The 121,896-nt window shown below is 39.5% G+C and overlaps 2 protein-coding genes and 2 long non-coding RNA genes across 11 annotated transcripts in view; 2 read left to right on the forward strand and 2 right to left on the reverse strand.

Moving 5' to 3' along the window:
- LOC128081686 (uncharacterized) overlaps positions 1–4,102 on the forward strand; it is a 12,301-nt gene extending 8,199 nt beyond the window's left edge. For 5 of the 7 annotated variants that reach the window (XR_008207370.1, XR_008207374.1, XR_008207376.1 and 2 more), the window contains 3 exons: positions 1–1,620; positions 1,806–3,724; positions 3,910–4,102. The exon at positions 1–1,620 is cut by the window's left edge and continues 301 nt beyond it. This is a non-coding gene — a long non-coding RNA (uncharacterized LOC128081686). The remainder of the gene's footprint in view (positions 1,621–1,805; positions 3,725–3,909) is intronic. The other 2 variants (XR_008207380.1, XR_008207373.1) reach the window with 2 other exon arrangements.
- Positions 4,103–12,701: 8,599 nt separating this feature from the next.
- LOC128077725 (uncharacterized) lies at positions 12,702–15,337 on the reverse strand. The gene is made up of 2 exons (XR_008205146.1): positions 13,861–15,337; positions 12,702–12,931 (listed from the first exon to the last, which is right to left on the reverse strand). It is a non-coding gene; the product is annotated as an uncharacterized LOC128077725 (long non-coding RNA).
- A 5,366-nt stretch (positions 15,338–20,703) lies between these two features.
- On the forward strand, positions 20,704–31,600 carry CUNH6orf58 (chromosome unknown C6orf58 homolog). The gene is given in 7 exon segments (XM_052681317.1): positions 20,704–20,729; positions 20,731–21,056; positions 24,268–24,345; positions 27,069–27,253; positions 28,358–28,488; positions 28,913–29,151; positions 31,209–31,600. Coding segments are annotated over 7 exon segments (1,095 nt in total). The 3' UTR covers positions 31,319–31,600.
- Positions 31,601–46,043: 14,443 nt separating this feature from the next.
- THEMIS (thymocyte selection associated) lies at positions 46,044–121,529 on the reverse strand. Of its 2 annotated transcripts, XM_052681304.1 has the most exons (7): positions 121,307–121,529; positions 106,688–106,846; positions 97,529–97,675; positions 97,217–97,414; positions 93,310–94,355; positions 56,143–56,287; positions 46,044–47,085 (listed from the first exon to the last, which is right to left on the reverse strand). In XM_052681304.1, the coding sequence occupies exons 1-7, from the start codon at positions 121,395–121,397 to the stop codon at positions 46,667–46,669; spliced, it is 2,205 nt and encodes a 734-aa protein (XP_052537264.1). In that variant the 5' UTR covers positions 121,398–121,529; the 3' UTR covers positions 46,044–46,666. The 2 variants fall into 2 exon arrangements, with proteins under 2 accessions (XP_052537264.1, XP_052537254.1); XM_052681294.1 differs by having other exon boundaries at positions 97,217–97,675.
- Between the last annotated feature and the right edge of the window lie 367 nt (positions 121,530–121,896).

The raw sequence follows: 121,896 nt of genomic DNA on the forward strand, positions 1-121,896 counted from the left end.
AGGGCGAGAGCCACCTCTCCGCACCCGAGTGGGAAATGGAGCTCGCTGGACCCCAGGGCCGCCCTGTAAGCAGGGTAGTGCCTTTCCCTGCCCCTCCTCCTCCGGCCCATCAGTGCTGTTGCCTGCTGGTGGCCTGTTGATGCGCCAGCCCTGTACTCGGGGTGCGTGTCGTGGCGTTTGGCCTTTGTCCTTTCTCAAGTAGCCCCTTGTCACGTTGAGGTCTGTGGCCTCCGTGCTGCCCGGGGATGGGTCCCAGGCTCTTGCCTGTTGCTCATAGGTGTGGGTTTATTCCCAGGGCTTGGCTGCGCTGCGTTGTCCTTCCCTTCTGGAAAGTTGCATCTGTGTGTGTGTTCCCCTTCCTTTCCTTGTTTGTGTTTGTGGAGTGACTGAGCACGTGTGCTTTCCCTTTAGGCCTCCTCAAAGATTGCTGCAGCTTAGCTGTGACTTCCCAGGGGGGAATGGAGGACTTTGGTGCATGCCGCATGAGGGGTGTTCCCTCTCACCTTAGTCCTGCGAGCGCAGCGGATGTCCTGTGTGTCCTGTCTCCTTTATGCTTAGTAGAGATCTGAGCCACGTGGTAGTTGTGTGGCCAAGGCCACCCTGTATCCAGGGCTTGGGCCTGTCCTTGCATGGCCGCCTGTTCTGCTGGCGGCGTGACAGCCCTGTACTCGGGGTGCATGTCACAAGCCCTCTGTTCCCCTGAGCAGCCCGTCCCCTGTACCCCTATGCTCCCTGTAATCAGGGCTGGGGAGGCTGCAGCGCTGCAGCCGGCTGCTTTAGCCATCCAGCTGGTGGGAGTGACCCCTCCCTGTCCCGTCAGAGGGTGCAGGTTGAGGTGCTGATTGTGTGTGGGGTGACCTCCCCGCTCGGTGGGTTGAGGTTGCTCTCTGGGCTCCCAAAGATGTGCTGATGTTGTGCTGCCGGGCGGGCCAGCCTGTAACTCAGGCATTGGCGGGAGCCACGTGCTCCGTGGGGCTTCTTGGAGATAGATGGTGAGGCGTGGGGCGCCGTCCTGTCGGCAGGGCCGTGCGTGCCCCCTGTGCTTGGTGAGCTGTGTTCTGAGAGAGAGAGAGACCCCCTGTAGTCAGGCGGGAATGTGGCCCCGGCCTTTCAGAGGCACGGGGCCGCGAGATGTGGGGCTGGGCTTGCGCCCTCCCTGGACTTGGGGCTGGCATCCCGACCGCGGCCTTTGGCCGTGTTGCCCCACTGCCTGGCGGCTCAGAGTTGCTCCTGCTGCTGGGGGGGAAACCGAGCTCTGTGGCTCCAGGGGTGTTGTCTGCCCGCCTGTAGTCAGGGTCTGGGCGTGCGAGCCTCTATGCTCTGCTGGCAGCCCGTGTGGGGTGACCGCCCTGTTAGCGGGCGGCGGGTCAAAGCGCCCCCGACTGGGAGAGAAGGAGCCTCCCGCGGCCTTAGGGATGGGGCTGCCCTGTAACTCAGGGAGCGGCTGTGCCCCGCAGTCCCAGGCCCTTTGCCATGGAGACAGCGGCTGAGGGTCCCCTGTAAGCAGGGAAGCAGACTCCTTTGCCGCTGCTTTTAGTGTGCCCAGCTGCATTTGCCCAGTCTGCCCGCCTCTGCGATCCCCTGCAGCGCCGGCTGGAGCCTCCACCGTGCACCCCTGAGGTGAGAAAAGCTGCTCGGAGTAGATTTTGCTGCAACGGGCCGGGGAGGAGGGGGGGCATGCAGGATCTTCCTGGTTGGCTGCGTGGCTGTGTGCCGCGTTCCTTTGGGGCGCTGGGCTTCCCGCTTCCTTCAGGTGGAGGCTTTGCTGCTGCTGCGGTCTAATGGTGTCGTGCCTCGTGTTTCAGGATCTGCTGCCGAAGATGGAAGGAGCGGTGTGGAGAACCGGGAGGCAGGAGCGAAGATGAAGAGGAAGCAGAAGCCTGCAGATGCGGGGGGGAAGGAGAGAGGCACCCTGGGCAAAGCATCTCCCTGCTAGCAGGGGCATAGTCAAATTGGAGTTGAGCGTTGCCGGCACCTTGGGTGACCAGGCCGGCTTTGTGCTGGGCGACCTCCCTGTAAGCAGGGCTCCGGTCTTTGCTGTAGTTGTAGTTGGCCTTTTGCCTTCTTGCTCCTTTGGCTGCCTGGGGAGCGTGGCCCCCTGTACGGAGGGCGAGAGCCACCTCTCCGCACCCGAGTGGGAAATGGAGCTCGCTGGACCCCAGGGCCGCCCTGTAAGCAGGGTAGTGCCTTTCCCTGCCCCTCCTCCTCCGGCCCATCAGTGCTGTTGCCTGCTGGTGGCCTGTTGATGCGCCAGCCCTGTACTCGGGGTGCGTGTCGTGGCGTTTGGCCTTTGTCCTTTCTCAAGTAGCCCCTTGTCACGTTGAGGTCTGTGGCCTCCGTGCTGCCCGGGGATGGGTCCCAGGCTCTTGCCTGTTGCTCGTAGGTGTGGGTTTATTCCCAGGGCTTGGCTGCGCTGCGTTGTCCTTCCCTTCTGGAAAGTTGCATCTGTGTGTGTGTTCCCCTTCCTTTCCTTGTTTGTGTTTGTGGAGTGACTGAGCACGTGTGCTTTCCCTTTAGGCCTCCTCAAAGATTGCTGCAGCTTAGCTGTGACTTCCCAGGGGGGAATGGAGGACTTTGGTGCATGCCGCATGAGGGGTGTTCCCTCTCACCTTAGTCCTGCGAGCGCAGCGGATGTCCTGTGTGTCCTGTCTCCTTTATGCTTAGTAGAGATCTGAGCCACGTGGTAGTTGTGTGGCCAAGGCCACCCTGTATCCAGGGCTTGGGCCTGTCCTTGCATGGCCGCCTGTTCTGCTGGCGGCGTGACAGCCCTGTACTCGGGGTGCATGTCACAAGCCCTCTGTTCCCCTGAGCAGCCCGTCCCCTGTACCCCTATGCTCCCTGTAATCAGGGCTGGGGAGGCTGCAGCGCTGCAGCCGGCTGCTTTAGCCATCCAGCTGGTGGGAGTGACCCCTCCCTGTCCCGTCAGAGGGTGCAGGTTGAGGTGCTGATTGTGTGTGGGGTGACCTCCCCGCTCGGTGGGTTGAGGTTGCTCTCTGGGCTCCCAAAGATGTGCTGATGTTGTGCTGCCGGGCGGGCCAGCCTGTAACTCAGGCATTGGCGGGAGCCACGTGCTCCGTGGGGCTTCTTGGAGATAGATGGTGAGGCGTGGGGCGCCGTCCTGTCGGCAGGGCCGTGCGTGCCCCCTGTGCTTGGTGAGCTGTGTTCTGAGAGAGAGAGACCCCCTGTAGTCAGGCGGGAATGTGGCCCCGGCCTTTCAGAGGCACGGGGCCGCGAGATGTGGGGCTGGGCTTGCGCCCTCCCTGGACTTGGGGCTGGCATCCCGACCGCGGCCTTTGGCCGTGTTGCCCCACTGCCTGGCGGCTCAGAGTTGCTCCTGCTGCTGGGGGGGAAACCGAGCTCTGTGGCTCCAGGGGTGTTGTCTGCCCGCCTGTAGTCAGGGTCTGGGCGTGCGAGCCTCTATGCTCTGCTGGCAGCCCGTGTGGGGTGACCGCCCTGTTAGCGGGCGGCGGGTCAAAGCGCCCCCGACTGGGAGAGAAGGAGCCTCCCGCGGCCTTAGGGATGGGGCTGCCCTGTAACTCAGGGAGCGGCTGTGCCCCGCAGTCCCAGGCCCTTTGCCATGGAGACAGCGGCTGAGGGTCCCCTGTAAGCAGGGAAGCAGACTCCTTTGCCGCTGCTTTTAGTGTGCCCAGCTGCATTTGCCCAGTCTGCCCGCCTCTGCGATCCCCTGCAGCGCCGGCTGGAGCCTCCACCGTGCACCCCTGAGGTGAGAAAAGCTGCTCGGAGTAGATTTTGCTGCAACGGGCCGGGGAGGAGGGGGGGCATGCAGGATCTTCCTGGTTGGCTGCGTGGCTGTGTGCCGCGTTCCTTTGGGGCGCTGGGCTTCCCGCTTCCTTCAGGTGGAGGCTTTGCTGCTGCTGCGGTCTAATGGTGTCGTGCCTCGTGTTTCAGGATCTGCTGCCGAAGATGGAAGGAGCGGTGTGGAGAACCGGGAGGCAGGATTGAGCAAGAAGTGGAAGCTTTTTACTGTCTTATTTCATGTGATTCTTTGGTGTTTTGTACCTGCTGTATGTAGTTGTATGTGGTACTTGATTTCTTCTTATTGCTTGCATTTTGTCCTAAGAATAAAATTTTTGTGCTTGTTCATGTGGTTTCTTGTTCTCATCTTTGAATCTTTTAAGCTTTCACTGGAGCTGTCAGGTTCTTTATTTGAGGTACGGACTCTATCCAACAAGATATTGTAGTGGCGGATTTAGCTCACCTCTCCCAGCCTTGGTTAAAGGGTGAGCTGAGTTTTGTAGCCTTCTTCAGTTCAATCTCTGCCTCGTTATTATGTTGGGGTAGGGGGGTTCTTTTGGTGCTGTCTGATTCTGCCCCATCCTGTAAGCGCTGCTGTGCTCTTGACAGTAGTAGGGTTGATCTTTTGCTCCCCTCTTCTAGGCACTTACATGCACGCGTTCATTTTTTAGGCTTTGACCTGGCAAATCCCCTGCAGGCCTATAATTGAATTGTAGTGTTCTGTTAAGTAGCATGAAGCCTTTAGTTTCTTACTGGTTTAATTGTGTTACTGTTGGTTTCTTTCCTCCACCCCTATGGAAAATCCTTCAAACTTTATTTGATGTGTAGCAGATGTAGCAGAGCTGATGTAGCAGAGCTCTTCCCTTATTCTTGCCTATGTCCAGTGTCATGCCAGCTCAGGGCTGTTTTTTAGCCAAAGAAGTTTGGCTCATTTCCTAGAATACTTGTGCTGGACTTGCCTCCAGTTGTTTTTTCAGAGGTGTCATCCAATTGCTCTATCTTTTTTGAGGTTTAAGGGATGAATGGCGTGTGCTCAGGAGTGCTTAGTTCCCCACTAACTTTTAGTGTGGTTCTCTCGGCTGGTGCTTTATCCCTCCTGTTCTTTAGGACCTGAACTATTGCACATTCTGCAGTGATGTGGCTGTAATCAATGGGGTTGGTCACTTTGTTTCTCTGTTGTGTTGTGGTTTAGTTTTGGAGGTAGCTGAGCTCTGTGCAGTTGTTGGCTCACTCCCCCACTTCTCAAAGGTAAGGAAGAGAGACCGGGAGGGGGAGGATGGAGGGATCAAGCAGAGCTAGTGGACTGGAGTTAAAAACAATTTACTGAAGTTGAGAAAAGAAAGGGGGAAAGAGGGCAACAGCTATGATGCACACTTCTGAACATAGATCCACGTGTAACAACTGATGCCCAATCAATTGCTCAGCCCCCAGTGATGCCCTGTTAGTCCCCAAGCATCAGTTGCTCTCCTGATAAACACTGTTTTCTTTGCAAGCTTTCCTTACACATTGTGGCATTGAGTATGGAATATTGCCTTGTTCAGGTTTAGGTCCTGATTCTGTCCCCTTCCTTGAGTTGCTCGTAGCCCTCTTCTTAGACTGTAGGATAAGCTGAGAAAGCTAAAACTTCTTGACTCAGCTTCAGAACTACTCATCACAACTGAAAACAGCGTTGTGTTATCAATGTTGTTCTTTCCCAAAACAAAGCATCACACCAGCCACTTTGAAGAAAAAAAATGACTTATAGTTAAGCCCAGTCATTTGTCTGACGATATTAAATAGGTGCAGCTGGTGAGTCTATTTTGCTGTACTGCCTGGAAGAAGATGAATGACGATAGTCATTTGTATTCCTTGTGAGAATGCTGATCCTTCTGCAGCTTTCAGATGATGATCAGTTTTTAGTTAGTTTTTCTTACTGCTCTGTTTTTTCTTTCCACTTAATAATTTTCTGTTAACTTTTCCAGCCTTGCAAACATATTTTTAAGGCAGCAAAAGGGATGTTGGTTCAGAGAACAGGCTTCCTTGAATTTGAGTATGAACACATTAGTATTCTGACACAGATTATTTCTAAGGTTGCTTTCTATAAATTAACTTTGGTCTGTACTAGGTGGGAAGGAGGTCTGAAACTGGTGGTTTTCCAGGCACCGGAAAGAGGAAAATCAGTTGATGTCTGTATAACTCACTCTGGTCTGTGTAAGTGGTGGTCCAGCATCCTTGCTTTTACTCTTATATATTTATAGATCTGAGTGCAGTACTTTCGGGAATAGAAGCACATGGAAAGATGAGGAAATCAGAGCTATCTATTGATTGAGTTTGGTACGAGAAGAGTAGGGGTAGTTTTACCTCTTGAAAAAACCCATGAGCATCTCAAAGTGTGTGTGTGTAAGAGCAGCGTGACGTAGCGTTCCTCTGACAAACGTATGAATGTGTGGTTTACCTGAGCCACAGTGATATGAATCTAATTTTCAGTTTGCAAGAGTTGACGTGCTTGGGCTGATGTTTGCTTCTGAGGAGGTCAGATCTCAGGCCAGAAAAAAAGAACGGTGATTTTAGCAGCTATTAAAAAAATCTGGATGGCGATAAATAAAGTACAAGCAACAGTGGTTTTTGTTGTTGTTTTCCAGAAACTTGAGAATATTTCTCTGGTTTTTATTTGGTTTGTTTTTGAGAACTCTGCCTGTTTGCTGATAAAATTTTAGTGTTACAGACAAATCAAATAGGAAAATTTTAACCAGATCCATAGGAGTTTTAAGATCTCCTCTTTAGTAGCTATTTGCTTGTATGAGGCCAGCAGGACTCGACTTCCAGTGTCATTTACTTATTGGGTTCTGTGTTCCATGAAGCGATGAGCTGTGTATGACACATGCAAGGATAATAGTAGGTTCACATTAATTAGCTGCAGAAAAACATACACATTTCCTTTGTAAAATCAGTCCAGCTCTTTTTTTCTTCACAAAGCATCAGGAAATCAGCACACATTTTCAATGTGTGTTACAGAAGCTTATGTTTCCCATTAATTATTTTGTAACCGAGTTTCTTTCAGCATCACATGTAAAAGCAAAGAGCTTTTTGTTTTGGCATTAATTGCTGTCTTCGTGATAAAGCACTGTTTGCTCCTGTGACAAAATAATCAGCACTAGGATATGTTTGCAGCTATTCCCTTAGGGTTCCCTTCAAAGAGAAATATATATCCCATAAATGAGGGAGGTTTTCAGACACGTGAAGAACTGGCTCAGTTCTCTGTAACAGGTTGTTTGATAAACACTTCTGAGACATACCTTATAGCATGCCACCTATAAACCAAACAGCGTGTCCTTTTCAATTAGAATTATTTTTTAAAATCAGAAACAAAATGTCATTGTCGCATCACAATGGAAAATCATTACAACCTCAGTTTTAGAGCACCAGCAGGTTTTTACACTGTGATGACTTTTGGCATGTACGGATGTGACATAAAATCACTTTTTGTTTTCTTTTCCCAGACTTGTAGGCTGTAGATCACAATTCTATATCCTTGCTTCATTGTGCTTTGATATCAGAAAAGAGCCCAACCTGGCATCACTACCAAAGCTCCCCATGGCATGTGAAGTCAGGAACGCTTGTCTGGCAGAAATTGCTTTGAAAATGAGTATTCCTGGTTATATTTAAATTCTCAGTATTAATGATTAGCATGTAATCTTTTCAATAGAGAGGATTAATTCTAAACTTCTTACGTATTTGGTGGGTTAACTGGTCAGTGAAAAAGAGGAATGCCACGTCCTTCAGGCATATTTTTAATCAATCAGAATACCGCTGCACTTTGTACAAAATTCAAAGAGGGATTAGGCTTTGGGCTTTGCTGAGAGGGAAGCACGAAACAATTGCTAAGTTCCTTTCCTGTGTTGTAACACCAGACCCTTTGAGTCTTCTCAAGAGGAATTTTGGAATCTTAAGGAACCTGAGTTTTGAAAGCTGACAGTTTAAAATGTTTAGAAATCTTCCACTTGCTGACAGCAATTCCTAGAAGGCTCATTTTTTTTTAGGTGCCTACAGTAAACTACAATAAAACATTTGTTTTGGCTTGCACATTGGGTACAGCTTGTGTAATGCAACAGACTTATACCAAAACAATGTCACGTTTCTGCAAAGTGAAATTGAGGAGCTCTGAAGCAGTTTCATCTTATGACTTCACAGAGTAAGGAAAGTTCTTGCTAGTATCGTTCTTAGCATACTAGAAAAATCTGACAGTTTTCCCACACGCACAAAAGAGGACACTGACCTCTCCATAAAGCATTTAAATACATAGAGAGGAAACTCTAAGGTAGGTGTTTGATGTGTATTGTTGTTTCAGTAATACTCATGGAAGAGAAAATGGTATCCTCAAGTGCAGATAAACTTTATTTCCTATCATGGGAATCAGAAGTTTTGTGCAAGGATTAAATGCAAAATTTCATTTGCATATTAAAATATTTGTGATATGATTGTGAGTTTAATACATCACAGATAAAAATGTCTTGTTGAGAGTGAGAGCATGATAAATCAGAACTCCAGCTCATGAAAGAGGTAGCAGATTCTGTTCTCCATTTACACTCTTATCATCAGACTTGTGATCAGGCTCAATTGAAAAACTTGACAGCAGCAATGCCTACATGAGGTTCTTTCTGGTATACGATCAAGCTGTCTGAAATCAATATTAAATCCACTTCCAAAGAAGTTAGCAGCTCATACAATTGCTCCCTTCACTCTGGGTGTTCTGAAAGAACAAGCACACTCTTTGTACTAGGATAATAAAAGAGATGCTGTGGGTTCTTCTAATGAAAGGGTTCTTCGAATGAAAGCACAGCAGCAACTGGTCACTGTGGGCTGATGTTTACATGACATAACAGAGTGCCAGAGTCTTTTTAAAAAATAGTGTTGAAAATGTTGAATACTTGAATTTCCTCACAGCAGATCTGACAAACAGTGGGATTGAAAACACTGTGATTACTAAGTTTTGAATCACTGAAATGCCATAAGATTTTCATCATATGCAAAATACTTCTTGTACAGGCACAACCATTTTCCCATATGTAAAGAAACAGAAGAATGCACATAAATATTTCTGCCTTAATAACTTGACAGTGGAAACACTTTGTCATTCCTGTAAAATATCATGTTGTTAATGAAGCCTTTTATTAACATTATTTTAATTAGATGTAGTTTTTATTTCTTTTCATAGCAACATAGTACTCAAGATATCTACCAGATGACATTGCTTTTTAGGAATGCAGGGCTCTTGAATGTAGTTTAGCACCATACAGCCTTGCTCTGCCAATCAAGACATAAAGATGGTCACTCAGCTCCCAAATGTGGACAAACTTTACACAACAAGGATGACTCTATTGTAGTGGTGGTGAACCAAAGTCTGCCAGAACTCTGAAGAAGAAACACAGGACTTGCGGGAGCGGGCAAAGGCCAGTACAGCTCTTTCCTGCTGCAGGTGTATTTTCTTCAACTCTTTGGGTGGGATCTAGAATTGGAATTCTTTCTCAACCTCCTGCTCCTGACTGGAGCAGAAACAGCAAGGGAAACAAGAGGTATTACTGAGAGGGTTGAGAGCACTGGACTGAAGTAAAGGAGTCTGGGCAGGAGCAGACTCCCTCATCTTTCTATTGAAGAAGGGTCTGCAAGGAGCAAGAAGGGAGACAGAGAAGGTCATTCTGAAAATTGCATGTGACAAGCATGGAATAGGGATGTTGCTAACTTACACACGTTTTTGTGCCATGTGAGAGCATGTAATGATGAATTATGCCAAACAAAACAACTGCAATCCAAGTGCCTTAGTACTTTACAACCTCAAGCAAATTTGCAGATTGCCTAAATACATTTATGCATAAGGGTAATTTTACCCTCAAAGACCTCTAATATTCAATCTGCTTTATAAATCCTGTCTCAGTCATATTCCTGAAAACAAGCTGTTTGGGAGTGTTTTGCAGATCTTAGTGAAGAGCCTTTTAAAGCTAAGCTTTGTAATCACTACCAAAGCTTTGGAAAATAATGACATTATTTTCTCAGGCAAATCTAAATCCTAACTTCAGTCCATATGCTGTCATCAATTATCCTTCCAATTAGTCCAATTCTGAGCATTAAAATGACAGAGACCTTCACCAGTGATGTGAAATGACCACATCTATGAAGGCAGAGTGATTTCTGTGTCTGTCTGATAAGTGTAATAGTGTGCGGACAATTATGTCCCCTGATCAGGGAGTTCTGGATATCACAAAGATCAATACCTGCCAGACACAGAAACAACTGCTACTCTGCTTTCCAGACAGTCAAACTGGGGACTGTCCTCTCAATATTTCTTTAAACTCTGAAAAGTTTGTGAATATGCGTACAAGGTCTTGTCTGTGTCTCTGTCTCTATTCGTCAGATTCACTACTTGATTAGTGCTTGAACAGTGATACAATAATGTGGAACGCATAAAAAACACCACACGTACCTTATCTCCTGCAAGTTTATCTGTCTTGCTCTTTGATGGCCAAAATCCTATCTTAATCCATAACATAATATGTATTTACGTATGTTTACTGCTCTGTTCATTCTGAAGTATAAATCATGCAGTAGATCAGCTGTTGCTTACAGCCTTTTTGATTCACTTTATGGCAAGAGTACTGCAAAGTTCCTGCGTGGATTTGGCCATTAGTCCCTATCTGTCTGTGGTTGTGTATTTATTAATTCCAATCCTGTGCACCACCACATTACTTGGTAGTACAAGTTTCATCTGGATCACAGAATCACAGAATGGCACGGGTTGGAAGGGACCTCAAGGATCATGAATCTCCAACCCCCCTGCCACAAACAGGGCCACCAACCTCCATATTTAATACTACACCAGGCCTCCCAGGGCCCCATCCAATCTGCCCTTGAACACCTCCAGGGATGGGGCATCCGCAACCTCTCTGGGCAGCCTGTTCCAGCACCTCACCACTCTCTCTGTAAAGAACTTCCCCATGACATCCAAACTAAATTTTCCCTCCCTCAACTTAAAACCATTTCCCCATTGTCCTGCTGTTATCTACCCTTTCAAAGAGTTGATTGCCCTCCTGTTTGTAGGCTCCCTTTAGGTACTGAAAGGCTGCAATGAGGTCACCCCTCAGCCTTCTTTTCTCCATATATGGTGAAAATGCTGAACAAGCCCAGCTCCCTCAGCCTGTCTTCGTAGGGGAGTTGCTCCAGCCCCTGATCATCTTTGTGGCTCTCCTCTGGACCCTCTCCAATAGCTCCCTGTCCTTCTTGTACTGGGGACTTAAGACCTGGACGCAGTACTCCAGATGGGGCCTCACAAGGGTGGAGTAGAGAGGGACAATCACCTGCCTGTACTTGCTGGCCACCCGTCTTCTGATGGAGCCCAGGATACCATTTGTTTTCTGTGCTGCAAGAGCACACTGCTGGCTCATGTTAAGATTTTCATCTATCAGGACTCCCAGGCCCTTCTCTATTGGGCTTCTCTCAAGGACCACTCCTTCCAGTCTGTATAAATGCTTGGGATTCCTCTGGTCCAAGTGCAGAATTCTGCACTTTGTTGTATTGAACCTCATTACGTTAACCTTGGGCCACCTTTCAAGCCTGTTGAGGTCCCACTGAATGGCATCCCTTCCTTCCACCATGTCAACCGCACCACTCAGCTTGGTGTCATCAGCAAACTTGCTGAAGTTGCACTAGGTTCCATCATGGATGTCATTGATAAAGATGTTAAAGAGCACTGGTCCTAATATCCGGCTCATTCCACCTGGACATAGAACCAATAATTACCACACTCTGTCTGCTGCCTTTCAACCAGTTTCTTATGCGTCGAGTGGTCCACCCATCATATCTACATCCCTCCAATTTGGAGATAAGGATGTGGTCGGGGACCATGTCAAATGCCTTCCTCATGTCCAGGTAAATGACACTGGTCGCCTTTGCCTTGTCTACCAACACCATCACTCCATCATAAAAGGCCACAAGATTGGTTAAGCATGACCTTCCCCTGGTGAAGCCTTGCTGGCTGTCTCAGAACATACGCTCATTCCTCATGTGATCAAGTGTGGGAATACAAAAAAAACAGTTCAGAGCAGCAGCTGCAGAGCAAGATAAACAGCATGAGAACCAAGGACACCTCTAGAAGAAGAAAGAATGTCTCATGGCTCTGATTGGATAAGTGCCTGCATGAATGGTTGAAGAGTGCTTTGTAAAATGCTCTGTTGACACGTAAAGGTGGATGGGGAAGTTGTAGAGTGGATGGGAAATCCAGAAAAAGAAAATTCAAAAAAAGTGATGTGAGAACTTGCAATAAACGATTTGTGGTCATTCACATCTGAGTCTGTGCATCAGGCGCTGCAATAAAGCATGTCATCCAGAATGATCTGTTCCATGATCTTCCCAGGCACAGAGGTGAAACTCACTGGCCTGTAGCTCCCCACGTCATCCTTGCTCCCTTTCTTGTAAAAGGGAGTGATGTGACCCTTCCTCCAGTCATCCAGGACCTCACCTGACAGCCATGACTTTTCAAATATGATGGAGACTTGGCTCAGCAAATACCTCAGCCAGCTCCTTCAGAGCCCTGGGATGCATGCCATCCAGCCCCATAGACTTGTATGCATTCAGTCTCATAAAATCAAAAGCAAGCTGACTCAGTAAAAGCATGGTAATGGATGTTTAAGCCAGCTTAAGGTTTTATCCTAGCTGCAGAAAGACTTGATAACCAATCTAGTATAAAAGACTGCTGAATAAATTACTTTAAAAAACATCTTTGGAAGTTCTTTTGCTGGCAAAGGTTTGTTCAGACTTATTCAGTATCACGTTGCTAAAATTGTTCTGATCCAACACAAAGGAGATCTAAAATCAGGTGCACTCTTTTATTGCACCCATCTGTTTACAAATGCTAACTGGATTATTTTTTTTTTTAACTTAAATGCAAAGCTTATGTACATATTTATCTGTGTATAAAAAATAAATTTTAATCTAGTCTTCCCATTTTTATTTTTATTTTTTTTTCAGTTACTTGTGAAAGTAATGGAGAGATTGAAAAGCTATATAGCATCATCTAGCGGCCACATACAAATCTACAGGAGCTTTCAATTCCACCATTCCCTTTCACTCAAATTACATGACACCTACCTTCATTCCAAAAGAAACTGGGAGCTAAATTCATTAATTTCAGCTGTCAGCCTGTAGACTGTAAGAAAAAAAAAAAAAAGAGGATTAGGTTAGAAGTTGTATTATGTCTGCGCTGTTACATTTACAATTGTAGAACAGGTATCAAATACCTTAAGGTGTTTTTTGGTTTTGTTATTTTGCAGATGAGCTTAAGCTAAAGCATTTTGGTTTGGGGTACTAGTGTAAAGGTGATAAAAGCCAAGGTTCAGGGCTTGTTTCTCATTCTGATATACTTACTTGGCTTGACAAAATAAGCTAAAAGATTTTGGAAAGATTTACTTAATGACCCAGTATGAAGATAGGAATCCAAGTTTTCTGGCTCCATCACTGAACTTTTGTAATTGGATTAGATGAAAATGTCACATAAATCCAGGGGAGAGTCTTCAGAAACCAGCCCAAAGCTTGGCTATGTTTACTGCTCTGGATCTGGCTTCCACATCCTTCAAAGATAAAAGATTTCCAGATTGTGATTAACTGTGCTACATTAATGAGTGCATATCAGCTTGTAGCGAGGTCTGTATTTTCAGGCAAAAATACTGTCACCATGGTACAGGCTGGGAGAGGGCAAACTCAGTTGGTGTTGGAAAACATAGCAACTACATGACAGAGAGCTGCATGGAAAAATGAGAGACCTCTGTATTTATTCTATTTTTTTGTAATACAGACTGTGATAGTTAAACATGACTCAAGCTGAGCTAGTTCGTGTGTCACATTCACCAGAAGAGATGGCTCTAACATTAGGCCAGGAATATCCAGGAAGCCTGGCATTTTTTCCCTCATGAAATTAGTAAATCCTCAAAGGTTCTAATTTAGTAGGAATTCCTGGAGAATAAAATGAATTCACTTCTGTACAGTTGAAAGAATAGCAGTTAGGATGATACATAACAGGTGTTGTAGTTGGAAAGATTACCGTGGTGAAAAAGCAACAATCAAGAAAGAAAAGCTTACATGTATCCAAGGACATAGGCTCGTGGTAGAAAACTCCAAAGAGGAATTATCTCCAGAAAGAGATCCTTCCCCAGTGGCAGTCAGCTCTTAAATGGGTTCTTCTGGTCACACAGCTGAATTGTCTTCACCTGTGCTCCCAAGGCTGATTCAGTCCTTTCCTCAGGTGATTAATCAGTGGTTCAGGCCATGACTCAACAGTTTCCACACAACTTCAAACCCATTTAAAACAAAATATCTGTGTCTCTATCACCTATCTGAAAGTGCAGGACATAATTTTTTGTTGATATGTGCCAGTGTATTAGAGAGCCCTTCTTTGTTCAGAAGGATTTTTGTTACAATTCAAACTTGAGGGCTTCTATAGCACTTACAGATCTGTTGCCTTTGTAAAATAAGCTGACAGCTGTCAGATACAGGAATTACCATGACACTAGTTCTCACATGCTGTTATTTGTGGTGAAGTATAGAATCATAAAATCATAGGGTTTCCTGAGTTGGAAGGAGCAAATAAAGACCATCAAGCTCGGATTCTGGCTCCACACAGAACCATGCAGAAATCGGATCATAATCAGGTACATAATCAGACCATAACTGGGTACAATATATAGACATTAGTGTAACACCTGTATTTCGCAAGAGTCTTTATGCACAGCACATGTGCATTTTGGAGTTGGTACTGATATAGAGGAAAACATGACGTGAAAATCTCAAAAATGGAGTCCTTGGAAACATCCAGTTATTGGAGTATTAGAAGTGATTTAAGAAGTGAAGGTGACATAAGTGAAACAAAAGCATGAAGAAAATAGACATTATAATTATTTCAATTATAATGTTTTTCAGAAGAAGTATTTGTTTTAAAATTGTGTTCTGTCATCTTTCAACTTGTGACATCCCTCCATATACTACTATCAGCTCTCATTTCAAGATAATGCTAGCCTTGTTTTTCAGTTGTCTTTCAACATCTATTTGTTCCGCCCCCCTCCCCCCCAGATGTCTGTCCAAATATATGCCTGTTCTTTATATGCCTTTCCTAGGTATATAATCCAATGATAATATTTAAGAAATGACTAATAATTTGTAGGAAGTATTTATTAAATATACATATTAATTAAACTAAATAGATATAGTTTTATATTTTAGTGGGTTATTTGCAGTCTTCTAGGAAAGTCTGAAATCTATTTTTCTTGAAAATAGCCCTTACTTCATCTGTCATTGCAAATGAAAAAGCAGAGCCAAATTATGTTGTTCTGTACCAACACAGAATATCAATTAGAAACAACAAGAGTATTACTCTTTCCAATAACAGAATTAGAATTAGGCAATAAATGTAAGAATGATTTATACCTCCTGTGTTCTATTTCGCTACATTTATTTAAAGCTGATTTATATCAAAATTTATTATCTCTGCTTATGGTGTAAAAAAATTTCTCTCTTTAAAAATTATTTTTGCTAGCTCTACCTTCTTATCTTTCTATAAACCTTCTCCACCCTTTCCCCCCCCCCCCCCCCCCCTCCCTTCCACCTTATTTCTTCTCGAAGGAAAATGGCTGCAGCTGGAAGAAGATGGATCACAATCCTCTGAATATTTTCTCTGAGGTTTCTGAATTTCAAAAGATGAAAATTTATGAATAAATTGTTTACTTCTCCAACTGGCAAAAAAAAAAAATTAAGAAACGGCTTTGGCCCAAGTTTCTAATTGATTCTGTCATTTTGCATATTTCACATCGTATAATCTGGGCTCTAACATCTACCTACAGATTCAGTGCTTTGGATGTTTGTGACTTTCTTTTAATGAATCTTTGCCACTATGCTGATTTTTTCTAATTAGTTATTCCCACTTATTCTCATTTTCATCTAATTAAAATGCCATGCTAAAAAAATGAGTGAAGATTCAGTTATTTGTCCTATAAATGGATATATAATTAATGAAAGATTGAAATAAAGCCAACTCAATATGATTCTAATACTTTTTCTGCAGTTTGCATTTTCCCTAGTGATACACAAACAGCCAAATAATTTCCTTGAATTTACAAGCAGATTTAGTTCTGTATTTGAACAACTCCCTCTGAGAAAAACACGATATATTATATTGCAACTATCATCTTCCCTGCTTTTGATCACAACCCTGCTGCTCTCAAGAATATATCTGTTTTCTTTTCTCCATATTACCAAATTTATAGGTACTAATTATTACAGATATCTAACTCCATGGTCAGTTCAGACTTCACAAGGTGAGCTGAAGATACCTGAATTACATGAAGGCTATGGTACCATTTGAAGTAATCTATCAAAAAAATGCAGTTGCATAACATCATTATTAAGATAAGATGCCATTTAAGCTCACCCAGGAATGAATAGTATAAAACACAGATAAATTAAAATTCTTCTGTTTCAGGTCTGTTTTTCATTCATTTTTTGATTGAATATTTATTTTAAATGTATATATACCTTAACACTGATCCTGCAAGAAAGAGTTGCATGTAGGCTTGATCTAAAATCATTATTTTTAGCTTGCTAGAACTTCATATTCTTCTTATACTGGCAATCAAAACTCTAGAATTATCTGATTTACACCTGTTTTTGTAAGCATTTATCCAGTCAACCATTCACCCATTAAGTCTCATGGAAAAATGACTCCTTCTTCAGAGAAAAATAAGCATATGGTACACATCCCACCACAGCTGTGAACTGGATCTCTTCTAGAACTGAAGTGTTTGTCTGTGATTGCAAGCATTTTCCTTATTGGTTTATTTTTCATTTGATTTGTGCATGTGTATTACTGTGTTGAATTCAGTATCTGTCTCCTGTTATAAATAAATAAATAAAGAGATGAACAAACAAACAAACAAACAAATAAATAAATCTTATGGCAGTCCTTCATCCACACAGATAATTTCCACAACTGAAAGCCCAAATTGTCAGGATCTGCAGCTCAGATTATTCTTTCCAGTGAGGCAGGATCAGTGTATACTGTGAAAAGACTTTTGCAGAGGGTAGAAGAGTATTAACGTATAACAGAAGAATGGTGTTTTCCAAAGAAGTAAAAAGCAAGTCCAAGGATTTTTGGAGCCACCTAATGATAGCTCCTTCTCCAGCATCCCATCACTCCAAAGAATCTTTCTGTTTTTATAGTATTAAGACCAAACATGGGCCACTGTTTCTTCTTACAGTGCACTTCACTGGAGCATGTCTTCACCCTGTAAAACTGCTGGACAAAGTCCTGGTGATGGCTCTCTTCCTTTACACTCATTGAAGATACTTTGATATTTTATAGCCTTCATATGCAAGTTTTTTTCCTGCCTTATAGACCTCAGGTATTGTTACATTCCAAATAGTATACTCTTGAGTATAGAGTAAGAGCCAATTGAACTGTTTGAAAAATGAAGTATAGCTGTTTAAACATCATCTGCAGTAAAAGGACAAAGATTGGCATGTCTAGAAAAAGATTCCTGGTAGCACCTCAGGCAACTTAAACAAAAAAGGGTGCATCACATACTGGAAATGCTTATTTTTTTGTACTGACCATCCATTGCACCTATGCAAGTAAGACAAGAAGCTTAGCTGTTTCACGATTAACACTAAGACAAGGTTCAACATAAATGATGGTATCTTGTTGTATAAGCTTCTTTTCAACAGTGTGTGTTTATTGACACAGGAACAGTACTGTTAATACATAATCTCAGCAAATCTAATTTAGTATTATGCTTCTCAGCAGTTCTGCAGTCATCTTGAAGCGTAGTCTGCGACCCAGTTGAAAACTGCAGCATTTTCTCTAGGAATTTGGTAAGAACTACAGGTTCAGTGCAGCACAACACTACCCACTAGATTTTCTGGGACTTCCTTCTGTTACAGAGTCTGCAAGGACACAGCCACGTTTAGTAACTTGTGGGGGACATATTAAAACAGTGGTGAAGAAAACAGTGATACTGACATTGCTAATAAACGTAACATTCTGGTCATTTACAATGCTGACATTCCTGAAGTGCTGGTTATGACTCAAGACCTGCCACCTGCACTACTTGTGTCCTGCTGACATCACGTGAATCCTCACCTCTGCTCAAGGTGACAAACAAACATGACTGCACTCCAAGCTTGAAATACCTGTGTAATGACTTCTCAAAGGCAAGTCGTTGTCCTTAAAGTCTTTAACAAACTGTACCAACTTATTTGCCTACAAAGGTAAGCAGGAAGATAGTGTAAGACCTATAAAATGAATTGTAATATTTTGCAGGAATATTTTAATTATATTAATTTTTAAGAATTGGATGCTTCAGTGATGAATAGAACTGTTGAAGTTTTGTTTGTTAGCACAAGATAAAAGACTCAAACTTTAAAAGATGAAGGAATTTGGCAAAGCCAAAGGTGTATTAATTTCTAGGCATACATATATATATGCTACATTTATCATTTAGATTATAGTACAAATGTTTACCAACCAGCTCAAAAATTGGCACATGGCAGGCATTAAGTCATTGATAGGCATTGTCTGACTAAATGTCTTCTGACATGGAAATGTCTATGAATCAAAGGGACATCGCTGAATTCCTCTGTGCAGAAAAAATGACACCCGTTGACATTCACTGACACTTGCTGAATGTTGATGGAGACCAAACAATGGACGTGGGCGCAACGAGGTGATATGTGGTGGGTTTCAGCAGTACTGACAGTGACAGTGAGTCACCTTCACTGTGTAGATTTTTACTAGCATTACATACCGGCTAATGGTGGTGACTATGTTGAAAAATAGTGTTTTGCAGCTGAGAATATGCTCTATCAAACAGTGTTGCTGTACTCTTCGTTGTAGTTTCTAGTTAATAGGAGGCATTACTTTCAAACAAACTTATGTATACGGTATCTCTGTGAAAACTGAAGGTATTTATTCACATATCTTGACCTTAAGCCATGAAAATGAAATCATTTATGTATTCATGTACAATTATGAGTACCTCTCACCAGGAGAAGCCATAATCTCTTCTACAATTAAATGAAGGCATAGTAGAGAGCTCAAAATCCCAAATTAGTCACTTTTTTTAGTGATGGTGAAAATAATCCCCATCATTAATTAATTCCTTATGTCCCCAAACCAAAATTTATTTCCTAGCATGATTATGACCTTTGTACCTTTTATTTCGTAAATCACATTTCCTCTATATAACTTTCACTTTAGCAAATAACTTTCAGCACATTTGCTTTTCAGATGAGGCTCACTGTTCATTATTTCACATAGAGCTATTTATGTATAAATATAAACAGCACAGTTCTTGGTGTTAACCTTCAAGATTGTTTTATATTTACGCTTCAAGTAAATAAATAAATTTTAGAACATTTCTGAAATTATTATGTAAAAATAAGCAACGAGAGTATTAATTTTATTTAATCTAAGAATGCTTATTTATGTCTACATCTAAGCCTGTAATTTCAACTCCCTCTGAGGTCAGCCGAGAGCAATACATCTCTCAGTGATGTATTTTAAATGATTTACATTCTCAACATGCCTGATTCTCTGCATAGCTAGATTAATCTTCAAAGGTTCACACTTTGATGAGATAAATTCCATTCATTCAAATTTAAAAAGAGGAAAATTCAATTATTTTTAACTTCTATAAGGCACTGTAAATAGGAATATTGTTCTCAAGTCCATTCTTAAGTCTACAAGTCTATATTAATCTCTACTTTGATGATCTCTGATTGCTTTTCAATAGTTGTTTTTTTTTCTCCTTAGTGGAGACACAAATTAAAACTGATCATTGAAAAAAAAATGATGTTATTTACTAGGGAATCTCCCTAGTACACAGAAAAGATGGAAAATAATTTCAACTGAACTGTTACATTTCTTTAGGTCTATGGTTGCAGCCAGTTTTGAGTTGCTCTCATCCAACGTGTTGGTTTAAGCTATTTTAAGCATACAAAGCCTGAACAAAATTCACAAAGCTACTTCAAAGAAAATAAGCATTTGCAGTTTTTCTCATGTGAAAGCATGACTACAGAGATAAGTAGGTTTGCTGACTACAGTTTTGCAACTGTTGCTTATCTGAGAACAAGCAGCTGAAGATTATACAATCCTGCAAGTAGGTGAGGTGAAGGTAGCTTGACAATTTCATTTATGTTGAAGTGTAACTAACTCAAACACCAATTTTATCAGTGTTTTCATTGTGTTTGTATTGCATGTGGAATCTACAAGATCATGGAGATCGAGTAGGAGACTTTAGAACTTCATAATTAACAATTGCAAACAAAACAGATGGTAAAAATGCAGCTAGCCTGGTACTGTACTGCCTAGAACAAGGCTTATTTTCTTCCTTCCAACACATGAACAGTTTGATGGTTATAGGAAGTTGTCCTAAAACCAAAATAGAAAGATACCTAAAGCTTATGCTACTGTTGCTCCTTGGGGGCACCCAGGTCCTTCTCAAATCACTTTGTTTGGAACCACTCAGTGCTAATCTCACCTGCCTGCATTTAGAGATGAGATCTATGACACTGCTGTCTGCTCTTTACAAGGAAGAAATAGGTAGGGAAAGGAAAACATGACAACTAACAAGAAACGCAGGGACAGAAAGGTTCATATTGCTACTGTACAGGCAGTACTGCAGCATGGTGGGCTTTTGGAAAATGTGGATATATTTTGTGGGCAGCACAGGTTTAAATGTTTTTCTGTCATATTGATCCCCCTTGAATATCTGCTATTGCTCTTGAAAGATAGAGGCAGGAACATTAGTCACAGCTTGTTCATCTGGCAGTGCCAAGTCAGGATCACTGAAAAGAAGGAAGTGAGACAGAGACCTCTGCAGTCTGAGTCACCCTTTTTGCCCAGCCCTCACCTTTCATGATAAAAGCCCTGCAACAATGAAGATCTTGGTCACAAACCTCCATGATGTGGCCCTACTTTTCCATAAAGGCTCTTCTTCTCATAGTAGTTGTTGCCTTGAATCCAGCAGCTGCCACAGCACAGAGTGACACAGATGCCAATGGAGAAGATGTCTATCCCCCACTGTGGGACTTTGCCCCTGAAAACCTTCTGGATTTCCCAATTAAGGACAACAACATTGTCATCAATCCTTGGAACTATCGAGAACGACTGGGAGTGTATAAGAGCATGCTAAAGGCTTCAGCCAAATATTTTATGGCCTTTGGATCCCAAAATTCTGGCAACATTCTCTGGGGATTACCAGTGCAGCATGGGTGGCAATTTCGTACAGGTATGAATTATGTCCTTCAGCTACTAGAACAGATATGTGTTTACCAAACCAGCTTTGAGTCACTTTTTTACAAGGCTCCTGCCTTGCGAGACTACTACAGACTCAGATTGTAAATGTTGACATACTTTGCTAAGCTGCCAATTTGAAAGAGAAATTCTTGATGAAGGAAATATCTTACTTTTTTGAGAAATAACTATTTGATTTTCTAATAGAAAAATATATTATTAGACATAGAACTGATCAGAATCCAGAAGGACTGTGGGTTGAGGAAGGTAACACTTCAGTTACCTGAAAATCTTTTTGAATGCATTCCCAGTCTTCCCAGTTTATTGCAGGTAGATGTGAGGGTCTGCACACTGCAGTACTGTTCTTATTTTGTTAACTTATAGGCTTCTTTTGGCTGATAATGTTATATAGAGTTTCATTTTCGTAATTACGTTTACCACTCCCACTGAGACTTTTTCTCCTCTTTGCCTTATCTGATAATTTTAGAAGCACCCTTTTAAATATGTTTTTTTTTTTTTTTACAAAAATTGTTAATTCTTTTTTATTTTCTCTTTCTTTTTCCCATTCTTTTTCTCTCTTTTTTCCCCCTTTTTCTCTCTGTTAGTTTAAAGCAAGTGGTTTTCTGAGCAATCATTCTTATTAGCTGGTTAGCCCATACTAGGGAAGCGGAGGCAGAAATGTATGCCAAAGGTCCTAAGGCTGCAATATTGTATCCAGAGCTTTGTTGGGGAATGTGTTCTCCTACATGCTGCCTCAGGTGCAGCATGACATGTATGAACTTGTACCTGGCAGTAAATCCTTCTTTCCTGATGTAAGCAAATACACCTGTCTGACTTCTTTCATTGTTTTTGCTTTTGTTCATTGGTTGCAATCTGCAGCTTTTTGAGGTCATAGGATTTTTTGAAGATGCATATTTGCCTGGAAGAAAATGTAGACACTGCAGCTGTTGGTGGAGGAAGGCTGCCAACATATAATCACAACTAACAGAAAATTAAATACTAAGTTAAAATAAAGAAAAGGAGGTAGAACAAGTAGCAAAATCCATGGAGGTCACTAGCTGGCAAATAGCAGCAAGAAGAATTTGGTTGGAGTTTAAGCAGGCTTTTTCCTCTTCTCATTCTTTATATGTAAGAAAACAAAGAGAAAATAAAGGGGATGGATGGTGTAGGAGGGCTGATTCAGTGAATGGCTGAAACAAAGACGCCTTCGTGCAGAAGCTATGCTTGAGTGGAATGATCTTGGACAGTTTAAACGAGGAAATGGTACTGGACAGCAGATTCCTGAACCACTGAAATATGTCACATTAACCATCCTGTCTGGTTGTGAAGGCTATATTACTGAGAAAATATTTTTATGAGTATAGTTCTATACAAACTACAAAGAATGAGTGGAACTGCTAGTTTAGTAAGTATTTGTAATGAGCAACTCATGGACATAAAAATAAATCATTAATTTGCCCACATTTACAGTAGAGCAAGTGTTGGCAGGACAGCATATCTTGATGGGTAAGACAGGATGGCTGATTAGAATGTGATTGTGGAAAAATTACTTTAGAGATGGAGCTAAACTGGAAGAGTTCGACTACATAGACTGGGGGAACTGAATAGTCTCTACCTCCATATTTGCATATAAAAGTACAAATCCAGGATCAAGGATTTTAAGAAAGTTTCAGTTGGCATAACATGCGTGAAGAGTAGGAAAAGTAGTATCTATACTTACAAAGAAAGAAAAGAGGGAATAATGGCACAAAAATATTCTTACTCGTATCTCAGTCGTAGGTGAGACATTAGAGTAAGTGTAAAGAAAAGAAAACGTAAAGTCAAACAGCAAAGTAGAAAATTCTGTTAGAGTTGAAGCTGTTGGAGACGGTCCAGAGGAGGGCCATGAAGATAATCAGGGGCTGGAGCAACTCCGCTAAGAAGACAGGCTGAGGGAGCTGAGCTTGTTTAGCATGGAGAAAAGAAGGCTGAGGGGTGACCTCATTGCAGCCTTTCAGTACCTAAAGGGAGCCTACAAACAGGAGGGGAATCAACTCTTTAAAAGGTAGATAACAGCAGGACAAGGGGAAATGGTTTTAAGGTGAGGGAGGGAAAATTTAGGTTGGATGTCATGGGGAAGTTCTTTACAGAGAGAGTGGTGAGGTGCTGGAACAGGCTGCCCAGAGAGGTTGTGGATGCCCCATCCCTGGAGGTGTTCAAGGGCAGTTTGGATGGGGCCCTGGGCAGCCTGGTGTAGTATTAAATGTGGAGGTTGGTGGCCCTGCCTGTGGCAGGGAAGTTGGAGATTCATGATCCTTGAGGTCCCTTCCAACCCTGGCCATCCTGTGATTCTGTGATTCTGACAGAATTTGCAACATCTGTATTCAGCTGACTCATTAGAGAGCAGGTGCTCTTCAGGGCGGGGATTGAGAGCTTCTGGAACATCTTATGTCATTGAACCTGACTATGGTACTTCCATGTCATGTTCTTAAAACAGATTTCCTGACTCCTTACATGACTATTTACCATGCGATGTGCATAACAGAATGCTTTAAGGAGTTATGCTACTCCTTCATGTCATGTGCTTAAAGTGAAATATGTCTTACATGCTGTCACAAATAATTGTGAAATATCTTGCACGTTTGTTACAGAACAGATACTTGAAAACTCTGCTAATCAGCTACAGCAACATTTGCATGCTTAGCTTAACAAGAAGGCAATGTTCGTATGCATCATTAAACTGAAAGGGATTCTGTATCACAAAGCCCAATTAGGTGATGCAATTACTAGCACACTTAATTTGTACTATTCTGGTCGTTGAACAGCTTTCCTACAAAAGCAGACTTGCATCTACAGAGAATGATGCATCAGCTATGCACGTGTTTATGGCTGTATGTTCATGTATATTTATGTATCTATAAAAATATCATTGTGATATCCCACTTTTAGGCAGTTCCTTAAGCTCCTAGAATACATTTACAGAGAGCAATAAATTTAACTGTAAAACAAAGTCATATTACTATGTGCTGCATGAAGTATTGACTGAGAAATTCAACTACTATAGCAACAGTAGTTTATGAAGCAGGACAACAGCAATTGTTCTACTACTTTTAGCAAAATTCTCAATGATTTACTGATGTATATAGATATGTATTCATCTCAATTGGATTTCTTGTGTAAAAAAAAAAAATTGAGAAATAATTGGTGCATTCTTTCATTTTATTTAGGCAGATTAGCAGATCCTACCAATGGGACTTCCTGTGGCCACAGAAACCTGTGTATATCTGTAAGAAGTTGGTGGTCCTGTAAGTATACTCTATCACAGTGTTCTTCAAAATATGATTTGTGTCCTACAGGGCAAGAGTTTGGAACCACCTTTGCATTATGCAGTGCCAATAAAAAATAAAGTGACAAATTTTAGTGGAGGGCCAACTGTGACATAGTTCAGCCATGCGTGTTGTTGATATCTGTCTTGGTCGGTGTGGTGGAGCACCTCATCTTTCTGTGGTACATGAGGTCCACTGCAAGATTTTCTGCAACATTTTTCTGAATCATGGGAGAAATTACAGAATATGAGACAGCAAGTAGTAGGTTTTTAAATAGTAGGGAATATTTTGTCCTTAAGCTCAGAACTTTGCAAAGAGTAAAGCATGTGATCTAGTATGCTGCACGTAAGTCAAAGGTATCTATTGCTCTGCAGAACAACCCACCAAATAACACTTCCAGTATAAATGAAAAAAACACCAGCACTGCAATGCTCTTTGTCTCAAATGCTAGCACATGCATGTAGCTTCTTTTCCTCTGGTAATTTTTACAGCCAGTGTTTATGTGGAAATGGGCTTCTTAAAGGACAATGTATGGATAGATTTTTCACAGAGTTGATCTTAAAAGACAATTTTTTTTTTCTGAGTCCAAAAGTAAAATAAAAATCACAGTTAAATTTTCTCATTTGATAAATAAAAAATACTTTAATAATTTTCCTACATCAAGGAAAACTGAGTAACATAAACATGACCAGTCTAAATAGAAGGATCTTTTGTTTCCATTATCCAAAAAGCTGAATGAACACATTATTTAAAAGCCAACAAACAAAACCACTGAAGTTTTCCTTGTATCCAATTTGAGTCAAAGTCAGTATTTTTAGGCTCTTTTTTTTTTTTTTTAATGAAAATGGAAGTCTGTCTTTTCTGGAAAGATTAGCTTCCATTTTTTTCAAAAAATGGAACTGAAAGATAGGAGGGGAGAAAAAAAAAAAGACAAGCTTGACTTACAGTCAGTATTTACATCTAACATCAATAAAAATATGAAAATCTCTCTCTCTCTCTCTTTTTTTTTTTTTTAAATGCACTTCCCCTCCACTGAAAAGGGAAAACCTTTCCCTCTCCAGCACATTTTCACTCCATCACTTTTGTCCCTCACTCCCTCTGCTTCCTTGCTGTTCTGCTGTGAGTGCACATTTCCACAAGACCTGCTGCTTGGCTGCAGTGAATTGCTCTCTCTATCCCCATCACACCCGTGCTTTGTTGTGGAGGCTTCTGACAGTGAAATTGATTTCATATCTGTGATTCTGATTGATTCATATCAATCAGAAACTGATTTCATATCTCCTCATGTGACCAAAACTGTGAGCACAGAGTAAATTAAAATATAAATGTAGTGCTACACCAAATTTCACTTTGATACTCAATCCAAGTTCAATTTGTGTCTGTGAGTATAAATACAACTAGGTGCTCAGGAGAAGGTGTCCCATGCATTGACAAGTAAGAGGGGTCACTGCATAGACCTGGGCTGAACAGAAATCAGAAACAGAAATCTTGGAACAGAAATCAGATTTATCTTCAGTATTTGCATTCCTGCTCTTCACTTACTTTTGAACACTGTAAGTCTTCATGATAGCAAGTTTTCCTCCAGGAAATGTATGATCTCAGCCTTGATTTACCCTATTGTACCAGGAATACACAAAAAGTATTTCAGACTGCAGATAAATGCCTTATTGTTCTGAGGATGTAAGCGGCTTGGTCTGGTCTCCAGGGCAACCCTCCCTGGCATGCATAGTCATACTAAGCTGGGAATAAGCTGAAGCCAGAAACTCACATTTAACATGTCCCAAAGTAAAAGAAACTCTGCTTGAAAGACTGTTGCTGAAGAAGTCCTGTCCTCCTTTTGACCTAGAATAATATTCAGTGTATTCCTCTGTTGCACTGTTTTGTTGTCTGAGTTCCCCAAGCAGGTATAAATAAGTAATACGTGCAAACATATTTGAAAGAATTTAAGCGTATTCTGGTGTGAAATCCAAGTTTCAGCTTCTCTGGTGAAAACAATGAATGAAAAGAAAGACTCAGCTTAGTAATGACTCCCAGTGAGACACTGTCTTCTCATTACTTGGGGCCTCTGTTTGGCTCTTGTCACTGGCTATACATCTCCTCTAGAATCCCTAGCCAGGCCCATGCACATACAGGAGCTGGAATAATTATTAGGATAGGGATACATGATAGGGTATAGTGCTTTGGTGATTTTGGTCCTCACTGCTGGAACCATGTGCAAATAGCTGGGCAATCCATGGCACTGAGATTAAGCATGAGCAAATGACCTCTTAACTCTATGGCTCAGAGCTACCTACCCAACAAATCTGAGCTTTAGACTGTTCTTTGCTGGAAGTCATTAAAATTTATTTCTACAAAGAAGGACACAATCAAGAGGAGAATCTAAAATTGTTCTTCCAACATGAAGAACATCAAAAGTCATACAAACATTTTCATAGAAGATTTGGTCCAGCACAGGCAGGAGCTGAACTTGGCTTTCCTACATGCTTACAGCCAACATATAAATTAATATTGAAAGTTGTATATGAATCAATACAGTTATTACTTCTAGGGGATTTCAGTACATACGTCCCACTGCTGGACATAATTGTATCGGTGGCATTTTGAAATGACTGCATTTGTTGTTGTAGAGGTTTCATTTCTCCATGTGGAAATTGTTTGCTTCTTATCAGTTAAAGCCTTCTCCTTTCCAATTCTTACTGCAGGTATGAATTACTATCTGGCTATCATACCCTTTTTGGGTGCAGTGGAAGCTGGCCTCTTTGGAGAAGTGAAGTATGAGGTAGAAATTCTGCCGCCAGAGGACCGAAGAGATGATTTCTGTTACAGTGTTGCTGACTGCCGTTCCCGCATTCCTGAGCTCATGGATGAGTGGAAGGCTTACTTTGAAGTAAACAATTTTACATTTTTAAAATATTTTGTAGGAGATTATACTCAAATATTTCTTTTTAAAACTCTTATTATTATTTGTTGCACTTTGATGGCTTGATTTACTTTCAATAACAACTTGATAAAAAAAGTTAAGCAGTGGAAAAAAGCAAAACATGACATAAAATGAATGAGAGATGAGAAAGACAGGATTTTTACAGGTTATTTATTCTTTTCCTTCGTTTCAAGCTAATTTTGTATTTTAGCATCTGTCCCTAGAGGCTGTTAACGGTTACACTTGTTTCCTAATGTTAGCAATTCCAAGTTATGCAGGCAAGATAGATATTACTCTAGAGAAATGGTCTTGAGATGATTTTATAGGACCTTTTTATTCCTTTGAACATCAAAAAAACTGAAATTCAGGAGGATATTTTTAATACATCTATGTACTCTGTTTCCACATCATTCAGTTGCTCTCCAGTCACAAATATAACTGTACTTCTTACTTCATAGGTTCAATAATGCTTTTTATAGATAACCTTTATTCAATATTTTTGTTCACAGTCAGGTAATAGATAATGATCAGCAAATTAAAACCACAAGAAACCTGGTGATTTTAAGTAGAGGAATAGGTTTTAAGAACAAGGCTGGATTTGTTTTCTGCAAATTCTTTATACTAAACAGTATATTTAGGAAGTTATTATAAATGATCACATAATTACAACCATTAAGGTTCATTTTCTTATTTTTTGAAATTTCTTAGCATTTGCAGCTGTAACTGTTTTTTGAGAAATTCAGTATTTTCACATGGAAACTTCCACTGCACTCAGATACAAGAGTCCAAATTACTGTGACAGAATACCTAAATTATATGGGAAAAACATTCACTCTGTTTAAGTTAAAGAATTGCAAATCTTATTAATTTCAGTCAGAATAGAAATTCATTCTAGAAATCTATATTAATAATTTCTCCCTATGTCAGATAGTACAGTTATTTACAAAGTACATGTAACACATTCTAACTACTCATAAGCAATTTTCTTTAGCTTGAAAGCTTATTCTACTGTGAAGTATGTAAGTGTGAAAAATGTATCGTTTCTCTGCTTTTTTCTCCCTATTGCTGCAGTATCTGCAGTCTACAGAGCAAAAAACCATGAACTCGGCGAAGTCCTCCTTTGTGCTGGATGATGCTCTCCACTACATGTGGAAGGCGCATGTTGCCTCCATTGCTTATGCGCTGCCCAAATTCCAGGACAGGTATGGGAATGAGAGAGGTGGCCATGGGGACCTTCTTACCTCCATGCCTGTTTGCTAGGATAATGCCTGAACAATGCTTGTATGAGGCTCTGGGCTTTCCCTCTCGAGGAGTGGGAGATATCCGGCAAGAGATGAAGCATCAGCACAACAGGCTGTGATAAGCAGGCAGGCTATGGGTTTACACAATATGCTGATTCCTATCTGAAAGCCAGGGCCTCAGCCAGGAGCTGTATCTAACATGTACAGAGATGGTTATGCCAGGAGAAATTATACATAAAGTGCTGCAGGAGGTTTTAAGTCACTACTAAATTGAGATTGTTCAGGATTTCACACTGATCAAAACTCGTTTGGTATAAATGATAGATTACTGTGTTCTACTGTGGGTTTCAATTATCTGATAATTTTTTATTTTTATTTCTTACAGTTTAAAATACCTTGCTGTTCCAGAAGCAAATTTTGGTGAAGACTGGGCTAATGGTGTAGATTTCATTGCAGCCACACATTTCTCTACAGATTTGCAGACCACAAACCACTTCCAGGCTTTCCTGCCCCAGAGGATGCTTGTTGAAGGGGATGTCCTCCCATCCATCAGTGGCTTCAGTTCACAGCAAAACAAAGTTCTTGTATCACTGAGAGCTCTTAACAGAGCAAATCAATTAACAGGTATGAGCCGCACCTAAAGAAGCTGGTAGTCCATAGATATCTTACATCTTCTGTTTCTGTACTTTTCTCCGCATGAATGAAGTGATTTTCAGTACATGGTAGTAAAATCACTTCATAGAGATGAACAGTAAAAAAGTATGACTAAAAGTATAACCACAAGTGAACAGTGCACCAGAAAGAAAGTATAGCAGTGAGATAACGTTGACAGTATGTGATGGGGACTTCACATTAGACAAAGGTTATATTTGTAGGACCATATGATCTTGCTCTTTTTTTTCTCCAGTTTACCCAGGAACTTTAAAAATGATCACCAGCTTGCATTTCACAAGTTAAATCTGAAACCATCAAAGCTGTAAATCAATTTACTGGATCAGTTGAGGTCATAATTAAAAAAAAAAAAAGAAAGAAAAAAAAAAAAAAAACAGAGCAAAAGATCAAAAACAATGGTTTGTATGTCCACAAGTATTCTGCTTGGTTGTTGTTTTTGTTTTTGTGGGATATGCTTTTGTTTTCCATCTCAATCTTTGGTTTTATGGAAAACATTACGCAAACCCACAGAATTCTCTCCCAGTGCTAGAACACTATCCTTTAGACAGCTTTAACTAAAATAAGTTCTGCATCACCATCCAGTGGTGAGACATATAATTACAGTATTTGGATGGGTTGATACTATTTATTTATTCATCCTTTATGAAAGGAAGCTATTTAAATGAAAACACAGTATGAAGTTACAACATAAAGCTAGTATCCAGAGCCATAGTTTGTTTGTTGTTGTTGTTTTGTTTTGTTTTTGTGATCTTCTGTCCAAATACTTCAATGAAAATTCAGTAGCTGTATTTAGTGTTGGAAGACTGATTAATGAAGATATTATGTGTTACAAAAGAGCATCCTCACACCACAAATTGTTTTCCTCACACATAATGGCGAATATTGCTTCATAATTTGAATAAGGATCATAACAGCTTTGTCATATGACTGGTAACCTATGTCACAATTCAGGGTTTCTCTTAAGAGCTCTGTCCCCTGCATGGTAGCCTATGCAATGGATCATAGAAACAGGTTTCTTTGCCAATCTAGAATTCATCTCTCCACTGTGGGGACAGCAAGGGAAAGCAGGACTTGCAGGGTAGAAATCAAGGAGCAGAGTACCAGGGCAGCAGAGCAGATGAATGCAGGACCGAAGGGAGAAAGAAGAGGCAAGGATGCTGAAGATGTTCTATATGAATGTAGTCATTAACAGTGTGATATCTATCTGAAATCCCTGGCTTTGCAGGCTGGAGATTTCCCTGACTGTGCTTTGAAGTGTTGAGCTTTGCTTTCAGTTGAGGGTTGTATGCAAGCTAGCTCAACCTGCTGATAGCTTTGCAGATCAGAAATGGAACTTTAAACTACATTCAACTATATTTGGCTCTGGACTGACAGCCTAAAAATGGATCTAAAAAGCTAGACCTTGTTGTTACAGCACCCGTGACAAAATGAGATGTACTGTTTTGTTGAGCTGGATTCTTCAAACTTTTAAACAGAGCAGAGGGGAGCAGGCAATGAGAATTGTACAAATTGGTGCTAAAGCAGGACTGGTCAGGAATGCTTCATGGAGAATGACTGCTAATTGCCTTGATGAAAGTATAGGGGTCATTCACTTCTTTAGCTTGAGGCCTCAGAGGGGTAGAAGAGTAAATTCTTTGCTTATTTAGAGTAAAAACAGAAAAGTGCATGACTGTAACCATCAGGCCATTGCTTCATAAGATATGAAGCTATGTGCAATTCCAGAACAAGACCCTGACATGTGTCTTCAATCATGTTGATTTGCAACACTGGTGACAAGGGAACAAGCCAAGTTGTCCATCAATACAAAGGAACCCAAGCTGAATGAATAGCCTGTGTCTTCCTACATAGCTGTAGGCAATTACTACACCATCAGCATGCTCCAGCCTTGTCACTATCCTCAGGAGAGTGGTTAGGTGTTTGCAGCCAGACTTGTGCTTCATCCCTTGTGTGCCTCGAGCTGCATGTACTCCATGTTAATCTGACAGTGTCACATTGTGTTTCTTTCCAAGGAGGACTGTCACTGAAGCTCTGGCAAAAGTCAATGTCTACTGAAGCAGCAAGGAAAATTGGCCGAAAACTGATTGAGGACTTGGTTGCCAGTCCGAATTTCGACTGGTAAACTGGTCTTGGTAATTTCTTTACAGCAGGATTTCCTGAATAGCCATGTGGGCATCTCTCTTATATTGAATCGATACTTGAATCCTTAATTTTTTTTTTAATTAGCTGATTTGTTCAATTAATTTCCTTAATAAAATGCCTTACAAAAAATATCTAAGTTTATTACTTTCTTGACTTCATAAATGATGTATCATTATTGAAGAGAAAATTTAAGGCAACTTACATTCAGTTTCGGACTGTTTCCTTCCCCCTGTATACAGTGATCACAGCAAATATGTACTCAGGTCCTTGTTGGTCTAACAGATGATGTCCCAAAAGTTTTCTTTGAGTTATGATCCAAAGCCAGTGCTTTGACAATTTCCTACTGAAGTTACTGTTCTACAGAGCAGCTGCAATTAAAGATTTTAGGCTTTTTTTTTTTTACATACTTCAGTACAGATGAACTCCTTCTCTAAGATGCTATGCAACAGGTAAGTGCTGTACCTGATGCTCAGGAGACAGCCCCAAGAGATCCTGAGCCCAATGTGCTTACTCTGCAGAGCTCTTAAGTGACTAACAGAATTTCTGTTGTTTGGTTTGTTACACAGATGTCAATAAAGCATTGGTTTATCCATCAACTTCTGTGATTAGGTAGTCCATATAGTTGTAGAATTAGTTTTCCTTTTGTACATTAGATATGATTATTAAGAAAGAATTGAGTTTGCATTGTGCATCATCACAGTGTCTAGCAGAGTCAGATCCAGATGCCAATCACACTCTTCCAGATGAAACACAATATGGAGAATTCATTAAAAAAGACATGGCATCAGAAGTTGAGGAAAACTGGGACAGGGGGCCTGAAGGCAGAAGTTTCTCAGGAAGTCTGCTGACTTGGGTCCTCCGTCCTTACAAAAACTTTACCTGGAGAATGGGAATGGCTGGAGCTGCCTTCCCAGGATGGAGAGCAGAGGATGGCAACACAACCCCTGCCTGCTGCATCTTGTGGGTTACAGCTTACAATATAGTTCAAAATAACACAAGCTTTAGACTCATGTCAAAATAAAGGTAAGCAGCTTAGTTTAGCCACCATGTAAGGGCTACCCTGCCTCTTTCAGTCATTCCTAGCATCTTGGTTGGTAACTGTGTCTCATAGGCATCTCAGTACACTCTCATTTGGGGTGAGAGATACATATCGCTCTTTCTCTTTGTTTCCTAACAAGCACAAAGCACAAGGATCCAAAATTTTCAATATATCTCAGTGAAAAGCTCATCCTCTGGCTGTGTACAACCTTTGCACTGGGGAGAGAGGAGGATGCTGCAGGTGGAGCCATAGCACACAGCATCTCAGAGCTTGCAAACAGCTCTGAGACAGGGAATCAGGTCAGGCAGCCAGCAACAAGGCTAAAATCACAGCATTTCCACACTCAAAGGCCCGCTGCTACACAACAGGCAGGTCCAGGTGTCTCTTTGCTCTTGAATTCGAGCTCCAGACAGCCTGAGCATTAACAGGTAGTGATGCTTCTCAGGGGTCTGCATATCTCAGTGGAAGTCCTGAGTTATTTTATGGATACTAAATAAATGAAAAGGAAAATATTTGTCCTTCCTGGCCACTTTCTCAGTTCAATTGGTTTGTTCTCCCCAAACTGGCATGATATTTGCACTGTAAATGAAGAAATAGCCATCGAGACATTGAGCAGTTAAACACTATTTTGACCTCTGATGTCCCAGGACAAAGGTTTCAATTATTCATTGTCATTTTATGGATAAACTCTTAATGTACCATCATTAGCTAATGATTTTCAAAGGAAATAAGTTAATGAGGTCTAAGAAAATGCTGGAGTTTTTACCTTAATTACCTGGTTCATAGATCAGAGTAATTAGATTTCAACAGACTTTAGGTATAATCTAAAAGTAATTACTGCAGCTGCCAGCTGTTAAAGGATTAGATTAATTGTGCTCAGGAAAGTTTGAGAACAATTTTCAGTCTTTTCTGTGGTTAACTCAGGTTTTAATCTCAGGTGGGCTTTAAGAAAACAAACAAACAAAAAAAACCCTACAAACAATAAGAAACAACAATATTCAACCATTAATGCAAACAGAAAAAACACATTTCTTACAAGCTTGCAAATTGCTGCACTTAAGGAGATATTTCTAAGAGAGATTTTTTAAAAGACTAATATTTTCTGAACTGAGTTCATGACTACATTAAGAATTACTTTATTATTTTGAAAAAATACTATCTTTCTTAATAAACCTTCAGGCATTAATGCATTTCAAACACATTTCAAACAAGTCAAACACGCCGATCTGTCAGGTATAGGCTCTAGGAACTGGACAGCAATTGAGCCGTGCAGTCTGAGGCACGTATAAAAGTTTAGACAAAACATAGTTTGCTTTCCCAAAAGTAGAGCAGATGCAGATAATCTAGAAACAAAACAGATGCATCCTAGTAGGAATACATCTAGGTGTCAGAATGTAGGGAAAAGGGATAGTAGGAGAAAGCAGTGAAAAGGAAGAAGGATGGGAGAGCACTGGAGTCAGTGCTTGATAAAGCTGGCAAAGGCTGAAAAAAAACAAAGTCAGAGGTGAGGCTGTTGCCCTTGCCTAGGTGGTTGTAATTGGGAATACAGCTGTTGCACTTAACCTTGCCAAAATCTAGATGTGTCCCAAACTGTCACATAATGGACATATATTAGGGGTGAGGCTATCTCCCTTCTTGCTGGATAAAAGGAAAGCTACTTCTACCTTTTTTTTTTCTTCTTTTTTTTTCTTTTCTTTTTCTATTTTTAAGAAGGAGGCATAGAGCTTGCAGGGCTCGCATGCAAAGTTGTTTGAAAAAATGTAGAAAAGTATTTTTCTTTCAAGCTGGATTCTTGAATTTCCCTTTCCCTGTGATTCCAAATCTGCTTGGGCTCCTTTACTTACCAGCCCATGCTCTCTAACGCATAATTAAGTATTAATTATATTAAATTAATATTATATAATATTAAATACTATATACTATATAAAATATTAATATTATATAATATTTATATTATTATATATAATATTATTATATTACATAATAAATATTATATAAATAATATCAATTAAAATTTCCATAGTGAGAAAAAATACTTTCCTATTAGGTATGGAAGGAGAGCAAAGATATTTTTGCCCAGAGCAGCCTTTAACCCAGCAGTTAGTGGGCTCTGCTGGGTGGTAGAAGAGGTTGATTTGCAGCCTGCAGGACAGAAAACCTAGCATACTCTTTTGACAGCTGGTGCACAACACGAAGATCCACCTTTCCCCAGAACAAACTGTTCACTTACTTACATTTTCAGACCAGTTTATGTTATCTCCTGCTCTTCCGAAGTGTTCTTGGACATCCAGTTCTTGATGCTGAAGGGGGAGACATTCAAGATGAAAACTCATTGTTACAATATTTCCCTCACCCCAACTCCACTGGCTCCAGAAAGAACATGTTTCTTATGTTAAGTCTAATGTTGAGCTTTTCTATAGGGAATGCAAGGAGCAGGCACCTGAAAAAGGTCTGAAATCTACTTCAGATGAATTTCAAAATGAAATTTCTGCCTCTTCCACTGCCATTTTATTTCAGCAGCAGTGCTGAGCAGCAGAGCCCTATCAGGCATTGTCTTGTTGAGGTCTGCAATGTTTACAGCACACACCCACAAAGGTGTGTTGGTTGCTAATGCCCAAGAGAATGTTTTCAATGTGATTGAAGAATGTGAATGTGCTTCTGGGTTGAGCCTGAATTCACGAAATTCCTGTACTGCAGAACAGGTGAGATGGGCTGCGAGGTGTTTTGAGAATGGCTTTCAGCAGGGCAAGGAGCCTGGCAGAGCTCAGGGCCTGCAGAGCTGCCCACTTACCCCCTAAGAAAGGGGATGTGCCTCACATGGGAGTACAAGGTGATTTTTCCAGATGGTGTTCAGAGGGCAAGGAGTGGAGGCAGAATGACATCAGGACTTGCTAGGAAAAAAAAAAAAAAAAGAAAGAAAAAAAAGAGAAAAAAACCAAACCATATCTTATGGTGTTTTTTGGTTTTTTTTGTTTTGTTTTGTTTTGTTTTGTTTTGTTTTGTTTTTTTTACTGATTCAATCTTAGCAAAAATATCCAGGATGAAATGGTAGTGAAAGTAAATCTTTGCTGTCTCTTACTTCCTTTTACAAACTATTTGTGTGATGTTTGCAGGAAGAGACTGCAGCAGGTAGAGCTGAAGAGATCAAGGTCATATAAACCATCCTTTGGAACAGATTCATTTTAGAAAGAAAGATCTTTTTCACCTCTCCTTTTGTGCAGTGTTAGGCCTAGAAATGCTAGCAGACCTAAGACTTGTCCGATGTAGTGATGGTGGATCAGGGAAGGAGCAGAAGTAGAAAAGAAGATCCTAAATAATTCCCCACTGGCATCAGCCCCTCCAGCTTCCTCAGAGTTATACAGGGTGTCCTAGGACACACAGAAACCCAAGGGAAGAGAGAGGAAGCTTGTCAATGAGATGTATTACTGCCAAGCACAAGAACACTCCTAGCATGCAAGTGCTTTTGAAAAAGGAGGGAGGGGGGAAAAAAGGCAACCTGCCACTAATATGTGAAGTAAAAGCTGGAAAACACTTTTCATCTACCAGCTTTAACATAGCACCAAGGAGTTGTAAGTTAACAAGGTACAGGGGCATCAAAGTGAAAAATGTTAGGAAAACACTTGAGTAGACTTGGGAGAGGTATAAAAGTATCAGATGCATTAAGTAAAGAGATAGCAAGAATAAACAGTGGCTTCTTGTTGGGAAGAGTGTAATAGATAAGCATTTGTTTGACACACTGTAGTTAAACAAAAGGGCTTTTGGCATTTAAAGAAGAATGCTAAGGGAAGATTCTTCTTATCTTAGCAGACACAAAGGCTGGTTATATAAAAATGTGCATGTTGATCATCCAAACATAAAATGCCATCTCACTAAGGGCTTAGGCACACATGGAGTGCTGCGAAAGCAGCTGCTCCTGAGCAGGCCTGTAGTGAGAGCACAGTGGAAATATTCCTTAGCATTAAAAGAGATAAGCCCTTAAGCTAACAGGTCTGTGCAAAAGCTTACGCCAATCTTTTGAAAAGCAAATATCTTATTATTTAAATACACTGGTATTTTCTTCAGGCATAGCGAATGCATTCTATGTTCACCTGAAAATGGCTTTCTCCTCTTCAGTGCAGTCTTCCTGAGCATCAGTATCTGGGAATAATGAACAGGTCCCTTGAGGGTCGCAGTGACGTTTCAGTGTTGTCAGATATATATTAGCAAGCATGTGGTCATCTGTACATTGTAAGGGAACTGCAGCACCGAACACAAACCTTTTACTATATGATCTTTCTTCATGCCTACCACCTCCTCTCCATTTTCCCTAGCAAGATTGTGTGTCATCTCTCCCACTCCAGTAACTTCATGCAAATGGCACTGTGCTTCTGAACTATGGCAACTGAAAGGGCAGGCCAGTTCTCCTTCCTGTAATGGGATATGGTGTTAACTGATGTGTCAGAGGAAAGGAGACTGGAGACATCTCTGCCACTGTTGTAAATACAAAGTTCATAAAATCTGCCACCTTTACTCACATGAATAAAACTCACTGAGCTCAATGAGGTTGAATATATTGGATAGGATTCTTGCACATGACAGAAGTGGTAAGATGAGATTCCTTATGTAACAGAATCCATGCGAAGAAGAGAAATCTCTCCAGAATAGCTTTAAAAGGAAGAAGCTGAAAAAAGGGCTGATATGATTTGATTGGCTTTTTTTTTTTTTTTTTTTTTACTTTTTTTTTTGTTACCTTTGCTTCTCTCTTTCTTTCCCTGCAGACTAGGTCCCAAAAGCTTTTACAGAATGTTTCAAAGGTGCTAAGACTTGTCATTAAAATAGCTGCATCTCACAGTGTTCATAACTATCCTATCACCTCGGGCAACTAATCAGAGCTTCTTTTATTCTAGGTTCTCTCAGCTACTTGTGGCATGTCAGGTACTCCAGCCTGACCTGCTAATCACCCACACGACTCTTTGCTGGACTATCTCCAGTGTGCCCATATCTCCCTTGCACTGGGAAACTCAGAACAGGACCCAGCACTCCAAGTGTCCTGTCAGAGCTGAGCAGAGGGGAAGGATCACCTCCCTCAACCTGCTGCTGACACAGTGCAGCCCAGAAGGCTGTTGGCTTTCATCTTTTCCCTCACCGCTACATTATTCAGGCTTCGTACTATTCAAGGAATCAGAATCATGATAGAAACATCTCATATCTTTCAGACATTTAACAGAGGAAAATATCACATTAAGCAGAGAAATAAAATAGTCAGTAAAATATGCAACGAATACCTTTTATTCCCACACCAGTCTGCTTTTGCTGGCATAACAAATGGCTGTTTTGAACTGCTACAAAGAGAAATACAAATTTTTGAGCAAAACACTTGAAACATATTTCAAACACCCACAAGTGCTTTGCCAGCCAGTTACAAGATTCGCATGCACCTGCAATCTCCCATGTTAACAAGTGGTATGCTAAATGCTGTATGTTACATATGCACGGAATCGAAGCACTCTGAGCTATACAATTAATACTTAAATTGTAACTGACTTTAATGAGGATGAACATTTATCTTGAATAAGTTAATGTAAGACAATATTGAGTAATTCTAGATCAATTTGCATTTGTGAAAATTAATTATGCAGTGGAATTTTAATAGGAAAATCTGAAGATGCTATGCTGTCTGCTTGAAAAGTCTTCTTTAAAGTGTATCAAGGCATTTTTTTGTGGGTGTTTTAAATCATCAGTAGAACTAAAAATATGGTATGTGTAGGCTTTCTGAACATGTTCCCTGTCTCCACCATAAAACTGTCTGGGAAGTTTGAGTGTTGTGCACAGCTGTCAGGCATTTCTGGATATGCCAGTCTGATCAAGCTGCTGTGAGTCTGGAAACTCTTGGCACATCAGATGCATGTTTACACATCAGTTCTTAGTAATTTTCCATGAGATCTAAAGCACTGCCAGAGGTGTACGCACTTTCCTGTGATCTACCAAATCTGGATAAACTACACTCACTATACACACACTGCCCAGAAATAGTGGGTATCAGACTCAGGCTGCAGACATCCACAATTCTGTTCTCTGCCAGAATATGAGGATTAGGTTCAGTGCCAACCAAGGATGTTAAAAACATTGTAGCCATGCAGTTCATATATGCCTGTGCACTGAGATCCCAGACAGGATACAGCTGCTCCAAAACTAGGCCTGGTTACATGCTCTCTGCCAAGTGCACTAGGATGCTCATCCATGTTATCAGAAGCCCTCACTGCTGCTGCTTGGCACTCACAGGGTGTAAGGAATGGTATCTCCTTCTAGGCCAAGGTTTTTTAATCACAGATACTATGTAAGTATTTGGCTCTTAATTTTTGTCTTCAGAAATGTAAATTAAGGGAAGTCTTTCAAAGTGAACAGTTGTGAAGTTTTACTGTTTATTTATTTTTTTTTTTTAAAAAAAGAACAAATCCAAATAAAATGTTCTGCTGCTCTTCCTGTGCCCTCTTTCCATTGGAGCAGTACTGACCATCAATACTTGAAGCAAAGAGGTACCTTGCTCTTTCAGCACCAACTTCTGTCCTTTCTTACTAGCTGTGTTTTCAGCAAACTGCTGAAAATATTGTCAAAAACTACAGCTCTAGTGTGATTCTAGGTAAATCTGGAGGTGTTGTAAGAAATGTTGAGAGGCACATGTAAGAAACTGTGCTGAGGCACATGGTTTGGTGGGAAATATTGGTGATATGTAGATGGTTGGACTGGACGATCTTGAAGGTCTTTTGGTGATTCTATGATTCTATGAGACTAACTAAAGCTGTGCAATGGGCGGTGTAAATGGCATTATTACCTAATTTAGGCACCCTCAGTCCTACTGAGAAACACTTTCCCCTGGGAGGAATGACATTGATTTCCATGGTGAATTAGTTGTGGTACAACAGCATCACTTGTGCAACAAAGCACTGCTCATCGTCAGAAACAGTGGCTGAGTCCTGCTGGTTGTAGCTCTGGGCATTAACCTGTAGCATATGTGCCTGAGTGAAGAAATGGGAGTTCATCTTACATTACCCTTCGTTCCCCTCTCTACTACTCATTTCTCAAAGAAAATCTAACCAAACCAAACTTAAATAAATAAATAAATAAATAATAAAAGGGATTTTCCTTCTGCATATGTCCTACAGTGATTGAGAAAATAAACTGGCATTTCAGGCGCAATAGGAATGAAAGATTGGACTTGACATCATTATATGACTATGTGAATTCATGAATAAACACATACAGGAAGAATATTGTCCCTTCAGTGGATCATGAGACATTAACTGGTTTGACTTCTTACTTAGGATGAGTAAGCAGTTTAGTTTCTCAGGGGATTCTTAAAGTTAAATTGTAGCCTCAAATGCTCTTTGTGAGACAAGTACAGCACTTTCATATGCAGATTTTCTTACTGTTGCAGCTGATTTTAATATGTGAATGATGTAGCTTATATTTTTTCCAGTTAATTTCATAATTATTTTGCTTCAGATGTCTGTGAAAAACAACAAAATATCAAACTGAAACAGGAAATCATTTTTCTGACTTTAAAAATTATACGAGGATTGCAGGTGAATGTGCTCTTGAGTCAAATTAATGACTGTGAATTAGGGCTTGTTGTGCCATAAAATGGTTTGTCAGCACAATTACACCAGTAATCCCAAGACTACACAAAATTAAAGCTAATGCACAACTCTGTGTCCTGGTTTTATCAGTATTCTGTATCGTAACATCATGCAACAGACTGTTGGGTGAGGAGAGACAGTGCACTGTGGTGCTGTGTTTACCATTTATCTCTAGCAGTCTCATGTGAATTCTGATTCTCCAAGGCAAAGATGCACTGGGACTGCATTTTCCAGGAGCCTCCAGATGATTTCTGATTCCGGGTGATGGGGGAAGAACTCTCTGGTCTTTTTGAGGAGGTGAGCCATAAAAGGCCTGCTGATACAGACTCAGATTGACCCTCTCTCTCAAACGGTTTTATTTTTGGCTCATTTTTATTTTTTACTCTTTATTATTCTGTATCATCTCACATTCCTGTTAATAAATTAGTTTCTCCTATCTCAATCTTTTTTTTTCCCTTCTTCCTTTCCCACCCTTTTCTCCTGAGGGGAGGGAGGAGTGTTGCACGATTAACTCTTTAAACCACGGCACTCTGATACATCTATTCCAGCAACTTTGTCTAAGTATGTGAAACTCAAATCAGTAAACTTTTCTTTTACTAGCACAGCTTATGCCATTTAGGGAAATACTTGACCTGTACAGGCAAAAGAGCTCATTTTGTCTGTATAAGGTGCAACTCCACCAAAGAGTCTTACTGTGTCTCCATCATTACTGCACCCATGAAGTCTATATGATGTAGCTAGTCTGAGAAATTGAGGAGAAGACACATCATCCTCATAGTGATATTCCCAGAAGCTGTGCTCTAGTATGGGATCAGAGAGTTGAAAGCCTAAACGGAAGTTATTTAGTACTTAATTAATCATAGAATCACAGAATCAAAGAGTGATCAGAATTGGAAGGAATTCTTAAGTCCCCTACCACAGGTAGGGACATCTTCCACAAGACCAAGTTGACCATAGCCACATCCAACCTGTTCTTGAACACCTCCATGGATGGGGTATCCACAGCTTATCTGGGCAACCTGTTCCAGTTTCTCACCACCCTACTGTTAACATTTAATAACAATACCAATGGGCCCAGAAAGTGGAAAACAATGCCTATGTGCCTTGGATGAATAGGTCTCAGAGCAACACCCTGTTTGCGATCTGTCAACCCTTCCTCCAGTAATCACAATTCATTATTGCCTGGAAAAAAAGTTTTAATTTGCACATTAAGGAAAAGTGAAAGCACTAGACAGAAAAATTACCAAAAAATGAAAATTGACAGAGTTGGATACTCTTCCAAATCAGTATCGAAAACAGTTTAAAAGTAGGAAGACTTTCAGAAGTGTCAAGAACATACAACTACAGTTACAGATTTGTCTTCCTGTCTTCAATGTCCCCAAGTCTGGAAAGTTTGCCTCAACCCAGCGATACTAGAAAAGGAAAGGTAGCTCGGAGGGACAGTGGTGTGGAAGGCCCAGAGAAATGTCTTAGGATAACAGCATTTATTTGTATAATATGTATTTAATAAGTACAGGATTAATGGTGTGGTGGGGTCAGGAATGTTGGTTTTCATTTGTTGCACTGTCTTCAACTTGTCTTCATGCAGGAACCTACCTCCGAAGTATAGCCAAAGTAAAAAGTTCAACCTCAGTCTGTCTCGTAGTCATGGTTTTGTGATTTTTGGTTATCGGTATTCCACATCATAACATCACATAGTGCACTGGGAGTTTAACTGTTAATGCTCAAGTTCTGGGCATTTTTAATTATTTTGGGGTCCCCTGTTCCCTTTTCCAGAGGCACGGATTTTGCAAAATCCCTAGTCACGGAACTGGGCCAAACCAGCCCTTAAACCATTGACATTCTTGATGGACAATGCGGGCAGAAGCTGCTTTTTAGCTTTAAAACGAATCTCTCTGCTCTTGGGGAGCTTTGTTGGGAAAGTTTATCACTTTCACAGGTGCTCACTGAAAACTTGAGCTTGAAAGTCCAGGCGGACTGCCAATATTCTGGGATATTTGTAAACTTTGAGCACTGCTATCTTGCTTCTGTAAAGAGAGGAAAAAAAAAAGATTCCGCTTTCTCTTTTAAACCTGTTTGCAGATGGAGCCCCACACGACAAGTTGCAGAGGCCACTGAAGGGAAAGGAGAATCAAGCCAATTTGCAGAGGTTAAGGCTGTCCAACTGGCCTTAGATGTTGCTGAATGGGAGAGGTGGCCAGTGCTTTATCTTTACACTGACTCATGGATGGTGGAAAATGCCTTATGGGGGTGGTTACAGCACTGGGAATAGAACAACTGGCAAAGAAGGGGTAAATCTATTTGGACTGCTGAACTGTGGAAAGATATTGTTGCCAGAATAAAGAATATAGTTGTAAAGGTGCGCCATGTAGAATCATAGAATCATAGAATCATAAAATGTAGATGCTCATGTGCCCAAGAGTCAGGCTACTGAAGAACAGCAAAATAACCATCAGGTAGATTGAGCTGCCAAAATTAAGGTGGCTCAAATAGATCTGGACTGGCAGAACAAGGTTGAATTATATCTAGCTCAGTGGGCCCATGAGATCCTGGGCCATCAAGGAAAAGATGCAACATACAGATGGGCTAGAGACCGAGAGGTGGACTTAACTATGGATGCTATTGCACAGGTTATTCATGACTGTGACATGTGCACCACAGTTAAACAAGCCAAGAGGCTGAAACCTCTCTGGGGGGAAGGGAGATGGCAAAAGTATAATTATAGGGAGGTGTGGCAGGTTGATTATATCACCTTGCCACGATCTCACAATGGTAAGTGTCATGTGCTTACTGTGGTACAAGCAACCACTGGGTGGCTTGAGATACATACAGTACCCCATGCTACTGCCCAAAACACCATATTGAGCTTCAAGAAACAAGTCCTGTGGTGACATGGCACTCCAGAAAGAATTGAGTTGGATAATGGGACTCATTTCAAAAATTCTCTTGTAAATACTTGGGCCAAAGATCACGGAGTCGAGTGCATTTATCATATCCCCTATCATACACCAGTTTCTGGTAAAACTGAATGCTACAATGAGCTGCTAAAAACCATGTTAAAAACAATGGGTGATGGAACATTTAGGCACTGGGAGAAGCTTTTGGCAGAAGCCACCTGGTTGGTCAATACTAGAGGATTGATCAATTGCGATGGTCCTGCTAGCTCCCTACATACTGTCAAGGGAGATAAGATCCCTGTAGCACATGTAAAGGTCATGCTGGAAAAAGTGACTTGGGTCTTTCCAACTTCTGGGAAGTACAAAACTCTTCGTGGAACTGTTTTTGCCCGGGGACCTGGGTCCATTTGGTGGGTGATGCAGAGAAATGGGGATATTCAGTGTGTACACAAGGGAATTTGATGTTGGGGGAGTGCAGTCAGTCAGTAATTCCATGTATATATATAGTTTTGTGTGTGCATGTGTTTAATGTTTGGTAATTATTGTTTGTTTGTATATATTAAGCATGATGTAGTGATATAGAATAAGGGGTGGAATGTCACGGTTTTATGATTTTTGTTATCAGTATTCCACATCATAACATCATGTAGTGCACTGGGAGTTTAACTGTTAATGCTCAAGTTCCAGGTGCCTGTCTGGAGGAGAACTACATTCCCCAGGGGACTTTGCAGTCACAGAGAGGAGATAAAGCTCCTGGCAAGGTCACCTGATGCTCTTTTTCGTCTGCTCTTCTTCGTCAGCTCTCCTCCTGTCTCCCTGCTGCTCAACTGGATTGCACATCTCACCTCTGCGTTATGGTGAGGCCTATCCACCTTTTGGACATTCTCTCATTATATTTGATATCTGATAGCTTCAATTCTAATTATATTTTATTACGGTGTGTTATCTTGCATTCTGATACCATATTTAGTAAATGATTTTGTTTCTCTTCAGATCGTTGCCACTGTTTTTAATCATTTTGGGGTCCCCTGTTCCCTTTTTTTCCAGAGGTGTGGATTTTGTGAAATTCCTCTGCCCCACCAGTCACGGAACTCAGCCAAACCAGCCTGTAAACCGTTGACACTCTACAATTTCTTTTTAAAAAAGCACAAATTTAAAACAACAATAATAATTATAGTAATGATAATAATAATAAATTTGTTCAAACAAAGCCACCTAAAATATTTAGTTTATGGCAGGAAGAAAACAAAGATCTTTAGATTGTTTATCCTCTGCAGCATTTTCTTTCTCTTTTCTATTTTTTGTCCCAAATTGAATAAATGCCCAAACTTAGCCAATTGCAGTTATTCCTTTAGCAGGACTCATTTGAAGTTCAAATCCAGAAAGAAACATCCTGAAACAGTTAATGGCTGTTGCTATAGCAAGCTAAGACATGTGTAGTCAAGTCCCTTGCTTGATTGCTTACTGCTCTGGAGTGATGAGGTCATGTTAACATCAATGACCCCCTGGACACATTTATTCTATCAAAATTATCATAGCAATGACCCGAGGCAAATCTCCTTCTTCTTACTTCCTTTTGCTTTGAGTGAGGGCTAGCTATTACTATAGCCATTCTAGCACACTTTGGCCTGTAGAAAGATTTTTTTCTGGCACTGATGAAAAAATACAAATAATGAATACTGGTTTTCTCATAGCATGCCTGACTACTGAGGATTGCTTTTGTATTTCTTTAAAACTCTTTTTCATAATAACTATTTTCTGCAACAATTTGAATCAATGGATTTCGTTTTGATAGCTCATATATAACAAAAATATTAAAGGAGTATACTAATGAACAGCATAAATGCCCTGTAAAAGGGTGGGATCAGGGTTGGAAATGGTTGAATGCAGAGTTCCTTAAGCAGAACTGACAATCTCAGATGTTAGGCATTTGACAGAGATGCAAGATATGCATTATTTTCCTACAAGTAAACTTAAAAATTGTTTGGTTATTTTTAATACCTCCTTTAAGCAGCAATGTAGCATACATGCTCAAAAACTGACTTTTAAGCACAATCACTCTACCTGGCAAGTTTTATGTGGCATTTTCCCACATTAATGGTTAATATCGTATGCTTACATCAAATCCACTTTTCTTAAAATGCTCACAAGTGCAAGTGTGGAAGTTAGATAGAAATTCTAAATGCTAGTTTGTGAAGCAGACTACTTCACTTCATTTTTCAATCATTCCTGTAAATTCTGAACTTCTGTGGCCATGAGCAGAAGAATAGCTCATCATGTGAATATCATAATTGCCCCGGAAAGCATGAAAATTACTTTGTAAATCACAAGAAGCTACAACATACTTCTGCCACTGCATAAGGAGAAGCTGGACATCTCATGGGTGTGCTCCCACTTACTGATGCCTGTAGAGCCCAGGGAACCTCTTTAGTCTCATGTCTTCATAAAAATTCACTCTTTATTTAGAAGGCAATTTTGTGTGGGGTTTGGAGAATTTAGAGGGGAACTCTGTGTGGGATTGTGGGGAAACCAGTCCTTATTTGAGGACTCCTGAATGGAAAAACTGGGGGCTTCTGTTTGCTTTTATGTCATATTTGAAGACAGATATATTCAACCATGTATGTTTCCTACATGTTTCTGGGGGATCTGAAAAAAATTGAAAAATAGAAGCGTATTTCAGGTGCAGTACACTGCCCAACTCAAATGCAATAGAAATGTTGCATGGCATTTTGAAATAACAAGTACATTTTGAATAAATAATCACTTCATAATTAAAAAAAATCTAAATAATTGAAACACATGTCAAGTTTATTTCTGAGATTCCTGGGTTTTTTCTTGATAAGAAAGCAATTCAGCTAAGTCAAGAAAAGTTAATAGAAGGTTCAGGTATGAGTAAAATATGTTGGTTCTATGCAGTTTCATTCGTTTCTAGGAAAAAATCTGATCTATGTTTGGCTGGAAATGATACTTAAAGTTTTTAGAAGCAAAGGTCCTCTTCACCAGTACTTTAAATTTTCCGAAGGCTGCCAAAGCAGAAATGCAACAAATCAGTAGAAACACAAATAATTTTCTTAAAGCTTTTTAAGAGACAGATCTTAATTATTGACTAGAAGGTGCACACTTCTAAAAAAGGAACAAAGATTGCAGTCTGTGCTTTCACGTATTTTTGCATTGTTGGTCTAATTAAGGTTTTAGCTCCACCTATGCACTTATATTACCAGAACAACTAGAGATACCACTTTGACAAAGTGGCATCACTAAGAGCAACATTGGGTCACAAGTAATTGTGTCTAACTCAGGTGTGCCTTTCCCACGTTCTTCACAGAACATATGCAACAATCAATGATGGTAGCTCTCAGAGAAAACTTTTTCTCATTTTGAAGGATAGTGGTTACTGGAAAACATGAAAATCACTCTGACAACATTTGTTTGCATCAATATGTGATGATAGAGTACAACCACACTCTTTCTTCAGAGGCTATCCATATTTGGAATTGTAGAATCATTTGACTTGGAAGGAACATTTAAAGGTCCCCCTGCAAAGTAATATAAGGGATACGTACAGCAAGATCAGGGTGCTCAGAGCCCAGTCTATTCTGACTCCAGGGACAGAGCATCCACCACATCCCTGGATACCCGTTTCAATGCGTTACTACCCTTACCATAAGTACAATTTTTAACTTATATTCAGTATAAATCTCCCCTCTTTTAGTTTGAAACCATTTCCCCTTATCCTATCACAACAGATCCTGCTAGAGAGTCTGACCCCTTCTTTCTTACAGCCCCCCTTTTGATACTGAAAGGCCATTTTCAGGTCTTTCCAGAGCCTTTTCTTCTCCTTGCCGAACAACCCCAGCTCTCTCAGCCTGTCCTCGTAGGAGAGTTGTTCCATCCCTTGGATCATTTTTGTGGTACTCCTCTGGACGCACTCCAACAGATCTGTGTCTCTCCTGTACTGAGGACTCCACATCTGGATGCAGTACTCCAGGCAAGGTCTCACCAGAGCAGAGCAGAGAGGCAGGATCACCTCCTTCATACTGCTGACCATGTTTCTTCTGATGCAGCCCAGGATACAACTGGCAAAATGTGCCATCTTGAACTGCTTTCCTTACGTATTCATCCACATACTCATAGTCGTGCTCTTCTTTCTGTTCCTTTTCACCTTCACACTTTCTAAGTGTCTTATTTGTTAGACCTGAGAAATCAACAAATAATGATTGTAAGGAGATTGAAGGCTCTGCACTTGCCCAGAAAAAAATGTACAATTCACACAACCACAAAAGTCAAAAACAAAGGAAAAAATATTCTCTTCTTTTTTCTGATATTCACAGAGATCTTAAGTGACTTACACACATTTCTGAACAACATTTGCAGCAGATCAAGAATGAAATCCAGCTGACCATTTTATAAAATGATCTTCACTTTTTAAGAATTCCTCTCTCAATTTTTGAGCTATGCTTGTACCACACAGTCTACAGACAAACCAGATAATCAAAGAACCACTGAATCACCAGTGTTGGAAAAGACCTCCAACATCATCTAGTCCAACCATCCACCTACCAACAGTATTTCCCGCTAAACCATGATCCTCAGTGTAACACCTAAATATTTCTTAATCTGTTGTCTACTCCCTGACAGTTGTCCACAGACCATTCAAAGGTTTAATAAAATGCTTTAGAAGTGTGATCACTGAGAGTGAAAAAGCAGAATTAAACTGTTAAGAGATGAGCAATCCATGTGCATCATGCAATACCTACAATCCCTGTTGCAGACTTGCTCCTATGTTCTTTGCCTGAAAAGATGAATATGTAGCTAGGAATATGTGGTGGCTTTTCAGGACTTCCTGAAGCCAAAATCCCCAGTTTTCTCTTATTCAGAATGTAATACAATAAATAGAGATGAAAGCTTGAGAATGATATGAAGTTTAAGTGAAAAGCCTTGAAGTTCATTTCTTTGCGTCCACACAGACCAACCTTCAGCCATACTGACCTTTCAAAAAATTGTGGCCTTCCCCCACCAGAGCAAAGACCCTCACATGAGGCCTCTTAGCAACTCCAGAGTAGGTGGGCTCTGCTCTAATCCCTTGTGTGGAAAGAGCTTGATTTTACTCTTCTCATGTGTGAGCTATAGCCTGCTGCCAAAAGGCCCCATGATCTCCTGCCTTGCTCATATATTCCTATTGTATCCCTCCAAGAAGCAGTGCCCCACATTTTCCCTCTGGAGCCACCATGTTTTTTGGCACTTCAGGAGTGGGAAAGAGATGTACAGCAGCAAGACAGGAACTGCTCAGGTTTGTCACAATGCCCCGTGTTTAATGGAGCTGAGAGGGCACTGTGTTTCAAAAGCAAATCTCATATGAAGTGGTATAATCGTGTGAAATACTGCTTTGGGAACAGCTGTTTCTGTTTGGTAAATTTACAGCAACGTAACTAGAAACAACTTGCAAATATGTACAAACCCTCACAGCCTATTTGATCTCTCTGCAAGGCCATGCTTATCGAATACATTCTTCCTTATGGCACTGAGCTTTTCAAACAAAAATTCTCCCAAGCTTATTCTTGGGACAACTGTATTCCCCTTTTCCAAGCAACCAGATGTATGATTGTTCTTATCAGTTCGTTCTAAGACTCTCCATGGCTGAGGTGCCTCTTCCTGAGAAATGGACAGGACTCATTTTTTTTCTGAAGTTCTGATTTTAAGGCCAGAAATAACCATTACATTCATCAGGGAGCTGTCTACCTGAACCAGAACACAACTTATCATGGACAAATTTGCTTTCAAGTACCCCTGCTTCTTTACAGGAATGACTAAATTAGCAATATATTTCCAGATCTAGACATCAAAAGGGAAAGGAATCCACCCTATGATGAGAAATTCAATGGAGATCTCACTCACAGCACTCACACAAGTGGCTACTATCTTCTTAACAAACATTTCCAGGTCTGTAGTTCATTTTCAGGTTGGCTGTGCTTGTTGTCAGTAAAAGTAAACTAATGAATAAAATGGGCACCGAATGAATAAGCTAATCTCTGTGATTCAGCAAGGAAAATATTGTTTGTGCAGTTAGACTCGCTAATACAGATATAAAGTACAGGATGCACATGGATGGCATAGCTAGACCTTCTTCTTTCCCAAACACAGAAAAACAAAATGATATACTTCTAAGCAAGACAACTCAAGGAGAAAAGGAAATTTAATGTCATCCGGCTAGAGTAAATCACAGTTGTCTCCCGTCTAAAATAAAATGTAGGACGCCTTCTGGAATGTATATATTTACACTTCAGTAAAGCATTAAGCAATGAATGGGATAAGCTGAATGATCCCAAGGGGATTTTGAACAGTGAAATCAATGCAATTTTTTTCCTACTTGAAAAAAATCCATTAGCCTCAACACAGAATTACTGAATCAGATATACCATCTACACTGCTAAGAAAACGAGGCTTGTGTCATCATGCCGTCTATCCATCCATCTGCCAATCTCTACAGTACTTTTTAAAGTTTGTCCTTGCCAATTTCAGTCAAATTTGAAAAGGGGGAAGAAGCCATAGTGTGATTACAGAAGAGAAAGTTGTATTAGATCCTCTGTTGAAAGAGAGGCATGCAGAACACAGCTGTTACACTCTCCATTTGGCAGCAAACAGAAGGATAAATCAGCATGTGTGTATTGGTTGGCTACTCAACACACACATAGCTCCAAACCTGCTCTTTTTCATATAATAGGAGTACCATAAGGAGAGTTTTGGTTATTATCAGGGAAGGAGGGAAAGGAGCAGCAGGGGACAACAGACCTGAATCCTTATGAAACTAAATTTCATTAACTCCGCTCTTCCTGGAACAATTTGTATAATTATGTTTGCCTTTATAGTGGAAAGGGAATGTTTTGCAGACTAAAAATTTCCATTTGTCTCACTCACATTCTCAGGTGGGTAGGATTTTTTTTTCTGAATATGCTAGCTTTTTTTCACAGACTTCAAGGTCACTAACAGTTGCCATAACTCTCAATTCTGCACTCATCCAAAATGCAGGCACAAAAGTAACCTGTCATCATCACTGCTGGAAGGCAACCAGTGCTGGAAACCCCAGTTCATGTATATAAAAGGTTGCACGAGTAAACACTCCTGGCCACGATCATAATAGAGTTTTATAGCTGTGGTAAATATCTCAGTTCAGGATTTATGCTGCATAAACTAACATTCAGCCACATTAATAACATTTAGCATTTGATATGACTAACTTGAAAACAATAGTTGTGAATTATTATGCACAATAATATTGTGAACCAAACAAGGTAAAATAACATCCTTGTGTCTGAGCATTACTTCAGTGAAAAAGCACAGAACGGAAGAGTGTATGTATTAGTCAAAGTGTTTTTATTAACAGTAGTGTTTTATTTGTTGTGAGCCTGGTTCTGATGCTCCTCAATCCTAGTGAGAGTTAATTCCTTAGGGAGTGCTACTGGAAGTCAGTGTGCAGAATAAGAGCTAATGAAATGAACAGACTATTCCCTGGGCCGATATCCATTGATATCAATTGACATTTGATATCCATCAATCATTCTTTCTAGTGATGGTTTATAATGTCTTTAAAAACTGTTAAAAGTAACAATCAAAATATTTCATATGTACTGCAGGGTTAAAATTCATGTATGGTTAACATTTATTTCTGTAGGGAATGTACTAGCACATTGTTTGGAACAGTTTAATCTTAAATTCAATTAAAAAAAAAAAAAAAGAATTTCCTGAAAGATACAAACAACTGCTGACTTATTTCACTGTCATTTTATTTCTAATTTTTCTTCTTTACCACTTTTTTCTAGTCTATCTTTCTGGTTTTATTGAATCCTTACAGTCATTACTTTCTGTTGCTGCACTACTGTTGATAAATATTTTTTTAATTACAAATCAAACACTTCATATATTAATAACTCTCACAGAAAACATTTGTCATGGACTTTAAGGATTTGCATATTCCAGGTGCCATCATACGTCATTGCAGGAGGGCATAGAAAAGTATAAAGTCTGTGTGGATATAGAGGGAATAGAAGCTCTGTGTGGCATCATGCCCCCTACTCAATCCCATCTGCTCTTCTGCACACCACCTTCCACCATAGAATATCCTGAGTTGGAAGGGACTCATAAGGATAATAAGTTCCAACTCCTGGCTCCGCATAGTACCATCCAAAAATCAGACCACATGTCTGAGCGCTAGTCCATATGCTTCTTGAACTCTGGAATTTCTGTGCCATGGCCACTCCCTTGGGATCCTGTTCCAATGCTTTACCACTGCTGCTGAGGAAATTTTATTGATATCCAATCTGAGCCTCCCCTGAAAAAAGGACCACCGCAGAAACATGCGTGGGCAGAAAATGGGAGGGGCGACTCATACAAAATCCTCTTTAGTTCCCTTCATGTAACACTGCAACACTTTTTCCTTGTAATGAGTTCTACATGCTCCTGCCTGGAAACTCATTTTTATTGCAAATATTTTATATGCAGTCAAATCTAATAAATAAGGGAAATGTGTAAAGGATGCAGAGTCAATGCTTTCTGTTCCCTGCTGTACAACCTGAATATTAGCTAAGAATAAAACTAAGTTTAACTAAAAATAAGTATAATTTACCAAAGAGTACACATAATCCTATTAAGTGATGCAGTCTGATTATTTTAACTCATTATTTTAACATTTTTTGTTAGCTTATCTCAGAAGATACATCAACAAGGAATAAGGTCTGTGATATGGCCCAAAATAAAAGGAAAAATAATACAGTTATTGTTTTAAAGATAATTACAGGACTCAAGGAGGCAAAGAAGGTAATAAAAATTTTTCCATAGTTAAAAATGAAAGTAAAGGAAGAGTTGTCATTCACATATACAGTATAGGGTTCCTAATTCATGTTGCTTATCCCTATGGTTGAATTCAGAAAATTAGTGCATGTTCCCTGTGATATTGCCAAAGTAAGAACTTTTTAAAATGTAATTTAAAATTCTTCATTTTGCTTAAATTTTGAAATTACTATGCTCCATTCATTTCAGTGTTTTTGAGTATAGCTCTGTAACCAAAAGTATTGCCCTAAATTGTACAATATGAAGAACAGGAGCAGAAATTTCTTAAATCATCTCCATTGCCAAAGATAGTATACTATTTTTGTGCACACTGAATTGCAATCAAAAGGCCCCTTCTGTTTTTCCCAGCCTTCCTAAATTAAGTGTTTAAGGACAGAACATTCAAATATCTTTTCTAAAGTGTCTGGATACCAATTAAAACAAACAAACAAACAAACAAATAAACACAAAAAAAAGCCACCTAAAACAAAACAGCATTAGATAATGTTTCAGAAACTCCAGTTAGAAGAAATTTCAAAATTAAAGTAAAACAAACCAATACAGCAAGTATTTCAGGTGAAGAGTTACAACTTTGCAGAATTGTGACTATTTTTAAGGAATTCAAATTCAGTCAAATCTAAAAAAATAAGATTATATTTTTAGTGGCCAAATCAGGTTTTATTGAAACAGTAGAATAAGGATGAATTTCTTAGAAACAAAGATAATAAATACTACCTTTACAAATATGAACTCTGCAAGGAAACAATAGAGGCGTTAACACTGAAAGAGAACCATGTTGCCTTTCTCCTCAGAACAACCTAGCCTTTGATAAGAAATGGCAGTTTTGTCTGTAACTGTTTTTATTTTGTTTTGTTTTTCTGAGAGAGAGAGACAGCATGGATTCAATATCCGTATTAGGAATTTGAAATGGCTTGATGCTTTGGAAGTTGGCTTAACATTCACAAGTAGAAGTTTAAAGATTAGTCAGTGAATGGTACATTTCCTCCCACTCAAAACCCACAGCAGTGTCTCTGTGTTGTTAGTCTTGACATATTTTCTAATCCATTATCCTCTGAATTAACAGAGCAGAATACACTCTGGAACAGTGCTGCACGCAACAGTGGACTCCTGGGGATCCCTTGACTGGCCAGGAAGAACTGCTTTATCTTCTAATCAAATCTCCTGTGTAATTTTGCAGTTAACTTTAAATTAAGCTCAATAATTTGGACTTCACTAACACACAGCTTTGAAAAAAACCTTCAGCTTTGATCTGGGTGTGCCAGTGTACCATCTATCATCACTCTTTGTTCTATGTTATTAGATTTACCTGTCTCCAACTTTTAATTCACAGTATACTCAAAGTTATGCAAAAATTGTTCAGGGATATCCTCCAAGGCAGTTAAACAAGAGAGGCTTTGTAGTCTTGCAGAAAAAGCTTTATGATATTGTCTCTTGATTTTCTGTGTGTGCTGAACAGAGGTACTGAGGATTTGATAGGACAGTGGGGAATGATCTTAAGCTCAAGGAAGGAAGATTTAAATTGGATGTCAAGGAGCAGTTCTTTAAGGTGGTGAGGGTGGTGAGGTGGTGAGGTGCTGGAACAGGCTGCCCAGAGAGGCTGTGGAGGCTCCATCCCTGGAGCTGCTCAAGGCCAGATTAGATGGGGCCTTGGGCAACCTGGTCTAGTACCAGATCTAGAGGTTGGTGGCCCTGCTTGTAGCAGGGGCTTGGAACTTGATGATCTTTGACATCCCTTCCAACCCAAGCCATTCTATGATTCTATGATTGTTTTGTTTGAAAATCCTCAGTGACATAGGTTAATCTTTACCTGAACTTAGGTCTCACCTAACAGTCTATGTACAATGAGCTCAGATTTAATTAACTGCAGCATTCATGAGGAATAACGCAAGAGAGATATGATTGAAATCAGAAACATAGCTTAGAACTGGACCAAGTGGAAGGAATTAGAGCTGCAAATCTTTACAGGAGCAGGAGCAAGAAAGTCTTCAGCAGCTCTAACTTCAATTTTTTCTTTAGTGTACTTGGGCGTACAACTAGAACTATTTACAAAGCATACATCTCTAGCCATAAGCTTGGGGAAATGGATAGGAATAAAACCTGAGATAGGAAATGGGCAGAAGAAGCAAAAGAGCCTGACTGATATCTGAAATTTGAAAGAAATATTTTTTCTGGAATCAGGAAGGACTATAAAATTAAGTGTAAGATGTGAAAACCCAGATTTCAGAGAAGGGACAACAAAATAATTGTTAGGATCTTAATGGGAGAACACTGAACAGAAGATAATTTTAAAAAATAATAATAAAATTTGAAAAGGGTTACTAGAAAACTTTCCTGTCGTAGAGAATCTGGAGTTGGAAGGGACCTGCATGTGTCAGCTCCAACTCTTGGCTGCATACAGGACCACCCAAAATTCAAATCCTGTGCCTGAGGATGGTGACCAAAAGCTCCTCGAACTCCAGCATTGGGGCTGTGACTACAGCTCTGCATAGCCTGTTCCATGCCCATTTCACTCTGGTGCAGAACCTTTCCCTAAACCCCAGCCTGACCCTTAGCTGACACAGCTCCATGCTGTTTTTTTGGTCCTGTCACAGTCATTAGAGAGCAGAACTCAGTGCTGCTCCTCATCTCCCTGTGAGGAGCTGTATGCCACCATGAGGCCTCCCCTTATCTTCCTCTTCTCTGGGCTGAACAAGCCAAGGGACCTCAGCCACTCCTCACATCTTGCTCTCAAATGGCAAAGAAAAATAGAATTACATAAAGTAAAAATGGTGAAGTTCTGGGGATTCTAGAAGCTTATCAAGGACAAATAAGACTTAGTAGGAAGGACAAAAGAGTAATTTTACTAACTCAGAATGAATAAAGAGTGAGAAAGCAGGCAGACTCTACCTAGGGCAGATGGCACTTAGCAATGATGCCTTGTTTTGCTATGCTTCTGAATCACAGTAAGTAAAAGCTCCAAAACAGGAACAGCTGCAAGTAGTCCAAGTTTGTCTTTATGACTGAAAATATTGAACACCTGAGCACTACATTTACAGAACTTGTACCCCTAACTGTGATTTAGAAAGGGGCTGGGAAATCTCCTTGTTGCAATGGAGTAGAATAGAAGGTACCGTTTAACCATGAACACCTCACTCACACTTGCCCTACCCTACAGGGACTGAATCACCCATGGTGGTGATTCAATTGCTCCCTGCAGCATGGACATCAGTTGTCAAAGTCAAGTCCCAGTCATGTGCAGGTAGTTCCCTTGGCACAAGAGAGTTCATCATTAACTCATCTTGTTAACAATGTTGTCCTGGGGTTTAAACAGAGAATGCTGTTCTCTACAGCTGCCAGCCTGGAAGCTTCACCATTTACCACTATAAAATATCATCAGATCATTAAGTTGTAACAAAATGGAACCTACAGGGAGATTTTTCAAAGCCACCAAATAACAAATATGAGATTATCTTCCAAAGCAGCTTGCTGCAAACCTAAACGCTGTTAGAAAAACTGTTCCCAAACAATCAACCTCCACAGCAGTACAGATTATTGAATATTCAATACACTACAGTAATTTTTAAATATAAAGGTTTTTTATGTTGCATTTGCATAGTTTCAGATAAGCAGTCTTTTTTTAGGAGATTGGCACACTGAATGAGAAGACAGTGAAGAAGAGATTTTATGGGAATTTCTTATACTGATATCAGTTATCAATAAACAAATGCTGTGAGGATGAGTATTTGTGCTTTAGCCTTCCAAATGTGCTGGTGTTATGATTAATGTAATGTATTCATTTTTGAAATATAACTAATGAAACCATCTGAGTTTTTTTTTTTTACTTCAAAGTCTTAAGGATTTATCCTCATATCATCTGGCTTCTCTACTTGAATATGTTCTGACAAATTGAAAAGTTAAAAGAGAAGTAGAAAGCCTAACCAGTTATCGCAAATGGTGTCCTTGAAAACAATTAATAGTCAAGTAATTTGCTCAATGCTAATTTTTCTTCAAAATAAATAAAAAAGTTGAAGACATCCTCAAATGTTTAATATAAATGGCTTGCTTATCCTTAATATATCTGTTGGAATTAATTTTTATTTATTTATTTATTTATTTATTTATTAGTAGCAGAAGATGTATAGATTCTTAGGGAAAAACAAAGTGCATATTTCCACACAAGTCCGTTTCTAAAAACTACTGAGTACTCATGGTTCAGTGTCAAACGGAGTTTAATACCATGCTGCTGTTGAGAGCTTGGATGAATTTGCCTTACGGCATTTATGGAGAAGGAGCAGAAATGTTCATCACTTTCGACTGAAGCACAGATTCCAGATGAAAATCACACAAGAAAATGCTGCATATAAGTTATTTATCAAGGCAGGAGTTAAGCTTTGCTAAAACATAACTCAAATCATAAGTCTTAACTAACCTTTAATCACACGGTTTTCCACTAATGTTGCTTCCCCAGTCGCGTCCTTCTCATTGTCACGATGCACCAAATCATTCTGGCAACTAACAAAAACATCAGCATCTTGATTTGAGCACAATTTCTTCTTGGTGTCTACGCAGAAATTCTGAAATTATATAGAAGAAAACATTGACTTCACGTGTAAATCTTTACTCCAGACTCAGTATTTTTAGAGATGTGACAGATAAGAACAACATTCTTTGAGTCACTTCTCTGGAATTTAACCACAAATCTTCTGTTTGCCAAAGCAAATCATCAGTCACCATAATTCTTATATTTGAGACAAGTACTTCACAAAATAAGATGATTAAAAGATGCTATATGTAAACAAATAATCTTTAAAACAGACCTTCCTTCTCTTTAATTGGCTATGTAGATTCAAACACAAGGAGGAAGTTTACCCATCTCTTCTGGCTGATGTAGAGTTCTTCTTGAATAAGTATTTGAATAAGTACTTCTATTGTATTAATGATTGATATAACGAGTTATGAAATTAGTTCTGATATACATTATATCACAAATCTGTGTGAAGTCTGACATTTCAATTACATTTATTCAGTAGCATTCATAGCATGGAGAGATAGTAAGATGATAGGAATAGACAATTATGGTGTAATTAATTATAATGCCATACTATAACATGGCAGAAAATAAGTTTCACCCCTTGAATTTCATGCTTGATACAGATATTTTTGTAACTCTATTTTTTTAAAGTGTAATCTATTTATATTACAAATATTCAGTCAAAAAAATGTTTTTTTACCTGTGTAAGTAGTTGTTAATTTAAAGTGTCAAAAAAGTTTATCTTTATTGCAAATATGGAGTAGCTGTAGAGCTGCAGTGCCTTAGAGTTCAGTTGCGATCACTATACCAGAAAGTCCATTTTTTTCAGATAATTTGTAAGGTTTTCCATTCAAAATCTTACATAGATTTTCCTCAGCAAAGATAAAATCATTCTATTCGGAGACAAAAGGTCACTTTGGTAAAATTGACAGTAGTTACAGAACAATAGTGTCTGATCTTTTCAGGATCAACCCACAGTTTGTGAAAGTAGAACACAAACTCAATTTTTAAACAATAATCTGCCCCTTCTACAGAAGACACCAGCTAGCAACAAGAAAGTCACCAGTAACAGAAATATTTATGAGAGCATATTGAGCAGAAGAGCTGAAGATAAAACCTGTAAAATACATGGACAATTTTCCTCAGGTCATGACATGATACAAGTGGAAAATACTATTTTTTTTTTCATTTAGAAGAACCCCGAGTAGTTCTCCCTTTTCTGAATTAACACTGAAAGCTCGAACTGCAGGGGTTGACTGAGTTACAGTGTTTGATGCAAGTCTGTGGTACAGTCTGTACAGTGCTGGCTAGCACTCTCCTTGATTGCAAAAGAGCCTCTGACACCAAGCAAAGCTTGTAATAGTGATGTAATTCATGAAAGAAATTCAAGCCGAGGAAAATTTTTCAAAGAGAATGGAAACATCAGAAAAAGCCCTTAATGGCAAGAAATAAAAATAACCCAGTGGAAATGATATGGTTAGAACTAAAACAATGCTAATCTGGTGAAATATGGAATGACTTTACTGAAGTTGCAGGATCTTTCACTTTCTTTCACCAGCAGAGTGTGGCCCTTCTCTGATCTCCAGTTTTTTTCTTGATCATCTGCACCCTAATATGCCTACAGATTTGTTGCCAGCCTGTCCCTGGTAATATGAGCGCACTCTACGGGCACTTACTGAATACCTTCTAAATGGAGAAAATACATGCTTAAATAACAGTTTTCAAGGCCGTCACTAAACTTGTCCTATCCTCACTACCATTCACGTCTGTTTATCACAATTGAAAGGTCTTGGGAAAGACAGGGATGTATTGCTGGCAAATTGTTTGAATTATTGGGGATAATTGGCACGCAGAATGCTTTCAGTCAAAAGTCAGTTTTCAGGAAACTAAATGACTTTAAACTATAGAAATAATAGTAAAAAATAAATCAAATTAAAAAAACCCAACACTGACATTCTTTTATTTTCTATTCAGATCCTTATTTAGAATATTAATCCTTGCAATCAAAATAATAAATTAATATGTTCAGAATATTTATTTTATGTTGCCTTAAATAACTCAGAAACAAATCTTGGTGTTCAAACAGAAATATTCTCTCATTAGGAATAGCGTAACTGGAGTTTGTACTGATCTTATCAGTCCACAACAAAGACAAACATCGTGATAGAGTAGTTGCCTGGAGCTCACTGTAAATAAATTAAAATATGCAGAACTCAAACACGTAAGAACCAACAGGATAACAGGAATTGGACTGTCACTTCCTTATCTGCTGAGATCTGATATCACTTTAACATCCTTAACGGATCTACAGGTAACAGTTAAACCAGAGACAAGCAGAGATAAGAAGCTTTTTTAAACTGCACAAAAATTACAAAGTCTTAAAGTAATCTTCCACATACTAGGCAGGTTTAACAGCACAGTCTATATGGAGGTTCACTCACTGTCCATAAATAACTCAGAGGGCAAACAAGGTTGTAAAGGTAAGATAGTGTAGCAAAGTCTCTCTCAGGAAATAAGAGGCGTTAGATCAAACAGGATGAGTGTGAGGCTCATGTGAGAACTAAAAGACCAGAGATTCATCATTTTAGTAAGACAAAACTTGCAACATTCTGCAGAAGCTGAAAATGAGTGCAGAATTTATCCAACATGTATGGATTGAAGTAGCAAACTGAGTTTCAGAGAGAGCAGTTGGAATTAATTTCCCTTGGTTGCTTAAAGAGCATAATGCGTTACACTTACGTGTGCGTGTGTAAGTTCACCTCAACAGCTCACCCCTTGCCCACCCCAGAAGCAGTGACGTCTGCACACACAAAAATACTTTGCCCTTCTACAGCACCAGAAGCAGAGAAGCTTTTCCAAAAACACCAATTGCCCTTGCAATTGCTAGCTGCTGCTTCTCACAGCTCCAAGCTGAATTCTTATCTGCCTTTAGAAATTCAGGCTATTAATAGTCCCTGAGAATATTTCTTCCATTAATATGTGCAATTGCTTTTTGAATTCATTTACAATTCTGATATCAACATCATGTGCCAATGAGTTCCAGAGCTTACTTCTGCATTGTGTAATTTTCCTTTTTTCTTTAAACCATCCTACCAAATAATTTCATGCAGCTTTTGTGTTCACTCTCTATTCACTTTCTTCCTGCATTCAGGTTTTTACATATATAATCTCTCTCCTGAGTCATTTCTTCAGGTTGAGGAGCTCTATAGAGTGTTGTATCTTTCCTCTTAGAGGATCAAAATTATAATCCATGATGCACAAGATCCTGACATTTCTGCTTCTTTGCAAGCAGAATGTCTGCTAAAAACTACTGGAGGCAATCTGCATACCACACATAAAGCCAGCATCATGATTTGGTCACAACTTCTCAGTAAGACAAGGAAAACTAATTGGAAGAGTAGCCCAGCAAAACAAGTATAACCTCTGAGGCAGAATAGCAGACAGAGGAGCTGTTAAAGCATACAAGAAGTAAAAACTGTTAAATCTGTATATAAAGAAAGAAAACAATTTATGTGTTCATAATATGCATTACTATTTTAGTTGCTTTTCTTGTTTAAAAAAAAAAAACACAATGAAAGAAAGCTTCAACAGTATCTAGAACATTCAGAGTAAGGAAGAGAAGCAGCATTTGTTTAAAGTGCAGAAAAGTGTGGGAGTAAATATGAAACCAACAGCTGTCATAGTCTCTGAAAATGCTATGAGAGATGTAGTGGCATAAACCAGTTTGACAAAACGGTGCCTTTCCAGACAGAAAGTCAAGCTGTTGTATGATTACAAATGACTCCAGTGAAGAGGAGTACTCATTTGCTGGAGCAATCAGTGCTGGACATGGCACTACACCTTTGGAGTATATTTATTATGAGTCACCCATGCTAGCAGATACAGATCATAAACCTTTTACTACAATCTTTAAAGACAATTTGGAGAGGCACACTTTACTGTCTTCAGAAAATCAAGCCAAAGCTCTAGACAGATACTTTTCTTTGGCATATACTACACTGGTAATTTACTTGTAAAATGCTTAATTGCTACATGCACCTTGCCAGCAGGAAAGAAAAAAAAGAGTGGAAGTGTGATAAATGGCTTTTCAGTCCAAATACATCATGCTCCTTTCAAACAAAAAAGGCCATTTATCAGCACTACAAACTAATATTCTGCAAGAGAGTCATAAAACAGAGTGTTCATGGAGAGGCCCAAACTAGGCTGAAAATTCAGCTTTTAATATTTTGAAGTGTGTTTTAAAGACATGATGAGAGAAAAATATAGAAGGGCACATCAATCTGACAAGCTAGTCACTGTTGCTGATATACAGAGAAAATCTCATGAGTTTCAGAGCATCCTGTACACTGACAAGCTACCTAGATCAATAGGGATCATTTGGCTCCAAACTTCATGATATCTGTATGACTGTCTATAGGCAAAATTAAGAGCTGGAGCAAATCAGAGAAAATACTCAGAATTTGAGTCCCATGTGGTATCAATACAGAACCAGGGTAAGAACTATCTCAGGCCCTCCTGAAACATAAATCCAAATTCTTTCCTGGTTCTTATGTGTCTAAGCTGGAGTAATTACATTCCTTTAAACTTATTCAATCCAGAATTACAACAACGTTATTCAAAATAAAATTTCATCCACTATATGAATAGAAGGAATGGATTTCTTCCATGTAACAGATGGGAAGCGTGAATTCAAATGACAGAAATACAAAAATGGAAACTGCTGACATGTCTAAAGAAATTTGCATTATTATGGCAGTCAGTTAGGACTTGAAAGGAAATTACTGCCTTTGGATTATTACTCACTTGCATCCCAAGGTAGCCTTCTTACATGATCCATTGGCAAGGCAACTTATCTTGCAGATCAATGTACTTTTTGCAAGGACAGAGTGTACCTATGGCTAAGGGCACTGACAAGGGTCTATGGTTTAATACTGAAAAATTTTAACAGCCTTCCCCATTGCACTGATTCCAGTACATGATATCAAGCCTTCATTTTCCACAGTCCACTGGACTGTGGAAAAGAAGAGCTAGTTAGAAGATGCTTTAAAAAGGCCATGAGAAATAAAGAAGATCCTCATTTAACCTCATTAACATACAGAACAGAAACACATTGGAAAATTTTTTGCTTGCAGAACTCATAAGGTACTATAAACTACAGATGAACTGTTTTTGCCCAAGAAAGGGTCAAGATTATATCATTTCAAAGGCAAGAACAAAATCACATTAGTTAATGAGCTCTTTTTTGCCTGGAAGGGACATGGAACTCTGACTAAATAACTTTTCTTTTAAATCAGGGTTCAAATTCTTAACAGGATTCTCCTGTACAAGGTACTCTCTGTATGTGCTTACAACACCACAGTTAATTTTGTGTTGTCAGGTTTTTCTGAGGATTACAATGGAGATGCTATATAATAAAGTCATGATATCCTGTAGGCAGATGCCACTGTGGGCATAGAGTTCAAAATGCGTATTTAAAAATAAGCATATTCGTGAAAGTGGAGAGAGCTTTAGCTTATCTTTGCCCAAAGCTTGAATAAGGATTTCAAACTCAAAACTAAGCAGAAAGTCACGCTACAGTTACATCCTTTTCTAAAGAAATAAAAACAGATAGCATATCAGACTGAATGGTCTTCAAAAAACCAACAGCATGCAGAACACACTGAGCTTTACCCAACGCTCAAGCTATTTGTGAGCTTGAATGAATATTCCGATGGCATAGTGACTAACAGTGAATAAACAGCGAAGGAAATGGCATTTCTGTAAGAACGGAACAAACTCTTCTGTTTTGGGGATCTTTTTCCGGCACGCGACGAAGGTGCTTGCGGCAGCCGCTAGATGGCTGTGTTCTCTGCCTTATGCCCAGCCTGAGCACCTCGAAGTTATTCCCAAGGGTGTACAATTCAGCAATACAAAAAATAGCTAAACGCTTAGCGCCTCACCTCTCACCTGACAAAGATTTCTCCCTCTGGTCCACCCCTTTCCCTGCATTGAAACCACATGCGAAGCAAATTTCACAGTTGTATCAAGGCTAGGCAGAAGGAAAATACTCATCAGAGCTGATCATTTCTTGGGGTAGTGCTATGCAGTGAAATGCTAAAATATCTTACCTAAACAGACTGAGGTTTGATCGTTTACCTGTTTAGCAGGAGAGCTGGAATTGATGATCTCTTGATGTCCCTTCCAACCCCTACAATTCTGTGATTTAGGAGGAGAAAGAGCAGCAAATGGGGAAAAACAAAGTGTCCAGCCAGCAGCATAACCTTTAGAGAAGGGCTGCTCTGTGTGCATATCACAGCTTTTCAAAGAAATCTCGTATGGCTTTAAGAAGGTAACTAAAAATCGCTGCTCTTTAAGAGTAGTTCTCACATTTCAGATAAAAAATTCACAGAAATCTATGGCTGATTTAGCTACAGATGAATTGCATCATGTTATAAATAAAAATATGCAAGTGTGTGTCTTTATTACATTCTGCTAAAATTCTTTGCTTGCTCCAGAATTTCAGAGCTGAAGCTCTCTGTTCTTATCCAACAAGTTTCATGCACTCATTCAGAGCTCACAGTATTCATCTAACCACTTATTGTTGAATAAGATCCTTTTCTTTACCAAAAATCAGTCCAAGAACGGTACAGAATATGTCTCAAAAGATTTTTAAATGAAGATTTGCTACCAAAAGATCTATTATGTCTGTGGGTAACTAGAACTGTTGGTCTCTTTTTTCTCAGGCATACTTTTCCTGCTCTGTTTGTATACAAGCAAAAGAACAGAAAACAATTTAGGACATCTTTGAGTGTTCTAGATTGAAACAATTAGCCAGTACAAAATCACTGAACGTATACCTTCAGATATTAGTGATGCAAATCCAAAGAGTATTTTGAAATGGTTAGCAATAGTTCAAATGCTAGATATAGAACTGCATGTCATCTCAGCTCTATCTCTTCATTCTCCCCTCCTCCTACCTCATAAAATACACAAAGGGCGAAGTGCTTGTCTCCCAGGGCCTCACAGCAGAGAAGAGGGTTTTTTTTTTCTTTAGCTAGAGTCTATGATATTTGTATTCTGTTTCTTTTTCAGATACACCTGCACCTCAAAGCATGCTTTTTCCTGAGTACTTAGACTGTGACGGCACTTCCTTTGTTCAATGCCTTGTGTGTATTTTTTTTCCACATTTTACATGCTGGCATGTTCCTGTACTCATATCTTCAGAAAATTAGTGGGTATTGGCTAGGTTTCCCTGCTGTCCCCCTCCTGCACATCCCACTCCTAACCATGTCACCTCTGCTGCAGCACTGCCTGCCTGCCTGCCTAGCCTGCTGCGCTCAGCCATGCTGGTGAGTGCTCAGCTGCAGAAAACAGGCCCCAGCTGCCTCAGGTTGCACAAGGAAAGGCATTTAGCAGCCACCTGTGAAAATTCTGGTTTCCATGACACTCATTGCATGAGAAAGTGACTGTGAACTGAAGCAAGAACTGGACCCCATTGCTCAGGATTCTTAACTCTGAGGCAGGCTCTGCTCTTCCCCAGGATGGCTCTTGGAAAAAAATAAAATAAAAATCTGAAGATGTGAATTATTAAGATCTGCTACTATATTACAATTGCATCTGACCTTGGCAAGTGGAAGTGCTTGTTTGCTCAAAATCTATGAAATGTTGCATTTTGTGAAATCACCACTTAAAAAGAAGATGCAAATTCTTCTCATTTATCTTAATGGGACATTAACTGGAAATTTAATTACAAGGAGAACTAATTATCTGCAGGTCTGCCAAACTGCAGATGTAATCTACTCAACAGAGTGAAATGTGAATGCTGAAATCAAGTTCAATTTAATGAGGGAATATTTGAACTGAAACCAAATGAAAAGAAGAAAATTTCCTGTAACTCCTGATAGAGAGTCTCAAATGAGGAGTCCCTCACTGCACCGTTCTCCTGGCTGCCTCTCCCTCAAACCTCAGGTCTTCTCTGCCAAAAGAAAAAAAAAAAAAGAAATATTATCCACCCTGGTCCAGATCAAGATATGTCTCAAAATCTCTTCACCATTATCCTAAGCAGGCACTGTGCAAAAGTAAAGACATAGCCTGACTACCTGCTTCTTCCAAATACTCTCTCTCAGTCTCTATTTTCAGCTCGGGGAATTTCCTGAGTTTGATGCGGTTTGTATGTTTGTAACCTTCAACGAGTCCAAGCATTTGTCCAGTCTCCCCTTGAACTCCTGATCCACTTGCAGCTTTGTTCTGGCTCCCCTTGGTCTGAATGTATCCTGCCCCATTTCCTGTAATTGTGGCCCTGCAGAGAGAGTTGGGGAGGGAGAGCAAGAGTTTTAAAATAAATCATTTTCAAGTTTTGGCTGTTGTGCTTCCCTTCCTAGCATTAGTCTGCAGGTCCAGCTGCAGGGCTCACACTGTGCTTCCTCTTACTGAATGACAGAAAATGCTGTGCATGGCAGACAACAGCCTCAGTGAAGCAGCGGGGCACCACACTGATAGGAATTAAATACTTCAGAGAGGATTCTGATCTTAGAAACTGGGTGTAAATCTGGACCCACTCCATGTAGTCCGTAAGCATTACCCCGACTTTACTCAGTACTATGTGAGTTCAGAATCAGGCTTCTTGTTTTTGAAAATCATCTGGTTTCCAGGCCACAGTGAGGAATGTAACAGCAGGAGTGAAGGAGAAATGGATTATTTTATGAGTAAAATGCATTCTTATTCTAAAAGGTATTTTTGTAAGATTCTAAGCTCTCCAAGAATTTATCTCCTCACATACATTTATATATATGTATAAATGTACATAGAAGTATGAGTATGGAAGTTTTTCAGCTTGCCCACTAGAAGCTAATATGTTTTGACAGAAATAAACTATTTTGCTCCCCCACCCTTTTTTTTCCCTTTCTTGTTTATTCTTCGTTATCTGACATAATTTCAAAGTGTGGCACAGAATTTGCTTACAGCTGTGTTAAACTGCACACCAGTGGCTACCAAACCTGACTAGGTCACTGGGGTTCTGGCTTATTATCAGAGTTGAAGAATACAGCAGGGAAGAGCTGCATTCCTTCTCAAAAGGAAGAAAGTTTGAATCCTGATAGCACAAGTATTTACAAAAACCATTACAAGGGACATTTCAGACTGTTTTGACAAACTGAGCTGTTAGCAGCTTGAATTTTGAATTTCTTCATTTCTCTGTGGGGAACAAAATATAAGGGGAGAGTAGGCTTGCAAGGGAGTGAGGTTTCTGGTACTAAAATAAAATGTGTGCAGTACAAAATGCCTTCTTCTTCCTGCATTCCTACACAGAACATCCTCCTTCTGGGCACAGCAGCTGCTGAATGTACAGGGGTCTGAGAGGTCTCCTAGCTCATCTTCTTCTCAGTTATGTGGCAATTATATGTTCTCATACTTTGTGGTGACTGTGATGGTGTCTTTAGCATATTTTTGATGCTTCCCAAAGGAACTATGCTGGAGATGGTAGTTACACATTTTCACCATGTTCTGTTTATTTAGGATTCTATTAAAAAATGAACATAAAAGTGTAGCCTGTGCCTGTACTGTGATACTGTGGCTTAGCTTATGGCTTCAGCTCAGGTGAACTAAACTTCTCCAAATATTGCCTCTTAAAATTATACTGGCTTTTGCACAGCAGCTGGATCTAAATCAGATGAGAAAGGACTAAGTACAATCTAAATCTAAATAATGTAAAAAAAACCTGTATGGGAGAGAAAAAAGTCAATTAAGAAGAGAAGTTCTATAGTTGTAGTTATTTTTTTATAACACAACTCCTCAAAGTTATTTCATGAAAGGAGATAAGCAGCATATTATTTTTGTCAACATGAACACTCTTGTGTAAACCAAGTAAATGCACATGCTATCCCTTATTTTATCTTGAACATTTAAGAGAAAGAGCAGAAATGTGAACCCTAAATAGTTCCCCTCCTCTTTTTTTTCCCCTTCTTTTGTGAACATTTTTTATTGTATTCTGAGTAAACAGCGTGTCTATCAAGGAAACAATGTGGAATCTTGTTAGACAAATCATATATGCTCCCCTAGGCTGTTGGGAAGGCTAGGAACTGCCCATGCAGGGTTTCAGAGCAAAGATCTCTTCAACAGATCTATAAGGAGACACTCCAGCATTGCAGGTGCCCTGCTAGAGCTGTGTGCTGTACTGACATTTATTTTTCCTGGAATCCAGACCATTGTATTACTGTATTAATGAGTATCCTAAATCTGTGGCATAAACTTAGGGGAACTATCAGAACTGGATCGTGGAAATATCGGTTTGTAAATGTAGAACATTCTATCTTGGGCCTTCATGATACTGCTGAACTTCCACACAAGCTGTAGAATCTGCAGTGTATCAGTTGTGGCACAGTCTTTTGCAAGCAGGGAAAAAGACTTCTGAGGAATTTTGAGTTGCAAGCAGTTTTCAGCCTAGATGACTTCATTTTTAAAGACTGCCTGGAACAATACACAGTGGTGAGATGAGAGAGACATCCCATCGCAGTCAGGTGATGTAGGTCAGCTCCCACATACCACCAGTGATGTTAAGAAAAATTTGGAAGTACAAGCAATTCATGTTGTAGATGTAACACACAGAACATGCAAGTATTTCTAGTTGACAGAAATGGCCTGCATTTAATCATGCACAGGTGAATGTGAAGTCTGTATTTGATAATCTTGGTAACATTCTCACTTAGCTTTTGTGGAATGCTAGTCTTCAAGATTATAGGAAGCACCAAAAGATCTTTGTTTCATTCTCAGTTTTTGGGGCAGTCTATTGCTTATGCTCTCAGTGTGTAGCATCATCAGGTTTCACCTTGTATCCTGGTGTGCCTTTCCAGCACTAATCACAAAACTGACAAAACTGTGTTCAAATCAAATAGATTTTGACCAGCTGGTTGGGCCAACGTGTTTTACATGGGTAGTTATACTCCCAGACAAGTGTTCTGAGCAGATAATTTCTTGTTGCCCACTTATTGATGACAATATTCTTACCATAGCTATGATAGATTGGATGTGGGCAGTCCATTAAGCAAATATTGATGTACTGCAAGAGTAATTAAGAGAATCATACTTTTCCAGGAGTCAATATCTGTGGGGGCTCTTGATGGATGCAGAAAGGTCTATGATTTAATCTTCTAAGGTATTTAAATATTTAGGTTATTTATAAAACTTCAGGGCAGATTTTTTTTCTCAGTCAGACAGCATGCTTTTTTCTTAAAAACTGATCATGCCCCAATAATGCCTGAGCTGCTACTTCTGCCATTCTACAGATGATACTTGTGACTAGGCAGCCCTGAAAATGGATACTGTTTCTCCCCAGTTCACATTCAGTTTTGTTCAGTATATGTCCAACTTCTTGAAACATTGTCTGAATTTTGCACATAGCCTCAGTGTGCTACAGCAACTTTTTCAGACAGCTTGTTCAGCATTTTTCTGGGTGTTCCTATGTGAAGAGGACAGTCTAAATGGTAAGTATCTTCATGTCTTGACCAAAAAAATAAATTCCCATTTTAACAAAGTCTAAGAAGATAGCATATTTTTTAGTACTCTTGCAGCTGTTATGAACACTGCTGTTAAATTCTGAGCTGCCAAGACATCTATACATGCCTTCAGAAGACTTTGCCAAAATGACAACAGATATATATCAGATGAAAGATTCTCTGATTGGATTCATAATCATTCAGAGGACAATGCTTAGAAATGTTTCTTAACAAGGAAGCACTATTCAGTTTTTTCTGAGAGCAGAGTTGTTCATCTCTTATAAGTTCACATACAACTGTTTTGGTTTCCTCAGTCCACCAAATTACCTTGGGAATATAGAAAAGCTTTTATTTCTGCAGCATAAAATTTGGTCTCATTCAATCTTTGAATAAGTTTAATCATTCGTTTGCGTTTCAATTCAGCCACCAGCCTTTCAAAATGAAATGCAATTTTCTCCTGAGGCTTCATTCTCAACATTCAGATGGTCAGACAGATTTTTTTTTCTGATATAGACACTTTTATGTCAGGAGATGGAAAGTGAAATAACCCTAAGCAAGCTCACAGAATTTTATGAAAGAGATTATTATGTCATCAGTCATGTCAGTTTCGAGAGGTAATATTTGTAGACCCATTGCTTGCACAAGTAGAACGAGTTTCTCAGTCTTAATAACAGAAAGTAGTACAAATGTGTAGACCTGGCCTCCCTAAATGCTCTGTGTCAAGTGTCAGATTATTTTGTAGATTATGGTATGTTTCATCTGCACCTTCAACAAATCTGATCAGTGTGATCCTGGCAAAGAGTGGAATCAGGACATTGAACTTCAGAAGAATGAACTTCAAGCTGATTAAGGAATTGTTGGATGAGATCTCCTGGGAAGATCTTTTTAAAGGAGTGGAGCAAATCTGGCTACTCTTTAAGGATGTCTTTCTGTGATAGCAAGAGCTCCCTATCCCCTAGAACAAGAAAGCAGGCAAGGAAGACAGGAAACTGGCATGGCTTGTCAAGGACCTACTGGTCAAACTGAGGGAAAGGAAAGGCATGTACAGGCTGTGGAAACAAATACATGTCACCTGGAAAGAATACAGTGACGCTGACCGGACATGAAGAGATAAGATTAGGAAAGGCAAGGGACAGGTGAAACTGAGCTTGGCAAGAGATGTTAAAAACAACTAAAAAGTTTTCCATGGATACATTGGTCAGAAGAGACAGGCCAAAGAGCGTACTTTCTGTGATAAATGAGAAAGAAGAACTACAACAGACATGGAGAAAGCTGAGGTATTAAATGAGTCATTTGCCTCCATCTTCTCTTGCAGCTGGGATTCTCATTTTTCACATCTCTGAACCTTACCTCCCCAGACCTCTTGATGGAAACTGGGGGAACAAACTCCACCCACTGTAAGGGCAGAGCAAATCCAAGTCTACCTCATGAGGCTGAATATATACAAATCTATGGAACCAGATGACATGCATCCCAGGAGTCTGAAGGAACAGGTTGATGTGGTTGCCAAGATGTTCTCCATTGTATTTGAAAAGTTGTGACTATGAAGCCAAGTCCGCCAAGTCCACAGTTTTTGGAAAAGGGAAACATCAAACTTATTTACAAGAAAGGGAAGAAGCTGTACCTGGGGAACTACAAGCCAGCGAGCCTCACCTCTGTGCCTGGGAAGATCATGGAGCAGACCCCCTTGGAAGACATTAAAGCACATGAGAAATGAGCAGGAGATCCAGACAGTCAACATGGCTTCACCAAGGGAAGGTCATGCCTGACCAACCTATTGGACTTCTTTGATGGTATCAGTGGACAAAGAGAAAGTAACTGATGTCATCTACTTGGACTTGTAAGGCTTTTGACATGGTTCCCTGCCACATCCTTATCTCTAAATTGGGGAGCTATGGATTTAAAGGGAAGACTATTTGGAAGATTAGGAATTAATTAGAAGGTCAAAAACAGAGGGTATGGTCAATGTCCCTACGTCCAGGTGAAGGCCAGTGACAAGTAGTGTTCCTGGGGGTCTGTCTTGGGACCAGTACTCTTTAACATCTTTGTCAGTGACAAATATGATGGGATTGAGTGCAACCTCAGCAAGTTTGCTGATGACACCAAGCTTACTGGTGCAGTTGATATGGCAGAAAGAAGGGAAGCATCTAGAGGGACCTTCATAAACTCGAAAGTTGGGCTCATGTGAACCTAATGAGGTTCATCAGAGCAAAGCACAAGATTTTTCACTTGGGTTGTGTTAATGCCAAATACGTACACAGACTAGGAGAAAAACTCCTTGAGAGTAGCACTACTGAGAAGAACTTTTGTGTCCTGGTAGATGAAAAGCTTAACATGAGCCAGCAGTGTGAGCTTCCACCCCAGATGATCAATGGTAACCTCAGCTGCATCAGAAGTGCAGTGGCCAGCAGGGCAAGAGAAGTGATTGTCCCTCTCTACTCTGCCCTTTTGAGATCCCATTTAGAGCACTGTGTCCAGAAGAGAAGGCTGTGGGGAGAGTTCATTATGGCTTTCCAAATTTAAAGGAAGGTTACGAATAGGAGGGAAATTAATATTTTACACAGGTTGGTCTGTGCCAGCCAGCTACACACAATTCAAGCTGTTCCTACAATGCCTTGAAGATAACTTTCTGATGCAGATGATAGAGGAGCTGACGAGGAGGGGTGTGCTGCTTGATCTTATTCTTACTAACAAGAAAGGACTGGTTGGGGAAGTGAAGGCTTCTTTCTTCTGTCACATTAGCTGCACCTGGAATATTCTACTGTAATCCCCAATACAGCACAGAAATTTATCTTCCTAGTGCAACTTCAGTGGCAGCAAACCAGATGACTTCTTAAGCCCTTGCCTTTTGCAAGGGAGAAAATTGGAATAGGTAATGACCTGTACAGATTGAGGCCAATGTCACAGTCAGAGGGTGTTCGCATCCTACTTCAGCGAACTCTGAAATTCATCCAGATCCTGGGGGAGTCCATTGACCTATGCTTACTAACCAAGCTAGTTAAATTGCAGATCATGATTATTGGGAAAGGACTCCTCCTACAGTCAGACTTTGTTTATGCTTCTCTTGCCCCAACCTGCTTGTGACTGTAGTTCTTCTGTTTTGCCTTGTTAAAGTCTTGCTTCCAGAGTCCATAACTATTGAGCAATCAAATATTCCTAGAATCAAATACAAATTATTTCGAGTGGAAATAAGAGTGCATGTCTTTACTAGGTAGAACTTTGAGGCTGCAACTGGCAATAACAGCTATCAAGTAAAATGTCAAGTAGGAACACTCCCTGCCTGTCATTATCAGTTTCCCATCTTGGGTGCTGAAGCCAAGACAAAGGCAAAGGCTCCCCACACATCCAGGAGCTGTGACTAACCCCATATCCTCCACAGAACAGGGGCAAAGCCACACCAAGATGTCATCCTCTTGACAACAATGGCAATGGAGATAGACCAGTGTGACCTGTGTGAGGACTTATTTGCCTTCAGCCTGCTCCCTCCTGCTGACTCCAACTTTTCATACCATGGACTTTTCATAGCAGTTTCTGTGCTTGACTAAGTTCTAAGGCAATGCACACAAAGATGGGTGGGACACAGTTGAAACTGCCTTAGAGGAAACAAAATGGCAAATCTGAAATGATCACCACCAAGTCACAGAGATCCTGATGCCTGATATTTTTTCAAGCTGGTTAAAAAAATGGCTTGCTGTGAATTTAATGAAAGTAACACACATTCTTAAAAGCATCTGGCTGATTATTGGCCACTGTATACTTCTTGCCCCAATGAGTAAAGTTATGCATGTGCATAAGCGCCTACAGAACCAGAACCTTAGAGACTTTGACCCTGCCAACACTTTCACACATACTTAAGTTTACTACAGTGCCTAATCCTATTTGGCAAGTGGAAGTCTCACTGTGGTGTAGGACAAACCTGATCTGGGAAGAACAGGAACTTGGACTCTGTTTTCTACAAAAAAAACAAAACAAAACAAAACAAAATCACCAAAAAAACCACCCAAAACAAACAAACACCACAACACATGTTTTTGGCCCTACAGATACTCAAAAATCCTGAAAGTCTTAATCTGAGAGTACTCAGGGAAGGAACTATACTTTCCAGAGATAAAGACAGTGTTTAACGTATTGTGGGTGCTATGAAAATTCAGATAATAAATAAATAATTTGGCATCATTTATTTCCTTCTTTGTGGATTTATGAGAAGGATGACAAGAATAAAAAAAGAATGTAGCATTGATCATTATTTCTGTGGTTTAATAGACATTTATTTACTTCTGTGTAGAAAACTTCAAAACTAATGAATACATCTATAAGTATACATCTATATGTATCATTCTATGATACCTGGGTGCCTGGTGATGTTCAAAGAAATATATAAACAGTGCACATCTCAGGTTAGCCTCAACCTCCAAAACTTACTGCAGCTGTTGGATAGCAGTCAGCACTACACTACACATTACATGTGAAAGGCTTTTGAGAAAAAAGTTAAATCTCTAATCTGTCTAGAGATGAACTAAAATCTCGTATTCATTTCACATGGATCATAAAAGAGCATCTGTGAGATACAGTTTCCGGGTAACAAAAGAGAGCTTGCTGGCAGAAGTCGTTTCTTCAGCATTTATTTTCTAAGGCATGCAGTCCTAAATACAACAGTGTTGACTGAAATAATAAGAGGAAAATCTTGCAAATCAAAAAGCTGTGGCATAGACAACCCGAGGGTACCTCCAATGGCTCCTTCCAAGCCATAATATATTGGGTCAGCAACTTCTGGCTCTTCCTAGTCCATATGGTCATTTCTATAGCCAGTATGATAGCAGGAGGAAAGCATTCCCCTTTTTGACAGTAACCGTTTTGAGGCCCCTTTTTACATTGGCATAGTAAAACCAGACTTCAGTGCATATAAGAACAAGCTCCAGAAAAAAAGTAAGAGGCTGTGCTTGCAGTGTAGAGCTCTTTGAAGCCCATGTGTTTCATCACACTCCAGTTTTAGCACTTCCTTACAGGAAGTGGTCTGTGTGGTTTTGTGACCTATTTGTTTCATTGTAAGCTTGAGGGTTGGTTGGTAGAATAAAATTGGGAAGGTACTGTGTGAAAGATTCACATACATCTATTATAGCTTTACTGTATCTTTGATGAACTGCCCAGTTTCTAGTCCAAAATAGAAATTTTTCTGGAAAAAAAAAAAAAAGCTTGTATTTTGATCCATTATGCGATGTTTGAGATTAAAAAGGAAGCAGAAAGAAAAGATGATGTGTTTTAAACTATTTGCATTCAATATTTCCAGTTATCTACCACTTTTGCAAATTAATAAAGTAAAAATTATAAAAAATACTTCTCAGTGTCTTAGAACTGTTAGTCTGCAATGTTTATTTTCAGCAGAAATGGTTTGCAGCATTCATATAGTGAAAGGCAGAAAGCAGAGGCTATAAAACACCCTGCTGACAAAAGCAGTATTACTGATAGAAATTTCTAGGTTTAGATTGTCCTCATCATATTTCTCTTACAAACTTAAGAATGTTCTTTATAACAGTTTCATAATATAACTCTCTAAAACTTCCCTATTAAACCCTGGATTCAAGCAGGTATTCATTTTTAGTGACTACAGATACAATTGGTACTTTGCTCTTGGCAGACTGGCAAGAAAGCACACAGGAATTATCTCCTTTAACTGTAGATCAATGCCATGACTGAAACTATAAAATTGTAGGCAAATTGTACAGTAACTACAAGGTTATTATCAATCACTTCTAGCTCTGCAGTGGCACAGTGGAGAGGGTAGATACTATAATAGGGTCTCTGCTCAGTACATTTTGTTAATATACTGTTTTCTTCCAGAGTCTTGCACATCTCTTGTTCCTGATGGCTACTTTTGTCTTGCTACTGATAAAAGAGAGGAACTCAACTCAGGTTCAAGCAGCACAGTAAATACTTCAGGATAAGTGAAGTTTTTCTTCTTATAGATGAAAAGGTTTATTTACCTACACAATATGTTAGTATATGCTTTCATTTGGTAATTAGTAGGCCTTTGCCCTAAGTGAAAGATAAAAAAATCAAGGCCTTTTTTGTAGATTTCCAATTTAGGCAGGTTACTGAATCTGGTAGCATTACAGAGCCATAAAATCAAGAGGGTCATCAATTCCCAGCATTGTTCCTCAACAACCCATCCAATTTTAACAGATACTACACAGACACAGGAGCAGAGCCATGTTTTTTGTTACTGCTGCTCATTATCAACATCTGTAAAGTTATTTAAAAATCTGCCAGTGAGGAGGACAAGAAGATAAGTGCAAGAAGATTTGCACTTATGGCAGAGAACCAGAGAGCCAGCAGACAGGATGATGGGGTTGGTTTGCATGATTTCCCCCTCCCCCCTCCCCTCTGGGGCTCTCTGCAAACTCTGCACAACCCTCTCCATACATTCAAGACCTTTTGTTACCCCATCTGTAAAATGTTTATGTGGGCCATATGTTTAGGTTTTCTGTGAATGACACTGCAGCCAGAGAAACTGTCCTCACATAACTTCTACACTTCTGATCATGCCATCAACACACAGCCACTCTCTTTCCAGATTTTGCCATGCACTCAAGCTTAAGGCTACTTCAGCACAGTGAAAAACTGGCCAGATTCAGATTGGAAGCAGCGACACTGGAGTTTACCCTTTGCTAAAATAAATGGCTTTTGCCCACCTGAAGTAGTTCCTGTTAATATTGTCCTGTTATAAATATTTACTTAATTTCTGATCAAAATCCTTCACTGCAGGAAATCCTCAGACTCCAGTGCTCTCATGGAAATGATGGAAGTTAATGTTCTGGGCAAGGGAAACAGTTATAATGTACACTGTCACAAGAGGACCTTACTTCAGGAAAACTGAGTATGACAGTCACTTGCTCTAGAACTCTTTCTTGCCTGTATTTTATCATTCCATCTTGAACAGAGGGAGAGAACAAGGAGGAGTTTCCAGGAAGGCAAGGTAGTAAAATTTGTTTCTGCTTTCAGGACAAAGCGAGGATCATTCAAGAAAGTGCTGTCTGCTGATGATCTTTATCTACCTAAAACTAATTTTCCAATAACAACAACTTATAATATTTCACAAGGTTGTTCTAACAAAGAATTAACTAAGCTTTGATATAGCTTTGTAGGGACACATTACAGCAATGAGAAAAGTGCATTCTTTCAAGGGCAGCATTAATTCAACCCATATGACAAACTCTTGGTTAAAAAATACAACAGTTGTTGTGAACTCAGTTTGTAGGATAATGTCTCAACAAATATTTTATCTGGGATCTGAGTCTATTATCTTCCCCAAAAACTTCAGAAAAAAAATTATGTCCAGAGAGTTAGCTCAGGACGAAACAGGACTGCCAACATATCTAGCCACTAACCTGCTGGGTATCTGCAGGCAAGTCATCTGCTGTTTTTTCTCTCTGCCACACATTCTCTGCCTATGAGGGTATCTGCTATGACTAGTACTCACTGCATCTTTCTGCAGGGCTCAGAGACCCCAAGACTCCGTATGGGCCTATAGCTGATACAATGACGGTAAATATTCATGTAAGATTTTTTTACTGTTACAGTACTTCACAGTTGAACTTTGTTTCACTGAAATATCCCAATTTTAATCTCCAATGATTGGTCGAATCAGCTCCCCAGATATGAGTAGCCCTCCAGCTGCTTAACAGCTGAAGCAATAACACAGCTGCAATAGTAATAAATACCTCCCCAGGGCCTTTATAGCTAGCACTACTCTTGTATTCTCCTTTTTTACTACTCTTATTCAGTTTCCTGTGTAGCTGATGCAAAATAAATTTTAAAAACCAAACAGAACAAAGCCCATAACAACAAAATTCTTTGCCTTAATTCATTTATCTTGATAAATAGACAGAAGCAAACACACATTTATATTTTTATAAAACATATATAGAGATATATATTGTGTATGGAATGCTTCTAAATGAAGCAGAGGTTTGAAGTCAGAAAACTTCCACCAAGTTTCAGTCTTAAGGACTGAAAAATCAGTTAATTTAAATGTAGCCTACCAGTAAGGAAAACTACTTAAATCTCTTTATGTACCACTGAACAAATCCTGTCTCCAGCAATGTACATAGCTATCATCAAAAAAGCAGTGATTCTGCTGAGATATGGTTTACCTGAATCCCAACATATTAACAACTCTGAGAAAAATCAAAACTGATTTCTCAAGACAAAGAGTTATCTTTCTTGAGGGTTCACTGTATGTGCCGGTCACCATGACAATAATCACCAAGCCTCTCACAGTGTTATCTGAAGCACCACAGGAACCTGCTTTACACAAAATAGAAAACAGAATGCAATACACTGCATTCCAATGTACAGCAGGTCAGCATGGATGAGTATCAAGATTAAATGACAGTATAGAATCAAGTACTCGTACAGCAGTAGAATCAGTTCACAGCTTCCTCCACTGCCATAACATCTTCATAGGACACATAAGTTTTCCATTTCATTTACATAATCTTTAAAACAACCTTAACCTTGATGCATTCCTTTCTGCAGATTATTTTTTTTTTTCAGATGGCAAGGATCATTCTTCAGTGTTTGTGACCTAGGCAGCCCTGTCTCACGTTTAGCAGTATTTACATACCTACATGTCTGTTCTGCTATCTTCAAATTAATTTTGACAGAAATAGAGGCTAATGTACAAGAATCGTTGGACCAGGTTTATATGGGAACAAGACTCATATACAGTAAAGATAAATAGAATAGCAACTAGTGTTGAGGAGAACAGACTGTTGAAAACAGAACACAACCTATATAAAATTACTAGCAAGAGACCTTAAAAGCAGAGGCACAATCACTTGGCGTAATTGCATGACTCCTCTGAAATGAAGTGCCCCATTAATGGTTATAAGTCCAGTGTGCAGGTGAGACTGTTGTCAAATCTGTTGCAACTCAGTCAACAACCCTAGGGTAAAATTCAGTGCTGTGCAGCAAAAAACCTTATAGCTGAGAAAGAGGGAGCTCCAGTGGCTTTAAAAAGTCTTATCATCTAACTTTTAGCTTTCTCAGGAGTTATAAATGACATTGGCCACTTTTATGCCCTACTACCTCACTTTTAATCAAGGCACTTCAGGACTGAGGGAACATTGCAATGAAGTACTTGAGCTACCATGCAAGGATGTATTTATTTCAGTGAGATATAAGAAGAAAGCATGCTCAGCAGAGGAAAGGCAGGAAATAGGAGAGAGAACAAAATTAGGGAAGTGAAGAGGAGCTGTTTAAATTAACTCATTGCATCTGTCTTAAGTCATACAAAAAGATATAATTTTACCCAAGAGCAAGCCTTGCAAATGGCAATTTATTTCCTAGAAATAATTTAATGACACACCACTACTTGAGTGCCTGGTACTTTACATACAAATAAAAATGGCAAGTCCCTGCTCTTCAGCATTGTCATCTAAATTAGACTTTTGAGACCAAGTCCTCTGTGGGTATAAATTAGCATAGCTCCACTAACAGTGGAGGAATTATTTATGCCAGCATGCACCAGAAGGAGAATGATACTGGGAAAATACATTTTTTTGACTATAAATTGCATGGGAAAAAAATATATTTCTTGCCTGTAAAATACCAATCCAGTTTTGATGGTCTTTATTTACATTATTAATACTCCAGGCATCTACAATAAGCCTGTGATTTTGCAGCATTTGTAGATCTGAGCATTTTGTAGATTTGCAGAGAGGAAATAAACAGATTCATTAAGTCATTGGAATGCACCTTGCAGTTCTCAAAAAGAGGTAAAACAAGGATGAGTCACATAGAACAAAAGGATTCAATAGTCAAGGCTTCTTATCTGCTCATGTGAAACTCCTGAATTTTTTGCATTAAAAACCACAAACATCAACAGGGTAAATGGTCATAAAAATTAGGTATGCTTACATTTAAAACAAATTTTAGAATCTTGTCCAGTGTACTTTTTGAACTGTCAGAAACCTCGATGGAGAAAACAATATATCATTCTAAAGAGAATTAACAAGCAGTACAGTGGGCATGAACAGACATCGCACATCACTGACCTGTGCTGTTCACATCCACATGTAACAGCCTGAATGGGTGTCAGTCACAGAACAGTGGGAAAAGAGTTAATTTTTGCTTTGCTAGAATTTAAAATGTTGTCCTAAATAAGTTAATTATTAAAAAGAAAAAGAAAGAAAGAAAGAAAAAAAAAGTGATACAAATTGCAGCCAGGTGGAACCATGCCTTTAAACTCTTAAAGAAAAGAATCCAAGATGCTATTCATCACGATCACAGGACTGAAAGAAATGGCTGCATTCAGGATTGCCTTGGAGCCAAAGCATATGTACTTTAGTGCAACCGGTTGTGATTCCATCAAACAGAGAGACTACAGTTGGTCAATTCATCTCTCAGTGAAACACTGATGGCCCTACAAAGGTAATGAAATATAGTTATTTATTGTTTCTCTTTTCGGGATATGTTCAATAATGGTACTTTCACCTGCTGATGTACATCAAGTTCACCTGTGAAATGTTCCTAGTGAATGCTGGGAAGCCTAAAACTGTGCTCCAACTTACCCACCATTAATTCATTTATTTTAAAATACTAGCAATGTGTTGTTTCTTCCCAAAAAGCATATACAAATGGACTTACAAAAAGCAAATTGTAAAAGCAAGAAGTGTGTGAAGAATCCTTCACTTAATTATATTTAGTTATTTGAAGATAAATAGATTTGCAGTAATAAGAAACAGTAGTGCTATAATTGCAGTAACTGCAGCAGTACTCTGGACATAGGAACTCCCAAATGCTTAATCCTCTGGAGTTGTACTGAATTTGCTTTACAAGGAGCATTTTACTTGTCAGTCATATTCTGCAAGTTGAATGACAGTGATGTTTTCACAGACTGATCAAATCACTAATGGAGGTTATCTATCACCTTTTATTATTGTAAAGTATACTAAAGTGGCTAAGTGGCTAAAAAACTTTTTGACAGGTGAATATTGCATTTCTTATTTGACAAGGCAGAAGTGAATCAAAATCTAATATGAAAAAGCATGCTTTTTGGGGGGTTTGATGTCTTTCTCTACATAAGTGCTGTTTAAAACAGTAGAGATAGAATCTTAATTGAACAAGCTTTCAAATGAAATGCAATGTTAAGTGTACAAATGTGCTCTTAATGGTGGAATACCAGTAAATAATCCTCTCTTCTTAAAATGCTTATCCAAAGTTATCTCAGAGTGAAAACTGTTGGAGAGGAGAGGGGAGGAGAGGAGAGGAGAGGAGAGGAGAGGAATATGCACAAAGTTTCAGTATACAGTTATTGAATTCATAACAGGAGTACAAACCATGAATATTTCTTGAAATGCTGTTCTTTTTTTCTTCCCCCCACCCCAGTTCGGCCACAAAAACTGTATTAGGAGCTTACTGGAACTGTTTATTTATTTTAATTCAAATTGCTATTCTACCTCTGTGCAGATTACATATACATCTTGTTGCAAGAAAAGCACAAGATATGCTGTGTGGCTCATCTGTCAAAATAAACACCTTTCGTCTATTCTAATTAATTGTGTGTGCACATCTGCAGGAGAAAAGAAAAGAGCACTCTCCAAGAATTTCATAACTTGAAAGAAAGATTCAACCAGCAAGTAAACACAGCTTAGACTAGAATCTGGAAAACAAACAAATAAACAAATGAAACCAACTACACTTGTCACTTTTGAGGGATTGACCCTCTTTATATCTTTTAAGTGTGCATAAATCTTTTCATCTGTGCCCATAATTCCTATTATAAAAAGAGATACAAAAGTAAAGGGATGGATAGAGAAGGTTCTGTTAGATATCCTACAGTTCAATGTATCCTTCAGTTAGTAGTGTTGCAAGAGATGCAAAAACAGGAGGCTTTTCTCACATTTGCATTCTTTCTTTCTCTCTTTGTCTAGAGAGAATTAGCATGTCAATATTTACTTTTATTTAAGAAAAACAAATCTGAGAAACACAACATTTTCCCAGCCCTACTATGGAATTCTGCTACATGCTTATATTTACATTTTTGCAGATCATCTTTTCAGTTCAGTAGGAATAAAATATGCAGAGCAGAAGAGCATGAATCCTCAAACCATTGTTTTGATGACCTACGTGCAAATTAAACAGTGTTTTTGCCTGATTCTATGCAGAAATGAACTTCATTCTTGGTATGGAAACTTCTGGATCCCATAAGACTCTAATATACATGCCACAAACCTGGGAGAGTGGAAAAGACAAGGCACTGGAGCAACTCATAGGATTGGGATGACAGTGATCACCTGAGAATGTGATTTTTCCCACAATAGATGGGTGTGTTGTAGCTTGCAGGAGGACATGTGGACTCTTAAGCACTGAAGAAGTATGCATGTTATATTCCTCTCTTTCCTTTCTCAGAATAAATCTTCCCAGTTTACAATTCTTGGAAGAAATTTCAGTTCCATTAAACTGAAAGCACCTGAATTTTCTTAAATTGTCTGCACATGGGCGTCAAGATACAGCCACAGCTGAGCAGCTAGAGTAAGTAAAGCAGTCAAAAGCATGCCGGTAGTCGGGGTTTCAAAAAGGAAACAATTTGGTAATGTCTAATGAACTGTGTCAACTAGAAGAAACAGGCCTTCTGATAGGCAGGTTCAAACTGGTGAGGAGGTTTCTTTGTAGTTACAGCTTAACAGCGATACATGTTGAAAATATCCTAAACAGGATACTTTGGTTAGGGGTGTATACAATGTATAAGGACATCTGAATACACAAAGCACTCCTGAAGGATTCTTAAAATGAGTGAAAGAGTGTTTCAGAGTGTTTCAGAGTGTTTCAGAGTGTTTCAGAGTGTTTCAGAGTGTTCTTGTGTCCTTAGAGCTGTCCTGTGCATGCCCTTAGGTGCAAAATTTCATTTACATCTGAAAAGTTAATGAAAAATTTGATGGTGGTGTCTGGCAATGTGTCTTTTGAAATAAGCTTAAAGCTTCCATTAATTTGAAGTTGTTAGCACATCCATTTTATGTTGTTAGATATTGTTGTTAGAGTTATATAAGATATCACAACAAAAAACTAAGAAAATGTGCTCAACTGTTCAAGAAAAACAAACTAGTAAAAACTGTTGTCCTTTGGAATTTTAGAGTTACACAATACTGTTAGTCTTGATCTTTTTGAAAGCTGCTATGATTTATTACTATAACTCCATAGCCACAAATTGAAAACATAGATTAAAATGTCTCCTGCTTGACCTTTTCACAGATAGCCCAAGAATATGAATATTAACTCTATGCATTCAAGAGCTGCTGACTGAGTTATATATTGTAAAAGGTATTATTTCAAATCCTTTTTCACCAAATGAATTACCAAATTACCAAATAGTTCCACTGCAAATGTTATTGTTTTTGTTTGTTTATGGTGTGTTAATAGGCACTTTAGAAACCACTGGGCAACCTCCCCAAATTTAAAATACAGGAGTGGCTGTGGAGGCATATGAGCTCTCCTGGTCTATGACTGGATGACATTTGTGCTTTAGCAACAAAAAATCTCCTGATCTTAACTAACACTTCACCCGAAGAAAACCTTGACTTTTATTTATTCTGTCAAAGATTAAATATCAGTCAGCTACTCATGCACAAAACTTTGAAAAGAAATGCACAACGACCACCACAAAAATAAAAGCATTTTCCACATTCTCTTGGAGTCTCCTGTTCACATTTGTTGCACTCTCAGTCTTAGCCTTCTTCTTTCTCCTCTCAGACACTGTAGTTTCCATGAAGACTAAGTTTTATTTGCGCGGTACAAAGTAAAATAAAAAACAATGCTAAGCTGTACTGACTGAAGACAAATAATAGAAGAACATGCATTTCCTCAGTAAGGCCACAAAACTCTGGTTTAGGTAACAGCATATTTTTTCTTCTGTGCCTCGTCTGGTTGAGCTAAGGAGGAAAAGATTGCTTACATTATTTTTCTCAGTGTGTGTATCTAGCATAGGATCAAACACACAAATTCTAAGTCCCTACACCATATTGAATTCCATTAAATGAAACTTACACAAGCTCTATGAGTTGCAGCTCTGGAAAACATGATCTTTACGCAAGCTGTGACAGCTTCCCATCAGCTACTTTGTCCCTCTTTACTTTCTGTTGAAGCAGATTGATGATTGCTTCTGACTTCTTCAAAACTAGTTACAGGACTCCCTTTGACTTCTTCTAGTGAGATCTTCCTATACATTTCTACTACCCACAGATTTCTTTCCTAATTCACAGCAATTTTCTAACCTGTACTGAGGTCTGATGGCATCAGAATATGGTTTGTAGCTTGTCCTGCAAATCGGTACAAACTGCTTGGCTTCTCCATATTTGCTGGATTTAAATGATGCATTAGAAATGTTCCCATTTATTGTAACCAGAATGGTTCATTAGTAAACAAGAATGCTTTAGGGAAATTATCATTTCAGTTCTTATAGGAAAAGTGCTTTCTGTACAGGTTTCATTTTTTAAATTCAGACTAAGTCATGCTTACCCCATGGCTTCTGCATCTTTATGAACTCCATGGTTCATGGAAATAAGCCACCTCCCTCTGTTAACGCCCGTGGAGCTGGAGAACTTCAATATGCGATTTGTGAATTTTACCCACTGAGTATTTTCTAAATGGCACTTTTTTTTTTTTTGAGATGCTGCCCCAAGTCCTTTCAGCCTCAGCCTGGATTTTTGTTTGCCTTAACAAATCTCTCAGCTGTTTGTCCTGTATCTGTCCTTGTTTATAATGATAGTGCTTATAAAGACAGTAAGGGTAGGAGTGAATTGTTCCTTGCCACTAACTCTTTGTAAACAATTATACAGTACATTAAATTGCCTTGGTTTGAGGCAATCTAATCCTCAACTAATAGCAAGGCATATATCTAATACTGTTTACATACTGAGTACCCACGGGGGGGGGGGGGGGGGGGGGGGGGGGGGGGGAACAGCAAAAAAAAGCCTTGCAGAAAACCAAATTGACTGCAAATTCTCAACTTAACACATAAGCCATCTCTTTTAGTTAATTCTTTGCAACTGGATTGCAGTGGTGATATACTAGCATCCATTAAAAAGTTTTATTTACTCATCTTGCTTTCACATTCATTGTTACGATTCTAAAGCTGGAGCCCAGTCAGTGAGAGAAGCTTATTACAGTAACATCCAAATGTGACACACAGCAAGGATAAATGTGTTAGCCAGCTTGTACATGCATAAGCAGACTCTCTGGAAATAGAATTCAGACCAATATTTTCATTTTCAAACCTGCATTTTCCTGCATCTGAACAGTCAATGGAGCATCTCCTTTTTTAAGTAAGATCCAATTATAATGAGAACTTGGATTGACAGAAAACATTATTATAACTGAATGAGGTGTCAAATCCATGATTAATAAGGTTCTTCACTTAGGTTCAACAATAGCAACATCAGACTACAGGCATACAATTATTCAATAACATAAAACATTTTCAAGAAGTTTTAATTTCTATTTTGGAGAGTAGAAGGCAATGTCTCACATTTTGATGTTCACGTGGGGCAGAACTAGTTCAGCATTTCAGGAGAGGATTTTATCTCTGTTTTCTGAACATGCAAACTAACAAAAAAAGCCTTTTGCACAATCTAAGCCTGTTGTTTGAATAGTTAGCTTCTGTTTTTCTCCTAGCTTCTGTATTTTTGCATCCACCTTCTTAATGTCTGAACTGCAAGAGCAGATTGGGAACATCTGTAGTGTTGGAGGTTTGTGGTTTAGGTATCCATATGGTCATATATTGATGGACTGTATAGAGTACGAGGCGAAAAAAAAACGCTGTCTGTTTAGTGAGGCACAAATCAGCAGATAAAAAGCTGATATTTCTTGATAACCACGGTTCGTGTAAGCAGTTCATAAACATTTTGCAAGGTTCATGATTTTTTTTTTTCTGTAACTACTTTTTCTTTTTATGCGAGAGGCAATGAAGGCAGGATAGTTACAAATTAGCATATTCACAAGGGGAAAATGTCATATTTACAAAGAAAAATTCAGCTAATTGAAAAAGCTTTCTTGTAACAAAAATGCAAATCCCTCCATCCTACATAAATTCTGCTTTCCTATAACATACCACAATTTCATAGAACTGGATATCCCATTTTCTCTGTTTCATTGCTTCTCAATTTCACCTTTCTAGCCTACCTTCTTAGTCCTCTCTTCCATCCAACTGGTGGTGCTGCTCCATCACTGCAGGCAGTATAAGTGATTTGGCTGTATAAGCTTTGTGTGAGGTTGACTTGGAAAAATGGTCTCTCAGGTCAGCCTTCATTTATACATCATCAGTTACATCCCACTACTTTTTATCCAAATATGATCTATCAATAAAAAATACGTATATAACCCATACTGTAGCAGGCTCATTTCCTCATTTTCCTCCTTCATTGACACCTTGATGCTTGCACAAACTAACCTTTAAAACGCAACTTTTAGTTTAATGTTAGCATTTGTCAGTCCCACAAACTAGGGAAATTTATGGAGGCAGTCTGAGAAACATCTGAATTTCTAACTATAACCCCCCCATCTCCTGAAACTCACTGCTACATTCTGCAAGCTGCCAGATGAAGACAGCTTAACACACTAGCTAGCACAAAAGCTCTTGCCTACTGTGAGAAGATAGTATGAAATGGTTATAGACAGATCAAGCTTAAAAACGTGTTAGTGGGCCTCAAGGTTACCGCCTTGCAATGCTATGAGGGATGAGTTTGCACCACTTCTCTTGTTTCTTCTGCTTTCAAATAACCACATTTCAGAATTAAGCTGTCCTAGGCAACAGTCAGTTTCATTTTACACCTCTTCAGTAAATTCATGTTCAGATGAAAACTTTTAAGTGAGGTTAAAATATAGTAGCATCTGGGAATTTTGGTGCTATTATTTTGATGTTGTTACTGCCATTCCTATTGTGGTAGCCAGTGAACAAAATGCTGTATACAAGCAAAATTGATGCCTGCCGCTATAAATACCCCAGAAAATGGGAAAATGAAGCATTATGTCCCATTTCATAAAGGAGACAGCTACAAGTTGCTACAAAGTAAATGAGTGTGGATTTCCAGCTCATTAACTACTCCATGGCAACTGTCTGGGTGGTTATGGCTCCAGAGTAAATGTGAGGCAGCTCTGACCCTTATGGAACTGCAGTAATGTATCTTGCATTTACCTGAGATTTAAGAATCCATATAGAGTAACTAATGAGCTGGAAATCTACACTCTCACTTCTCACATGGCAGTTTCTTCACATATCTTGAGGCAATGATAATTATGTGATTTGTCTCGCGTCATGAGACAGACAAGGGAACATAACCCAGACTTAAAGATCTCCTGCAAACCCCATTCCTTGCATGGACAGAAAATTCTTGTAGAGCTGCAGTTCATCTGCTTAGTATATCCTCCTTCAAATGGGGTCACTTCACAAGCAAACTCAGCCATTTTTTTCCCCTCATTAGTACTGAAGAACATGCATATACCACATACACAAAATGGATAGATAAAAGTAGATTTCAGATGGTTTATTCACTTTACATATATGTCTTAAAACATAATTTACTTTTCCAAAGACTCATAAATACTAAAGTATGATATCTAAAATAAAATAAATATATAAACAGATAAACAAGAGGATGCTTTGGGAATAGTCTTATTCTGCTTTCTGCTTCAGGTTTCAATCTCATCACGGCAGGCACTGCCACTCCCAATTTTTCCCTTAGAAAAAGGGAAAAACTGGGAGAAAAGTCTGGATTCTATTTTCCTGTAGTCTAAGCATTCTTTTGCCCCAGTACTGTCCACCAGGGTAGTTCATAACATACCACAAGCAAGCAAAGAGGCTTATTTCCTTATCTTTTTCTTTTTTTTTCCTGTACTGACTCCTACCAACGGATTGTCTGATAAGACTCCATCACACTCTTTCAAGTGATACAAACTAATGCCTACAGCCTTTGTAAAACCCCTGTTCTGATTTTTCAGAGGCTCTACTGGAATTAAAATAGCTATAGCTACAGAATAGACTATGCGTCCTCAAATTTTTTGTTGCCATCAAAAGGAAAAGAAAAAAAGTGGAACCAAGGAGAGGATAATCCGAACCAGAACTTTCAGTTCTGGGATGCCTGGCTGTGACAGTAGTGCAAAAACTTGAATTTCTTGAGGGAAGGCATAATATAAATGGAAAACATCAGTGCTACCTTTTACATTGACCATATTCAACACTTTAGTGACTCTGATGTGCATCCTTTTTCTGCTAACAGATTGGAAATTTGCATATTTGCCCTTGCATCTCACCAGGACATTTTATTCTCTTATTAAGTTATCCTTGTCTTCAAGTAAAGCAGGCAGAGAACTACTCTCTTAACAGAAGATCCCACAGCTGGATATCAAACTGCTCAATGCTGTCTGAACTGTGCTACTCCATGGTAAATGTTTGTGCTTACAGAGTAGAAAATGAAGTTTTCAGAAACTGGACTCTGCTCCTACTGCTTCAAATCTTGTCTGTCACTCTCCCAGACTCAGAGCTGGAGCTTGGGCATGGCCCAGCCATCACCAGGGCCTACACCAACATTGTTGGACTGTACAGCTCCTGTAAGTATTGTTGTGGAAACAAGCATTTTCTGAAACTGTTCCTGCTCACAATCTGAGTACTCAAGCACCCCAGGCTCACTCCAGAACTCCAGAATGCACTTTGTGGGCAGCCACACAAATGAGACTGGGAGTTACTAGCAGTGACATCAGGTACCTCATGCCAGATGGTCATCAGGGCGCAGAAAAGCCCCTGAACATGTTTAAGCAGGCATGTGACGAGCGGCACTTCAGCTGCCAGCTGCCCCTGGGCTTGATTTTCTGACCTTCTTCCTACAAATAGAAGGGCAAAAGAGGCAGCGCAGCCCAGAGAACAGTGACATGGGAAGTCAGGCTGCAAGGAACCCAAGTCTGAGAACAATTTATCAGGTTCCTCCTGTGTTACCTTTCTGGGGAGTTATTCTACTGCACTACAGCAGCATTTTGATTTTTTTATTACCTTTTTTTTTTTTTTTTGCCCAGATTTGTAATTATACAAATATATGATATTATATTATCCTTCCCCCCCCCCCCCCCCCCCCCCCCCCCCCGTTTTTTGTTTTTTGTTTTTGTTTTTTTTCCTGAGGGATAAAAAGAGAAGTGCCAGTCAATTCCTCTCCTACTGACATCAATGGCTGTTGGCTTAAGCACCTTATGCAGTATTTTCCCTCTTCTTATCAGGGGTGCCATATTTTTTCTGTACTTGATTTATTTTTTTTATTTATTTCTTCTAGGCATCCCTTTTATTTTTATATTTCTTATCTCTTTGTTCTCTAAGTCATTCACTTTTCATCCTAAATTATGTAATTTTCTTTTAGCCAGTTGGCATTTACATCAGTCAGCATACCCAAATGTTCATCTGTATTTCCTTAATTTCGTGTACTATATCAGCAATTCCTGCAGCAGTAATGGCTTTCTGCAATGTGACTTACGCCTCAGATTGCCCTGCTAGTTTTTCAGGCAATTATCTACTGCCTCTCCTTTTGGCAGGCACATTGCTATCTTCCCCATTTTATTTTGGTTTTGGGAGTAACATCAATCCACAGTAAGTGCCTACTACAGACTTGATGCTTCTCTGTGGAAATTTTAAGTGTTTCATATTGTTTAAAATAGAAAAACGCCTTAATACCAGCACTTCATACTGAGAAAATCAGGAAAACTCCAGTCATTTATTTGCTGGGGCTTTAGGGCTCCCTGCTTCTTTAATTCTTTCCTCTTGGTTCATCCAGAGTTTATCAGCAGACCTGATCTCTTACCATCCAAGTCACAGCCAACACCCTTTGGTTTATTTTGCATAGAAATCTGGGACACAAGCGGGGATGGCACATAGGCAGGCATCAGCCCAGCATGGTATCAAGAAGCATAAAATGTTCCTGGGAAATGGTCATGGGCCCCCAGGTACAGGCACAGTTTTATAACGATCACTGCAATGGCACCAATACAAAGTCCTGCAGTTGAGGCTTTCAAGCCTACAAAAGAACACAAAGTGGCTTGAGACCAAACAGTATCTATTGCTCACTCCAGTTTTACCCCTAAAAACCTAGCTGAAGACAGATGCTCTCTTGTTTGGAACAGATGCTGCTGGGGAAGAAGATGAAAATCCATTTGTCGTTTTGGCTCCTGTCTGAAAATGAATGTGGCCTTGGCTACAGCTCACTGCCTGATTGCAGGGAGGAGGAAATGTGCTGGAAAAATACAAGGAAGAGGAAAAGCCATGCTTCTTTGAAAGCAGTGGAGAACAGTGAGGAATCAAAGCTACAAAACTCTGGAGTCTGAAGGGCACTGGCAAGTATAGCCTGGGGATACTCAAGACATGTGGGTCTGGGGGAAGTCAGACCTTCATGTGACACAGGTGGGGTAGGGGAGAGGGACCCTGAAGCCCATTGTGCATATAGTACCTGGAGGAATAAGAAGTGGCAACACACAGGACTGCAGGAAAATGGGAGCTTGACTCACAAGACCAGGCTATGGTGGGGACTGGGTTTTGACACATGCAAAGAACTTGGCCACCATGATAAGACAAGTTTGTTCATAAATCTGTAAAGACTGCACTTCACAGTATCATAGAATCCTTAGAGTTGGAAGGGACATTTAAAGGTCATCTACTCCAACTCCCCTGCAACAAACAGGGACATCACAGTAAGATCAGGTTGCCCAGGGCCTGATCCAACCTCACCTTGAAAGTCTCCAGGGATGGGGTATCAACCACATCTCTAGGCAATGTGTTCCAATGTCTCGCCACCCACATTGTAAAAGATTTTTTCCTTATATCTAACCTAAATCAACTTTCCTTGAGCTTGAAACCAATTCGCCTTGTTCTATCACCACAGACCCTATGAAAGAGGCAGTCCCCTTCTTTCCTGTAGCTCCCCTTTAGATATCAAAAGGCCGCTATCAGGTCACCTTGTGGCCCTCTCTTCTTCAGGATGAGCAGCCTCTGCTCCTCATAGGACAGATACTTCATTCCATGGATAGGAATTCCAGTTTTCCCATACTATTTGAGAGGTCTCACAAAGCAATTGGAAAGCAATGTGAAGAAATTCTGTGAGAAGTGGGGAGAGATGGTGGAAGGTACAACTCCAGGGAAAGAGGAGCTTCCTTTTCCATGGATACAGAGAAAAAGGGAGAGGAAGCATGACTGCAGCCTTAAGAGTCAAAATGGTGCACCTGTAGAAAGAAACCCTTCTTAAGTTTGCACGGGTATATTTACATCTACTAATAAACCAAACTTTCCTTCCTTATTCCTAGTGCCAAAAGATTGCAGTCTGTTCTTATCTGATCCTTGCTGGCTGTCCTATGTGTATTTTCTAATATTTATTTATTTAGGATGTTAAGTTACTTGCCACACAGTAAAAATATTTGTATTGAACAGGCTGCATAAAGGCCCCAGATCCATGATAAATGCTCTGGAAGCAGAAAAGAAGTAGTTGGGAGGAAGGGAAAGAGGCACTGCAGGAAAACTCATTTGCTGAAAAATGCAGCTTATGTCTTATCAATTTAATTCCAGATAAGTCTTCATTTTGCTATGAGGACAGATGTGATAAATATGTTAATGGCAGATTTCAGTAGTTCAGTTTGTAGAACTGCAAGGCTAGATGGAAGTGATAATTTTTCTTTCATTTTAATTTTGAAATAAAAAGCAAGAAGGCAGGAAATTTCCTGATATCGGAACACTGTAATGACTTTTTGAAGGATAATGGACTTCAGCACAAGATGACGATTAACTATCGTGTCCTGATCCTTACTTTTTTATTAAATTCCAGTTTGCCTGGTCAGAATTTTCTCAGCTTTCTTGTTAAGCTGAGCAGATTACTGCCTGTGACTGACTTTTCCAGTTCCACATTCATAGAGGCATTTAGCATCAATCCTTACTTGAAGCTTGTGAGTATTTTACTGATACTAGTGTTCCTGTGGCTAGATACATGCTTAAGCAGGCTATTGAAAACAGACCTGGATGGAGCTCCCCTTCACCTCTCTTACTGTTTTTCTGGAGCAAGATGCTGGCGGAAGAGTCCTTTTTTTTTTTTCTTTTTTTTTTTTTCCTTTTTTTTTTTTAATTCATTAAGAAGCACATTTAGTGCCCCCAGGGAGCATAAAACTAAATGGCCTTCCATGCATTGATTACTGTTTTCCTATTAATAACATTCACTTCGAAATATTTGGTAAGAAGTCTTCTTTGACTGTTCAATTAAAAATAGTTTTAAAAAGACAAAATACCAAAACTGTGGAGGGATATACATAAAGCTTCCTAAATCTGTTGCTTATTTACTACTTGAAACTCACACTGTGTAAACTATAATTTTGTTCAATCTGTTGATCACACAGTAGCTTGTCAATATTTCAGCTGAATGGGTAATTCTTATAAGCAAAAAGAAATCTAGAAAGAATTTGCTGCCTTGCATCTTTTCAGGGGGAGGAAACTGCAGGTATCAGATAAAAAGCCTAAGGAAATTTTAGGAAACACTTTCTGAATTTCTTCTGCTCACCTGGAGATACTAAGCAAAAAACTGAGTTTCTTATATTCACAGCAGTGGTTCTAACTGAAGAACTTTCCGTTGCACATCTGGCTTGTTCTTTTAAATGAATCCTAATTTCAGAAAGGTGATGTCCTGTCTGGTTCCTCCCTGACGACTTCTCTCCAGGCAAGTGAGTGAGTGCCTCAAATTTCAAACCACTAGCATTAACTACTAGGATTTTATCAGGTCGTTCTTATTCTCTAGCTAAGCTCACCATTCAGAATCTGAATGACTTTAACTATTTCATTCAAAATGGCAGTTAGAGCCCCCTGACGACTTCTCTCCAGTGGCTCAAGTGAAGAAATGTGGATTTTCTCTGAGTGCTCGTATCCCATTTTCCATTCAACAAAGGAAAATTAGTACCACTGTTTTGTCAGTGCTGTCCTCAGCTGGGGATACAGAACTGATACGGTTTGAAGAGGTGGATAGAGATTATATTGTTTATGAGATAGAGTTAATTATTCTGATGTGTCAGATTAATTCCAGATGCCTATCACTGTATTTCATTTATTTATTTTGCCAGGACTTTGGGGTTGGGGGTGGGGAGGGGAGACGGAGGGCATGGCATGAGCTTCTTTCTTCATTCAATTAAAAACTAATATGAAACTTCAAACATACGTGTGCTGGATGTTTTTTTTTGTTTTTTTTTTTTTTTTTAAACCAAATAGAATGATGAGGTGAGAGGAAAAGCAAAAGTCTGCAGGGCCTTGTGGAAGTGAGAGAAAGGATCCCCAGGCTCTGGAAGAGAAAGCTGTGTCAGCAGGAGCTGAGCCAAATTAATTAGCCCTGTGAGGAGCCTAGGCATAGGGCTTGGTTAATGCAGCTATTTTATTTTTGTCTCTGGACTTTGTTGAACTGTGAAACGTGTCTCTGGAATACTGCACCTTGCATCCAGAGGCTGTTCTTGCACTCATGTCAGGTTCCAGTCCATACTGGCCACTGAATTCATACAATTCAGTGACTAAAATGGCCAAAAGAACACAGAGAAACACACTATACAGTTCTGCTCCTGGCCCTAGTATTCTCCTTCCCAAGGTCAGGGAGCAGCAGGTAGAGACAGCTGCAGCCTCTCTGCCCTCACAGTCTTGCTGGAATAGCTAATAGACGTTCAAAGCACAAGCCATATCTAGAGGTAACCCGCTCTGGTAGAGCATCCTCCACTACTGACATAGAACAGCCATATCTTAGACCTCTTTGGACTCGTACTGCAGCAGCATTTAATCCTGGAGCACCAGGCTCCCAAAAACTTGGTGAGGAACACCACCCTCCAGCATGCAGCCGGGCAGGGAGATGCCTGTAGAAGAGTGGCAATTCATGTGGCATTAAAGCTTATTCTAGGCTGCCACCTTGTCAGGGTTAAGTTCAGCTCATTAAAACATTTGTCTGTTATTTATGCAAATAAGCCTATGCAGAGTCACAAAATATGCAAAGTGAGCTATTTATCAGTTTGGCACAATCTCTAACTTTCTGAGACCTCAGACATCCCTGCTAGATTTAGAAGAAAATGAAGTCTCTGTACTGCTGTTTCTGGCAGAGAGGCCAAGGCAAAGCCTATCAGCTACAATCCACATCCTCTCAGAGGACTTGCTGTGCTTGGGATAGAACAGATAATGTATTCTGTGAGACTTTAAACCTATTGCATTTACTTTCACAATGTTTAATCTTATGAATAAGGGAACTCTACTTGTTTCGTCTTTGCAGGGAAGGAGATTTATGAATCTGCATAATTCAAATAATTCGAACTGCAGTTTATTATTTATTTATAAGTAGCATGTGACAAAAAAGATGTCCTCTGGCACAGTCTGCTTACATATGTCTCTTTGCCAGGGCAGCTGCAGTCTAAGGTCATTCTCACTCTTGAATGTGCAGAAGAACTCAACTCATCCCTCTCTGGTCACAGAATCACAGAATTGTAGGGGTTGGAAGGGACCTCTAGACATCGAGAACAGCCCCCCTGCCAAAGCAGGTTCCCCACACCAGGTCGCACAGGTAGGCATCCAGGCAGGTCTTGAACATCTCCAGAGAATGAGAATCCACAACCCCCCTGGGCAGCCGGTTCCAGTTCTCCATCACCCTCACTGTAAAGAAGTTCTTACGCACATTCGTGTGGAACTTCCTATGCTGCAGCTTCTATCCGTTTCCCCTTGTCCTGTCTCCACTCACCACTGAAAAGAGTCCAGCCTTGCCACTCTGCCCCCCAGAGTGACTTCAGGTCATCCGTCCCAGCTGCGTCCACTCCCAGCCTCTAGGCCACCTTTTGGCCTTCTTGCTTGGAGGACAGAGTAGAAAAAAGAGAAGGCCTAGTTGCTATGCATATACTACTCAGCAACAGCCTAAACACCGACGAGTTACCAATACCATTTTAGTCACAAGTTCAAAACACAGCATCTCACAGGCTGCTATGAAGAAAATAATTTCTATCTCAGCCAGACTCAGCACAAAAATTAATGACCAAACGCATTGGCTTAGGTTAATCGCTAAGAAAATTGTCCTAGAAGGGGTACTTAACTTTCTTAATGTTGAGGGCTTTTCTAAAAGTGTTGCCCTTTTTATTCCAGATCTATTTGACACTTGGGTAAGTGCAAAAATATGCAGTTAAAAACATCCATACAGCCTGACTTTCTGTGAATTTGATTCTGCTGTTTCCAGCTGAGCAAAATTCTCTTGATATATATAATGAAAACATATGTTACCCCTTAATAAATGTATGAATATAACCACTGTAGGTCTCTCCATTCACTTTCGCATTGCTGCAATTAAGGATTGTCTGTCTAAAATTATAAGGCCAAGCTTTCTGCTGTGAGTCAGCATGGTTCTGTTGTTTTTCATGGATCAATTAACACACAGTGGAGATTTTAAACATTGTTGTCTATAATGGCTAATTTGCCTATTATAAGGAATGGAGAGCCATCTGTGTATAACACCACAAGGATGGTGTGAAGTGGAGACTATAAATGACCTATGTTTGTAAGAAATTCAAAGACAGACGTAGCACAATATTTTACCTTTGGAGCCTGTAGTACATCAGATACATCTTGCTCAGAAACTGCAAAAACAGGCTGTCGCGCAGGTATCGCTGGCTTTTTGGGAGGTCTAGGGGGTGGAAGTACGGTTTGGTTTTCATATCTTCGTACCATATAGTATTGCTCTTCACTGATCTCTTCCACTGTTGTCCTAGTCATGGGAGGTACAACTGTCTTGACATCTTTGCTGAGTAAATGAACCAACATGTTTAAGCGATACACAGGAATTTCCCAGCTCTCCTTTGGACTGCTGGCACTACTGATCAGCAGATAAGAGTCTGTGATTTCTTCTTCAAGCTGCAGACCAGGCACAGCAGCCAAGACATCCTCTTTCATGGAAAGATCCCTCACAGACACTTTGACATTAAAAGGCAAATGAAATTCTTTGCAAATCTCAGAAAGCTGGTACTGCTTTTTGTCATGAATCACTTCCACAAAGCCACCTTCCATATACATAGGGAGAAGAACTTTCTTGTATGCATTACTTAGTATTTGTTCACAAGCTAAAACATCTATGACTTTCTTTCTTCCCTCATAAAGAACTTCACTAGTCTGACACTGCTGAACTAGAAACTGATCTCCAACTGAAACAGAAAAAAGCTCTGTATGAGGAGAATCAAAGGCTTTAGTCGCTACAACATGAAGATGTTCCCTTTCACTTCTTGCTATCTCTAAGTCATAGGCAGTTGGAAACTCCCGAGGTCTTCTCTTGAACTTTCCTTTATAGGTCATAGGGATTAAAAAATGTCTTTTGGAGGAATCGCTTCTGATCTCAGAGGCTATAACTCTTGTAGCCTGGTACTTTTTATAGATGACAATCTCTTTCCCTGTATGCAATAAGTTATAAGGTTTCTGGCTTCCTAAAAGTCCATCCATTATCTCAGCAATCATGGGAAATTCCTTGCTCGTTCTCTCAAATACATCTTCCAAAGACAGTGGCTGAAGGAAAGAGCTAGTATCGTAACAGTTTGTTATATCCTTGACCTCAACATCTAGATCAGAGAGGATATGAACTACGTCCTTACGAACTGAAAAGAAAAAGAAAAATATTTAGTTTTGTCTTCAAATTGATATAAAACTAAAGTATTTATGCCCTGTTGTCCAAATATGAAATGCACCTCTCCTGAGATGTGTGACTGTACAACTGGTAGGCTAGTCAAAGTCTACCTGTTTTAATTTGAAATACATGGTTAGCAGATATGCAGAAGACCTCACAAAGGAAATGAGAATAAGGTATTTCTGGGACAAATTAAACATACTTATATATTTATAATAAGGAAAGTACTGATGATTATCAAAAATGAACATAATTTTCCTTAAAAGGCAAGATCTTTGTATCATGAAGTTTATTCATTATTACTAGTGAAAGAGGATGCTTCAACTATAGAGGTCTACTTGTGGACTCTAGTATCTTTTCCTAAAGTACCTGGTTATATTCACAGTTAAAGCTGAGCTATTGTCTTTAGCAATCTGACAAGTAGCAATGACAATTCTAACCAAACTTGCAAAATTTAGGATGTAAAATTTCAAACTATATAGGATGACTGTGCAACTAAGGTTTGTTAAGAATTTAGCTCCAGGTCAGTGATACCAGAAGTCACTATCAATGCAGTAAAATTTAACAAGTAAATATTATTTAATGACTCTTTATTAAAATCCACTCTGCAGAGACCTTCAAACAGGTATACTATACACACACCTCCTTCTAATATGGAGTATGAATATTTCATGCCTTAAAGATGGTATCAGATGTGTATTTTAAATAATAACTTCTATGAAAGTAATTCAGGGTCTGTCTACTCCCACTCTGCTTTTGTCACATTAATACCTTCAGGTGAAACAATCCTAACCACCACATGTGAAAGTCAAGGAACATGGAACAACTAGTGAAAATGAACATTCTCTATGAACAACTAAGAGAGGTCCAGACACAAAACTTTGTTATTTATTGAGACTGAGAAGTACAGAGGATTCCTGACCACAGCCTGTGAAAATCTAATCAGATAGCTCTCTTATCAGGAATCCTTTTTATTTAACTGTGGTTAGTATTTCTCATACTTCATTTTGCATCTCTGTAGTTCTTCTAAAATTGGTGAAAATTCTTTTTTCATTGTTCACAAAGAAGTAGTTGATAATACATCATAAAATCTAATTTTCAAGTTGTATTAAATTGTTACTTAGGGCTCATTTACTATTTCTTAAATGTAGAGAATACTATGAAACATAAATAAGTACACAAAATCAACAACAACAAAAGCCCTCACTGGAAATATCTGTTTGGAAAATGAGTGAATACTACATTCTTCTGAATCTTCTAAAAGTTTTTTAGAAACATCATTTTCTTACTAAGACTTCTTATACATCTATATGGTCATAAGTATATACTGAAGCGAATCCAGATGCAGGACTAAGATTAGATCTCTGAATATAATTAGAGCTGTAGAAAACTTTTTGTCTTTTCATTTTATCTGGTGAAGATATGCTTTCCAACCTCATATTTTAAATCACATAGCAAGAAGAGTGGAATATCTCATGAAAAGCATTTAGCAGCTATAATATATTGTGCTAAAAGTCTCTGCTTGCTTTTATTTCTCTTATGTATTTTATCTCTTACCTTATACCAGCACCCAGAGGAATTTCCACAGTAAAAGTCTCCTCCTTATTTTCTTCCTGAATGACATATTTCTCTCAGGATTTCATTTCTGTGCTTTCTGATGTGCTTCCAGTAAAAGCAACAGACAGCAAAGCTTCGCAAAAGCTAAGCTCCTATCCTGCAAACTGTAACACTATGGGTGAATCATTAAGATGAACTGCAGCCAGTCTCCACCTATTACCTTTGTGGTCCTCAAGCAAAATCAAGTATTTTAGCATAAGCTGCTAGGTTTGTTTTGTTTTGTTTTTTAAATAGGGAGGAACTTTAGTCAGTACATTGTGTAAGCACACAGGTCATTGCTGCAGCTCAGCTATTCAAGCCACCATAAAATAGGAGTATTTCACTGTGTACTTATGCCCTTGCACAACTTCTATCTTCAGTTCAAAGTAATGCATGGATATGCACATTAGTAAGAACTGAAACAACAAGTTTCAGCTTTTTGGTAGAACAACTAGAACAGTATTTAATTACCAAGGGGAAAAAAAAATAAATCTTTTCTCCTTTCCTTTTCTTTCCTTATTTTAAAATCTCAGAACACAAATTACAGCTTTTAAAGATACTGGCTTTCTTATTCTTTCCCATTTCCTCAGACCCTGAGGCTTCAGAGATCATCCATGAATCTTTTATATCTATTGATATTTGTTTCTATTATAAAGTAAAATAATATTGGTTTTCATTCTGGAACGTCAATCTGAAAAACAGTGTAGTTCACAAACTGTAGTTAAGTGTCTTATAAAATCTGTATCACAGAACAGATAGAGTTCAAAAGGGTCATAAAGCCCAACTAGTTCTATTTCCTTGCCATGGGCCGGATTGCCACCCTCTAGATCAGGCTTCTCAAGGCCCCATCCAGGCTGGTCTCAAGTGTCTACAGAGATCTGGTGACTTCTCCATGGCCAAAGAGATACAAAGAAAGAGGATCTCTGAACTGAACTGAATTCTCAAGCTTTGCTTTTTCATTATGTAGTATATCTCCTTTTGAAAGATTATTTAATTTTAGTGATAAGTAAAATGATAACAGAAAGTAATACCAGGAAACTATCTGTATTAATATCTCACAGGGAAATACATATGGGAATACTATTTTTATCTTTCTGCAATTTGGAATAAGCATCACTGGTAAAGATGCCCCAGGAATTCTTGACCAAACATAATTCTTCCTTGAGCAATTTGTATGAATTTAAGGGTGCCACATCATACAGAGTAAATAATTCTTTGACCTTAATTCCTACTTACATTTCATTAGTGCCTGCACTTCATAGACAGGCATGAGAACCAAGTAGCCACCGAAATTCTCAGGAAGTGGATTAGAGGAGTTCCACATATGTAAAGCGTTGGAAAGTTTGACAATCCGGCTTCTGCACTTAGGGATTTTCCATTCTGCAATCTCTTTTAGGGTGTATAGCTGGTCATCTTCACACTCGTAGAATTTTCCTTTTTGTGATAGGGGCAAAATAAAGGAATGAGACCGGTTGTTTCTGACCATAATACAGCTCACAGCCATTGTTCCATTGATCTCTTCCACAGAATTGAAGGTGATCTGCTCACCCTTTTTGATAGTGAGGTTTGCCAGTTTTATATCCTCAGGGCTGTAGAAACACGGATGACCAAATCTTGTTGGCCCAATAGCGACTTTTCTTGTAATTTCTTCAACGCTGACATATGGTGTTTTGTCTGCCACAATCTTATAAAGACCTAAGGACAGAAAAGATGCATTATAAGAAGGAAAGCATACAAAGCAAGATGAGACAAATCACAGAATCAAAAACCACACGGTTTGGAAGGGACCTCTAGAGATCATCTAATCCAACTGCCTGCTAAAACATGCTCCCTAGAATAGGTTACACAGAAAAGCATTCAGGCTGTTCTGAATACCTCCATAGGAAACTCCACAGCTTCTGTGGGCAGCCTGTCCCAGTGCTCTGTCACCCTTAGAGATTTTTTTTTCCTCATATTCATATAGAAATTCCTGAAGTCTAGTTTGTATTCCTTGTTCTGTTGTTGGACATGGCCGAGACAAGCCTGGCCCCATCCACTTGACTCTCACCCATTAGATATTTTTAAGGATTGATAAGACCCCTGATCATATCTATGTCATGATTTCAGCCATGATAATGATTATTTTCTTCATATGATGCCATGTTTTTATTTATAATGAGAATAATGATGGTAACACACAAGTGTTTTAGTTGTCACTGAGCAGTGCTATACAGAGCAAAGAATGTTTCAGTTTTTCAGCTTCTCATGCTGTTCTGCCAGAGAGGGTGCTGGGCGGGCAGAAGGGACTGAGTGAGGACAGAAAAAGAACAGCTGACCTAGCCTGGCCAAGGGCACATTCCATGCCATACGGCATCTTGTGTAAAAACCATAAAATTCAGGGAAGTTGCTTGGATGTTGTAGCTACTTCCTAGGGACTGGCTTCTTGGGGACTGATAGGTAGGTAGTGATCAATTGCATTGTGCTTCACTTGTTTCACATATTCTTTTGTTATTATTATTTTCTTTCCTTTCCTGTCGTAGTAAGCATTCTTTGTCTCAACTCATGAGTTTTACACTTTTTTTTTTTTTTTTTTTTTTTTTTTTTGTTTCCCTACCCCATCTCACTGCAGAGGAGTGAGCGAAAGGCTGTGAGGGGCTGAGCTGCTGCCAGGTTAAACCACAACAAGCAGGTAATTCAGTTGCTAGAAATGTAACTGCGTGAAGATAATATCAACCATGTGATACAAAGAATAGATAGATGGAATTATCCCATTCTACTCCACAGCTACAACACTTCTGACATCCAGCATTTTTATGTCTGTGATTAAAAAAAAAAAAAAAAAGAGTTTTTGCTACAGAAGAACAAACAAACAAAGCAACAACAACAAAAAACATGTTCTCTTAAATTCTTATCTCTTTCCTCAGGAAACCAGACCTTAAGAAACAAATGCAGACATGATATGTGAAAGAGTGACAGCAATGTGATCATTGAGACACAGGGTGAATTTTCTCCCTAAACATCAGTACAACGCCTCCTTCTACATGCAGACTGGGAATTCCAAGAATGAGCATGTTTGAAGATACGAATGAGAAGAACTTGTTCTTAGCATCTCTGATAGACCAGACCATCAGATGGAGTGTTTCTCAGTTTGGATACTGCGGCCATAGCAATGCAATTAAAGTGTTGAAATACTGTACTGTAAGACAGAAGCTGCATCTGAGCCTCTCTAGCCCCTGGGGCCATTATTATTTCATGTTAGTCATGGCCCTTGGAGCTGTCTCATTAGGAGTTCACATCACAAGAAAAATGTGTACATTTTTATATTTGTGTGAGAGTTTTCACAGAAAAAGATGAAGTAGACAGTTTAAAGGACTAAACAGTAGGGTTTAGCCAAGCTATGTGATTAAGCTGTTCTCTTCCCAAGATGCAACAGTGTGAATGCTGCCTCATAGAATCACATTACATCTTTTATGGTCTAGCCACAGCTACGCTAACGGTGAAGCCAATATCCCAGGGCAATGCACCACATTTTTCCTACATCCCTACAAAGCCAAAAAGCAGAAATTTCATGGCCCTGTTACTAATTTCCTTTGCCTCCTCCAGATCATACAAATGGTATCATGTCCTTCGAGTAAAGGAATTCTCCCATCTTGGCAGTTATGAAGGAGGAATGGGATGCAGACTCAAGGAATGTTGCTTGGCACAACTAGAGACACTTTCTCACCAGTTCTACATCTCATGAGTGGTTCACACTACATCTAAAAATTTGTAAGTGTTCTATTTGCCTACCTCACCATTCAGAAGGGAAACTTGGACAATGCTGGATATGACTTCCTTTCTGGTGGTGATCAGAGTGAGAAGACGGGAAGGATGCCACAGCAGGTGCCCAAATCTCAGCCAGGTATGATGCAGTAGGACTCAGTTCCTACTAGCTGCAAGGAAGATACTCATTCACACCATCTCTAGACCACTCTCAAGGGATTTGCTTTGGTTAAAAATTGCTCCCACACCTTTTCCATTACTGAGCTTCACCCTGAATACACAATCAACACAATTCAGGGGCCTGGAACAAGGCAGGGGATCCTTAGGATTTCAGTCTTTAGAAAGGGTATATCAAATCAGTCCCTAGACAACCTTTTTTTTTAATCTTTAACAAAAACTGCTACATTCATTTTATAGCTTTAGTGCACTTCTTTTTAAGTACATTAAGGACACAAAGTTTCTCTCTGTTTTCAGAGGTTTTATCATCATATTGGGTGTGTTCAGTTCTAGGTACCCCATGAGATCACTTATAGCTGTGGCAACTAACAGCTCTGAGCACTTGTTAGCAACCAAAACAGCAGCAGCCTGTTTGATTTACTGCAGAAATAAGTCACTAACACTGTCCATGCTGTCTGTGATTCTGTGCCTTCACATTTGCCTATATGACAGTCAGCTTTTTCTGTGTGAAATCAGTACCTCAATGCATATACATCCTCTGTGTCTGTCCTCACTGCAGCACTGTGGGAAAGTCTCATGACTTCTTTTCAAGTTGCAAGGAAGCCACATCCATGAACATAACTGCACAGGTAAAACTGCAGCACACACTATTTTTCTCACTAGTATTTTTAGTGCTTCCAATAGATGATTTTAACAGTTATTAGCAAGCAAGTTAGCCACTGCAAACATAATCACTACTGGAGTTGTCAGTGTAGATCAAGACAAACCAGGTTCATCAGCATTTAGAAAATATCACAGTGACAAAGCACCAATGACAGTCTGAAGCTGCGGACAAGACAGCATCCCCAAACACTGTTTCTGTGTCATGCACTGCAAGCACAGAAAGGAAGGACATAATCTCTTGGCAATGCTTGGAGAAAAGAAATAGGAATATTCTTCATTAGAAATGTATTCAAACATGTGATGTATCTCAAAGGCTATAACTATGTTTGCTAATTTGTGATATAGGGGCACATGCAATGCCCCTAGAAAACCTCCAGAATCACATTTAGAAGGCTCCATAAACTATGTTAAAAAACATTTCCAGTTGCTAATATATGGCAATACACAGTCATGAGAAACTTACTTCTCATCTATGAAATTGACACCAGACTTGGGCTCTAGGAATTTCCCTGGGATTGCAGAGCTATTTGGAAGCCAGGTTTTTTTTCCAGCAATAAACTGGTGACCATCATGGGTTGGAAAGCAGGTTTCATGTAGAAGCATAATTATCAACTCTCACACAAAACTAGACAACAGATTATCCCCTCGAGCCCAGGCAGACTGAATTTGTCAGGGCTGGAAGCAGAAAACATTCATATTTCCTTCTGCTTGTTTTCTTACTTTCAGTGACAGAATGTTTGCATAGACAACTAAAGGGCCACGTGGACTTGCATTCTTAGCTTCCGTATTGATGAGACCCTTGAATTATAAGCCCCTAATAGCCACCTGTTTGTAAGTATGTAAAGTTCCATATGTTTTTCTCTCTACAGAGAGGAGGTGGATAAATAAAAATTTACTCTAGTATGATTAGGGGAAAACAACTGCAATTCCTAATTAACTGCCATAATCTGCCATGGTGCTTTCTCATAAATGCTCTCCTAGCCATGGCATGTTTATTTGTTTTTCATGTGGAAATTTGTTTTTAAAAATGTTATCTGGAACTACTCAGAATCTCATTAAAATCATTATGAGTCAAATTACAAAAACAACTGTTCTCCTAACACTAAATAGCAAGGAATTCTCCAGAGTAAGGAGACATATGGCAAATTTGAGACACTAAAGTTTGGACATTTTGAGGTTAATAAAAAAAAAATATTTTTTCACAAATCAAAAAATGACTGAATCAAAATATCTTGGACTTTCATGAGAGTGCTTGGTGGAATGTTAGGGGGAATACCAGAGTGAATTAGAAAAATCCAGCAGGTTTACTGCGAGCTGACATTCTTGCTCATATAGATCTATTTTTCAAATAATTTGGGATATGATCAAAAACACAGATCTGTTGGTCTACGCATACACTGTTGATCTGCATCAACATTCACCAAGTGTCAGTGAATTTCAATGGGCACCATTTTTCTACATGGAGGAATTCATTCCACATTTTATTTCACATCCATATCCAGGTCAGATGTCATTATGTAAATTTGCCCCTCTGTTGCCATCTGTCACATAGCAAAAAAAAATTGCAACAGAATATTGGTGGGAAGGTTCAATCTCTACTGCCATACCAACATCCTCCTCCAACACTGTGGGCCTACATAATAAATTAACTTTTAAGCATAACTTTCGGAGCAGACCTCATAAACAGCAATTAGTGAAATTTATAGGCATTGTTACTCTTCAAGAATCCATATCAGCTAGTGAAATTCCTGCCTAATTATCATTTCAGAATTATTAAGCCCTAAATCTGAACACCCTATAACTTACAAGAAATGTTTTATCTAACAGTGTACACATTGATAGAGGAAGAGGGTTTCGGAGTCAGAGAAAATAATTTTTACTGTTATGGGAGAGAAAATGATATGGATGATTCGTTTCATGCTGTGGAAAAGCATGTTTATATAGAAGGATGTTTTTCCACATTTGTATGGAACAATATATTCAGCTCCCTTTTACTAGTAATACAGTGCAACTCTATGAAGTTTTACACATTCCCTGTTTCCAGTCTTAATAAGAGTTCTGAAGAAAAGGAGCATCCATTCTATTCTCTTTTTCTTCTTTGTCCAACAGATTACTGAGGTAATCAGGCTCACCTACGAGAGCAGCAAATAGTCTTCAAGTTAAAAATAACAGAATGACCTTCTGTCCTAGACTAGAATCATAGAATTCTTATGGTTGGAATGAACATTTAAAAGCCATCTAGTCCAATTCCCCTACAAAGAACAGGGAAATGCACAAGTAGATCAGGGTGCCCAGGGTATGATTCAGCCTCACCTTGAAAGTCTCCAGGGACAGGGCACCTACCACATCTCTAGGCAGCGTGTTTCAGTGCCTCAGCACCTTCACTGCAAAAGACATTTTCCTTGTATCCAACCTAAATCTATCCTCTTTAAGCTTGAAACTACTTCCCCTTGTTTTATCACCACATACCCTGCTAAAGAGTCTATCCCATTCTTTCTTGTAGCACCTCTTTAGATACAGAAAGGCTGTTATCGGGTCACCAAGCAGCCTTCTTCAGGATGGACAGCCCCAGCTCCCTCAGCCTGTCCTCACAGGACAGGCGTTCAAACCTTGGATAATTTTTTGGCTATCCTCTGGATGGTTTCCAACAGATCTGTGCCCCTCCTGTACTGAGGACTCCACATCTGGATGAGGTCTCACTAGCACAGAGCAGAGGGGCAGGATCACCACCCTCAATCCGCTGGCCACGCTTCTTTAGAAGCGGCCCATTATGAGCTACGAGGGTACACTGTTGGCTCATATCCAGCCTCCCATCTATCAGTACCCCCAGGTCTTTTTCAGCAAGGCTGCTCTCAATCCTTTTATTCCCCATCTTGTATCAGTAGCGAGGACTGTCTCAACCCCGGTACAAGATCTAGCATTTGGATTTGTTGAATACCATGAGGTTCACCTGGGCCCATTGCTCAAGCCTGTCTAGGTCCCTCTGATTGGCATTCTGTCCCTGTCGTACGCCAACCACACCCCACTGCTTGGTGTTATCATAGTAGCTTCAGTTTCCCGAAGTATTGTAGAAGAACAGAATCAACTTAGTTCCCGACTCCTCTGGAGCTGATTTGATTGCCACTCTTCCACCACCCACACTTCCTCCTCTGTTCCATCTGCTGCAACATCTTTTTCCCATTGTGCCTCAAACTCTCTACTACAATCCCTCATCTCCTGCTGCTTATTTCACTCCTGAGGCTGATGGGATTTTCCTCTGTATCATTTTCCCAGTCTGTGCCACTGATAGTCACAGTAATATTTTCATCAGATCACCATAGTTCAAACTTGGCATCACCACTGGAGAGCCATGTATCTGTTACCTCCTTGGCAGAAGCCCAAGGACTGATTTCCTGATAGCTTCTGTTTTGCAGGGCATTCACTCTGCTACATGGAAGTCTTTCAGATTGACAGCTCTTTAACTCCTACCAAGGTGAGCCTTACTGTGCCCAGTCACATGCACATATGGCCACAGGCAAGTCTCCTGCCTCATGGTTAGCAAAGGCTGAGAGCTCAAAGGGATGGTTGTGCTCAGCTACATCTGTCAGGTCCTGTAGGAATGAGCAGCGACAGCTGTCAGAGACATGTTGAGAACAGGGACAGACAAATAATATTTTTGCAGAAAAGGGAATTTAACAGAACAAAATGAAATCATTTGTGCTGGCACACTGTTCAGATGTTGTGTAAATTACCTGTCTCTGCTAACTTGTTAGCAGTGAAAATTGTAGTTCAAAATGCTGGTATATATAGCCATCAAAATGCCTAGAGTAGCAGCAGGTTTCTTTTTGGTCCAATGTATGAACACAGAAAGAACTGCCTGACCCTCTGAGGCATGAAGATGAACAAATTAGAATGAGGATAAAATGAAATAACACAGTGAACTTGCAGTTGTAGTGGTCTCACTAATGCAAAGGCCAGATAAGGCCTTTATCAAGAATCTGATTTGCCAGAGCAGAAAAAAAGAATTCTGTAGGTTGCAAACACATTCAGCAAGACAAAGAGGAAGGCTCATTTAAAGCCAATGAGTCCAGTACTTCTCTCAGAGAGATCATCCCCAGAGTTATCTAAACAGATGAGTGGCTTGCTTATGTCAGCATGCATAAAGTGAAGGGGTAGACAGGCTCATCACATGCAAATGACAACTTATAACAGAAGTGGAAAACAACATCAAAAATGTTTTCTTTTCATCAATAATAGCAAGAAAGCCCTGCAAGTGCAATGAGAATACAGTGACAGTCTAGAGACTTGTGGATATTTTTACAGAAGAAAAAAAATCAACAACAGTGTGGAAAAATATCATCAGCAATTTGGTTCTGTTCTTTGATGTAGAGATGAGACAAGCCAACAACATTGTTAGACTAGTTTCATTCATTTGGATCAAGATTTGGGTTTTCAGGCCCAGATTATCAAGTCCAACTGTTTCACTGAGAACATAATGTGTATAAGTAATGTGTACATTTTCTAGAAAACTAGTCAGGAGATAACAAAGATATAAATTGTAGGTATTTGACTAGATTTAAAGGTGTTCTCAGCAGGGCCATGATATCCAAATGCCAAGTTGTAAAACTGATCACTTGAGTGCAAGCAAATCCAGAGTCACCAAGATCAATTACTCAAAATTGCAAGTCATTCTGTTCTAAAAATCATGAGATTCAACATTAATAAATGTAGGATTACTTTTAGTGCTTAGTTGTGCTAGATGTTTTAGGATTCAGATGTTCAGCCCCATCTGTCAATCAAGATACAGACTATAGCTTACTACATGTACATATATTTTAGAGATATAGAAAAAAATTAATAATAGCAAAGATTGGAATTCAAGAATCTTGAGAGTTCACAGTATCACAGTACTTCAATATCTCTAGATAGACACAAATAATTAAAATGTCTTTGATCATTATTTTTGGGCCCTATCAGTGCTTGAAAATGACATTTCAAAAAAGCCTCTTAATAAGTGGTCATACAAAAGGTTCTGATTCATCAAATAAGAATAACATGAAAGCATATTGAGAATCCACTAGGGAAAAGAACATTATATGTAGGACTACTTCAGAGAGAAATGTGTATTTTAGAGATTGAAAATGAAGGCATGGCAGAAGATACTTTCCTATGTAATTCAGATGAAATGTTGCTTTTCTATGTGCTTTTGCATTTTATTTGCTAAGGAAATGTGCCTTGTCTCCCTCTGAAGAAAAACAAAAAACACTCAATTCTGGTGGCTGATATAACCTAAGTATTTTATATGTGCCTGCGCACAGTCTTACATGCACTGTGATGCATAGAAAAACACCAGTGATGTTACCAAGTCAAGAATTCAATCTACTGCTCCTAGGTTTACCACTTTCCAGGCAGTTTCTCAACCTGGTTTGCCTCCTCCACTTCCCACATGCATAAACTCACAGCATTTCCCCCTCTGCATTTCAGTCGCTCCTCTACTTAACACAGCCAGTCCCTAAAAAGCAGATGAAATGAGATGCAATACTTGGCCACCTCTCCCTACATGATCAGAGGATGATATTTTTCGATTAAAATATTAAGCCAGTATCAGATGCAAAGCATCAAGTCCAAGTTCAAAAAGGTGAGCATTCTGGCACATCTCCATAGAACTGTCTGTTTTCCTCTGTTCCCAGGCACAAAGCAGCTACTTTGGCCACAGGAATTAAAATAAATGATTTAATCAAAATGAAACATAATGAAATATTTGAAGTCTTTTTTACTCAGAATGGTTGACATACCAACAGTAATTAAATTATGTTCTGCATATATGGCCAAAAAAAAAAATCTCAAAATTTGACAGTCCCAAACAACTGAATGGATGTCTTTGTAAGAATTCTTAGGCTGAGTGACCTCAAGTATAAAGATCATTTCTGAACATTACAACATGAATAACTTCTATCCAGATTTGAAAGAGAACTATAGGAATGGAAGTGTAAAAATGAGTGGGTCGTTTTTTGTGCCATCTGATAAAATTGTATCTTTGACAGCTGAGACAAAAGCTCAAATAAATATCAGTGAAGACAGTAAATAAATAAAATGCAAAAAGGTGATTATAATTCCTCAAAAACATGTATTCATGAAATACTATACCAGGAAAATTTAGCGGTAATTCCACTTTGGCAGAAAACTGGCTGTCTTCATTATTCTCACAGATACTTGCTATGAGCTTATTAATTTTGAAGCCAATAACTTTAATCACTTCTCCTGTTGACAGGCAGCATTCATTTCCGAACATTTCATAGATGGAACCTGAAAAGAAACATAAACGAAAAATGTTCAGCTTTTTCTCACTTTTTCAACTATCTTTATGTCTTTATATAAAAAAAAACCCTGAAATTATATGAAATATACTTATCCTGCAACAACTAATCTAATCTTTATTTTCTTCCTTACGTTCATAAGAAAATTCATCTTGAGACTTCAGTCTCTCTAGGCACCAACTAGAAGTGCAGCTTGACCTTCCTTCTCCATTCAAGCTACGTCCATCTCGGGTGTTTCAGAAGCATGTACGTATCAGAGTGGAATAATAAAGCAAATGAGTAACAAAAGCCAAGTTATGTAGAAGAAGGAATTTTTTTTTCCTGGTCCCTGCAGGAGAATAGTAGAGGCTTTGAGGCATGGAATTAATTGACTATATATACAGTGCAGCAAACACATAGTGATTAAGTCTTCTGTGAGTTCTATTTGTAGATAGTATTACTTTGAACACAAAAATATTCTCGTCAGAAATGCTGAATTTAATGCCAGCTTCCATTCTTCTGATGCAGTGCAGTTCCTACCATGAATTTATCAAGCCCTATCCTGAATTGATATGGAAGTATCAAGCTTAGAATCCTTCCTCAGAGTTTCGTTTCTCTCATGATGAGAAACCTTATTCTCATTTCCACTCATTTTTTGTTGACTGTTTTTCCTTCCTCTGCTACTGACTTTTCTCCATTATTTAAAACGTTTCTTTTTTACTCATTTCCATTTTCCCATTCCAAGAGTACTTGCAAAGTTAATTTTGTCCCTTCTTGGTTTCATTATTGACAAAAATCTCATAGAAACAAATTTTCTTTATCTTCTCTAAGAAGATAAATTTTCCTTTCCACAATCATTCTAATAGCACTTTCTTGCATCTTGTTCAATTTAAACTCTTGTATTTTTCTCTCTTCTTTTTAACATGAGTTGCCAGAATGGTCTCAAGCAGTGAGGGATATTTAAAACCTGACCTCTGGCTATATACAGCAATCAATAATTTAGATGGCCTGTACTGAAATATTGCCATTGCCTGCAGAACTCCCTTCACACAGAAAGTAGTAAACTCTACTCCACAGCTTTCCTTGTAGTTGGAGGAGGAAAAAAAAAAAAAAAAAAAACAACCAACAACCAAACAAGCCAAAACAACTCACTTTTTTTTTTTTAATCAAAAGTCATATAGAACATGCAGCTGTTAGCCCAGTGATTTTCCTAAGGCTTAGTCAAGATCAATTCCAATCAACTGAGTATGGGATATATTTATCATCTTTGCTGCAGCACTTGCAGGTAACAAGTACTTTGTGGCCACCACCTCAGCCTCACTGGAAGTCACTTGGTAACTGGTGTGAGCAAAAATCACTCAAGTTTTAGCTTAAACCCAAAGCTTGAGTTTGGATTTAGGCTAACCAATAGCTTTGTGTCAGAACAGGAGAATGAACAAAAATGACATGGAAAAATTGACTGATTTTACTCTGTCTTGAAGACATGTGCAGGTAACTGTAAACTTTTCTGTTTGTTGTGTGATCCTCTCACAGTTAAGATGGACGCTGGGGAATCCTCACCTGTTCCATTGAAAAAGACATGTGAGCATAGGTTTTAGCTTTATGCAGAAGGAATCTAATGAATAATTTTAAAAAACCTAAACAAACAGTCCAAACAAAAATCTTATGATAGTTGATTTTTGTTGCCTGTTTTCCCTTCCTGTAGTACTACATGGGATAGAGAGGACTATTGTACTTAGACTCTAAAATTCCCGGAAGGCTGATGACTTTCTGTTGCACATTAGTACAATGGTCAGTGTAGAGTTGTTCTGGATTATAGGGCCATACAAATACTAACCACAGTCAAGAGGAAGAACATTCTGTTCATGCATCCTTTCAATTAATCTGATGCCAACCAGAAGACCAAGAAAGCTATTGCCCTCTAATGTAAAAAAAAAAACCAATTTGGTTTTCTTACTGTAAAGACACTGTGTAGTTGTTTACTCTTCTTTCAGCCTCTTAGAAATTCAACACTGACTAATCCAACTTCTTCCACCAGATATTGCTACGCTTGCAGTAGCCACTGCTCTAATGCATGAGGAATTATCATAGCTCTCATTGCTTCAGCTGAACTCCATAGGATATTTTATGACAGTCAGAAAACTGTGTGTGCAATACTTATTATTATTAAAACGAGAGGGAGAGAAAAATCGAGCAGCCATGAAGAGAGTAATATCCCTTTTGAGCTGAATCACCTCACTCCTCACATCAGACAGTAGATTTCACAAGCAGCCATGATATTATTAGATACAGGGACTCCCACAGGACCAATTGAGCTCCACATTATAGAAATCTGCAAAGATGAGAAAAGAATTCCAATATTCTCACCCTTGAATAAATATTTGCAAAAATACACTCAAAGTGTGAGCTTGTGACTACCAGGGTTGTTTTTTTTTTATTCAGTGCAGCTTTAGATCAAGCTTCTCCAGTTTACTTCACTTGAAAAGAGACCCCTAGAAATCATTTGATGTATTGAAAGTAACTCCACTGACTAATTATGGGCTTCAGGCACATTTACTTTCATCTCTGTCAGACAGCCTTTGCAAGCTCCCCTCAGTCCATCTGAGACCCACCACACATCCAGACATAGGCAACATTGCTCCATAAGAACACAGGCACTGAACAATGAAGGTTCAGTGACCTAGCTGGCTCGAGGTGATTTCCAGATAGCACAGTAGCTAGAGTGAATCAAATCAAGAACAAATCCTGGGGTGAAGAATGTAGCAATACAGATGCTAAACTTCTCCAAAAAAAAAAAAAAAAAGTGTAATTGAAGAAGATTTAACCACTGTTTCAGTCTATATCTGCAGCAGAGTGCTGCCCTTGGGAATTGAGGAGGAGATACTGAGGTTGTCCCTGATTATGGCTGGTTTTGGAGGCAGTACTACTTTTATCAGATTTGTTCTTCCTTAAGCATAATAGTTTTGCTACAAATTATACTGCATAGAATTTAAGAAGCTCCGCCCTCCGTATAGAATATAAAATATAAACACAACTTTAAAAAAAGCTTTAACACTGATCGGTTATTGGCAGGCTAAAGAAACTGAAGAACCAGTCTGGCAGCACCTGTAAAAAGAGCCTAGTACTGCCAAACGCTCAAAAATAGATGACTAGATGGCTCAAAAATACACTTTTGAGAAAGCAGTCAAAATTTTCAAAGCATAAGAAATAGATGTTATAATTATGAAATATACCAGAGAATTTGGCTCAACAGTTACTATATCAAAAGAGAATAGATAGAATGCTTACCCATATCCTGAGCTCACTGTGAAACTCCAGAAGAGGGATCTCCAGAAGAGATCCTTCCACACTGGTAGCCAGCTCTTAAATGGGTTTAGGAGAGGTAGAGCCAGGCTCCACCCTTTCCAGCAACACAGGTGAATTGCCTTCACCTGTGCTCCCCTAGCTGACTCATTGCTCACCTCAGGTGATCAATTAGTTCCCATACAGTGGGATAAACAGAAGCCCAGCTCCTTAGAGACAGTAGGGAATCTAAAACACTACAAGAAAAGAGTAAAATACATAAGAAAAGAAAATCCGCACTTACAAAAAGAGACAAAATACCTGAGGCAGACAAGCATATGGAGTTCAAGCTGGAGTATACAAAAAGCATTACATGGAGCTGCAGGCTCAATTTGAAACATCAAAGGCCAGGATAATGCATTCAGAAAAAGATGGATTATAAACACCAGACTGCAAACCACCAAGGAATGTGTGCAGAAAGACGCACGGGGCTGTCACAGCACCTTAACTCCCACAGTCTCTAATCAGAACAAAAACATGTAGAGGAAAACAAATGGATTGTTCATACAAAAGCACCAGTTCTAGGAAAAAGTTATATTAAAATTAAAACTTAAAAGAAGTCACAGGTCTAATTAAGAGAGAAAGAGAAAAAGAGAAAGAAACAAAAGAGCAGAACAAAACTCCAAAGGAGAAAAAAAAAAAGAACAAAAGCACTAACAAAAGAATGCAAGAAAGAAAGAAAAGCAAGGGAGCTGGTTATCCTACCATTAAAGAAATAAATGGTTACCTGAGTATATAATTAACTGGCAAACATAACACTTTGTAATAAGTAATACCAAAGAAAATGAACTCATGTTAAAGAAAAAAGGAAGAAAAGAAAGACATATTTTGGACATGATCAAGAAGGATATTAAGCAGTTAAGAAGAATAATTTAAGTCTTCAAGAAAAGAAAGAAATTTAGTGGACTGAATGTAAAAGCACCCAAGTATCGCAGGTCTCATAGCTGCAGGGCAGCACTCTGCAGCTCAGAAGAGAGGCCACATAGATAGTTTGTAAACCACCAGCTGAAGTACATCACAGCATTTTCCATCAATTAAAGAATTCAGAGAAAAACTTTCAACAGCTTATCAGCAGCAATATTCATGCATATGAGTGGATTGACAGCTAGATATGTAGATTAGCATGGGGATAGGCATTCTATCTAAATGACCACTTTCATGGGCATCTTGTAGGACTTTAATTACCTCTTTCTTTACCAGATTCATTTGAGGTAGACCAAAGGTGAAAGAATATGAGGTTGAAAGGCTGGGAGGAGAATAGCTAACAGACCAAGACTATGATTGCAGAAGCTTTATTTTTAATAATACCAATATGAAAAAAATCATTAAAAAATGAAACTCTGTAAGCCATACAAGAACAGATTAACTTTTGGGGGTGCAGTTGCATGTACAGTATTGACTGTAATTACATATTTGCCTGCAAGTAAATTGCCTTAGCCCTTGCTTGGCTGTTCACGTGGAATAGTAAAATGAAGATTTTGTTCAGACAAAAAAAATTTTACTTATGTGATTTGTCATCTAGGCATTTGTAGCAAATATTTGTGCTGATAAAAAGGAGGGAGGGGAAAAGCATGGTTTTCAAAAATGACAAGAAAAATACTTTTTCTTTTAAAAGCAACAATAATTAGTCTTAAAACTGTGAAAATGCCCACTGTGTGACAACATGACCCTGAAAAAGTTCATTGCAGTCTATGTGAAATGGACACCCACAAAATATATGGAAAATTAAAATTAGAGCAGACCTTTCAATATGTTCGTTTGCTGTGAAACATAAAGTCACTATGTCATTTCCATTTGAGTCTCAAAGAAAAAGTTGAAATTGTAAATCCAGTAAACTTGAGAATTGAATCTTTTTGATTTGAGAAAGATGTATACAATATAAAGCAAAATACATTTTAGCAGAACACAGAATAAAGCAGCTATTTGCTGTGATAAAAAAGTACCCCTGAAGGTTGTAATTAAAGGCTTGTTGTCTTTGAAACCACCTTTTCTAGATTGCTACTTTGTTCTGCAAAAAACTCATTTCTATCCTTTTATAAGCTCATCTCTAGTTTGACAATCTATATTAGCAACTGCTGTGATCACATCAAAGCAACCATAACAATTGGCTCAATATCTTTCTCCTCCATTCTTTCCCAAAATGTTAAGCAGCCACACCAGCATCCTTCCTATCATGAGCCCTTTATTTGAATTATTTCTCATTAAATGTAAACAAAGAGTGTTTTCATATTAAAAACTTCAATAAAAAATACAGAGACAGCCAATGGTGAGGTGGATCAAGTCACTCTTCATATCAGGTCTAGTGACAGCACCACTGAGATAAATATTTTATATTACAAGTCAGAACAGCACAGCAAATATCTCATAATAGTTTCTGTTCTCTCCCAGTAGCTTAGCGTCTATTTGTTGACTACTCTAGGAGTGAAAAATTCAGTGACCCCAATAAGGAGTGTTGCTCAAAATCAGGTCCATGACTAAACACTGATAATATATCACTTTTACTTAACTCCATTCAGTCACAAAGGTCTGGGCACTGCAGAAAGGAGGAGGACCAGTGAGAGCAATGAAGCCAAACAAAAAATGTGACCAAGACTGCACAGAGGACCATTCAGCAGGGCTGGAACTCAAGCTCAGGCTGGCCGACTCCCAGTCCGGCAGTCTGTCTGCTTGAGTGCTCTGTAAAGCACTTCAAATATCCCCTATTCTTCTTTTAACAAAACTCAAACTTTTCTCTAATACAACCAAATGACTTTCTGAGCCAAACATGAGGCATCTACTCCCCATCCCCGTGAGTTTGAATCCTTGAAGGAAAAAAATTATTTCTTTTCATCTCTCAGTGGCGCCCACTGAATTCACTGCAGCTGGCAGGCTCAGAGGTCTTTGAAAGAAGATCCAAAGAACCAGGAATCTGGCTGCTTTGCTAGGAGATGAAAGATCTCCTGACATATCTTGAAAGAGGAGAACTTTGTCCCAGTGTCCTTCTCCAAATGTTCCTTTCTCCGCTATTATGTTGTCATCGGTTGCCCATATGGATGCTGTCTTCCCAGATCAGAGGTGCCTGTGTTTCAGTGACTGGTGACATGATTCTGCTTTCCCAGAAAGGCATAACCCTTTGGTGTAGCCATTCAGCCAGAACTACAATAGTCTGCTTTTGGCTAGGACATAGCTGGGCTGAAATTGCAGTTTTATTAACTGCAATTTTTTTTATTAAGGTTGCTACATGCACCTAAAGTAGTACGGAGAGCATAATGTATCTATAATTAGTGTCAGTAAAAAAGATATCATTCTTTATGAGTGTTATGAGGGGGTCAGCCAATTGTTCAGGGTTCATGCTCTTTAGTAAAAGGAGAGATCTGTTATGAAGTTGCAGGTTGGAGAGTTTTGCTTAACAACATTAATGGTATTAAACCCTGATCAAGCAATACGGAAAAGTAACTGGCTTCTGACAGTGAGAAGTTACTTATCTTTTTTTATGTCAAATATCTCCCGAGAACTGAAGAGGGCAATCAGCATGCTGGACTTACCTCACTAAATCCCATAAACTAAATACCTTGTGGGAAAAATACAGAGGTTGAAAATATTGTATGCAATCAGTGGCAGGCCAAGAATTAAGCAGGCCCCAGTTTCTCTCTCCAATCTCTGGCTGTGGATGCAAATATTATGAAGTACCTGTATAGCTATTATCCACCTCTTCCTTCATAACCCTGTGTTCAATGAGAGTGGGGGATCCCCGCCATCTCCATGCACACTCCATGCTCCCATGTCCTGATGCTTGCAGTGGTCACAAAGCAGCACTGTGTGTAGCAGGACCCCCACCAAATGCCAAAACGACTTACTGGGCTATGTAACAGGTCTTCTCTTTCTCATGTGTTCTAAGCAGCAAAAATCTGCATATTTGGTCAGTCTTGGACACAAATTCTCCAAGGAGCTCAGTAATTAAATTACCATGGAGGTCCCTTCAAAATGCTCTTTTCTAAGCATCTGATCTTGATCTCATCTACCTAGACTGCAGAGGGTCTGGTTTTACCCACACAAAACCATGAAAAAAAAAAAAGCTGTGAGATTTATCTTTCATCATATAAAGTCAAACTTTAAATGTCAAGTGCTTTGAGCCATTTCAATCATAATGGAATTTTTAAAAAATTACTTCCGTGGTTTCTGATTTATTTCTCTTCTGAAGGTTTATGTGTTTTTTTTCCCGTCTTTTTCTGATTCTCATCTATCCTGAGGGCTCATGCTCGTGTATATGGCAGCACAGCTTTTGTATGTGCAGCACCCACTATAATGGAAAGAGCAAGTCAAACCACAGTTCCAAATACAACATCTTTGACCTTTTGTTGGTTTTACTCCTGCAAGTCAGAATTACTGTAGTAGCAAAAACAATGCCAAAATCTGCTTTTGAACTGTGGAACTCACTGCTGTTTTAACTGTTTGTGATTTATTTAGTCTTATTCATTTGCTTTGCAGCATTAATTCAACTTAAGGTATGCTTATTGAGGTAGATGTTTAAGAACATACGTGCTTTGATAAACTAGGTTTCTTAAATCATGTTGCAGGGTCAAGCTAGAGTGTTGAGCGTTACAGATAAAATCCCAAACTGGCAACTTGTTTAACCACCTTACCCACTGAGACCACTGCATTCTGCCCCTCTGCTCATTACTGTCTGACTAGTAACTATGAACCTGAACAAATGCCACATTCCCTCATACATAAGTCATGACGGGAAGAAAAGTTACTGAAAGAAAAATCCCCCAGCAACCGAGCAACAGAACACGGGCTAAGACTTAAATGGGAAGCGTGTATCACGACATTTCCTCTCCACTTATTTGCTGTAGTCATACAGATATCTTCCCAGAGCCTGCGTTTGTGTAAGCTGTGGTGGCATTTTTATAAGATGGCAGGAACACATTGGAACATCGCTCCTCACACCACAGACCTCCTCCTCCCACTCTTAGAGGTCTCCAACTCACTGCTGCAACAATCAGCACACAGGGGAAGGGTTGATTCCTGTACTGAAATAAGCAATTTGGATATCCTTCCTATATCTTGTGCCTTCAACAGAGAGGCCTGGAGCTGAATGTCAAGGGAAAAAAGTGCGTATAGGAATCCTCAAAACAGCTTTGCCCTCAGAGACAGCTACTGAGGGTCAGGATTTTTGTACTGTATGTGGATGAATCATCCTACTGGGGGCAGCAGGATGAATAAAATGAGCAATATTTGACCCATAAAAGTCAGGTTTCGTTCTCATATTGCATTCATTGAAAGGCACTTTCCTTCTTGTTCAGAATAAAAGACATTTTTGAAGCAATCTGAGCAAGTACAGCAGAGTTTCGGTGGTATGTATTAATAGAGAAAATTTACTAACATCTCTGACTACTGACCACAAAAGAGAAATCAAACAATCTGTTATTCTTGTTCTACCCAGGGATCACTTTCTTAAATGTTGAATCAAGAGGAAAGAAAATAACTATCTTCAAGGGAAGAAACCCTTCAATTTTCATGGACACATTTGGATCTCTCTCTGAAAAAATGAGAGAAATCAGAAAGAAAAAACACTATACCACAAAGTTCTACAATTTCTTACCTGGTTCTCCCCTTGGTATTCACTCATATGGAACTCCACTTAGCAAATGCACAGGTCATTTTCATTGATCTTCCATCTCCAAGAAATACAGCCCTAATCATCTTCATCAAATCATTTCAAAACTGTCCAGCTGAGATGATGTATGAGGATTCCACTTTTAGTCATTTTGCAGTTTAGGGGTTAACAGAGTGTTTGTAATTAATTGCAGTGCTCTGCTAATGGCCAGCAGAACCTGTGGCTCTCCTTCAAGTCTTGCAGAAGCTCACTCTGGAAAGAAGCTTCTTCCCAGTAACAGAAGCAGAAAAGGTGAAACTGAAACTGCCAAGAAGGCAAGCAAATGTGGATATGAGGTTGGAAAAAGAGAGCCAAGAGAAACCACGAATCTGACCGTGTTCATGTTCTTCAAGGTTTGCAAGAAAGTTTTTAAATGGAGCAGTTCACATTAACCAACGGAGGAGCACATCCCTATCAGTTCTGTTAGGCATTGCCTCTTGCAGCTGTCAGGGAGCACCAAAGAGCCTGGGAGGGCGGGGAGAGAGGGGGAAAATCCCACACCTGGCAATATTGGGCATCTCTTAAATATACGAAGACATTAACCTTGGATGTGCATGAGGCTGCAGTGATCTCTCTTCTCACCACTTTGTCCCTGAAGTCCTTTTCAGACTCCAGGAGGAGCAGAACACAGAACTGCATTTGCAGCTTTCTGCCTTGCTGAACTGCTGGCTTAAAGATCCCTTCTCCCCACAGAAAGAACACACAACAAAAAAATTTCCCAATGAGTTTCATGATTCCATCATAAAGAGGAGGTGGTCTGGCACTGCAATTTATGAAACACATACTGCTTTGGAACAGTTGAAAAGAGATGAGGATCTATCAAGTCTCCCTGTACTGTGAAGTGTTCCCTGTATCCTAATCCCATCTCTACTGTGAATATTTAGCATTAGGGGAATAAAAAAAATACTATGTGGGATTTCTTTTTAGATGGAGCAAAAGCTGGGAAGGTTGTGGGTAGAGAACACCATTAGTGGAAAGAAACAGCAACAGAATAGATGTCTTGAGCAGTTCTACATTTTTCACAATTAAAATTTGACACGTTTTACTATCCTGCCAGTGGTTAACTTAAGCCTGCAGAATATTAAATTAAATTACCCATAAAATAATTATATCAGTATTAAAACAGAAGTAATTTTTTGCAACATAAAGATGAAAGCTCATACTGCACGCCATCTATAAAAATCAGTGGCCATACAATACTTAGCTCAGTAAGCATCAATATTTACTGAAATGTTCAAAGAAAGACATTCAGTCAATCAAATCATTTTCCAATGGAGTTTCAGTAGTTTAATTTGTTAATAACATATTTTAAGAAGCTATTAAACTGTCATGTACTTCAGACTGCTCTACAGTTGCTTTCTAATCAGTGCTGATTACTAAAATATTTGTATCTGACAAATTTGCTTTCAACTTATAATCATCCTTTCTAATTCCTCCAGTAGTTTAGCAATTTGATTTCTGCAGCAGTGATGTTATGAAAAGAACAGTGAACAGCAGAGTCCTAAACAGCTGCTCTGAAAAATATCCCTGGGGCCAGCAGAACCACTCTCTCCCTTCACTGGTGTTTCTGTTTTCAAGGATGACAATAACTTCCCTTCTTCTGTGTGGCCCATTGAGTGTGATGAATGAAAAGCACTTTAACAAAGTTAGAGTTATTATTAAAAACCCATCTTCCTGACTCTGCACAGTGTTAGTCGTAGAGAGTAACTGCAGGCAGATGCACTGATCCAAAAGTCACACTCTGGTAGAAGGAAAGGGCATAAAGAAGGTGGGAACTTGAGCCAGCTCCTTAAACCTTGGCCATCCTTCACAAGATAAAAAGGGTAGGTCTTCAACTCACACCTAAGTCCAAGCGTGGCATGAAAAAGAGTGTAAGTTTGCTTCTGGTATCATCTCAATTATGTAAAGCATTACAGGAAACCCAACCCTTTGCTTCAAACCAGGAACAAAAAAGAGAACAGTTCCTTAGAGAGGTGTCTGGGGTGTAGCATACCACAAAAGGCAGCATTTTGATTGTCTGCAACTTTTCTAGTATGAAGTATTCCGAACTGAAAGAGGATCTACACATTCCACTTGCAGTTTTGGGAGACATGGTTAAATAAATCACAGTTTTATTAACAGCAGCAGAGATGGAGTTTCTATAGGCTGATAGATAAACTAACGGTGGAATGAGTTCACAAAGCATGTTTCCAACATTCTCTGCTCAGAGCTGTAGTAGGTAGGCTTGCGTCTAAGAGGAACTTGGACTGTATTTGGTGTTACACAGGTATGAAGATAGAATGGGACATTTTAATTATCATCATTAGAGCTTTGCTCTTGCCTAGGGGCAACCAAATTCCTACTCTTACTCTGGAACCTGACTTCGCAGCTTCTAATAAAAACACTTCCCACCATGGGAAAAAAAAAAAAGCCTCTCATCTTTATAAAGACCTGTCACATACTTTTCTTATGCTTGTAGAAGTACTGAAACTCTTAAGAGCAGCAAGTCTAATTTCAAGTCATACAGTTGTAGAATTGTTTAGACATAGATTCATTTTCTGTAAAATGTTGCTTCCAGATTGAGTAAATGAAGAGTTTCACCATCATGGCACATCAGTGCACCACAGAAAAACAGAGCATGAATTAAGCTTCATCATATCCTTACCAGCTATGTGGCTATGACTTTTATTGGTTGGTTGCTGCAGCTTTGATTTGATAATTTTAATGGATTTATTGGATCATTATTTATTTTACTTACCATTCAGTGGTTTTAAAAAACCCTTGTGGGTTTTGGTTGTTTTTTTTGGGGGGGATGGGGAGGGTGGGGTAAAGCATAGCATGTATCTTTGTATATGTTCACACCATTTTAAATTCTCATGCCATACATTTAGCCATCCTTTGCAATTGATCAGTTTCAGACAAACCCAGCAGTGTGATGCTTTCAAAGTATATCTTCTTGTACAAATGCTCTGATTTGGTCCATGCAACCATAGCAATAAATCCGTTCCTGTCAGGAGATGTGGCATTGCCCACACCATGATTACAGGTGTACTGCCTGCAGTACAAGAAATCAAAAGGGGCTGATGGAGGCGAGTGACAGTTTGGCCAAGAAAGGACTTGGAACCGGTTGTCCTAATGGAAATTCAAAGTGCACAAAGTGGCCCACTCTCCTGTTTAGCAATATAACAGGAATTACTTCAGTCTCTCTCTTGCTTCAGAAAATGCAATATAAATCAGAATGCAATCACAGAACAGCATGTTCCCCCCTGCTGCAAGACATAGATGGAAGTAAAGTGCTCAGGAAAGATGCAGTGCAGACAGCAACTGAGGGAGGGAGGGAGCATTGAGGCAAGAAGACCTTTTGTAGCCTTAGCTCTCACTGACCTCTTAGACAAAGAGTGTCTTGAGTGTCTTTAAACCTCCCCTGAAACAAGGAAAGAAAGAGAAGAAGCACTGCAAGTAGGCATCAGAATAGTCAAGTACTTTAAAATGTTGGGGCCCCATGCCATGCATGAAGAAAGGAGCTGAGCTGCACTTGTGCATCAGTCTAGCTTGTTGTATATGCAAGATACACTGGCTGTGGAGTGGAGAAGAAAGCACTAAGAGCAGAGAACAGGAAATGGTGGTGCTGCCAGGGCTGAAGAAGCAGAAGAGCAGCTCAAGGCCTCACTCTGCCAGTGCAGATGTTCATGGGTCACTGTGGCATGTGCCACTCACTCCCCACGTCAGGTAGCTCTTTTTTGAGAGATAGCTGCCTCACACATCAGAGTGCACTGCTGCAACATGACCAGGGGGCTGTCCCTCCACAATTTTCCTTCTCCTTGTGCACCAGAGCCTACACAGCAAATGGAAACGTGCTGAAATACTCCATTCTCTAATGGTGTGGAGTTTTGCCACCCACCAGCAGCCAGATGCAAACTGTAGGGACTCAGTGGGGCTGCTGCAGTTTTCTTGTAGTGTTTGTACCTATATATATGTATCTCACAGTAATTTTTGTGTGTATACTCACAGCATACAAACACAGAGTCATTAAGGTTGGAAAAGACCACTAAGATCATCTAGTCCACCATCACTATGTCTGTTACCCATGTCCCACAGTGCCACATCTATGCGTGTCTTCAGAACCTCCAGATACATGCACATATTGTATTTATAGCTACTCAAATTGAAGGAAGTGATCTTCTAGTTTTACTTTAAATTCCACTATTCATCACTTAGGTAGCAGTCTTATCACCAAGATTTTCATTTAGTTTAAGCTGAAAACAAGTTCTCAGGTCATTTTTAAAAATGCAATTTGAACAAGACATGAGTAAAAGTGAGGGAAGGCCAGAAAAACATATTTTCAAAAGTTTCTGGTAATTTTGGCCACATAAATCTCTCAGTGTGCCTTTTTGCATGCTGGTCCTATGCATCCTAGGCATGTTGTGCCTGCAGATGATGAGGGCCCTTCCTGTTCTGTACCTCCTCAGGAGTGGATAGGCCCAGACAACCCTGGCTCAGACTTTCTACGCCTGCAGAAAAGGGCAACGGTGTCCTACCTCCTCCTATGGAGGTACGTGGGGATTTTTGGATCTACATAAAAGTAGATATAATGGATTCTGAAGCTTAAGCTAGTTTCATAAAGTCCCCTCTCTTTTATCTAGCATAAGCCCAACTTTTCCTTCTTTCTTCTTTGACAGGCAGGAATTTGTAACACCATGCATAGTCCTGCCAGGGAGTCTATTTACACTGGGGCCTTGCTTAATCCCTATGCAAACCACTGATCTGCAGTGACAGGTAGGTAACCTTCTTTTCCCAGACTGATACATGGGCTTGACTTGGTGTTTTCATTAGGTGCAGTCCATGCCTTGACCAAGCACAGAACTTCTCTGCAGCACAAACCTCTTTACCTCTTTGCTTTGTGCACAAACACAGCCCAGTATGAAAACAGCATAGAAAGACCTGGTGCAGCAAAAATACCTATCAAAATATTGCCCCTGTCATGTTCATAGCCATCCATTCATAATGGTACACACCTGATGTACCCTCAAACATGAGGAAAAATGTCAGAAAACTGTTTTTCCTTACCATTTCCCACATTTGCTTTCCAGTTTCTGTATTTCTTTACTTTAGAAACAGAGATTGCTTCTCCATGCCAATCCCAGGAGAGCAGAGCTAGTGCTAATGAATTAACCCCCACATTGTGATTTGCCATTGCTGGATCAATGACTCTGCACCCATGCAAAGCAAATTCATGACTCATTCCAGTACTCCTTCCAGAATATGATGAGCTCTAACTACTTTGCTTTCCTCATAGCTCTGGCAAAGAGCATATGTACATTATATCAAAGACACTTCCAAAGCCATTGATGCTTATATTATTTTCTTCAAAGGAGAGGGAAAATTAGAGGAAAACTGCCAGGAAACAGGGCTGTCAGTATTCCCCCTCTGCCTCTCCCACAGCCACCCAAGGGAGAACCCAACGTCCAAGATGAACTCGGAAAGCTGTGCCAGAAAGTACCCATCACTCACCTTCGAAATAGAAGCCTGACTGAATCTGAAGGACCCTCGGAAGGGCTCTGGGGTCCAGAGAATGAATGAATTTCTCCAGGGTAGATACCATGGCTAGCCACAAGGCAGCATGTAATTTTGGTGCTTGAAGGCCAGCGAGGCTTTAGAAACTGCAAGGCTTACAGCCTGGTGCATGTTGTGCCTGGTGAGTGTTGGGGGTGTGGGGATGGGGAGGAGTGGTGCAGGGAGGTACTTCTACTTCTTTGACCTGCAGGCTGCTTCCTCCCACAGCTGCAGGTGGAGTGCTGTGATGTGGGGATGCCAAGCTGGGCTACCTGGCTCCACCAAGTGGTGTGGGCATCAGTGTGGGTACTGGACTTGGGAGCAGACAGGGGCATCCACCATGAAGCTCCATCTCACTGATTGTGGCTACTGGTTTGATGCTTGGAAATATCAATTCTGTGAAGAAAAGAGAGAGAGAAAAAAAAAGGCATTTAACACCTGCCCTATCTAAAATGGGAAAAAGGTATCACATTGAGTGGGTTGAAGTTGATTTTTTTTCCCCCTATAAGCGTGGCAAAATAACTCAGTGTTTGGTATCTTCAAAACCA

This window comes from Tympanuchus pallidicinctus, unplaced genomic scaffold (genome assembly GCF_026119805.1).
Source record: "Tympanuchus pallidicinctus isolate F22 unplaced genomic scaffold, pur_lepc_1.0 scaffold1, whole genome shotgun sequence".
Lineage (NCBI taxonomy): Eukaryota > Metazoa > Chordata > Aves > Galliformes > Phasianidae > Tympanuchus > Tympanuchus pallidicinctus.

Coding starts and splice junctions, on each gene's coding strand:
- THEMIS (XM_052681294.1), bottom strand. CDS start 121,397: ATGGTATCTACCCTGGAGAAATTCATTCATTCTCTGGACCCCAGAGCC. Junction 97,676..106,687: donor ATTACCGCTAAATTTTCCTG/GTATAGTATTTC, acceptor TTCTGTCCTTAG/GTCTTTATAAGATTGTGGCA. Junction 94,356..97,216: donor AGTGCAGGCACTAATGAAAT/GTAAGTAGGAAT, acceptor TTTTCTTTTCAG/TTCGTAAGGACGTAGTTCAT.